The 144179-nt window shown below is 31.8% G+C and overlaps 6 protein-coding genes and 1 long non-coding RNA gene across 7 annotated transcripts; 5 read left to right on the top strand and 2 right to left on the bottom strand.

The window, feature by feature from the left end:
• Positions 1–269: 269 nt before the first annotated feature.
• On the bottom strand, positions 270–1007 carry LOC139525044 (uncharacterized). Its single transcript, XM_071320222.1, has one exon. The coding sequence runs from the start codon at positions 1005–1007 to the stop codon at positions 270–272; it is 738 nt and encodes a 245-aa protein (XP_071176323.1).
• Positions 1008–10367: 9360 nt separating this feature from the next.
• Positions 10368–11374, top strand: LOC139523452 (uncharacterized). Its single transcript, XR_011664618.1, has 2 exons — positions 10368–10508; positions 11117–11374. It is a non-coding gene; the product is annotated as an uncharacterized lncRNA (long non-coding RNA).
• Positions 11375–14837: 3463 nt separating this feature from the next.
• Positions 14838–16678, top strand: LOC139525043 (uncharacterized). Its single transcript, XM_071320221.1, has 2 exons — positions 14838–14845; positions 15955–16678. Exons 1-2 carry the CDS (start codon positions 14838–14840, stop codon positions 16676–16678), a joined length of 732 nt encoding a protein of 243 aa, XP_071176322.1.
• A 41761-nt stretch (positions 16679–58439) lies between these two features.
• On the top strand, positions 58440–71088 carry LOC139525042 (uncharacterized). Its single transcript, XM_071320219.1, has 7 exons — positions 58440–58545; positions 61740–61859; positions 63064–63195; positions 65410–65477; positions 68194–68281; positions 69146–69236; positions 71055–71088. Exons 1-7 carry the CDS (start codon positions 58440–58442, stop codon positions 71086–71088), a joined length of 639 nt encoding a protein of 212 aa, XP_071176320.1.
• An 8400-nt stretch (positions 71089–79488) lies between these two features.
• LOC139522371 (solute carrier family 22 member 21-like) lies at positions 79489–92091 on the bottom strand. The gene is made up of 9 exons (XM_071315897.1): positions 92020–92091; positions 88431–88750; positions 87540–87961; positions 86647–86871; positions 85938–86072; positions 82385–82467; positions 81915–82032; positions 80560–80632; positions 79489–79769 (listed from the first exon to the last, which is right to left on the bottom strand). Exons 2-9 carry the CDS (start codon positions 88731–88733, stop codon positions 79554–79556), a joined length of 1575 nt encoding a protein of 524 aa, XP_071171998.1. The 5' UTR covers positions 88734–88750; positions 92020–92091; the 3' UTR covers positions 79489–79553.
• Positions 92092–94539: 2448 nt separating this feature from the next.
• LOC139523451 (cytochrome P450 10-like) lies at positions 94540–111632 on the top strand. Its single transcript, XM_071317501.1, has 10 exons — positions 94540–94690; positions 97510–97730; positions 101837–102062; positions 103107–103285; positions 104385–104574; positions 105475–105658; positions 106817–106983; positions 108462–108543; positions 109252–109470; positions 110179–111632. The coding sequence occupies exons 2-10, from the start codon at positions 97523–97525 to the stop codon at positions 110308–110310; spliced, it is 1587 nt and encodes a 528-aa protein (XP_071173602.1). The 5' UTR covers positions 94540–94690; positions 97510–97522; the 3' UTR covers positions 110311–111632.
• A 10751-nt stretch (positions 111633–122383) lies between these two features.
• LOC139523450 (carboxypeptidase B-like) lies at positions 122384–134184 on the top strand. Its single transcript, XM_071317500.1, has 11 exons — positions 122384–122522; positions 123394–123469; positions 123977–124113; positions 124679–124763; positions 128065–128163; positions 129319–129417; positions 130536–130646; positions 131194–131287; positions 132153–132358; positions 132776–132860; positions 133935–134184. Exons 1-11 carry the CDS (start codon positions 122440–122442, stop codon positions 134126–134128), a joined length of 1269 nt encoding a protein of 422 aa, XP_071173601.1. The 5' UTR covers positions 122384–122439; the 3' UTR covers positions 134129–134184.
• The last annotated feature ends 9995 nt before the right edge of the window (positions 134185–144179 follow it).

The raw sequence follows: 144179 nt of genomic DNA, 5'->3' as shown, positions 1-144179 counted from the left end.
AATTTGCTCTTGTATGAATGTGATTGCGTACCCATAACAAATGCAGTGGCGTACAATCTGTCTGAATCTGTGACTCCTTCTCCAGCTTCGAGTATGTCAATCTCTTTAGTTATAAAAACTACAGGTACCAAAAGCGAACCATACATCTCTAATCCTCGCACATATGATTCAAGTTTGTCTCCGTAAGAGCGCAAGCTAAATGCATCATTTGTCGGTGTGGGTAAGTTCATGGGTGCTTTCATGTAAGCATGTATCAGTTTGCTAGGTTGTCAAAACCTATCTCTGAGAAGATTGACTGCGGTTTCGTAGTTACAATTGGTCAAAGCTGTTACTGTTTGCGCGGCGCTTCCCTCAAGCTGGGCTTTAAGATAGTTAAACTTTTGGATTGGCGTTAATGTGTCGTTGTAGTGTATAGATGACTCGAAACAATCCCAAAATGTCTGCCACTTGAGAATATCTCCATTAAAATAGGGTAAGTCTAACTTTGGAAGCCTATTGTAATTAGTTTTTGAAGATCTCGGTTCTGACGGGACTTGAAACATGACATTCTCTGACGGACGGATATGCACTGCAGGGGCGTGAATTGAATACTGCTGGTTCATAGAATCTATTGCACATCTGTTCATATCAACTCTAGCTTCGGGTGTGAAATGATATGCGTCTGGGTTAAGTCTGCTCGTTGAAGGACCAACAGTATCATGCGAAATCATAGTATTTGTTTCAAAGGACTTAATAAATTTCCGAATTTGTCTAATTTTACAATCAAGTTCGTACATATACTCATCTGAGTCGGTGATTTCTTGCTCCAGATTTTCCTCCGATGTCTGTTCCAAAATTCTGTTATTCAGGTCAATCAATGTTTTCTGTTTCTGCGTGACGGCATCATCAAGGGCTTTCACTTCGTCAACTTCTGTATCTGTTTTTGACTTTAATTCGTCGAATTTCACCAGTAGCTTCGTGACGGCTCCTTTGTGTCCAAAACGAACTGACTTCAGCTTTGAATCCATATATATCCAAAGGATACGGCCCCATTAAATGATGAAGAATCTTAATAAATCATGCGTTGTGTTTTTCTATACGTTTAATCGTCGTGATACCTAATGCATATAATATAACGTCACAGAGTAAAGCGGTATGGTAACAACGTTACCATAACGTAATGTTTGTACTTCGCGTATTTTCCGACACAGCCATCACTTTTTGAATGTCATTGAATTGGTTGTTATGTCAGAGCGAATGCCATGCCATATTTTTTAAATCACGATGTATTATTGTTTTTGTTTGTTGTTTACGTTATCTGAAGTGTCATAAGTAATGTTGAAATACCATCATCACAATCATGAAATCCGACCATTGCTTTCACGTTAAGATTAAATATTTTTTATTTCTACGATTGATATATATAGTTATTTCAGGTCTTTTGATCTAAAGTTGGATAGGTTTAAATGCGGACACTTGAACCTTGTTTCATTTCACAGTTTAAAAGTATCTGTAAAATAAAAGCCATGTACACGAGCTCGTCTGTTCCTTAACAAAGGTTTTTTTAAGGGGTTCTTACTTTTTAGATTGTATTTTTATCAGGGAAGGAGGGTATTATTTTGTTTCATACGAACACGATTACGTATAATAAATCAAATTATTTTTTCGAGGAATAAGTAGTTTTTATCACGTTATGATGCCACTGCTGGTGGAGATTTATTTCCCCGAGAGTATCACAAGCCCAGTAGTCAGCACTTTTTGTGCTGACATGAATTATCATCGATATGGTTTTATTTATAAATAGTCTGTTTACAAAATTTAGAATTTTTTGAAATACTAGGGCTTTTCTACCTAAGCCATAGATTACCTTAGCTGTATTTGGCAAAACTTTTAGGAATTTTGGTCCTCGTACCTTATTTAGCCTTTTTAACTTTTTTGGATTCGAGCGTCACTGATGAGTCTTTTGTAGAAGAAACGCGCGTCTGGCGTATATACCAAATTTAGTCCTGGTATCTATGATGAGTTTATTTACAACCACTGGGTCGATGCCACTGCTGGTGGAGATTTATTGCCCCTAGGGTATCACAAGCACAGTAGTCAGCACTTTTTGTGCTGACATTAATTAACATCGATGTGGTTTTATTTATAAATGAACTGTTAACAAAATTTAGAATTTTTCGAAATACTAAGTCTTTTCTGCCTCAGTCAAAGATTACCTTAGCTGTATTTGGCAAAACTTTTAGGAAGTTTGGTCCTCAATGCTCTTCAACTTCGTACCTTATTGAACCTTTTTAGCTTTTTTGGATTCGAGCGTCACTGATGAGTCTTTTGTAGACGAAACGCAGGTCTGGCGTATATACAAAATTTAGTCCTGGTATCTATGATGAGTTTATTAACAACCACTGGGTCGATGCCACTGCTGGTGGAGATTTATTTCCCCGAAGGTATCACAAGCCCAGTAGTCAGCACTTTTTGTGCTGACATGAATTATCATCGATCTGGTTTTATTTATAAATTAACTGTTTACAAAATTTAGAATTTTTTGAAATACTAGGGCTTTTCTACCTCAGTCAAAGATTACCTTAGCTGTATTTGGCAAAACTTTAGGAATGTTGGTCCTCAATGCTTTTCAACTTCGTACTTTATTTAGCCTTTTTAACTTTTTTGGATTGGAGCGTCACTGGTGAGTCTTTTGTAGACGAAACACGCGTCTGGCGTATATACAAAATTTAGTCCTGGTATCTATGATGAGTTTATTATAAGACTTGAATTAACTTTTTACAAGAAATAAAGATTCACGATTTCTCAAAACTTCCACAAAAAAGATTCTCATTTAACTAGAATCTATCATGTGTATCCCTACTTGATATTACTTTGTGAAGCATATATATGATGGTCCCAGTTTGATCTTTGCAAGGAAGTGTAAAACCCTTAGATAACGTTCATATGGCAGTAGTGTTGAGTTATTGGAGGTGTTTGACCTCTAGATAAAAGAGGTGCAAAAACAACCAGAGGGACATACAATTCATGTATCACTTATACTAAGTGTTTCAACGATGTGATCCTTAGATAACGTCCATATAACATTGATATTGATTGATTTATTCGCGTTGTATAACCCCTAAATAATATTCATATAGTACTGATACTGAATTTGCCAGGGATATGATACCAAGATAATGTTCTTAAACACTGGTACTTAGTTATTTGAGGGGTATGACCACTAGATAACGTTCATATGAAACTAATGTATAGTTTTCCACAGGATATGAACCCTATAAAACGTCCCTTGTCATTGTTAAATGTGTTACTTTCGTTAAATAAAGAATTTTATTATTATAAGATAATGTTCATATAACACTGGTACTGTAAAATAAAGGCAACAGTAGTATACCGATGTTCAAATCGATAGAAAAAAATCAGATCCGGGTCACAACCCAAAACCGAGGAAAACGCATTAAATATAAGAAGATAATGACGACACAACATTAAAATGTAACGCACAAAGAAACGAACATTAGACAAAATCCGATGAGAATAACAAATATAACATCAAAACTAAATATATGAATTTGGGATAGAAAAGTACCGTGATACGTCTTATAATAATGTGAATTCATACTCAAATATAAGAGGAAACAAACGACACAAAAGAAACACAACGTTAAAAAATAACACACAGAGAAATGAACTATAATATAACAATGACCATATTCTGGACTTGGTACAGGACATTTTGTAAAGAAAAAATGGTTTTGTGGCATGCCAAACCTCCCGCTTTAATGGCCATGTTAAATATAACATTAAAATGACAACACAACATTATAGGACTGCAATACAAATAAATAGGAGAACATATTTGACAAAGAAACACACGAATAATAGGTAACAAAAGGCACCAGGTTTAAAATTTGATACGACAGAAGTACGTTTCGTCCACACAAGACCCACCATCGAAGCCAAGATACAAAAGTTTGAAAGCCAAAACAAGTACAAAGTTGAACAGCGTCGATGATCAAAAGTTCAAAAAAGTTGTGCCAAAAACGGCCAGGGTTTTCTGTTTGGAACCAGAACATCTCTGTTATTTAAAATAATTTATAATTTTGCAAACAGTAAATTTTATAAAATGACTATATAAAAGATATACATGATAATACTGAAGTATTAACTAATTACAGAAAACAACTGGATACACTACATAAACCGACAAAATCCAACACAAAAAATAGACACACCCGAATAATGCAAGGCCTCAATGACGTCACATTTAAAATTGTTAAAAAGGACAAAAAAATGACGTCACATTTGAACTTGTGAAACAGCACACAAAAAATTACGTCACATTTTACTATCTTTCAAAAATAAGATAGAATTAGGATCGATTTTAGATTATATTTGTACTAAATACTGATACTACATTTAATAACAATCAAAATTGCAACACATATTAATATCAAACTGAGGTAGCAATTAACTATATTCCATGTCCGGTTAATATTGAATCAAACTGCAAACGTAATACATCGTACAAATTACGTTGAACCAAATCAAATATAATTGATGAAGGCGCTGATTAATTTTCTTTACCATAACACATGATATATAACCGAAGAGACGTCAAGATATTTGACAAAATCCGATGAGAATTACAAATATAACATCATAACTAAATGCATGAATTTGGGATAGAAAAGTGCCGTAACACGTCGTAAAGCAATGCAGATTCACACTCAACAAAACAGTCACAATTAGGAACAAGTCACGTTCGGTAATTAAAAGATTAGACGACGTAATGACAAACCACAATCTAAGATGTGGTAAAAATGTCCTTAGATAGTTTTGTCAAAGATACATCGTATGGAACAACCAATTTGTGATGATATCCGTAAAATTTACGGAGTGTCAATTTTAATGTGTCCTCCTCATAACTTTGTTGGAGCAGTTTCTGAGTAAGGATAACACTCCTGTATATGAATTCCATATAGTGTGAACAAGCACGAGAAAAACGTATCAATTGAGATATGTAAACACCATACGAAGGGGCACAGGGTATGTTACTGCTGAGAAATGGAAAATTGATAATTGAGAAGTTGAAATCGTCCCGTTTATCATAGATTTTCGTGTGAAATCGCCCATCTGAGTCAATATTGAGGAAAATATATTAGTAGTATCCTTAATTTCAAGCTCACTGGGATATATGAGATATAAGTATTGGCTGAAATATGGGTTATTCAATGATAGAACATTATCAATATATCGGAATGTAAAATTAAAGAATTTCGCAAGGTGCTTTTTCTTTTTGTCTTTTAGAAGGTTCTGAATGAAATCTGCTTTATACGAGTACAAAAACAAATCGGCCAGTAGGAGTGCACAATTAGTACCCATTGGAATACCGACTGTCTGTGGAAATATAAATCCTCCAAACTCAACAAATATATTGTCAATCAAAAAGTCCAGCATTTTGATAATATCGTTTTTAGTATATTAATATGAATTATTGTAACCCAAAACAAGAAATTATGATCTACGATTCCCATTTTATAGAAAAAGCTCTGTTTAATGAGATGGTGAAGGCGATTTTTCAACAGAGCATGACGAATAGTAGTGTTTAGCGTAGGAAAATCAGAAGTCTTTATGTTGCTGCAAAATTGCAAAGATTGTGATTGAAAATTAAGCAGTAGATCTTTCGAATTTTTGAGAGGGGTAATTTCTGGTTAACACCACTGGTAGAATAAATCTCATCACAATTGTTTTGAAGCCCATCTTTAACTGTAGAAAGAATAGTAGTAAGTATGTTTTCTTTGATGTTGATACCAAAAAAAAGAAGGACAGATGTATGATTGTGTAAAATTTCGTCTATTTGTATTGAGTTTTTCGAGGTATATTACCCCTAGAAAAAATTCATATACAACTGATGCTTAGTTTTACCTGAGATGTGATCCCAATATAATTTTCTTTAACACTAAAACTAAGTTATTCGAGTAGTATGACCACCAGTTAACGTTCCTATAACACTTGTGTTTTACAAGGGTTATGACCCCTATGTAACGTTTCGTGTCAATAGTTCTTGTATTTGTTTCACAACCATGATTAGAATTTCAAATTACTCAATTCTTACTGGTAATCAAAACTTTTCAAAAATCTATATCCACAAGATCTTGAAATAACAATTTGAAAAATGCTATAAGATTAAATTACTGATTGGTGTTTTATGGTTGCACACAATTAAATATTTGAAATGTGATGGTTAAACTTTTGACATCGCTGAACAAAATGAATAGCTTTTAATGTTAAACTGAAAGACAATACATATAAATAATTTTCTAAAATCAGTCAAAATTGAAGTTTTAGAATATCATCCGGTGTGAATTGAGTGTATCATTAAAAAACCTTAGGATATGCACATTGGGCTGTGAAACTATCATTCAAATCAAGATTAAAATACCAATTCTTTGAAAAGTGCCATTCCTCTGTAGGGATGAGGTTTTAGGCTCATGAAAAACATCTCTGTTAAGATTGAATGAATTTTTATATATAGTTCTAATCTTATGAATTCAATTTGATAACCTGTACACCTTTATTTTTATATTTGTATTCAGAAAGAAAAATAAAACATTAAAAAAAGTATGTGCATCTTCTTGATATTTTTTTTAGCTATAAATTCAAGTCAGATGTGTATCACAACATTGCAAATACCAACAACAATAGTAACGACTTCCTCGATCACCATCAGACCTTTCTACTCCGCATTTACTGTTAACGGACAAAAAACTGAATCTGAAGCGAAAAGCACCAACCAAAAATATACCAACGACGAACTTACAACGGATTCAATGCAAATAACTCCTGACCTTATAACTCCAACTTTACAGAAATCCACCAAAGATATACTTGCTTTTACATGATGAAGATATGAATCCCGTCAGCTGCACTTAAATTTTGTATAATATCGTTTACCTAAGCGATCGGCTAGAGAGGCTCCAGGAGGGGATGCTATTAGGGCTGTAGCATTGTTTATCCTAATTGGAATTTTAGGCGGAATCGTTCTGCTGGAACGAGTCACAATACAGAATCATCCAAAATTATTCATGCGGAACACCAGGCGCAGACCTTATAAAACCAAGAGGAACAAATACAACCTGACGACGCGTCGTCATCAGCAATGTCAGAAGAGGAATATCGCCGAACCGTTTGAAAATCAATTATTTTAAATGCAAATGCTGATCTATACCTTATACATTTAGTGATTATTTGGTTTGTTTTGCAAAGAAGAAATTTACTCAAAACATAATATTTAATTTAAATCCGAGTAAATATTTACGCTTAACCATATTTGTATGCATATATGATTCTTATTTTCTGCTATAAGACATTGCAATTTTACCTATTTAATATAATTAAAAAGTCTCATATTAGATCGGACAAGACCACGTCGTTAGTCAAGTTTTGTTTGCGTTGTAAAGTTATCTCTTCTTGTATATAGTTTTTATAATATATTGGGAAAAGGTGCTGGTTATTTGTATGTTTGTGCATCATTGGGGTATGGATATTTTCATACTAATCCCATAAACTTTATTACTAAATATAAGTACCTGTTATTAACACCAGTTGGTATGTAATTCTATTAGAATCAATTTTATTTACTAGGTCAACTGCAAAGTCTTCCTAGTCAAACTTTTTCAAGCTTTTGTTATATTTTATTATATAGGATTGAAACGATTCTGGACTTATATAAAATATACGAAGACTGATAGCAGCGGCGTGGCACCACTACGTAGTGATGGAGTACTACACTCGCATCCTGTGGACCAAGCTACAATCCTGAATAAGCAGTTTCAGTCTGCATTCTCTTCCAAGGAAACATATAGTCCAGAAAAAATCAAATCTCGTTGTAACATGTCAGGTCAATACCCGTCTGCCGAAGATCAATCATTACAGAAAATGGAGTGCTGAAACTTTTTACAAAAGTAAATCCAAATAAAGCTTCAGGACCAGACAATCTAAAACCAAGAATCCTAAAAGAACTTGCAACCGAGATAGCCCAATTCTAACTATTATCTTTACAAAATCACCTAATACTGGGTAAGTACCATCTGACTGGAAGAACGCAAACGTAAGTCCAGTCTTTAAGAAAGGAGAGAGATACAAGGCAGAGAATTATCGACGAATATCCCAGACATGTATCTGCTGTAAACTCATGGAACACATAATAACTAGTCATATTATGAAACATGCCGATCTCCACAACATTCTATATCAATTACAACAGGATTTCGTAGCAAAAGATCATGCGAAACCCAGCTGATTGAATTTGTGGATGACATCACCAACAACAAGGGCGCAGGAAGGGAAATGGATGTTCTCATTATGGACTTTTCGAAAGCCTTTGATAAGGTTAGTCACAGTCTCCTGATGCATAACCTGGAACACTATGGTATCCGAGGAAATGTAAATAAATGCATAGCTAGCTTCATGTCTAATAGAACCCAAACAGTAGTTGTGGATGAAGAAAGTTCATCTCATATTGATGTCGAGGCAGGAGTACCCCAAGGCTCAGTATTTGGGCCTTCACTATTCCTGTTCTACATTAACGACATGCGAGATGGAATTTAAATAAATCTACAGTCCGACTATTATTTGCAGATGACACAATAGCATACCTCACGATATCATCAGACAAAGATTCACATGATTTACAGCTAGATCTGGACAAACTTGGAATCTTGGAATCAAAATTGAAAATGTCATTCCACCCTGACAAATGCAATGTACTCACCATCAGCAGGAAAAACAACACAAAAGCAACTTCATACAGCCTACATGGTCATATTCTTGAGTCAGTCAGCAGTGAAAAATACCTAGGCTGCACATTTTTATCCGATCTCAGATGGAATGATCATGTAAATAACATATGTAACAAGGCAAAGCGAACAATTGAATTCCTAAAAAGAAATTTAAATATAGTGTAGCGGGCAGGGGCTTGAAATGCTTCGACCCAAGAGTTTTTACTCAAATTATATGAGTAGTTTGTAAATAACAAAGTCAGTACGACAAGATATGAGCTGGTCAGTATAATATAGGCATTTGCTAAAAGTCACGTAAATAAGTTTCTATCTTTTATTCATTTCTAGAATCATATATTTTCATTTATATTCAAGATAAACAACAATTTTAACTAGTAATATATTTAAACTATAGACTTAAATGATATGACAAGAATCTATTCAGTATGATACATGTACAAAGTTATCTCTACACTCAAGAGATATTCATTAACTTATCTCTAAACTCAAGAGATATTTATTAACTTATCTCTACACTCAAGAGATAATATGTTGGTGTGTCAGAAAAATACATAAAAAGGCTGAGTCCTGCTATCTTAATAATAAAATAAATTACCCTAAGAGAAAATCCTAACTTGAAGTGAATTTAGTCAGGAGACCTCTTTCTGACATATTGGTATATAGTTGTAACTGATACCTCACCAGTTACATAAAGAAAATGTTTATTATTATTAGTTATATTCAGAACCTTTCCTGAATAACTAACAATGAAATACAGTTTATACCATACATAAACTGTATTGTTTATTATAATTTCCAGACCTTTAGGAAATTATCCCTTACTTGTCAAATGTTTTCCTGTTTAATCCTATTTATTACAAAAAGACAAACGTTAACAGTAAACATGAACTTCAATGAACAATTTCAATAATCCTAACTTTAAAAGATAAACTAGAAATAAAGCTTCAAAAAGTCCGTTAAAATGAAATATTCCTTTTAAACTTTGAAAACGCTAACTTTACTGTTTTCCTTTACAATTTAACCTTTAAATAAATGAAGTTTCTAAGAAAAATAAACCATTTTGACTAAAATAAATAACGAGCAAATAAAAATACCAACTGTAAGAACCAAAAGTTTAAGCAGAACTGACGACCAAGCGTCGAAATTACGTCAATGTTGGATTGTTGGATTGTTGGATGGTTGGATGGTTGGATTGTTGGATCGCGCGCTTGCCGTCCAACCAAATATTTGAATTCTTAAATAAATTACAAAAATCACAATAATATACAATTTAAGTAACCTTTATATAATAAACAAAGTTTGCATGGTACTAAACAAGTTTCTATAGTAACTAAAATTACAACAATATATACAGCGCCACCGGAAGTCACAATACGTAAACAACATTGCGAAAAGTTATGTGTGTCACCGGCGGACCAAAATGACAAATATCTAGGATAGTGAGCATTAACATCTGCAAAACATTGAAGACGTTGACTACAAATACTAAAAGGAATTACAAGAAGTATGTGAAAACAGTTGCCAACACGTAAAAATAGTGTTTTTATTGAACAATCGTCCCAAGTGACACATGGATTCTACTGCGCATGTCAATACATTTCATTCATAAAATTCAAGCACAGGTGCGTGGAATTTACTACGATTTACTACAGTTTCTACAATTGGATCATCACAAAAATACAAGACATACAGTTGGATTATTCAGTGGATTATTACTATGAACTGGTAAATTATTACATGAACTTCAACTGGTTTATCAAATATATGCAAATGACATTAATTCAATATTTCTAGAAAAATCATTATATTGTAATTGTTCTTACTATACTTATTAAATGTTAATTAAAACTTATTTGCTTCAATTATCATATGTTCCAGACTACAAGCATTACAAGTAGTATAATACAAGTTATTTCACACAGTAACTGTTTCCTACATAATAACTTTCATACAAAATACAGAATATTAAACAGTATGCTTTATCAATACCAATTTAAAACATACATCAAAAATATCTTACATGTCTATAACACGTCACAATAAAATACATGTACCCTAGTCTTCGTACTCTACATTTTACCCCCTTTCCATTATTTGCGTCCCCGCAAATACTTTAAACTTTTGCGAAAGTTTCCATTTAATATTTTTCTATGTCTAAAATACATTTGTAAATATATACATGTTCTTCTTAAAAAGAAATTATTTCTAAAACTGAATAAAATTAGCTTTCTTATTTATACAATCTATGATTATAACACAAATTCATCATAATATAATACCAGATATGTAAAATTTATACATAATTATATGTCTTTTTATATTATATTTTACAGATACACCTGAAGTTTAACCATTATGACCATCAGCACGAGGGCAGTAGATACCAAGCAGACATATATATATATACCAAATGTGGAAAATTACTGAACTTTATGAACAAACTGGAACATGGCTAAGAACCAGAGGTTTTCTAAGGAAAATTTTAGTTACCATGCAAACAGTACCTAAATATTTAAATATAAGTTCAAAAATACACCCAAAATTTAACTTTTAACACTTAAAAGCTTTGACTGTATCTAATATAAATAATTTCTTAACTTTTCAACTTTCCAAAATAAATTTTCAGTCTAAATTAATTTTTGAATAACTTTTAATCTTATAATAACCTTAAATTACTTTTGATAATATCAATTCAAATAAACAATACCATAACATTGCCATAACATTTCTATTAAAAATTAAAATTACATGTACATCTTTATTCAATCTAAAGTTAATTGTCTCTTCATGTACATGTAGCTACCAGGGACTTCTTCTGTTTCATTTGTGCAACTGGAGCATTGTTGCTACATGTACAAAATGTATTGTAGGGGGTGGTTCTGGTGTCAGATCTTTTTCCTTAGTAGTCAAATGTCTACCTATTTCTTCTTTGGATACCCCCTTTCCAGACTCTAAATTTGAGTCATGAAATTGCAGTCTTCTCATTGCAATTTGGTTATTTACTTCAACTTGTTCAAGTGTGTCTTCACATTTTGATAGCATCTTTGGTTCATGTTCAACAACTTCTGCTGAACCAATTACTGTATCTTGATCATACATGTATGGGTTCATTATACTACATGTACTAGTATTACAAGTAACATCTTGGCTTATGTTAGCTTGGCTACTAATACTATTAACTAAACATGGTGCCATTACTAATGGAAATCTTTCTGAAAATTTCTCAGTGGGTTGTAAAATGCAATCTTGAACTGTTTCAGGAGAATCATCATCAAGTCGGTCAATGAAAACATCAACAAAATTTTCAGACCTTGGGGGAATTTCATAGTAAGCTTCCCCATAAATTTTTTGTATAAATTCATTTCTTTGGCCAATTTGTGTACAATGGACAGCATGACCACCAAGCAGTATAATTCCTTCTGTTAACTTTATGTCAGCAGGACCCCACTGAGATTTCATCAACACATCTAGTCCTAACAAAGCTTCGTCTTCAATATTTGCAACTATCATTTCTGTATTAAAACATAAATTTCTTAATTTTATTTCAAAAATAGCTTTCCCTAGCTCCTTTAGGGGTTTGCCATCAGCACAAGCTAAAGTATTAGACTTTTCCAAGATTGGTCTATTAACATGAGGAATTTTATTAAAGGCATACACGGATGATACTGTCCGGACTGCCCCTGTATCTACAGTAAAATTAACCTCAGACCCTTGGATATGTCCTTCGACATAGACTCCATCACTTCGGAGTACTTGTCTTGCAATAACATTACTTGCAACTGATTGTTCACTTCCTAAAATTGGGTTAGAACAAACTAAATTTGTATCTTCTAAAGTGACAGAAGATATATTACTATTACTACTAGTTTCCTCTTTACTATTACTATTACTACTAGTTTCCTCTTTACTATTACTATTACTACTAGTTTCCTCTTTACTTTTACTATTACTATTGCATGTATTGCTAATATTTTCCTCTTTACTATTACTAATATTTTTTTCTTTACTATTACTAATATTTTCCTTTTTACTATTGCTAATATTTTCCTTTTTTTACTATTGCTAATATTTTCCTCTTTACTATTTTCCTCTTTACTATTACTAAAAGTTATACTGCTCGTTGGTTCACCTAAACCAATATTATCCAATTTATGACCGTTTTCATTAAACTTAAGGGCTAACTTCTGGTCAGCTGAGTTAACCCGTTCTAGTTTAATGTGTATACGTCTGATCTAAATTCACCTTGTGACCTGCTACTATTGTTGGGGGGAGTGTAAGGCATATTCATTTGTCTTGGAGGATTAATAGCCATATTATTTCTATAATCTGATTGCCTATTGGGATTGCTATAGCATTTTCTTGCATAATGACCGGGTCGACCACAATAGTAACATTTTGGGATGTTTTCTGGGTTATTGTTTCTGTCACAATTGTTATTCCTATAATTCCCATTAGGAACATAGGGTGGGGCGTTGACATTGAAGGGCTGTCTGTCAAACTGTATCTCATCATTTCTTTTCTTGTCTAGGTACATTTGATCAAACATCTTCTGTAATTCAGCTTTGGTTACTGAAATTACATCTTTTTCTGAACTTGTGGAATCTTGCCTGTTGAAATTGATGTTCTCTTTCTTTAGTTGCCTTACTGTGGTATATCTTCCTGAATTAATGCCCTCATGTGTTTCAGAAGTTATCTCCTTATAGGTAATGACCTCTTGGACTGCTTCCTCTATAGTTTTGGGGTCTTTATTAAGTTCAAGATGAATTCTTGCTTCAGTATCCGACAGTCCCATTAAAAATCTTTGGAGCAAGTCTTCCTGTCTAATTTTTGCCTGTCTGTTGGAATACGCCTTATCATATAGGCGTTTTAATTCTGCAGCATAGTCTGCAGTGTCTTCATTAGGTTTTTGGGTACGTCTATTAAATTGTACCTTATATGCTCTTTTATTTTCAAAAACCCCAAATCTATTCTTAAGTTCTGTAGCTAATTTAGAGTAATTCTTTAATGTTTTACTATTAAGCTGATCAAACACAAAATCACCAGCTTCCCCTTGAAGTCTGGTTAACAATTCACCCAATTTAGTTCTGTTATCCCAATTTTGTAGATTTGCAATTGCCTCAAATCTATTTATCCAGACCTCCCATTTTTCTTTTCCTGTGAAAGAAGGGAGTTTGGCATTGGAAAACCCAATTTTTGATTTTGATCGTTTACTTTGGGTTATAACATCTGTATCAATACTATTTGTATCCATATCAGAGCATGCATCACTAAATATTTCATCATCAGATTCATCACACTCAGATGCTGATGTGAAATCTAAATTACTATAAGATGTAAAACTTGGTTTACTTTTTCTAACTTTAGAGAAAGAATTGCTATTACATGTATTAGCAATTGTTGTACTTTTAGCATGTTTTTGCTGCTGACTTGAAGCATTATTATGCCTATATTGTTTGGTAATACCAGTAAAAGCATTTTGAATGGCTGATACTACTTGACCAGTCATATCTTGTATCGCTACTTTTATACTGTCATATACCCCAGAATCACCTTGATTTTGAGGTTCAGACTTGTTTTCTATATCATTTTGCTTTTGATATCTGGAGGACCTTCTTGGAGAGCCAGTTTTTCTAGGACTTGGCCTCTTACTCAATTTCGATCGGGGTCTTAAGACTATTGTTTCTTCTTCTTCAGTCTCAATACAAGACAAGTCATTAGAAACTTCATTAACTTGGTCACTTTCAGAATGACATGGTTCATCATCAGTGGTATATAGAGTATTAATCTCACTGTCTTCTGTGTCATATTGGCTACTATGTCCCCTATTAATATATATGTCGGTCTTTCTTGAACGAACAGACCTTGGTTTACCCATTTCACTATTTATCTATTACACTTCAAAAGGTTCGTATCACAGGATCCAATAAAGTTTAATGAATCCCACCGAGGATGCCAAAATTATGTAGCGGGCAGGGGCTTGAAATGCTTCGACCCAAGAGTTTTTACTCAAATTATATGAGTAGTTTGTAAATAACAAAGTCAGTACGACAAGATATGAGCTGGTCAGTATAATATAGGCATTTGCTAAAAGTCACGTAAATAAGTTTCTATCTTTTATTCATTTCTAGAATCATATATTTTCATTTATATTCAAGATAAACAACAATTTTAACTAGTAATATATTTAAACTATAGACTTAAATGATATGACAAGAATCTATTCAGTATGATACATGTACAAAGTTATCTCTACACTCAAGAGATATTCATTAACTTATCTCTAAACTCAAGAGATATTTATTAACTTATCTCTACACTCAAGAGATAATATGTTGGTGTGTCAGAAAAATACATAAAAAGGCTGAGTCCTGCTATCTTAATAATAAAATAAATTACCCTAAGAGAAAATCCTAACTTGAAGTGAATTTAGTCAGAAGACCTCTTTCTGACATATTGGTATATAGTTGTAACTGATACCTCACCAGTTACATAAAAAAAATGTTTATTATTATTAGTTATATTCAGAACCTTTCCTGAATAACTAACAATGAAATACAGTTTATACCATACATAAACTGTATTGTTTATTATAATTTCCAGACCTTTAGGAAATTATCCCTTACTTGTCAAATGTTTTCCTGTTTAATCCTATTTATTACAAAAAGACAAACGTTAACAGTAAACATGAACTTCAATGAACAATTTCAATAATCCTAACTTTAAAAGATAAACTAGAAATAAAGCTTCAAAAAGTCCGTTAAAATGAAATATTCCTTTTAAACTTTGAAAACGCTAACTTTACTGTTTTCCTTTACAATTTAACCTTTAAATAAATGAAGTTTCTAAGAAAAATAAACCATTTTGACTAAAATAAATAACGAGCAAATAAAAATACCAACTGTAAGAACCAAAAGTTTAAGCAGAACTGACGACCAAGCGTCGAAATTACGTCAATGTTGGATTGTTGGATTGTTGGATGGTTGGATGGTTGGATTGTTGGATCGCGCGCTTGCCGTCCAACCAAATATTTGAATTCTTAAATAAATTACAAAAATCACAATAATATACAATTTAAGTAACCTTTATATAAGAAACAAAGTTTGCATGGTACTAAACAAGTTTCTATAGTAACTAAAATTACAACAATAAAGAATACCTACAAATTAATAAGGGATTTATTAGCACCAGCCAAACCAGGAACGAAATCACTGGCCGATTTAACAAAACTAGTGAAGGACCACCGAGATCCAGTACCATCAGAAATCATTCAGAGATTTAAATTTAACAGTAGGACAAGACACAGCGATGAGTCAGTGAGGACATTTATTGCAGCACTAAGAAGTCTGACAGAACACTGTAATTATGGTGACACGTTAAACGCGATGTTACGTGACAGGTTAGTCGTCGGGATAAAGAGTGACCGCATACAGAGGAGACTGTTAGCAGAGCCGAATTTAACATTTGAAAAGGCATTGGAAATTGCTACCGCTATGGAGACTGCAGAGAAGAATGCACAGGACATCCAAGCGAGTGGGACAAATGGAACATTTCAGAAACAAATCAACAAAGTTTCAAAATCATATACAAGAAACAACTCTGGAAATTCGAAACAAGGAGATTGTTACCGGTGTGGAGGAAATCACTTAGCCGCTGAATGCAGGTTTAAGGATGCAAAATGCCACAGTTGTAAAAAGAAAGGACATATCGCAAAGAAATGCCGTAACAAATCTGCCAATGGGAATTTTAGTGAAAAAACAGAGAGTTTAAATCACGTTTTAAACCACGTGCTCATTTCATGGAGCAGGATGAAAGTAGTGAAAGTGAAAATGAAGTTTACTCAGTTTTTCATTTTGGAAATAAATCTAATGAGGCATACAAAGTGCAAATCAATGTAAATGAATGTGAAATAGCCATGGAAATAGATACCGGAGCGTCAGTTTCTATCATGAGCGAGGATTCTTACAAGGAATACAAGTCGAAATTCAGAATCGAACCGACAAGTGCTAAACTCCGAACATACATGGGAGAGCAGATTCCTGTAATAGGACGTGCAATCGTCAATGTCAATTACAAAAAGGAAAGCGCAGAATTACCGTTACTGATAGTGAAGCGTAAAGGTCCGAATTTACTTGGCCGAGACTGGTTGAACAAACTCCAACTGGATTGGAAGGATATTTTCTCCGTCGTTGGAAGTGATAATCAATCGAGTGATTTGAATGTGATCTTGGAAGTAAATAAGGAGGTTTTCAAAGATGAACTTGGAACTGTAAAAGGCATGAAAGCCAAAATTTATGTTGATGAGAGTGCCGTACCGAAATATTTCAAGGCTCGCCCTTTGCCGTATGCGTTGAAGGATAAAGTGGAGATGGAACTTGAACGTCTTGAGAAGGAGGGTCAGATTCAGCAAGTGGAATTTTCCGACTGGGCCGCTCCGATAGTACCTGTAGTTAAGGAGAACGGATCTATTAGAATTTGTGGTGACTACAAGGTAACCGTTAATGCCGTTTCAAAGTTGGATAATTATCCTATTCCTAAAACAGAGGATTTATACGCAACGCTTGGAGGAGGACAAAATATACAAAATTGGATTTAAATCAAGCATATTAACAGATTGAACTTGATGAGGACAGTAAGAGGTATGTGACTATAAACACGCATAAGGGTTTATTCAGATACAATAGACTTCCGTATGGTGTAGCGTCCAGCCCAGGTATTTTCCAAAGAACACTTGAAAATGTTGTTCAAGGTATAGCCAATGTTTTGGTTCGAGTAGATGATATACTGATAACGGGTAAAACAAGGGAGGAACATCTTAATACTCTTTCTGAGGTATTGTCTAGATTTAAGAGAATCGGAATTCGGTTAAAGAAACAGAAGTGTGTGTTCATGGCCGAAGAAGTTGTTTATTTGGGATTTAAAATAAACAAACACGGAATATATCCAGTGGAAAGTAAAGTTGAGGCGATCGATAAAGCACCAAGTCCGACAAACGTGACAGAACTGAAAGCTTATCTTGGAATGCTGAACTATTACAATAGATTCTTAGCGAATTTATCTCACTTGTTAAAGCCGCTACATGTACTTCTACAGAAAGACACAAAATGGAGTTGGGAAAATGAACAGGAAAAAACGTTCATAGAGTCAAAACAGCTGTTGAAATCCGCATCAGTACTTGTACATTTCGATCCGAAAAAGAAATTAATTTTAGCATGTGATGCATCACCATATGGATTAGGCGCCGTACTTTCGCATAAAATGGACGACGGCAGCGACAAACCAATAGCTTATACATCTCGAACACTTACATCAGCAGAGAAGAATTATTCCGTTCTTGAGAAGGAGAGTCTGGCCATAATATTTGGTATCAAGAAATTTCATCAATATTTGTATGGACACCCCGTTACAATCATAACCGATCACAAGCCGCTCATAGGTTTATTTCGAGAAGATAAACCTATACCTACAATGGCCGCATCTCGAATTCAAAGGTGGGCACTGACGTTAGCTGCATATGAGTACACGATTGTATACAAAGAAGGGAGTTTGAATGGTAATGCGGATGGACTAAGTAGACTACCGCTGAAAACAAACATTGAAAAGACACCAACGCCAGGTGATACTATATTATTAATAGAACATTTAGCCACTACGCCAGTTGATGCTAAACAAATTCAAAAGTGGACACGCAAGGACACAATACTATCTATGGTGCTTAGATACATTTTGAATGGATGGCCGTCAAAATGTCCAAATGAAGAAATAAGACCGTATCATAGTAGGAAAAATGAACTCAGTAGTCAGGACGGATGCATATTGTGGGGAGGAAGAGTAATTATACCACAACCAGGACGTGAAGCCATGTTAAATGAATTACACCAAGGACATCCAGGGATTACTAGAATGAAAAGTCTAGCAAGAAGCTACATATGGTGGCCGGGAATGGACAATGACTTGGAATTAACTGTAGTTAATTGTTATAGTTGTCAGGAAAACCGCAAGTTACCAGCAGAAGCACCGTTACATCCGTGGGAATATCCGAGCCATCCGTGGTCAAGAATACACATAGACTTTGCAGGACCATTTATGAACAAATCATTTCTAATTATGGTTGATGCGTATTCAAAATGGATAGACATACACGTTATGAATTCTACAACATCCGAAGCTACGATTGCAAAACTTCAACAAACGTTTGCAACACATGGATTATGTGATCTTATTATTAGTGATAATGGAGCCGTATTTACTAGTAAGGAATTCGCCGATTATGTGAAATCAAATGGAATTGAACATCGCACTTCCGCGCCGTGGCATCCAGCTAGTAATGGTTGTGCTGAACGAGCAGTTCAGAGTTTCAAAGAAGGAATGAAGAAAATCAAAGAAGGAACTATCCAGGAAAAGTTGAACCGTTTTCTTTTCAACTACCGTATTACACCACAAACAACGACAGGACTGGCACCGTCAGAATTGCTAATGAAAAGGAAACTCAAGTCACGTCTAGATTTAGTTTTTCCAAATATCGAGAAGCGAGTTCAGGAGAGACAACAAAAACAGAAACATTATCACGATAAGAAATCTGTGAACAGACAAATTAATGTAGGACAGGGAGTATTTGCCCGAAATTTCGCAATTGGTTCAAAGATTAAATGGATTCCAGGAGAAGTTATAAAACAATCAGGACCACTTTCATTTTATATTAAATTGCAAGATGGACGTGTCATTCGTAGACATATTGACCACATCAGAGTACGAAACTTCGATTGCACAAACAACGAAAATGAAGAAAAATGTGACAATGACAGTGATTTGTTTGAGCCAGAAATAACTATACCGATAAGTACTCCTGAGACCGAACAACCGCAAATCGAGAAACCGTCACACATGACTGAACAAATGGAACCACGCTATCCGAAGAGAATAAGAAAAGAACCATCGCATTTAAAGGATTTTGTGTTGAAATAAATGGTTGATTTATAAAGAGGCATAATAATCCTCACAACCGTTTGAAGTGCATTAAGTACATGTGTGTACATATCAATTAGTGTAAGAAATAACAACAAGACCAGTGCGAACATTTTTATTTTTATTTTCATAGTAGGACATTATAGTTTCAGTGCAGACAAACTTTAACGAATGAATCTTTGTGATCTGACATTTTTATTTGTTTTCAAACTGATATGGACTTATCAATCAGTAGCCGTGAAAAGACATTAATTTTCTGTAATTGAGTTAATTTGTTTTTAATTTGTTTTTATCTAAGGCCGGAGAAGTGTTATAAAGTTCACCTCACTTTATTACCGTATCATCTGTTACAGTAATTATAATTGACAGATCAGCAACTCTCACATGTCTGCACATTCTTAGATAAACATGTAATTAAATAGATCAATTGAAGTTCTTATACACATGTTGCCATTCTGTAGTCTGACCATCAAACGATGTACTTGTTAATAAATTAGTTATAGAAACTGGATTGTATTATTACAGGGCAAATATATTACACAAGACATACAGTTGGATTATTCAGTGGATTATTACTATGAACTGGTAAATTATTACATGAACTTCAACTGGTTTATCAAATATATGCAAATGACATTAATTCAATATTTCTAGAAAAATCATTATATTGTAATTGTTCTTACTATACTTATTAAATGTTAATTAAAACTTATTTGCTTCAATTATCATATGTTCCAGACTACAAGCATTACAAGTAGTATAACACAAGTTATTTCACACAGTAACTGTTTCCTACATAATAACTTTCATATAAAATACAGAATATTAAACAGTATGCTTTATCAATACCAATTTAAAACATACATCAAAAATATCTTACATGTCTATAACACGTCACAATAAAATACATGTACCCTAGTCTTCGTACTCTACAATAGGATCAACTACAGTGAAGGAGAATGCATATAAAACATTGGTTCGTCCAATTGTAGAATATGCCAGTCCGGTATGGTATCCATACCGTAAGACAGAGACATGACAAACTTGAGATGGAACAAAGAAGAGGAGCTCGCTACGTATCTTACAGACATCATAACCAACCTAGCGTTAACCTCATGCTACAACATCTCAAATGGACATCACTTGAACAAAGAAGGCAAGAAGCAAAACTCACAATGCTATACAAAATAGAAAACAACAAAGTGGCCATATCAAAGGAAGGTCGTCTAATACCACCGAAAAGACTGACACGAAACATGCACGATAAATCCTTCCAGGTACCAGCAGCATCCTGTGACTATCGAAAACACTCATTCTTTCCAAGAACCATGCGGGATTGGAACGCTCTTCCTCCTGGGTCGTATAAGCTCCGTCAGTCGAGGCCTTCAAAGCCTCGATGACAAAGCTGAATTAAATTTCAAATTTTGGGGGGAAGGGTGGTCTAGGTTGCATCTCTGTAAATATTGACAATGCAATTTCCCATAGGAACTCCTTTTACGGCTAAAACTGTACCACTTTTACTATGAAGTTTTGAAAAAAATCTTATCCTAGAATTGAAAGTTCATATGCACCACAATTTTTTTCAAAGGTCAAAATATAGGGCTGTGCGGCATATTTTTAACGTTTATATGCCCTGAACTTCTCAGAGTTTAAACTTACACTAATTTTCTTAACTACCCCTACCTCGAATGAAAGGTTACCACAGATTTCAGTGTAAACAATATGCACGTGTTTATTTACTGGTAACATTCCCAAGTTCTGTCTCTGCGATATGGAACACAGAGAGCATAACTGGGAACCAGTATGTAAACAAAATGAATTTTCTATGAATATTCAATTACTCCCCAAAAGAGGCGTGTTTTGAGAAACAGCTGTATTTACAAAGTGCAACCTCTAATATGCGCACCAAACAATGGCAGTATTATCAGTTCGTTGATTGTGACCATTATTTGGCAGAAGTAGAAGCAGAATTATAAATTTCAAAATACTTTAAACGACAAACGACACAATTATTTTAATCTCGTAGTGGTATTTACTATTTGTGGATTCTTCAAAGTTCTAAAGAACTTCTGGAAAATTTTAAATCTCGGTCTATTTCTGAAATTAATTCTATCAATCTTTTGATGATTTTTAAACCTTGTGTACCAACATTTCCTATGTGAAATTATAAAATTGTTTTGAATAAACATTGAACATCAAAATTTCTTTCTATGTGACGTTTAAATATTCTGACGTTAGTTAAGCGAAGCAATGATCTATTTTTCAATTTGATAGATGCATTTTTACCTTTTTGTAAATGATTGTTTGATTTAAGATTGTAACACAGTGATTTCTGCTGTACCCATATTTTGACTATTTTATCTATTATGTCTGTTTTGTTCTTGCATCGTTGTAAATATAACGGAATTTGTTGAGACTGTCGTACAAGTGACAGGTTTAGCGCTATAAAACCAAGTTCAATGCACCATTTTCTACATTTGAAAATGCCTGTACCAAGTCAAGAATATGGCAGTTGTTGTCCATTCGTTTGATGTGTTTTGTCATTTGATTTTGTATCAAGTTCAGTATTTTTGTGATTTTCCTTTTTTTTTTTTATTAAAGTAAAGTTTTGAATTTTTTTCTGAAAGGGCATTTCTAAATTGACGGATTCGTTCTATTTTTAATCATTGGATATTAAAAGCTTAAGGTAAATAAGTTCCTTTTTAAAGAAGGCAAACATACCAATTAAGTGTAACTCAAAGAATTAGAGTACTTGGTTTGAAGTAACCGAAGTAAACCCACTCACATCGATCACATATTTTTTGTTGATTTTATAGTTTAATAAGTTGTGTATGTTATATATTCTATTAGGAAAAGGCCATCAGACTGCTTTAAAAACTTTTTAAAAACTTTTATTATATATCCAAAACCAACATATATATACATACAACTTTGAAAAATAATCAAACACACATATACAACCAGTCTCTTGTCCTATCTCTTAACGCTTTTCACTGTGACTTTATCAAAGGTTCTAGACGTTACAACAGTATGTTAATTTGAGAGGTAAACAAAATAACCCGGTCAATCATCAAACTATCATCGACACCCGCAGCGATCATGCGTTAGATTGGTCCACAATCGCTATCAGTAAATTTTCAATAAACTTTTGATCGAAAAAGTTTGATTAGCTGTCAGTAAAATCTAAGTTATTCGTTTTAAATTTGAAAGATCATTATTTAACTTTAAAAGTTCAAATTGTATTTTTTATAAGTATTGCTGAGATTTGTTCAATTTTCAAAATCTTACAAAACAAATAATGTGTAATACATGCATGTACATATCATAGGAAACAAATTAATTAACATATTTTCAAATCTATCGAACGATATAAGATTTATATTTTAGAAAAAAAAAGATAACTCTGTTTTTTGTTGTTTTTTCTTTATCTAGAAATCAATTGTAACTAAAAATGATGTCTTAGTCATACCAGGTGAATATTCATAAAGGCAAAACATAATGATTAACCATTAAACCTGAATTGGAAGATTGATATATGCAAAAAAAAAAATTCAGAATAAATTGGTGAGTCGAAAAGCAAGTAATAAAAATAAATTCATATATAATGTACAATTTAGATCAATTATTTTATTTTCTAGGCAGCAAATATCGCCCAACCCTTTCCCCTGGGTCCGAACTTAATTTGTTTTATAAGAGAACATAATTATCAACATTCTCTCTGTTAGACAATTTTATTGTGAATATGCAATAACATTTTTAGAACACATGTTGAATAGTTAAAAATATTTTGATTTACTACTTTCTTAAGTTTTTCTTAAAAGATAAAACTACTACGAAAATTCCAGGCTCTATATAAGCATTGTTATATTTAAAAAAAAATTGAAAACAACACGTTTAATAATTTCATGCGTCCGAAGCGCTTTTCTGGATTTACCTTTATATGGAACGCTCAAAGCCAAACATTGGAAATACAAGGATGTGTAAGTACCGAAACCGTTAGAACTAAATGACAAAAATACATAAAATTAAAAGCCAAATTCATCTAAATATAAAAAAGAAGATATGGTATGATTGCTAATGAGACAACTCTCCACAAGAGACCAGAATGTCACAAAAATTAACAACTATAGGTCACCGTACGGCCTTCAACAATAAACAAAGCTCATACCACATAGTCAGCTATAAAAAGTCCCGAAATGACAATGTAAAACAATTCAAACGAGAAAACTAACGGCGAATTTTTAATAAAAAAACAATTATGTAACACATAAACATGCAACAACTATTGAATTACAGGCTCCTGGCTTGGGACAGAAAAAAAACATACATAATGTGGCGGGGTTAAACATGTTAGCGGGATCAACTTTTCCTGCGGGAATATCCTTTATCTAATAGATTTGAATCTTGCCCAAATATGAGTCAACAAGTATGGATAGTTTTTGTGTAGCAAATCTTCATTTTACATGTTAAAAAACAAATAGTTTGGCTAAAAGTTCGTGTTTTTTTTTTAAAGAATTATGAACGCAATGCACTATCAAGTGGAAAAATACGATCATGTTTTGAACTACCTTTTTCAGTAAATGTTCCACATAAAAAATTACGAGTTTAAAATACACTGAAAGAATTATGCACGCAATGCACTATCACGTGGAAAAAATACGATCAAGCTTTGAACTACCTTTTTCAGTAAATGTTCCACATTAAAAATTACGAGTTTAAAATACACTGAAATTACTTCGGACTAAAACAAGATATCAAATACTTGATTTAGATGTGAATCAAAGTATCTCAAAATCCTACAGGATAACCCTCACTGGTTTAAATTGAAAAAAAATAGCTGGCAATGACATCACTATGGATACATCTTAAATGAAGATACATAGTTCTAAGATGGCAAATTTATATACAGCCTAATGACAAAATATATACGAGACAAAGTCTTATTCACAAAAACTATAAACGCATATTGTAAATTACATCTTGAAGCAATCCATCTTTCTTGAAAAATCCTGCACCTATTAATCTTATTAATGACTAGCTCTCGAAAAAGGAGGCTAGTGTTTTGTTTTTAATTTATTCAAATTATTAATGCATGACAGATGAATCACATTGTAAAACGAACACCTATAGGACGACTGTGACATAGCTATATTGTGAGAAATGTTATATCATACAATGTATATGAAAATTGTATACAGTTTTATAAAAATATGAATTATATCAAGAAAGATAGCATGTTATTAAGAATACAAAAAAAAAAATATGATAACAAAAAGTCACATAGGCAAACCGGTTTTATCTGTACAATTAAATTCTGAACACCGATAGCTAATACATTTGCATTTGTTATTAATTAAAGTAAACATCAGCAAATCAACTAGGCCATTGTTTCATTATCAGTCGAAAATAATTTAACAATAAACAATGCATCTATTTATTAACTTCGTACTACGTGTCATACTATTAAAATCATTCGCTTCAGATCATAGTATTTCAAGTAAATTTAGATCAATTCTGATATATTTAAAAAAAAAACACACGTACATACTTCAATTGCAGATTTATTTTTAAAAGTGAAAACTCTGAAAATTGATAGGTCTAAAAAAAAGTAAGATAATATAATACCTTATATACTTACATAAATATGTCTTATGCCCACGATGGGTTAAGGTGTTCTGTAATAGAGGGTTCTGTGCTTAAAATAGGTGGGAAAACAAACATATCGAGCTCCGAGAAAAATTCAAAATGGAAAGTCCCTAATCAAATGGCAAAATAAAAAGTTCAAACACATAAAACAAATAGATAGAAACTATCATATTCATAACTGGTACAGGCATTTTCTATATGGAAAATCTTGGATTAAACCTGTTTCTATATTTAGCTAAATTTATCACTTTAATGACACATAAATGGTCATTATAGTGACAACGAGAAGTTTCAAAATAAGGCTTTCTATGATCCTTCAAATATGTTTAATTTCTCATTCCCCACCCCCCTTCCCCCTCATAATTATTTTGATCATGTTGCTATAATAGTTTTTGCACGTCAAATAGAGTCTACAAAATGTATTTATTACCGACTCAATAATAATAAAATACAGTATTGCTGTGCTATAGTCAAATGTCTTATATCGTATATTGACGATATAATACAGTATAAAATAGTCAACGGATCTGCCTTTGTGGTTTTGTTGTTTTTGCCATGTTACCCATTTTCATTCTCAATTTTGACTTATTGCACCCAATCTTCAAAATATTAGAGATTTCTGTAAAGAGTCTCAATGGAATTGCGTCTTAATGTATTATTACCACAAAACTAAAGAAGCCGCGAGGGGCCCGGGGGGGGGGGGATGGGTGGGGTCTAGCAAAGTTAGGATCCGATATCGGCAAGATATGGTCAATATAGATACTTGCAAATAATAGTTATGAGGGTTTAATGCAAAATGGATGACGGGCATTTTATTTTAACATCTTCTCTAATTTTGACCAAATATGAATTTCTTCTCATTAGCATATGTCTTCATTTTGTCTGAGGTAAGCTTCTGTTGTTCTCTATAGGAATAGAGGGAAACCTGTGGTATCATTAAAGCAATTAAGATATAATTCAGTTCATTTTTTTGAACTTCAAAGTATCTTTCCTATTGAATTTGAAATACAGTATAACTCATATACAGTCATGTTCGAACTGTATGTTAACATATTTGATTACTTCAAATTTAGATAGGACTACAAAAAATAATTAAAAAAATAGTGGAATATCCGTGTCCCTGGTGGTATGTATTTTGTTTCGCTAATTGCTTGCTAATTCATAATTTTTTACTACACGCTTTTTATTCTTAATAGACTTTAGAAGGATTGCAATGTGTTTCTGGGTTAATTTCATGCACATATCTTATATCAATAAACACCGTACATATAAATACAAGTATATTACATATATTTTATAAAATGGTCAGTTTTCACTTTTTTGTCATTGTAGGCATCAACCAACCAGCGTTATTGACGAATATTTATGACTTCATCACAATGGTTATTCATATCATCCACAAAAGCTGCTCTTTCTTGTTCTGGGGTTTTATCAGAATCACCTTCATTTGTTGGGTGACAATGAATTGCCACAGTAATAGCTTCAGAATCAGCTTTCTGAAAGATATAGTCAAATTTAAAGTATCATGTCAACTTTTTGAAATGAAATAGAGTTTAAAAGTCTAAATAACGTGGATGATAGAAACTGTCAATCACCTTATAATCTTCAAAAATTAGAAAAAAATATAAAAGTTTTGTTTTTAAATTCAGCTTTCAAACACAGCTTGGGATGCTATGCTAAACTTAAATTTAGGTTTATAAATGTCTTATTGTATAATGGATAATCTAAGCCTTTTCATGATAATGTAAACGAAAGATACCAGAGGGACATTAAAACTCATAAATTGGAAATAAACTGTCAACGATACGGTAAAAACGAAAATAGAATTGTGAACTATACGAGCTATATCTTGGTATATCGTAACGATAGAATTAATTGCCAGTCGGTGTAAATAATATTTCCTATATACTAGAAGATTCACAAATAAAAAAGCATTTGTATAATTTTGATTTCCCTCTGTACAGTTAATGCACTTATTTGAACACAATCAGGTCAGAGTTTGAACCTTAATATATGTTTTATGAACCATAATCCTAATTATTTGTATCCGTATATTATACAAGAACATCGATCAAATTTAAAGCAGCTTTCGCTACAGATGTGCAATTTTTATTTTAAACTCAGGTTCTGAGTAGTAAAGTCATTTGATTTAATTTCATTGTCCAGTAAACGATGGATCCATCTGAAAAGAACTAATTCGATGACCAAGCTTGTGTCGCTCATGTTGGAGTGCATGTGATTCTCTCGGTCTTTTCTGTAAAGGAAGAAAATTGGATATAAAGGACGGGCTTTAGTAACAGATTGATTTTTGCCGATTTATGTGTTTTGAATGTTCAAAGATCCTTCAAGTTTTTAATTCTTATCTGTACTCACCCGAAAGAGAATACATGTTTCTTTTTCACGTTTACTGAATCCATTTGTATTTTTATTTCTTTTATAGGAATATAGCTCTTAACGTGTCAGAATGGTTGACGGATTCGATGTGTAGTTGACTAGTGATTATGTTATATCTTGATTACAAGTATTACCAATGTCATTTCAACTGATCAGACGGAGCTTACGTTTTAATTTGCATAAAGACAGTCTATTTGAAGATGTGTATGATTAGGATGATTGCCGTTATAATTATTACTGATTTCTAATCACCTATCAGTGCCATCAAAGGAATTTACAAAAGAATAACTGGACACTTCATTGATGAGTTTATCCTAACACACCTATCTATAGATGGAATGGTTTATTATGAGCGAAACGGTTAAACTCCGCCAAGTCAAGTGAAATAAAATGAGTAATAAAGTCGTCTAATCTATAATGTATCCATATTGCGATGCAATCTCCGTACAGCGCTCATTTCTTTCCGTATGCTAAGTACACTACAATACAATACTAAGTGCAGTGATACGAAGTAAGTACGGAACGGAGATTGATTGCGATTGTGATATGTTGACGGCGAGTGATTTCACCAGACAGGTTATGCCTGCATAGCACGAGACGGCCACATTGTTGACGCACACAGTCCCTATCATTTTGAAGATCACTCGATCCTTCAGTTTTTAACCAGATTTACGAAGTACAAATCGGATATTGATTTGGAGATGTACGTCGGGCGGCCGGGTAGGCGGTCGGATTGGTGGTCGAACGGGCGGCAGCATAATGGTGTTCGTGCATTTATTCGTGAACCGTTCAGTTCTTAAATAAACTAAAGTTTTAAAATGTTGTTACTGACAACAAAATGGAGGTCAAGTTCACTTATGACGAGTTTGGCTTTTATCGTTTAGGAGTAATGGTTATTGAAAAATTGAAAAAATGTTGTTTCCAGTCGTATCCGTGCATAAACTCATAAACCGTTCAACCCAAGCTTTTAAAATTTGAATATGTTGTTACTGACAACAAAATGGAGGTAAAATTCAATAATGAGGAGTTTTACTTTTAACGTTCAGGAGTTATGGTTCTTGAAAGATTGATAAACGCTGTTTCCAGTCGTGTCCGTGCATTTACTCATTAACAGTTCAACCAAAGCTTTTCAAATTTAAATATATATGGCTTTTTGAAGGTTCCTAATGAAAGTGAATCAGAAAAATGGTCCAATGCACAAAGAATAATACAAAGCGTCATTTTCATCTTCTGGAATTTGATGCGACTGTCATACAATTTAGAGTTTTATCTAGCTTTAAAACCAGGTTCAATCCACAATTTTCTAAAAAAAATGTCCAAATATGACAGTTTTTATCCATTCGTATGATGTGTTTGATTTTTTGTTTTCGCCATTTGATTAGAGACTTTCCGTTTTGACTTTTTCCATGGAGTTCAGTTTTTTTGTGATTTTACTTTTTTCTAGCGATAGTTCGATACCACTACTGGTTGAATGTAAATCCCATGGATATCATCAATTTCTTATTAGTAGTCAATGATTCAGTTGTGACATATTTTATAAAGAAGATCTCTAAAATTCTCCGTTGATAAATGTAGAAATTATCAAGAAACCACGATGCCAATTCCCTCAAGCACAGCTGACTTTATATGATATTAAATAACATTTTGTTATTTGAGAGTTCTTTTTGTTACGTATCTCTTTGCGTGTTTTAGTTCACATTTTTGGCTTTCACATCTTTGGGTTGATCAATTAAGAGAAGAAGAGGTTTCATTTACTAGCACTTGCTGTGAACTGGTAGTTCACAAGTGTATCAGTGGGAAATGTTATCGTATTGAAATGATTCCTGACGATATTTGTTATAAAATTTTCGTTGATAAATTGATAAATGAATAATAAACTAAGTTTAATAAAATCAACTTTAGTATGTTAAATTCTCGTTTTGTCTTATATCGGTTCTTATACAAACTTTGCTGTTGAATGTATGGATAAATCCAAGCGGTCAGGAAATATGAACCAACTCATAGAGTTTTGACATCGTGACGTTATACATTTATATGTGTATGGATAGTACAATCAATATAATTTTCGGAATTCATGAAGAACACACAGGAATGTTATTTGTGTACTTCAGGCGTAAACTCCCGCCCAAAAAATGGAAAATGCTATTAATTTCGTCGTTCAAATAAAATTGAGAATAGAAAGTTGGAGTGTGCCAACAGACAACAACTTGACCAAAGGGCAGAAAAGATCCACTAATAGGTCTTCAGCACAAACAGGAAATCCTGCAACCGGAGGCGTCCTTAGCTGGTCCCTAAAAAAATGTGTATTTGTTCAGTTAAAATGGATTCCACGCTAAACTCCAAAAAAAAAATTAACTACTACAAAACAAATACATACAAAACTAACAAAGGCCAGGGGCCCCTGGTTTGGATCAGGGGCCCCTGGTTTGGATCAGGGGCAAAAATGCAGAGCGGTTAAACATGTTTTGTGAGATCTCAACTCCCTTTTTTTCTTCTGCCAATGTAGAATAAACAAACACACAGCAATACGCACAGTAAAACCAATTTAAAGAAGTCTTAATCCCATATAAGAATAGGTAATAAAAGAATATAAGCTAAATAATAATGATACATAAATTAAAATTGGACTACGAACAGTTGCTGACATGCCAGCTCCAGACCTCAATTAAAATTGATTGAAAGATTAAGTTTCCAACCTTTGAAAATCAAGCACAATCTCTCTCATTAGGAGTTTGATATTGTACCAACATAAAATATATTCAATGAACATAACCCGTATCATCCAAACAATTGGTTTTAGAATAAATGTGTTTATATGACCATTTTGTGATAACGAAAACCCGGGTGAAATAATTTTCAGTGCAAGTAATACAGATATTTCTTTCGTTAAAATCAAACACTGTGGATTCATACTTATTCGCTGGATATAAGTTTTCGAGGATTTCGCTGGAACAGGTGAACCACAGATTCAAATGTCCACGAAAATTCAAGTTTCCCTCTATACACGAAAAAATTGGTACCTAATGAATCTGCTGTACATTAGTTTTTACATACATGAGCAAATCAAATATGTTGAGATATATAACATATGTAAATAAATTCGAATAATCATTAGAAATACAATACATTCTGTAATAGTTATCCGATGAGGACGCGGTGTGTCAGTGTAATATCACCCCGATGGCCGGAGGCCAGAGGATGATCTAACACTGACACAACAAGTATGAATGGGATAACTGTTTTACATCCCAGCTGTTTTAGATTAGACGAAAAACCATCTACAATTCATAAAATCTAGTTTAGAACGTCACACAACCATTATTATATACTTTATTTATTACTATATAATATATGCCCTTCATTACCCCCGAACACGATGATTAAATATGAAACCATGTCAACCCGCCCCACCGGCTAATCGGCCTACACTAAATCGCCACATTTATGAAAAGGGTTAAAATCCCAATGAATAAAGGTCTGCCAACTCGCCCCACTTATGAAAATATATTGCTTCCTTCAATTTGTTAAATTACTGAACATTGGTATATAGTCGTCCTGGTGTAGGGGTATGTGCCATGGGTTGATATGCTAAGGGTCTTAAGTTCGAATCCGGCATAGACAATGGATTTTTTCTTCATAAATTTTGAAAGTGTGTCTTTTCTCCATAAATAAATCTAAGTTTTTTTGTGGATTAGGCATTCCCGCCAAAATGGTTTAAAAAAAAAGGGAAAATAAAGAAACAAAGAAACTGAAGCTGGTATGATCTGGTAGGGATGATCTGACTCAGAACACCCCTGGTATAACAAAGGAGCTAGGATGTAAACCTGCGGCTTGGATAATACTGTGGAGTGTATGTCATACACACACTTTTAAACAATTTTGCTAAATCAATTATCTTGCGATTGCAGTGTTGAAGGTACTTTCTCAATTTGTATGCAATCGTCTAAATCTGTAACAGTTTTCTGTTCGATTTTAAAAACATACTAAAATTGTATAAGGTAACAACTCTGTTATAATTGTCTCAAATACTTTTATAATCTTCAATATTTCTTAAATAATATTTTTTTAAAAGTAATAAGTTTAAAAAGAGTTGTCTCTTTTTCCATTGGTACGATACGCATTTAATTTCTAATTGTATATCATTTGTGATGATAACCAGAAAAACAAAATAGTTCTTAATGTGATCCAAAGTCGTACTGGATTTTCGTGTTTTATGTAATAATTTAATCATGCAAGGGCAAAAAGTAATCTATCAAAAATATCGAATTTCGAGGCATATTAAAAACTCGAAGTCCGTAATCAAAAAGCAAAATCAAAAGCTCAACCACATCCAACGAATAGATAACAACTGCCATAACAGTAAGTTGTGATACTTTACAGACATTGAATATAAGACGTTTACAACACATAGCATACAACAAGCAACCAGAATCGCACCGTATTTGAACACATATAGGTCAAAATTAATAGATATGTGCCCACAATTTAAAACACATTCGCAATTATTTCAATTAGTTCATATATTAGTATCACATTCCATACAGAACCTCATAGTCTTGTTTTTTAAACGAATTTGTATTGATGTTGCTGAATGATAATTCATCTTTTTCAACACACACACACACACACACACACACACACACTCACGCAATTTTTTTTTATTTTTCATTTCTTATATACACAGTTATCGACACCATTAATGTTTAAATTGTTCTCACAACTTTTATCAATAATGATGTCTTATGTACTAGGTTGTCAAAGTTGTTCTGCAAGACAATGTTATGTGCTACAGTACTTGCAACCTTAGGCGTTACTGTTTGACGTGAACTTGACTGATCGGTGAATGATCGGTGACGGATGTTTGACTGATCGATGACTGATCGGTGATCGGTGACCCATAGGATCCGTCAGATAAGTCAAATAACCTATGTAAGAGTTACCCTGACAACTGTCACCGATCGATCAGTAAAGTAAATTTATGCACGGATCGGACGGATACGTATATATTTAAAATTCTTATATAAACCGAACTCCACAGTGTTTACAATCGATGAACGCGGACTTCTACGAAGACACCTTAATTTACACGTTATAATTTGTAATAAAATTAGTTGCAATAAAAAAGTAAAAATAGTTTAACAGAATAAGATGCTTAGAGCGTTAAATTGTTTGTGTTGATTAATATTTTCGTATTAAATATTATAAACCTCAGAGACATATAATACATAATTGTATTATATGACTCAGTTAACATGAACTTATTTCTACGAAAATGGTTATTGTTGACCGCCATTGGATTTTTGAACTTTTAATAGTTTCGAATAGGTTGTTTTTTCATTAAATTAAAAGAATGTCAAAGAAATGATATTAAAAATTTGTTCCCATTGTTTAGAATTACCAAAAATTAATCTTCTTTTTATCAAATATTGTACTATTTTATTTTTACCATCTTGAGACAAGTCTTCTAATCAGAATTGAGATATAATGAGAATTAAAATACTTACACTTTTATTTTTGTGGAAAAAGAATGTAGTTATTGATTTATTTTGATACTAATATTAACCGTCACATGATTTCAGTACTTTTTGTACATCAAGATTGGGTGTTCCTCATCAAATATGCTTACTTTTAGGAAAAAGATATAAAATTTTTGTACGTGTTTCCTAAAATGCAAATATAGTTTCATTTTACTGAAAATTATTTACCGCCTTTGGATTTTTGTACTTTTTATAGTTGAGAATAGTTTTTTTTCATAAAATTAAAATAATATCAGAAAAAACATACTAAAATTTGGTTCGCATTGTTTAAAATAATCAAAATTATTCTTCTTTTTATCAAAAATGATACTATTTTATTTGAAATCAGTTATTTTTACCATCTTGAGACAAGTCTTCTAATCAGAATTCAGATATAATGAGAATTAAAATACTTAAACTTTTATTTTTGTGGAATAAGAATGCAGTTATTGATTTATTTTGATGCATATTAATAACTGTCATATGATTTCAGTACTTTTTGTACATAATGATTGGCTGTTCTTCATAAAATAATTTTACATTAAAGAAAAATATATTAAATTTTTGTACGCGTTTCCTAAAATGCAAATATTGTTTCATTTTACTGAAAATTATTGACCGCCATTGGATTTTTGTACTTTTTATATTTAAGAATAGTTTTTTTGTCATAAATTAAAAGGATATCAGAAGAATCATACTAAAATTTTGTTCGCATTGTTTAAAAAAATCAAAATTATTCTTCTTTTTATCAAAAATCATACTATTTTATTTGAAATCAGTTATTTTTACCATCTTGAGACAAGTCTTCTAATCAAATTCAGATATATTGAGAATTAAAATACATAAACTTTTATTTTTGTGGAATAAGAATGTAGTTATTGATTTATTTTGATAAAAATTATTAACCGTCATATGATTTCAGTACTTTATGTTCATCATGATTGGCTGTTCTTCATAAAACATGCTTACTTTAAGGAAAAATATATAAAATTCTTGTACGCGTTGCCTAAAATGCAAATATTTTTTCATTTGACTGAAAATTATGGACCGCCATTGGAATTTTGTACTTTTTATAGCTTAGAATAGTTTTTTTTTTAATAAAATTAAAATAATATCAGAAAAATCATACTAAAATTTTGATCGCATTGTTTAAAATAATCAAAATTATTCTTCTTTTTATCAAAAATGATACTATTTTATTTGAAATCAGTTATTTTTACCATCTTGAGAAGTCTTCTAATCAGAATTGAAATATAATGAGAATTAAAATACATAAACTTTTATTTTTGTGGAATAAGAATGTAGTTATTGATTTATTTTGATAAAAATTATTAACTGTCATATGATTTCAGTACTTTTTGTACATCAAGATTGGGTGTTCTTCATAAAATATGCTTACTTTTAGGAAAAAGATATAAAATTTTTGTACGCGTTTCCTAAAATGCAAATATTGTTTCATTTTACTGAAAATTATTGACCGCCATTGGATTTTTGTACTTTTTATATTTAAGAATAGTTTTTTTGTCATAAATTAAAAGGATATCAGAAAAATCATACTAAAATTTTGTTCGCATTGTTTAAAATAATCAAAATTATTCTTCTTTTTATCAAAAATGATACTATTTTATTTGAAATCAGTTATTTTTACCATCTTGAGACAAGTCTTCTAATCAGAATTCAGATATAATGAGAATTAAAATACATAAACTTTTATTTTTGTGGAATAAGAATGTAGTTATTGATTTATTTTGATAAAAATTATTAACCGTCACAAGATTTCAGTACTTTTTGTACATCATGATTGGCTGTTCTTCATAAAACATGCTTACTTTAAGGAAAAATATATAAAATTCTTGTACGCGTTGCCTTAAATGCAAATATTTTTTCATTTGACTGAGAATTATTGACTGCCATTGGAATTTTGTACTTTTTATAGCTTAGAATAGTTTTTTTTAATAAAATCAAAATAATATCAGAAAAATCATACTAAAATTTTGTTCGCATTGTTTAAAATAATCAAAATTATTCTTCTTTTTATCAATAATGATACTATTTTATTTGAAATCAGTTATTTTTACCATCTTGAGACAAGTCTCCTTATTAGAATTGAGATATAATGAGAATTAAAATACTTACACTTTTATTTTTGTGGAAAAAGAATGTAGTTATTGATTTATTTTGATACTAATATTAACCGTCACATGATTTCAGTACTTTTTGTACATCAAGATTGGGTGTTCTTCATAAAATATGCTTACTTTTAGGAAAAAGATATAAAATTTTTGTACGTGTTTCCTAAAATGCAAATATAGTTTCATTTTACTGAAAATTATTTACCGCCTTTGGATTTTTGTACTTTTTATAGTTGAGAATAGTTTTTTTTCATAAAATTAAAATAATATCAGAAAAAACATACTAAAATTTGGTTCGCATTGTTTAAAATAATCAAAATTATTCTTCTTTTTATCAAAAATGATACTATTTTATTTGAAATCAGTTATTTTTACCATCTTGAGACAAGTCTCCTAATCAGAATTCAAATATAATGAGAATTAAAATACTTAAACTTTTATTTTTGTGGAATAAGAATGCAGTTATTGATTTATTTTGATGCATATTATTAACTGTCATATGATTTCAGTACTTTTTGTACATAATGATTGGCTGTTCTTCATAAAATAATTTTACTTTAAAGAAAAATATATTAAATTTTTGTACGCGTTGCCTAAAATGCAAATATTTCTTCATTTTACTGAAAATTATTGACCACCATTGGAATTTTGTACTTTTTATAGTTTAGAATAGTTTTTTCAATAAAATTGAAAGAATATCAGAAAAATCCTACTAAAATTTTGTTCGCATTGTTTAAAATAATCAAAATTATTCTTCTTTTTATCAAAAATTGGAATTTTGTACTTTTTATAGCTTAGAATAGTTTTTTTTAATAAGATTTGAAAAAATATCAGAAAAAACATACTAAAATTTTGTTCGCATTGTTTAAAATAATAAAAATTATTCTTCTTTTTATCGAAAATGATACTATTTTATTTGAAATCAGTTATTTTTACCATCTTGAGACAAGTCTCCTTATTAGAATTGAGATATAATGAGAATTAAAATACTTAAACTTTTATTTTTGTGGAATAAGAATGCAGTTATTGATTTATTTTGATACAAATTATTAACCGTCATATGATTTCATTACTTATCAGGATTGGCTGTTCCTCATAAAACATGCTTACTTTAAGGAAAAAGATATTAAATTTTTGTACGCGTTGCCTAAAATGCAAATATTTCTTCAATTTACTGAAAATTATTGACAGCCATTGGATTTTGTAATTTTTATAGTTTGAAATAGTTTTTTTGTTCATAAAATTAAAGGAATGTCAGAGAAATCATACTAAAATTTTATTCGCATTGTTTAGAATAACCAAAATTGTTCTTCTTTTTGTTAAAGATGATATTATTTTATTTGAAATCAGTTATTTTACCATCTTGAGACAAGTCTGCTAATTAGAATTGAGATGTAATGATGTACTTTTTATTGTTTAGGAGTAGTTATCTTTTTTATTAAAAAAAAGACTCTCAGAAAAATATAATGTAATGTTGTTTGCATTGTTGAAAATTATTTCTATTTCTTGTTAAAAGCAGTTATTTTTGTAATTTGTTATTTTAAATGCTTCGATTGTGACGAGAATATAGAAAGTCCGTGATTATGATAGGTTTTTTTTAAGAATTTTATGATGATAAGGATACAAAAATTTAAAATATTGAAAAAAAATAGACTACATTTTTCAATAACTGATTCTTTCATTTTGTTTTTCCCGAGAATGTTTGGAAAATAATAAAATAAAAACCGCGATGTAGACACCGTTTTAGAACTCGCCGGTTTTGAAAATATATAACCTAAATAAAACGAAAAAGACCATTCTTTAATGATGATAATTTCATTTAGATTTTTTTCTGTACATTTCTTTTCATTTCAATTCATAAAACTTTGCTAAATAATTAATAAACAAAATGTATAATTGAACGTTCGATTTTCAATAGTCGCCATTTTAATTAGATTAAACGAAACTAAGATTCCGTAATTTGTATTAGTTTATCATGTGACGTATTAAAGATCAATCCGTCATCAAGGTCGATCGGTACTATCCGTCCGATCAGTCCGATCAGTCAATTACTTTTACTATAAGTCTGACGGATTGCTGACGTGAGTTTGACGCGAACTTGACTGATCGGTGACTGATCGATGACCGCTGACTGATCGCTGAAATAGTAACGCCTAAGGTTGCAAGTACTGTAGTAGAAAGTAAAATTGCAAAAATATAGCTCCAAAGAAAATTTGAATCGGAAAGTCCCTTATCAAATAGTGATATTCAAAAGCTTATACACATCAAAAAATGGAAAACAACTGTCATATTCCTGACTTTGTATAGGCATCAAGTTATGTAGAAAATAGTGGATTAATCCTGGTTTTTGTAGCAAGCTAAACCTCACACTTGTCTGACAGTTGCATATTTTTACATTATATTGACATCGATGTTATATGGTTATAAACGTGGCTGGTGGTTCTTGATTCTGGGTAAGTGATTTTTTTTTATCTTGCAACAGAACGGCAATAAAACAACAATTATGTTGCCTTTTTTTTACAAAATAGAATTTGTTTTGTCATGCATATTTTTGAAGTTTCGATGAAATCTAGGCAAAATGTTTTACAAAAGTAATTATGCTTTTAGGTATATAAAATATATTGAATAAAATTAAAGCACAAGTTGTGTTCGTTCCTTTCTGCTCCACAAATTGGTAATGTCACGCCAGATTAAAATTGTATATACATCTATAGAGATCTGGTAAAATTAAAATGATATTTTTTGGCAAGTGAGTGAATTTAATTTAATTTTGTGACAAATTCATGTACATCGTTTGATGTGTTTGAATACCTTATGTAATAAAAAGCGTGTATCTGCAGTAAACACAAAACATTCACCCGCGTAGCTAATTCTAAACCTGCATGCGAAGTATAAAATTGTGGAAAGGTAATATTTTTCGTTTTTGAAAAGTGAACAATTTACTGAATAGGACGTGGAATATTCAAAGAACAATCAATTAAATTGGTGTGGCCTTTGTCATTGTTAGTTTCAAATTGAGTTGGTTTACCTGTGATATATGATAAACCGTAGTCAGAGCAACAAAACAAATAAGCAACATTATAAATGTCAACTTTTAACCAATCCTATAAATAGTTGTTCAAAATCGGTAAACCTTTTTGTGGAAATTTTCAGTATTATTGTCCATATGCGTATTTATAAACTGTTCTTACTCTATTTTTATGTATACAAACAGTTCTATAATTGAAAACTTGGAATTTAAACTTTATACTTAGCTTTAGTATATCTTAACAAGAGACATTGCGGAATATATAATTTAAGCAATAATAGACCTTGTTTCAAACGTTTAACATTTTATAGTTCAGATACGCTGTATTCATATCATTTTTGTAAAACAAAAACTCTTAACCTTTAGGCGAACCGAAACCTGTATCATGGAACTGAAACGTTTATTGTGAACTCTGAACAGTCATTATCTATTTTCCCTGACGGCAGTCTATTATTCTATATGTACATTATTTTTCAAGAATCCAATGACAACTGTGTTGAACAGAATCTTTATACGACTGTAGCTATGTTCACAACATAAATTTAGCAACTATAAAATTAAGGAATTGTATATATCAGTACAACACCTTCAAGTTGATGAAATAAACATACATATGCCCATTACGCTTGTCTGTTTGAACTAACAAGGACTTTCCATTTACCTTTTATCATCATAGCAACTGCTTACTTATGGTTTCAGTTTGATAATATTATCATAATTATGATATCGATCATTTTATTTGTTTGATTATAAATGATCCAAATATACATCATGTCAATATTGAACGGATTCTAATTTAAATTAAGTGTGATATAAAAGCCACGACTGTACAACTTCTTGTTTGACAGAAAAAGAACACAAACAACATCATCGCCATTTTATGAACATGAAATATATAATACATTAATATTGAAACAGTATTTCGGTCAAGAAAACCATTACGATGGAAACAAGTCATTCCGAGTACAGGGTTTGCAATCTGTACTGTTGATATCACCGTTATGACTTTCATTACTATTGTATCAACGATCATGGCAATAGATAGCTTGATTTGAATTGCATAACAACAACAAAATTATACATCCATAAAAGAAGCAATTCTGATGGTGATTTGGGAATGAGTACTACATATAATTGGCTTATTGATGATGAATGCGAAAAGTAATAACGCTAAAATGATCTAAACTTAATGAAACGGAATACCTTAAATAATATGTATATTCATTTATTCAAGAAGAACCTTTAGCACATATCAACTTGAAACGTTAGGTTTATAGCAGTTGCTCTAACATTATAAAATTGGAATAGAACGACTCATTGGTAGTCAGCTCTAAGACAACTTAAAACAACGGATGTTATTTAACGATCTTTACTACCCATCAAGGTCTTCCACACTGTGTGATAAATAATATATATATATGAATTTCAAAGGTTTAAATTTTGGTATTTAAAACTTTTCAAAGATAAATAAGTTCTGTATATTAATATTTGTCTTTTTAGATAAATTATAAACACAAAAGTCTATTCATTTTTGTTTGTTAATTTTAATGATTAGTTCTGAAATAAAATATTTATGAACCAATATAAAATGTAAGTTGAAAAGGAGAGATAACACTCTATTTAAGTTATATTTTACTAATGTTAACTTGTCCCATGTCTGAATATATATGAGAATAGCGGGGATATAATCATTTTCAACTATAATAGAATACGCAATAGAAAGGACACAATTTGAAAGTAACTTTATGACTCTCCGTTGAGTGATGGTTAAAACGAAAAGCAGACAGCCGTTTAACAGGAAATGAATTAAATAAGAAGTATTCGAAATACTAAAGATTTTCTTATCCGAGGCATACATGTATATTACTTTAGCCATATTTGGCACAACGTTTTGGAATATTTGTATCCACAATGCTCTTCAACTTTAAACTTGTTTGGCTTTCTAACTATTTGATCTGAGCGTCACTGATGAGTCTAATGCAGAAGAAACGCGCGTCTGGCGTGTCAAATTACAAGACTAGATACTCTGATAACAATTAAGCTAGAGCATTTTTAAGAAGAAGTAAATTCGGAAGCGATCATCGTATACTAATCCACTTGTAACAAATTATAACGTTTGAAATCATATGTACTTGTTGTGTAAGGTTTGACATTATAATCATTAACTAAAATCCAGAAAAACTCGAAAAGATATTTTTGAAGAAATATTAATAGTTAACCAATAAACAGTAATAATCTAAAATTTCAAGTTTATTCTTTTTTAGTACCAAAAATCAGAGAATCAACAAGAGGTAGTTATAAATCCATACTTTCGCAGGCAATTAACATTTAAAGACATTTTAGAATATCAACAAACATTAATAAGGACTTAAGTCCAGGTTCGGATTATACCTACACTAAAAATTGTAGTCATTTTGTAGCCTTCATAAAACTATTTATTTTGAGGAAGTTGGCTAAGATCAGAATCATTGATAGTGCCGTGATAGTCCGTATATGTATGTATAACCTGTTTTATCATTGCATCTTGGAATTTTAACTTTAAAATTGGCTTTTCTTTATCTTAATAAAAGGTATTCTCGAATAATCAATTGTAGCACTAAAAAAAACCAACGTTTCCGCTATCCAAAAAAAAGGAAAACAAACGAAATAAAATTATCCCTTTTGTACTGTTGTAGTTTGTGTAGAATTTCTCGTGTAAAACTAAAATGTCTGAAGATGCAGACATGGCTGGCAATATGATATGTATTGCAATTAAGTTCCTCTGGGTAAACTTTGGCGGCATTTTGAGAGAAAACTTGATTGTTTAACTGAAACATATCATCAAGATAACATGGCGTGTTGTTCAAAAGGGAGTAAATCCCTTGAAAGCACAAAAAGAGGAAAACATTTTTGTATATAAATCATGAAAGCAGGTTTTTTTTAAATTTTGAAGCAGATCATAATTATAAATATTTCCTGTTCAACTTACCTTTCTATTATAAAAATGTAAACATATGATCCCTTATTACATGTTATTTCAATCCAGATACCATACATTATGTCAAAAATATTATTAGATATAATTTAATGATAAATGCAAGTTTATCTTTTATGAAATAACAGAAAGATATACAGACTTAATTGAATGATTTTTTGGTTAATTGTTACTGACTGTTAGTAAATAAACTCATCCTAGATACCAGGATTGAAATTTTATATTTACGCCAGACGCGCGTTTCGTCTACGAAAGACCAAGTACTCTCAGATCTGTACTTATTGTCTTTTGTTGTTAGTATGTTCAAGTCCCAGGTCCACTCTGTGTTTTTGTTTAATGTATTTCTATTTGTATCCATCTGATGAGTTAAGTCTTTTTCAAATGATTTTGATAGTTCGTTCTTAAGTTGTACTGACACACTACTTTCCAAGGTAAGGGAATAGTTGAGATCCCGTTACTGTACCAATTTAGGAATATTAAATTCAGTGATTGTCGTGTGTTGTTGTGACACACATTTGTTTTTCGTTAATTTTTTTTTGTTTCATTAATAAGGCTGTTAGTTTTCCCGTTTGAATTGTTTTAAATTGGTTATTTCGGGTCCTTTTATAACTTAAATTGAGAATGGTAATGGGGAATGTGTCAAAGAGACAACAACCCGACCATAGAACAAACAGCAACAGAAGGTCACCAACAGGTCTTAAATGCAGCGAAAAATTCCCGCACCCGGGGGCGTCTTTAGCTGTACTCTAAACAATAAACTGACTATATGAAACAGGCTTTGCTCATAGTTGAATGCCGTACAATGACCTATAGTTATTAATTTCTGAGTCAGTTGGTATCTTGTGCAGAGTTGTCTTCTCGGCAATTATTACACATCTTCATAAGAACAACAAATTACGATAATCCAAAAAAGAACATATCATTTGTTTTATTAACTCATAAGTTATAATAGGATATATATATCACTTGTTATATAAAAATTTGTACTTAAGGAATTGTTGTAAATAATATTTAAAAATATCATGGTGGCGCTTTTACACTCAAAAATTCACTAAAAAATCGTGATTGGATAATTTGTAATACTTGCCTCAGCTGCAATGACCTCTGGTGGCAATTGGCTTCTATGATTAATAAAAAAAAAGCACTTCGTTAATACGAATAATTGAAAAGATGAAATCAAATGACCAAAACATTGATTACATTATACAAAGCATTCTCAAACATTTTTGTTTGCAAAATAGTGTTACGAAAGTTTTATTGTAACCAAATTGTTACACTTTCTTTTCAAGCGTCAACATTTAATGAACAAAATATTAAGAAGTGACAATGGTGAGAATTTCTCAGATTAGGAGTGCAAATAATATAAGCAGTACATATTGCTTATAGAAAAACAGTTCATAAATATTGAAAAACTTGTCTTAACTCTTAACTGTTGGTGTTTATGAACAGAACGTTTGTGTGACATTGATTTTTTTCCAGAAAGTGTTTTATAATTGCAAACATGTAACAAATAACACATTGTACTTTCACTTATTCATCAAGATTGTTCTTGTCAAGGGAAGTAATGGTAACTGCAAAATATACAAAAACAACAAAATTGTATTTTATTTGTATAGAAGTACCTTCGTTACTAGAATGGAATTTTCAAACATACGCATAGATTTCATACAAATTACCTGTTATGTATCTCCAGCTGAGAAAATATTTCAGGATTCTGAACGCTCTGTTTTAGCATTGGTGCGAATATTAATGCTGACTCTGTGTTCTTACATGATAAGACTGCACTTATGGAATTCTTTAAAAACACAATAAAATTTTCGATCAGTTTCTGTTTAACGGGCGGTTGGGTTGCCCTCTTTATTGCATACCAATACTGTCGGTACAACATTCGGAAGTCGTTTTCCTCTCTTATTTCCTTTCTGCTATTAATAATCAAATCTGCTCTCGCAATCTCGTCGGCTATCTCATCTGGTGCAATGTTTAAATTTGCCGGTATATGTTCGTCTGTCAACATTTTCCTAATCGCATTTTCCTCATCATTTTGTGGTAACTGAACCTTTTGTAAATCTTTTTTAAGTTCTAGACATTCGCTGTCGAGGGTTTTAACATAGTCATTATTTGACAAATGACAATCTACCAAATTTGCACTGCAAAGCAAAATTTTACAGTCGTCACAATACAAATACAGATTATTTGACGAGACGGGAAAGCATCGCAAATCATTCGGTATTAACAGTACTTTATGGTTTAACGAGTCATATATCGAAGAGTGCTGATCTGCACAACATTGCCCAAGGAAACTTTTACAATCCAAACAATACTTTACAGCTAGTTCTCTTTCTGTGCAGATCTCGAAATAGCTAAGCAGGGTATCAGGTGTGTTGTGGCTGCTGTTTTTGCATCTGAACATGGACCTGAAGTGAATTACATATAAATATTTATAAATATTGGAGAGCATAATCACTCAATTTGACGTATAAATAATTAACAAATAATATTCATTTAAAAATCATTTTTTTTTACACAACCATGATGAGACACACGTATTTGGCTTACCTGTCCGCTAAAAATAACAGAAAAAAACACTCAAAGAAAACAACGGTTAACAGATATTGAGCAACATCAACCACAAATGTTTTTCATAAACACCTTTTGCCAAATCCGTTTAATTGTAATTAGTTTTGAGCTATCATTTAGTAATGATAATAGATCATATGTTATTCTAAAATGGTTGACTGATGATGATTACAATTGGTTTGTTTTTTAATAGTATTAATTGGGAATTGGAAACCCTCTTGCCATATTTTGGAATGGTGTTCTCTGTATTTTCAAAACCCTTCCAGAATCCAAAACGCCATGGTTTTAATAAAATCTGACATAAGTCAATATTTGACATAGATACAAACTTATATTATCCTCTTATCCCCTCAGATCATCAATTGTATCTAGGTATATGTTGATATGCAATAAGGTGGTATGATGTCAAAGAGATAACTACCGACCAGACACCAAATTAAATAAATATTAGCAGCTCTAAGTTGCCACATGGCCTTCAACTTACACTATCAATGAACTGAGTTTTGCTTGTTGTGGCTGAATTACCTTTATTTGTCTCGGTTCACGAGAATTGAACATCAAACACTGTCGCATAAATTTGATATATTGTTTCAATTTTTATTAAACTCAAAAGTATTTACAAGGGTATATTTTCCCAAAAATTTGTCACTGGGTTATATACGTGTATCTATTCACACATACGTATATCGATGTTGATTCCATACAGCAAATATCTTGTGTTGGCAATAATAATAATGTGAGCACAGATATGTTGGTTGAGACGTATATACACATAGTGTGTAGCGGGTAAATTTTTGTGTTTCTTAACAGAAAATAAATCATAAATGTTTTATTTATCTATACTATTAAACGAGAAGACCTCATTTTGTGTGTCGCTTCTCTTCCTACTACAATAAATCAATCATCATGCCTCTGTGTCCTATTTGTAATATGCATAGTCGCATTTGTCATCCATTATTATGATTATTCAGATTTAGTTATTTTGGAAGAAAAACGACAAAAAAAGGAGTCCGGATATGATTCCGTCATCAGACTGAATTTTAGTCATAGATAAGACTTCCGGTTTGAAACATGCACAAATAAAACCAATCGTATGAAAGATAACAAAAAATGAAAAATTAATAGGCCAATCAGAGCGTTATCCATATCATGGTGTTTAGATCGCAAGAACAACAACTATTATACCTCCTTATAGAGGACAATTATCTACATGTAAACCACGATTTGTTAATAAATAGAGACTCTCTGTATAATGTCAGGGACTTTCTATGTCAGTATAGAAAGTCCCTGATTCTGTCTACTGTTTTCTTTGAAATGCTTACTATTTAAGGGGTCATACCACTTGCTATATATTAAGATAAGTAAAACATGCTCAACGTCATCTAAAACTACCTCGACAAATCTTAAACATGAAGCGGGACAGACAGACGAACGGACGGACGACCGAAAGAACGAACACACGGATGCAAAGACTAGAACAGTTCACAAGCTGTATATGCCCGCGATTTCGCGGGTGTGTTCTAGTTATTCTAAAACAAGAAAACAAGAACAATGTTTTAATGATCCATTTGTGAAAAGCATTATGATCAAGCGTATGTTAGCTTGGTCACAGAGGAATAAAGCATACTCTTAGCTTCTTTTTCATCAGAAAAAAAAATACAAATCGACAATTCAACTTTGTGAATGGTTCGCATATAATAAACACATTTGGTTTTTTTCAAAATTTCTGTCCCTATCCAATATACAATCGTTTTTCAATAGCTGTCAAAATTTCCTGCCCTTCATTCCGAACGGCTTTTTTTTACAGAACCTGCTTTTGTATTTTGTTATTTTGTTTTCGTCCTGGCATGCAAGAAATATTTGCAGCTAGACGTCCTCCAACCAACAATAATCCATCTTAAATTGTCCGTTTATAAATAAAAAACAAAAAAGGCAAAAATGAACCTTGGATTGATTCGGCTATTTTACGGTCCTTTTGGGTCATATAGCTCTTCAATTGGTTCGGTTCTGAAACATCCCTGACTTTCACTTTTTCGTCTTTGAGCGTTACATAGACACTTTAAACTAAACTCAATTTCATCAAACCTTTACAGTTACAAGTTGGGTTTATATTAAAAATCAAATAAAACTTAATAACAGTTCATCGGGAACGTCCATCTCCTATAAAAGGATTGAGCGCCAGAGACAAATAAATGATCACTATATCAGATATGACCAAACAAAACCACAAACTAATAGCCAAATTTAACATTAGACAACTTGTGCCTAATGGAGAATAACCCTTAATGTCTTAGCTTATGACTTATAAATTGAGCAACAGAGAATGTAACAAATGTAGAAAATAAATCATTTTAATATCAAAACACTGAATACTAAGCTGATGTTACCTTTGTAGTGGTATAAGCCCAGTAAGAGACATTGAAAAAAAAACCAAAAAAACAAAACAAAAACAACACAACACAACAAAATACATACAGCATTTGGTGATTTCGAAGTGATTTTCTTGATGGAACTTAATCATGTTCATTATAAATGCATAAGAAGCGAAATTCAAACTAGGAATATTGAATTCAATCTTGAAATAACTACAGTAGAATTTTTAGATAAAAAAGGACAAAAGCATTATCAATATTAAATATTTGTTTGAATATCTACTAGTAAATAAAACATATGTATTGCTTACTTACCGCACTCATTCATATTTGGATGTACCCCCTCTGGTGTCTTTAAATATTCGCCATTCTGTGTTTGGTCAAATATGAAAGATTTGTGTCAAATCATATTAATAGGAACAACAAACAATTGAATGTTATTTTTATTTTGTAACAATTTTACTTTTAAAATAGATAATTTTAAATTACATGCAAGACAACTATTGTGAATATAACTTATTCAATATAAGTAGAGCATAAAGTGTTTTGTGTTGTGTACAACCGGTTTGTGTACAGGATATAATCAAACAGCATATGAGTTATCGTGTAAGTTACTGTAATATATTCATATGTATCAAATATATATTCTTTTTTAGCGCAAATAATTCGAAATATCTTGTCTTTGCTACCAGTACAATTTATTTATTTTATATATGATTCATTGTAAAAACTTTAAATGCTCAAATAATTTAAAAACTTTATCGTCACACTGTCATGGAAATTTAAATAATTCTTTATTTAGTTTATGAATCCGTGGCAATTTGAACTATATAACTAATATCAACGAAGCTTAATGTTTAAAAATTCCTTATTTCCGTAGTGCCTTACTCTCCCCTTCGTTCGTTATAAGGTTTGCGTCCACTTGGACTGTTTGAATATTTTTCGGCATTTTATTTTGCATTTTGACAACAACAATAGTAATAATAATAATAATAATAATAATAAAATTAATAATAATAAAATTAATAATAATAATAATAATAATAATAATAATAATAATAATAATAATAATAATAATAATAATAATAATAATAATAATAATAATAATAATAATAATAATAATAATAATAATAATAATAATATGATATGATCAGGTTTTTGTATGAACGATCAAACCTTGCCTGATGCAAAACAAGCAAATAATTTCGAAGCATTTTGTAGGAATAGTCAATTACGGTAAGGATTTTTTTCTGCAACTGATTTATGACAAGCATTATATTGTGTTTACTGCAATAAAGGGTTGGTTGGGAATTTTTTTTTAACAAATAAGGTTGTACAACGGACAATAAGATACCAATTCTAATTTGTAAATACTAAATTCCAATATTTACATTTACCCCATGATGAAAATGAAAAAAAAAAGAATCAACATAAACTGAATGAAGTATCATGAAAATACACTGAAAGGAAAACTGACCAATGAGAAATACTTATGCAACTAAAAACCTGGATTTAACACGAGGATACCTGGATGTTAGGCAGGATTTGCATACATTTCTTAACAACCCGAGATCGACCTTAACTCTTGTTGTGGTTCGTTAGCTTCAGTCACTATAAGATAAACAAAACAAAGATTTTTGTCATAAATTCTATTCTCCTTTTCAATTGGGGAGGGTGTCCTTTGTTGAATATGCACATATATCAAGGTGAGCGATACACGCTCTATAGAGCCTCTATTTACTTATTCTGTTGTCTAAAGAAATCTTTTATATTATATAATGCTATGTTTCATATTTTAAGGTCACATTTCTTCAGCTTTGAATTAGATTTAATGTAAGATTTAACATAAATTTATAAATTCGTAAGTAATCTTCATGCCAAATATTATCTTATACTTTATGATTTAAAACAAAAAAAAATGGTACCATGAAACATTTTCACCAACCTCGAAATCTTAATTTTCTATGCATCTTACGATACTGATTTGGAACAGAAATTTATTAGAAAACAGTAAGTATCTTCTTACTTTCCTATTTTGTAAAAATCATTTGTTTTTTATGTGGTTCATTAGGGTTCTCGTTCTTGCTTTTTTTATATAGATGATACCATTGGTTTTCCCGTTTGGAAGGTTTTACACTTATCATTTTGGAGCCCTTCACAGCTAGCTATTCGGTGTAAGCCAACGCTCCATGTTGAAGACTCTACTTTGATCTATATAGTTTACTTTTACAAATTGTGTCTTGGATGGCACTTAAACCACATCTTCTTATAACTATAAAAACGATTTTGGAAACAGACACACCGTATGAAGGAATTATATGGAACTCATTAAGGAACTATGGTTCCTTGAGGCAAACTTGAACTGATTTGTTATTGGTTGTTCAGTTAATGTTGTATGCCTCCTCAATTATTTATATGAAATACGACATTCCACATGTTCCTATCGAAAGTAAATCCGGAAAAGTATTTCGGAAAAATACAATTTATAAACTGACAAATAAATGCTATAACACCTTATCCAAATTGACGTGTCTATTAGAATACAACAAACCAACATAGAAATCTTTAATAAAACAATTGCATTAAAGACAATGGAAACGGGAGTAAGAAGTAACAATAACATTGCCATAATTACTTTCTTAAAACAGTTCAACTAACAGGTTCTTTGACTGCCAAGCCCGTGAAAATCAACTGTTGTCATCAGGAATAATGACAAAATCGGGCATGCTATTTAACGAATTCAGCAGAAAAAATGGAGATAAAAATTCTAGTTTCTGAGAAAGTTTCTTGCTCTGAAATTGAAAAGAAATCTTTTTAAATGTCGATGTCTATGTATTTGTTCAATTTTAATCCGATAGCTCTCGATTAATGCTTCATTATTGTAAAATAGCTGGCATTATACGAGTATTTAATGTCATCGAAAAAAGGATATATGTTAGAATCTAAATAATTTTGTAATGTCGTGTGCTATCCCAATTTCTAAAGTCAGTATTAATTTACACATAGCAAATACTTTGTATAGAAAATATTCTGTGTTTTTGCTCCAGATTTTGTTGTTACGTCATAATGACAATAGATATAATATAAAACAAGCGTCTAAGTTATCTGTCTACCTGTAAAATGATAGATATGATTCTTTAGGTCGAAAAATTAATTAGACCGACCTAATTTTGACACACTTTGATTCTGTAAATAAATGAACAGCAAACAGAAATTATTTTTTAACTTTGTGATTACTGCTCTAAACATTTTTGTTGAAATAGTGTCTCCCTGTGTCATTTGTTTTCTAATTTATTATATTTATTTTTAGATTTTTGAGAAAAGATGGTGTGGAAAGTCATTTTCATTCTCTTTTTCCCACTAGGTGACGCAATTTCAAAGAAAACAACTTATGGTAATTGTATTATATATCATTTCAACACTTTTATATTTAAGAAAGAGAAATATAAGTAGATTTGAGGCAACATGTATTCAAATTTCATTAGTCAATTAATGAGAATTAATTAAGGCAACATGAGTTAACCGATGTTCAAATCGCGCGAATGGACAATTTTACTCTCTGCCATATAGATGATGTTCTCTCACTAAATAATTCAAAATTTGGTGACTATGTAGTGCATCTTTCCCGTCGCACTAGAAATAAAGGAGACACCAGCTACAGTCAAGTCTGCCTCATATCTTGACTTCCTTCTAGAAATTTACAATGAGGATCGTATGAAAACAAAACTTAACGACAAAAGAGGTGATGTCAGCTTCCCAATTGTGATCTCTCCATTTCAACATAATCCTTGATTCTATAGATTCACTGTAAGATATATGCACATGCATCATGATACACAAATAAAGAAATCTAAGACAATAATAATATTAAGTAAAAAATAACGTAAAAAGAAAAAAGGTTGTTATAAATATCGCTAGCGTTTTCTTTAACGTTTGAGTGCTTAAACTCACTTCTCGCACTTATTAACCTGCTTACTGTGATATCGCCTGATTTTATTCTATTATAAAGTTGCCATGTTTTGCTTAGGCAATTGTTTTGGTTACTTTTCATGCGACTGTGCAATAAAATAAAGCCACACGATATTATCGTTTGATATATATGTTTTGCAATATGTGCAAAATATCTAATTGCCTTTATATTAAGGATGTTATATAATGTCTATTTTACAGTGGTTTGTTTTCTTCTCGTCTAAAAAATATCCTCCATTTGAGTACATACCATCAAAGTATCTTTACTGTTTCCATTAGTGGTATTTATCATCCTAAAGTCATCTCTCGTGTCAGATTCAGCTGCTTGTAGGCATATGAGATGAATAGTGGTCCACATTATTATCTATCATGATACAGCTTCAGTGAGCTTGGTTTTAGATTTTTCGAAGATATTTTGATCGAATCACTGTATGTCGCCCTACAAAATGTCAGATATTTTCTCAAACTATTGAAATGATTATGACAAATCTTGACAGTATTAGAAAGGAAAAAGTCATATACAGTTTATTCAACAAAAAATGTCTTCGTTATGGGTAATACTACAAAGTCATTTTCCGTCTCTTCCGGTTGCACACGAAAATAGGTCCCAAAGATATTTACTTGAGTTTGACATTTGTAGGTTATTTATTCTATACTTTATTGCCGTCAAACATATCTGGGTCATAAACATATATCTTCGGTATTTCAAAGCACCATTTGTTTTATTTGGAGAGGTCTATAGAATATTTTTAAAACTTGAGGTTATATGGTTACTAAAGCTTGTACATCCATTGATTAAAGTGTTAGTTTTTCTCATATATGCAATGAAATATTATGTGAAATGTTTCCTATAGTACTGGACAGGATAAAACTTTTATCCTGCCAAGTATTTCTTTTTTTGAAACCAAGACAAATTCTACACATTTTTTGAAAAGTGAAAATGTAGCAAAGACTAATAGGGGAAAATCAAATCACACATATAACACATGAAGATATAACCTCAAATAGTATGTTCGTTTTTCCTGAAATGACTGAACTCATGGGATAAAAAAGAATTAGCACCTCTGTATGATATATGACACTTCAATACAATAATACTTTTATTCCAAACGCAAATACAGCTTATAGGACATATATACAATTTTTGACAAATTAATTATACTTGAATCATATCACATAGATAGACATATAATAAAAAAAAATTGTTAACTGCATTTAAATAAATCAATTCTCTCTTCTACAATACAATTGTAAGTATAACGCATAGTATGAAATTAATAAAATTGTTAAAAGGTTAGCAGCGTAGTTTTTCAGATAATTTTAAGTATTGACCAAGATTGTTTAGTTCTTTAATATTTTGTACAGATAACCATTGTATCAATTTATAAGTAGAGGGGTATCTCAGATAATCCTATTTGATATATTTTCTCTAATGTCATATATATTGACCCAACTTTTCAAAGACAGATACAATACCAATGATCGGATTAGATTTCAACTGAAGGCAAAAATCTCCAGAAAATCTTATATTCGAATCAATACAGCTGAAAAATAAAATTATGTATTTTTACAAACTTGCAAATAACTAATCGCTTTATATAAAGACAAATATTACATATTATTTTATCAATAAAGGTGACCATTACACATGGGATGAATATGAACAAATAATACCCAACAGTTCAGGTGTTGAAACAGCTACTTATATTAAGATCGACTGTCGCACTAGCTATAGTAAGTATTAAATGAGATACTGTTGTTTTTGCTTTGAATGTGGTTAAAATGTTTTGGCCCTTATATCAAAATGTTTCTAGGTCTTTACACATTATAGTATATATATATTTATATAATCTATTACGAATACAAAGCGTGAACCTGATATGCGTATTTCAAAGGGTCACTGTTGGAGAAGGATTAAATGATAATCAGATGACATGAACAAGACTGTAATAAAAATAAGAAGAAATACAGTATGATCTTACATTTTGGAAAATCATAAAACAAATAAAGACACAAAAATAACTTATTCAGGTAGTACAAAGCACGTATTATTCATTTTTTGCCGTCTCTGTACGAATTGAAATACGCAAAATCTTATAATATGGATTGTTTTCATGTGTTTTTTATGTTATAATCATAATTTAAAAAATTAAACGCCCACCAGCAAAGAGGAAAGGGATTTGAATACGTGGCAATAACTTGTTTTCCAATCTACTATAAATAGATACGTTAAAACTGAGAAAAAATATGATGGTCTATGCATTTGGCTATTGCCGTTTGAAGCAAAAACATTATTTAGTTAACATTCTGATTTTTCTTTTAAGAGAGTGTACAATTAAGATGTCAGTATTGCTTCATATGTGTTCTTATTTGTCAAACCTTATTGATTTTGCATTCCTAAAAGATTTCTACATATTTTGTCAGCGATTTCTTATTCAGAATTCTGAACTTGAGGTCAAGGAACAGTAAATTGGCTATGTCGCAGATTCATCTAAAATTTAGCATGCAACCATGACCCGTTGAAATACAAATGGAATCTTAAAAAAAATTGCATTAATCTCTTTTCTTATCTGAAATATTACAGATCGATTCATTTCAATGTGAGTGAATATTTGTATAGATAGCACATAAAATTGTCGAAAAATCTTCTAAAATTAAGACTCCATAGAATTTAAAAAAAAACTATATGTTGTTGATACATAGATTTCTGTTTTCATGAGATAAAAACATCTTATGGTCTCGACTTCATTTTTTAATTTGAAATCATTTTGTTACCATGGTGACTGTCAAAAATGTAAAAAATTAACGTTTTGCGGTTTGTATCGCGATGACTTTACGACTATTTCGGCCTTTTGTGTGATTTGTTTACAAAGAAAACGACTGTGAATGACCGTAAGTTCAGTATTCGGAGTAAAAATTTCCATTTAGGAGTAAAAACACTTTCTTATATATAAGCTTCTTTTCTTTGTTTTTACCTTCCTCTTCATGAAAACGTTAGGTGAACGTGTATAGTTACAATGTCCAACATGCATTTCAAATATTGAAGCCAATAAAAGGACTATAATAATAGACGAACTTAAATGTTAATATAAATTTCAACCTTTAGATATCTACGAAATTTATCAAAATAAAAAAGATAAAACCTGTAATATACTGTAAAATTGAATGTTGTTACAGATAAGGGAAAAATATGTGTTATCTTTAAAGATTTCGTTTTATCCAATCCCTGGGCTTTTCACACACAAAAAAATCTTTTCCACCACTCTATTCTCTTAAATCTTTCAACATTTGTATTAAAAAATTTGTATAGTAAACCAATAATGATCACAAAACAAAAAAAGGAAGAAACACAGCAAGATATTTAAAAAAAAAGACTTTAATAATAATCAAACAAACGCATTTTAGATACAACTATTAAATTTTGTATTTAAGCCAGACATGCATTTCGTTTTCAAAAGATTCGTCAGTTACGCTCGAATCCCAAATTGTTTAAAATGTCAAATAAAGTACAAAGTTGAAGAGCATTCATGACCAAATTTTCTAAAAGTGTTGCCAAATAAAGCTAAGATAATTAATTCCTAAGGTTTCAAAAATTCAAAAGTTTTGTTGACAGATATTTTTTTAATACAACCATATCAACGATAGTTCATGTCAGCATAGACGTGCTGACTACTGAGCTGATGATACCCTCTGGGAATTAAAATCCAACCAGCAGTGGCAACGACACAGTGATAGAAAAGCCGTAGTAATCGATCTTACCGGTTGAGAACAATAGACCATAAAAAAAGAATTTGCTACTTGTTGGAGATGGACGAAATGGAGCAAAATTGCTATTCCTTCTTGAGCACAGGTGTTGATTGCTTAAACAGTCTATGGTTTTCAATGTAATGATGTGTCATTGTTATTTGATTTGATTGTACTTTCCTTAATGTTCATTCTTATTTTCATTGTATTTCGAGGTTATAGTCTCAAGTGCTATAACAGTCTGTTTACATTAAGGTTTGTGTTACACATAGTCAACATATAACAAGCATAAGTAGTGCACCTTTTTTGTTCTTATTGTTTTTATGTTTGAACTCCTAGATGTTCTTTATATATTATACTACATCCTATAATAAAAACTTGATTACGATGAGGATTTTCACTTACAGATAAATTCGAAGTTTAACAATTTCGAGATACAATAAGTAAACAAAAGAATTATGTAATGAAATGAGATTGTCGTAGCATTAGCCATACGTATGTTGCATTGATACAATGATAACTGTAAGATAAAGGTTGATGTTATAAATCTATTTATAAAAAGACTATCTATTTTATGCATTTACAAAAAAATGTTCAGTGCATTCCTAGTTTCCTTATTGTTTTGCGTTGAAAAACGATGAAAACTTCACTATAAAGTTTTAAGTTATGCATCTTTGAATAAAGGATACCTTCTTTGATTTGAAGACATCTACAACCGTTTTAAGTGCTTTTCGAAAAAAGACTTTATATATCAACCATATATATTTAATGAGATCTGAGAAACACATTATGATGTATAGCATTCATATTAAAAGAAATCTTTGATATTTATTTATTTTGTAATGAAAGTTTCTTTTTCACGTCTTTTTTTACTTTTTAAAAAAGGAGCCGTTTTTAGATTAAAACATAAAAAATGCAGCATTTCCGCACTTTATAATCTACTATCGTTTACAATGAAAAAAGATATATGTCACCTCTAATGGTGCCATCATCATATAAATACTGTTAGAAACAACTCTATTTCCAATTTTTTCAGCATTCAGAAATTTGGATCTGCCTATGACTGTTTGTAAGTAATTTACGAAATATGACACATCAAAAACACTAAAACAATAATGAATTTTTGATAATTATCAACAAATTACATTACCTATTAGCAAGCAGACAAACATTTCAAAACGATGAAGACCTCATTTTTTTTTATAAACGTCGTTGATGAAACACATAGATTAAACTTTGAATGTAATGCTCCACAGCGAATAACTGTAAGAAACATTGTATTTCCATTTCTTCCAAATATACAATTTCCATTTGCGAAAAACATTAGAAAATGAGATCTTGGTAGGCAATAATTATGTTGTAAGATATTACGTTTGTCATATATCATACAGCTAAAACATTATCAATGATTTATATCTACAAGTTTGCAATTAAATTACCACTATATAAAAACATAATTTAGATTTTATTTTATCAATTCAAATTACCATTTTGAAGTTTTAGAAATAAATACAACACGATCAAATTTTTACGTCAGACGGATATCTATCTCGTCAGATGTTGAAACAGAAAACAGATTTCGCTATGGTAAGTATCCACAATAACTTTTTGACAATGATTTATGACAATTCAATATATATACTGTCCAACCAACTTTAGAAACGCAACACATGATTATTCTTTTTAATTCCCATTTTTCAAATTTGCATTTTTTTGTAAACAAACTTATGAACAGAACGTTCTTTCATATCTCAATGTTTAAAAGCAAATGCTAATTTGAAAGTTAAAAGTCAGATGTTGATTTTTTCGAAAGAGAAAGTAAAGAAAAGAATTATGTAATGAAATGAGATTGTCGCAGCATTAGCCATACGTATGTTGCATTGATACAATGATAACTGTAAGATAAAGGTTTATGTTATAAATCTATTTATAAAAAGACTATCTATTTTATGCATTTACAAAAAAATGTTCAGTGCATTCCTAGTTTCCTTATTGTTTTGCGTTGAAAAACGATGAAAACTTCACTATAAAGTTTTAAGTTATGCATCTTTGAATAAAGGATACCTTCTTTGAAGACATCTACAATCGTTTTAAGGGCTTTTCGAAAAAAGACTTTATATATCAACCATATATATTTAATGAGATCTGAGAAACACATTATGATGTATAGCATTCATATTAAAAGAAATCTTTGATATTTATTTATTTTGTAATGAAAGTTTCTTTTTCACAAAACGTCTTTTTTTACTTTTTAAAAAAGGAGCCGTTTTTAGATTAAAACATAAAAAATGCAGCATTTCCGCACTTTATAATCTACTATCGTTTACAATGATAAAAGATATATGTCACCTCTAATGGTGCCATCATCATATAAATACTGTTAGAAACAACTCTATTTCCAATTTTTTCAGAATTCAGAAATTGGGATCTGATCAAGCCTACTTGTAAGTAATTTACGAAATATAACGCATCAAAAACACTAAAACAATAATGATTTTTTTATAATTATCAACAAATTACTTTACCTATTAGCAAGCAGACAAACATTTCAAAACGATGAAGACCTCATTTTTTTTATAAACGTCGTTGATGAAACACATAGATTAAACTTTGAATGTAATGCTCCACAACGAATAACTGTAAGAAACATTTTATTTCCATTTCTTTCAAATATACAATTTCCATTTGCGAAAAACATTAGAAAATGAGATCTTGGTAGGCAATAACTATGTTGTAAGATATTACGTTTGTCATATATCTTACAGCTAAATCAAAAGAACTAGAACCTTTGAATGATTTATGACACATTGGTTCATTGTATTGACCTAATAATTCAAAGAAAGACAAAATACTAATGATAGGATTGGCAAATATCTCTGAATAGTCTCATTATCAATGATTTATATCTACAAGTTTGCAATTAATTTACCACTATATAAAAACATAATTTAGATTTTATTTTATCAATTCAAATTACCATTTTGAAGTTTTACAAATGGTTATGACACGATCCAATTTTGAAAACGTTAGACGGATATTTATCTGGTCAGATGTTGAAACAGAAAACAGATTTCGCTATGGTAAGTATCCACAATAACTTTTTGACAATGATTTATGACAATTCAATATATATACTGTCCAACCAACTTTAGAAACGCAACACATGATTATTCCTTTTAATTCCCATTTTTCAAATTTGCATTTTTTTATAAACAAACTTATGAACAGAACGTTCTTTCGTGTTTAAAAGAAAATTCTAGTTTGAAAGTTAAAATAATAATGCATGTTCAAGGTTCACATTGTGGTATACACTGAAACCCTGGTTTTCCCCTTACCAATGAACGTGTCACCGTTAAAAACAACGAGTGCCTGTAACAAATGCCAAAATGATTGTCAGAAAGTTCAATTAATTCTGTTTGGCACGTTTTTGTGTTCTGTTTTGCACCTTCTGATGTTACCGTTGTTCGACCCATTACAATGGGTTTTGGCAATTATGCGGTTGAAACTTCAAAGCTTTAAAAATTTTCTGTAGTCGATTCTTTGGCAGTTTAGTTATTGGGAAACATGTATGGCACAAATCTATGCAAAATGGCATTCAGCAATTTGATAAGCAGTTGACGTTTCGGATGAAGACCTGTCTCGCAAATGACGTTGCGTAATCAAACTCTATTTACGGTGCATTCTCACTAAATGTTGATCTGGCCATTGGTGGTCTTCAACAAATATCGTCTACTGGTATCATTATCAGAAGGACACTCAGACGAGTTTCTAACGTCAAATTGTCTGGTTGCAGCACTTTCACAGTTTCCTGTTTGCAGTATTCTAATGGGTTTATACAGTTTTTTTATTCCTCAGTCTTGGCAATATGGAGATGCAACGTTTTAAAACTGATTTAAGTGTGGCCAAGGATTGAAAGAAAAAAAATGAAAAAATCTTTTATTTGTTCGAAATTTCGATTTCTGAAATTCGTGCGATCTCAATAATTCGGTATATTCAATAACCACAGGTAAGTCAGATGTTGATTTTTTCGAAAGAGAAAGCAGTATGATAAGTATAAAAAGTAGTTGTATGAGGATCAAACATGATTTGGTAAAACAAATCTACAAAATGAGTGTTGCGTTTTTAAAGTCATTCCGTATATGTTGTTGAACATACAAATTAAAAAAAGGCACAATGCCAATGTTTGGATTGGATATGATTTTTAATCTCTAGACAACCTCTTGTTCAAATAAAAAAATTAAATAATTTATCAATCAAATTTGAATAAGATTTCCGCTATTATGGCTATATTTTAACAGTAAATATTACATTTTATTTTATCAATTAAAATGTTTATTTTGAAATGCTAAAAGGAACACAGACAATATCAAAATTTAAAAACGCTGGACAGAAATTTATCTTATCAGATGTTGAGTCTTGGATTGGAATGGATAACAGATATCGCTATGGTAAGTTTCTACAATAACTTTTCGTCGAGTGACAATTTAAAAAATTATCTTTGTTGACTACTCCTTAATGTTCCAACGCTTTTATAAATCATTTATTTACCTTATGATTTGCCAAAATTCAAAAAGTGGCAATGTGCGTTTCCGTTTTAATTGATTTTAAAGGTCAAAATTGATCTGTTCTAAAAAGTAGCCTTGATTAATTTAATCATGAGATGAAACTGTAAAAAACTGACATTTACAATCTGAATGGCAGATTCTGTTAAGCTAGATTTAATTCTGTGTAGTGAACGTCCTAGATTCCGAGGATGCCCCTCATTTGAGAATATACTAGAGGTTAATAAGTTCGAGATAAAATAAATAAACAAAAGTAATCACTTATGAAATGAGATTGTCTAATTAGGAATCATCTATTTTTTAATAACAAAATATGACATAAAACATTTATATAAAAACTAGATGTATAGAGACAACACGAATGGCCCAACTCACAATAAAAAGTTTTAACCCATTTTTTGGAGAGAACATTTAAGAGTGAAGGTCGGTATAACTGTCCCTTTTACGACATTTTTATTTTCCAAATCCCATCATTTCATCCCATTATTACTAAAATAAGTGAAGGTGAAACAGGCGTTAACTCAATATGTATTTCATTGTAGTAAACTCATATACTAAATTCAGCTTAATATGTGCAAGCGTTAAGACAAAAAACGTCAAAACTCCACAAAAAAATTGCTCAATGAGTGAATGCGTTTTAAAAACGAAAGTTGAAAAATACAATGGCGGAATGACAGAATAACGGAATGTTGAAACGACAGAAAGACAAAACGATGGAATGACGAAATGACGGAATGACCGATAAGGATAAAACTATATGGCCCCAACAATTTTGTTGCGATGCCATACAACTAAATCTTTATTAATTCTATTTTTTTTTCAATCGTCTTTCACCTTATTTCAATATGATTTTATGTTTTGCCATTAAACATTTACAACGTTTGTAGCAATATAAGTTAGAAAACAATAAACAATAAAACAAATACAAAACAGTATACTAAAAATAATTAAAAAAAAACATAAAAGCATTTACAATATTGCTATCTTCAATATCAATTTTTACAATAAGATCTCTGCCCTGAGTACTTATGACCTTTTTAAAAAGAAGCCAATATTTCTTTCACATATAAAGGAATCATGGGGTTTAATATATAAAATAATGTATTGATCATCAGGGAAATTAATGAAATCTTCATCATTATTATATAAATTTTGTGAGATTTACCTTTTAAGTGTTTTTTTTTTTTTTTTGCCTTTTTTTAAAACTGAAAAACATATCAAAACGATGCGATATTTCCTAACTTCATGATTATATTGTTGATTACAAGGAAAGATAAAACGTCAAATGAAATACTGTTAAAAAGATTTGAGTCAATACTTTATGGAAAACTTTATTCTTTTAAAAGAGGGACGAAAGATACCAAAGGGACAGTCAAACTCATAAATCTAAAACAAACTGACAACGCCATGGCTAAAAATAAAAAAGACAAACAGAAAAACAATAGTACACACGACACAACATAGAAAACTAAAGAATAAACAACACGAACCCCAAAGACTACAATCCATTGTAAAGTAAGAAAGGTTATCAACAATCCATTGTAAAGTAAGAAAGGTTATCAATTATCAGGCCAGTACATGATTATTATATATATAAAACAAAAGAAGATATATTGGCATTTTCATCGTTATTGACATAAGTTTTATGATCTCAATTCGTGTAAAAGTATCCATCTTGAGGTACCAAAAGACAAACTTTTCATGAGTTTACGGATTAAATCAAGAAATTAAGACAATATGGGTACTTCATATAAATGTAGACAACGAATATAACAATTTTAATCATAAATTCGTTTTTGTTTATCTCAAACAATTTATCCTAAGTTAAAACAAAAAAAGTACTCAATTATCAGACCAGCTCAAGAATATTAACAAAAATATTTATTCAAATCGGTATGTTCACAAAAATTAACGTTGATATTAAACAAGATTTGATTCCTTACTTTTAGACATTATTAATGTGTTTACAAGTTCAATGAATCGAACTTTTGATCAGTTTGTGATTTATTCGATTCCAGTCGATACACATTAATAACCTTTGAAAAAACATGTTTATGATCCAATATTGAATATCCAAAAATAGAAAGCTGGTTCTTGCCCATAGCACAGAAGTCTTCAGTCAAATTGAACACAACTTTCGGAATTTTGGCATTCAATGTTCTTAATCATTACATTTGATTTTGCGTTTCATTTATTTTTATACGAGTGCCACTGATGTGTCTATTGTGCACGACACGTACGTCTGGCGTACAAAATCAAACGCCTGTTGTCTCTGATGAGTATTTATCAAGATAATATTTGCTTTTGAAGAGAAGAAAATATCATCTAAACTAAAAGACCAAGAAAAGAGCATTTATTTAATTTGTTAACTAGTTTGGTTCAGAAAGGGTCATTGTTGTCCTCACAATTTAATTCGATATGAGTTCAGTATTAAAAGCCAACATTTTTGTACAAATAATATCACATATGATGTCTTCGTGACCTTACTTTTTAGAAAGGACAATTCAAGATACCTTTGACCTGGATGTTGCGGAAATTGAACAGTACGACTTTTCAACAACTTGGCAAAGTATAATAAACTGAGTATACGCTTTCAAATATATGTCATTATTTTTTTTTACCTTTCATATAACTACGAAGTATTTACATATCAAATTAAAACCCCAAAATGTGAAAATAAGATCAACATAATAGATCTAAGAAGATGTGGTATGAGTGTCAATGGGATAACTCCTCATCCAAGTCACAATTTGAAAAACATTATAGATTTTAAAAGTTATTGCATTTGCAATGTAATCCTTACTTTTTGGTTTGTCGAGTCAACATGACATTTTCCGTGAAAAAAACTTAACACCTGTGATTGCAGAATAAGACCCTCTGAAGATGACACATCAATATATTTTGTTGACTTAACTAGAACGACACAGTGCCAATTATCAGATTCGATATAAAATGTCAAGGCATAAATCTCTAGACAGCCTCATATTCAAATCAGACAATAAATTATGCATAACTACAAGTTTGCAATAAAATTACCGCTATATTTAAAACACATGTTATATTTTATTTTATCAATTTAGTTGACCATCTTCAAACTGAAAAAGAAGAACAGACAATAACTTATTTACAAAACGCTGGATCGAAATTTATCTGGTTAAATATTGAGTCATGGATTGAGATGGACAACACATATCGCTATGGTAAGTAATATTGAAGACACGCTTGTTTTTTTATGTAATTTATTTCTATTCATGGACCAAATACAACAAATACCTACATGTCAGTCTTCACGCAAAGCAGCGTTTGACTTCCAGTCACAAGCACGAATAAAACGGATGAATCTGATTGCGACATGTCACTTTGAAAAACATTTCGAAGTTAGTTAGGTGGAAAAGTATCAAGATCATATTAATCAGAAGATATACTGAAAGACATTCCCCTCTAGGAAAGGAAAGACCTTGATAATTATCAGACAAATACAGTGTGATCTTTCATTTTAATAAAAATAAAACATTAACCATTTTAAGGCCTCTTATAGATTATTAGGTTATCAAAGGTACCAGGATCCCAATTTAATACGCCAGACGAGCGTTTCGTCTACATAAGACTCATAAGTGACGCTCGGATCAAAACAGTTAAAAAGCCAAACAAGTACAAAGTTAAAGAGCATGTTGGACCGAAAATCCCAAAAGTTGTGCCAAATACGGCTAAGGTAATATACTCCTGGATAAGAAAACTCTTAGTTTTTCTAAAAATTCAAGTTTTGAAACAGGAAATTTATAAAATGACCATATAATTGATATTCATGTCAACACCGAAGTGCTGACTACTGGGCTGGTGATACCCTCGGGAACAAAACGTCCACCTGCAGTGGCATCGACCAAGTGGTGTAGATAGTTTTCAAAGGTATCAGGATTCTAATTTTAATATGCCAGACGCGCGTTTTGACTGCATAAGACTCATCGGTGACGCTCGGTTGAGGACCGAACATTCAAAAAGTTGTGGCAAAGATTAAACAAAACCAATTTCTTAACCAACTGAACAACGGTTGTTACAATTCTGGAGCACAAGTGTCGTTAGTTTTGCAGTCTTTTGATTAAAATGTTATTTTGTGCAATTGTTGTCTGATTTTATTAGACCATTGATTTTCTGTATATCAATTTATAGGAATGGCTAGGTTAAAATTTAAAACAGTCTGATGGTATAAATATTTGGTTACAAATAATATACCTTTATTTTAACAGGTTATATCTTTGAAATAAACATTGATAATAGCAAAAATTTCTGAACAGCCTCATCATGCTCATATTCAAATCAGAAAAAAAATTATGATGTAATCCTTAGTTTACAATACAACAAACGCTATATGAAAAACAAATATTACATTTTATTTTTTCAATTAAGTTGTTAACCATCCGGAAAAGGCAAGAGGCACACATGCAACAATTAAAATGCAAAACGCTGGATGGAAATTTATTTTATCAAATGGTAAGTCATCATGGTCAGTGATTAGATGGGACAACGAATCTCGTTATTGTAAGTATTAATAAACAAAAACTGTTGTATTTTGTTTATGTATTTGGTTTGGTCAACTTTAATAGCTTTTAGAAGAAGAACAATGTTAGAAAAGACCCTTCGTAAACGAGACCACCTTTCATATGACTTTTTACATATCAAACTAAAAATATGCAGTATTGCAAAACATGTTGTTTGATGTAGGCCAAAGCTCCGCATTGAAGGTCGTACTTTGATCTATAATGTTTTTCAAATTGTGACTTGGATGAGGAGTTATCCCATTGACACTCATACCACATCTTCTTAGATCTATTATGTTGATCTTATTTTCACATTTTGGGGTTTTAATTTGATATGTAAATACTTCGTAGTTATATGAAAGGTAAAAAAAAATAATGACATATATTTGAAAGCGTATACTCAGTTTATTATACTTTGCCAAGTTGTTGAAAAGTCGTACTGTTCAATTTCCGCAACATCCAGGTCAAAGGTATCTTGAATTGTCCTTTCTAAAAAGTAAGGTCACGAAGACATCATATGTGATATTATTTGTACAAAAATGTTGGCTTTTAATACTGAACTCATATCGAATTAAATTGTGAGGACAACAATGACCCTTTCTGAACCAAACTAGTTAACAAATTAAATAAATGCTCTTTTCTTGGTCTTTTAGTTTAGATGATATTTTCTTCTCTTCAAAAGCAAATATTATCTTGATAAATACTCATCAGAGACAACAGGCGTTTGATTTTGTACGCCAGACGTACGTGTCGTGCACAATAGACACATCAGTGGCACTCGTATAAAAATAAATGAAACGCAAAATCAAATGTAATGATTAAGAACATTGAATGCCAAAATTCCGAAAGTTGTGTTCAATTTGACTGAAGACTTCTGTGCATTGGGCAAGAACCAGCTTTCTATTTTTGGATATTCAATATTGGATCATAAACATGTTTTTTCAAAGGTTATTAATGTGTATCGACTGGAATCGAATAAATCACAAACTGATCAAAAGTTCGATTCATTGAACTTGTAAACACATTAATAATGTCTAAAAGTAAGGAATCAAATCTTGTTTAATATCAACGTTAATTTTTGTGAACATACCGATTTGAATAAATATTTTTGTTAATATTCTTGAGCTGGTCTGATAATTGAGTACTTTTTTTGTTTTAACTTAGGATAAATTGTTTGAGATAAACAAAAACGAATTTATGATTAAAATTGTTATTTTCGTTGTCTACATTTATATGAAGTACCCATATTGTCTTAATTTCTTGATTTAATCCGTAAACTCATGAAAAGTTTGTCTTTTGGTACCTCAAGATGGATACTTTTACACGAATTGAGATCATAAAACTTATGTCAATAACGATGAAAATGCCAATATATCTTCTTTTGTTTTATATATATAATAATCATGTACTGGCCTGATAATTGATAACCTTTCTTACTTTACAATGGATTGTTTGAAATTAAATAGAAGGACTTTAAGTTTAAGATATCAAAACATATTATCCACTTCAACGTGCCAATATTTACCATTTTGATGAAATGTTATATAATATCATTACAATTATGTTCTTTAAGTACCACAGGATGAATAGATTTGCACAATTTGAGGGTCCTATGAGTCAGTCCCATTGGGTGAATAAACTCATAATATATACATACCAGGATTGAATTTTGTATTTACGCAAAACGCGCGTTTTGTCTACAAAAGATTCATCAGTGACGCTCGAATCAAAAAGAGTTAAGAAAGTCAAATAATGTACGAAGATTGAAAGTATTGAGAACCAAAAGTCCTAAAAGTTTGTTAATTTTGATCCTTGGGTAGAAAAGCCTTAGTATTACAAATTACCCTCGGGGAATTAAAACTCAACCAGCACTGGCATCGACCCAGTGGTTGTAAATAAACTCATCTTAGATACCAGGATAAATGAAACTAACACATCTCTTGAATACGCAAAGCAATTATATCATTTAGATAGCAGTATATTGATTTATGATTTCAATAAGACGATTAAAACTGATCATTACCATAAACTCATATTCATAACAATACAACAAATTAAGTCTGCTATATAAAGGGCACATATATATATATATATATATATAAATATATAAAACGATATGAAGGTGTTGTGGGTGTTTTATTAAAAGAAAAACAAGCTAAATCATATAAATTAAATTACTGATTTTTTGTAAGTATTGTTATGATCTAAATTTCAGATGGCCTTAATGAGGAAGATTATCAAATGTTGATGTTTGAGACTAGTTATAAACACCAGTCGAATCAGGTATGTTTTTTATTTAAATGTTCCAATATAAAGTTATTCCTTTGAGATAAATGTGACAAACTATTGTATTATGAATGAAAGTTGTTTCCGATAAGCACTGTACGTTTTAAAGGATAGTTTTTCGGTATTCATAATAAAATTTTAAAGGCTGTTAGTAACTGCTGTTAGTTAACTGAAAATAGAAAGAGTAGCAATGTTGTGGCAATGTTGTTCTACATCTAGAAATTGACAATGAGGGTCGGTTGAAAACAAAACTTTACGACAAAAGAGATGATTTCAGCTTTCCAATTGTGAACTTTCCATTTCTAAGTAGCAACACTCCAGCAGCACATGTTTACGGGTTATGTCTCTCCCAATTGATACGATATACCCGGGTTTGTATTTCCTATCAGGATTTTCTTGATAGAGGGTTGCTGCTCACAAGGTAGCTATTAAACCAAGAGTTCCAAAGTGAAGTTGAAATCATCCCTTCATAAATTTTAAGGACGCCATCACGATTTGGTTTACCGTTATGGAATAACCGTTTCACAAATGATATCAGATGTGTTCGTTACGTCGTAACTACAATCCCCTTCCTTTCATGAATTTGACCTACCGAATTAGACTATTTACCGGATTTGTTATAACATAAGCAACACGACGGGTGCCACATGTAGAGCAGGATCTGCTTACCTTTCCGGAGCACCTGGTATCACCCCTAGTTTTTGGTGGGGTTCTTGTTGCTTAATCTTTAGTTTTTTTGTGTCATGTGTTCTATTGTTTGTCTGTTTGTCTGTTTGTCTTCCTTTATTTTTAGCCAGGCGTTATCCGTTTTTTCTCGATTTATGAGTTTGACTGTCCCTCTGATATCTTTCGTCCCTCTTTTGTAGTCTTTAATCTGAGAAATTTGTGTTGAATGTATTAAAGAGAAAGTAAATTGGTAAATTGTAGCAGAAAGATGTTAAATATAAAGCATTTTGTGTCAAATTCAAGACCAATGACTGGATTGTAGGACAGTGTTAAGGGATAAGAGTTTTAGCATGTATTACTATTTCAAATGTTTGCTACCTGTCTAGTAACATGTATATGCTAGTAATTGTATCATTCTGACAGCAACCGATAATCTTTTAGCAAGGATATTCATCTACTATTAATCCTCTTTTATTTTTACCAGATTTATAAATACCTTTCCTGAACTTAACGGCTAATTTTTCATTACTATAAATGGGTAATGGAATATTTTAAGATGTCTTATATCATAATGTTTATGGGAGTATTTAACAAACAATTATATAATTTATTTTATACGAACACAATGGAAATATGTACAGATAGGTGTAGCAATGATAAGTACACAATTAACATGGCATGCTCCTTCCGAGGAGTCAAGCAAATGTATGATATCTGTGATGGACTATACTTTGGTCGTCTACGTATTTTAGTCTTATGGACAGTTCAAGGATGGTTGTCCCATAAACGATCATACCACATTTTACGATAAATATATTAGACAGTCTCGTTCATTTTTATAAATTTGTTTTCGTTCATTAGATCAGATGAAAGGTCTGTCTTTTACATATTATATAAAACATTTTCAAGGTTTTTGACCAGGTTTGCCTTCTTATTAATATGTATGTTGGACTTAAATCGATGTCAATTATGACGTCATAGTGAAATAAGACAGATTAAACCTATAAAACAAAATGCAGCTATTACTTTTGTTTTACCTATTAGGCGGTTTTCGATTGACTCGGGAATAATACTTAATGGATGGAAAAATCTATAAATCAAATTGTCATTTCTTTATGTACAATTATATTCAATAAAACGTTAAGAACACACTCGTTTATTGAAACCTAATCCTTTCTTACAGAACAAAGATAAATGCAAACTCTTCTTTGTATGGCTTACAGATTTGAATCAAATGCCTACCGCCGAAGCAAAACGGTCATATTCAGCGACAAATATGATGATCAATGCATATCAATCAGTCGGTTAAAAGAATATTCTAAAATGGTGCTAATGAATCTTTTTGATTTTGTCTTCGACCTGTAGCACTTTAAATGAGTCCGATGAACTGCACGTCTCATTAAATAAATTTAAACCTGTAAATGTTTATGAGTATATTATTCTTGCTGTTGAGATTCAATATCGCAATCAGTTTATCTTTAACTTTGCCAAAAGTATGTTCAAAATTTAAAAAAACAGAAAGGACAAACAACAGTAACAAAACATCACATAAAACACGAAAGTTAGCAACACCAACCCTACCAAATACAGAGGTAGAACTACGTTGTTTTGTAAGGATAAGCTGTTCCTTCTCGTCATGTAGCATCAATCGTGTTGGGAAAGCAAGTATGATTCAGTTAATATATCGATTCTGGTAATGTCGCAATGTAGACGACGTGGTGAGATAATTGTGACCACAAGTGACTTATACAAACTATCTGCAACTATGTGTTGCACATATGTTCCATAACGGCCATCGTAACCGTTATGCCATTTGTAAATCTTTTCAAACTTCCTGAAATCGACATAAATAATTAAATGGCCAGTTTAAAAACAGAAATTAGTTTTAAAAGGAATGCAACGAGTTTGATCTATATATTTTTTACTTATATGTTTAAATTGTTGGTACATATAATAAAATCATTTCATCCTGCGTTTCATATTTTATAATCATTAAGTATTCTGTTTTAAAAACAAATGACCATTAACTGTCTACTTATCTTTTTAGATATTAACAGAATCAAATCTGAAATGCCAGCCGTCATGTTATTATTCAGAAGAAACAGACATCTACAACCACGTGATCATATTCCAAGGTAAAATCAGCATATAACTAAATATTAATAAGTCTCGGAGTTTAATAGGATTTCAGTTCTCACTAAAATAGAATACATGAATATTTAGGGTCCATTTAAAGCCCACCGACAGGTGGGTGATTTACTCGCTGTGTTAAAGATCAATTGGTGGCATTCGGCTGTTTAATGCATTTGGTCACGTTGTTATCTGTTTGGCATATTCCCTATTTCCATCTCAATTTTATTTTATGGCTTCTCAATATTACATATGTATAGACATATAATCCACGTCTCCCCGGGCAGAGCTTTCAAGATTATTCTGGTTTAGGGTTCATACGTTTTGTGGTATTATTGAACACGGTAGAAGCCATGTTATATAAATGAACATCTTATGATAAAACCTAACACAATTTTGTTTCTTATGGTTTGACAAAGTTTGCCTTGGCGGGACTGATAACATGCACGACAGCTTTCTGATAAGGAAAGATAACTCTGGATTCTATAACATTATTTTCTTCTCTTCAAAGTATATAACTAAAGAATATTAAAAAAATGTTCAATTCTCTTCGACAACATGTATACAATTTCTTTTATATACTGCAAAATATCGATAAACAATATACTGTACAGTATGGTAATCATAATTTGCAAGTAAACAAGTGTCTTACGTTGCATTTGAAAATAATTAAGACGAAAAATTTACAGTGTAATGAAACAAAGACTACTATATACTTACTGTCATACTATGTATCGGATTTAGCAGGAAAAAAACCAACATGGGATAATCTACAGCTTACAATAAATTGTGTTGGTATTGCATTTACAAATCTTGGAGAAACACTCGTGTCATAATAGCCTAACTAGTTGAATTTCTTTATATTGTAGAACTGAAAATCCAGAGATCAATGGAGTCACCATGTGGTATCGAATCAACAGCCTTACTTGCAACATTTATTTTGGCTGCATTTGCAATCAGGTAATAAAAAAATAGTAGAAGAAACAAATCTCAAACTTTCCGGATTTGTTCAGACATCAAAGACGAAAGATTATTGATAATTTAGAATAGGAGTCAGGGTTTATCGGATAGAAACGATAATGTAAATTTGAAACCATTCGAATTCGCTTTTCCTGCAAAAAACGAAGAGACAAATATACTGCTTCTCCTTTCACATTTTGTCATTGCAGATTTAAAAAAAACGCTCTTGTGCAATTTCATTAAAAAAAATTACAGGATTTGGTACATGTACAATTTTGTTGTAATCTACAAAATAGAGAATGAAAAAGGGCAAATTGTCATTAGCACAACAATCCGACAACAGTGCAGAAAACAGTACAAATACGCCAATAGGTCTTCAAAGCAGTAAGAAAAACACGCAACTAGAGACGAGCTTCAGTTTCACCCTCCCAAATAATGTTTACTAGTTCATTTTATTGCATTATACATGTAAATACTAAATTGAACTTGAAATGAATTGTAAAACATTGGGGAACATACTATGGTACCCACGAGAAAGTTCCATGTAGATTGATGATTAAACTAACTTTGTCTACTCGTCATTTAAAAAAAAAATTGTTAAAATAGTCTAAACAATTGTTAGAATAAAGCTTTTCTCGAAAGTTGTAACCTCTTTAACTGAACTTTCTTTATTCATGAATTATTTGAGCCACACAAATGACGGTGTTTGTATTATGTCAAACTACCAAAAAAAAATCCTATTGTATTCTAATTGGCACGGAATGATTTCATTAACTTTACATTTTGACTACTTCTTATTGAAATGTTTACAGTGTTGTTGTTTTAAATAAAAAAAATCGCTGTCTGTATGATTTGAATGCTAAATGTTTCTTACAGTGAAAGATGGCATTAAAAATATGGCAATAAATACTATCGAACAGGCTCTAAAGGCACTAGTATTCCTCATTCTTAATTGAAAGACCTCTGCAGATCTTCAAACATTGTTTTCTTATAAGATAGAATAAAGCAGACATAAATGTCGACCTTTTGAATGACAGTTTCGATGATTATGTTTAACAAACAATCAGTGTTCTATTTTTTATTTATTTAATAAAAGATAAATTGATAGTAACCCTGTCATACAAAACAACCTACATTTCAGTAAGTTCTTGCACGTAAGATTTCCATGTGAATTAGACATAACGGATACTCCTAAACCGAGAAAGGTCTGCATTATATCTACACATTTTCTTCGACATTGATAAAGATGAGAAACCTCAAACTTGGGTCTATATTAAACGCTACAAATTCAGCTTTTCCATTGTGAATTTCCTGTGTCCTAACAGTTACATAACGTTTGTTCCGTCTTCATAAGAACTAATTTTCGAATATTTTAGTCTGATGTGTCAACAGTTGTCTGAACGTATTGCTTAAAGTCTTGTTACGAAATTCTTTAAAACTGCCAAAATGTTCCCTGTTGAGATCTTCGAACTTAAAAAAAAAGACCATTATGAATTTTTATTATAAAAAAGGTCTTAACCAAATACATTAGCGTTAGCAAGCAAACACTTTTTTTAACAACTTTAAATCTTTAAGGGTATGTATAGGTATATTTTGACTAGAAACTATAAACTATAAACTATCTTCATTCCTTTACGTTGACATTTGTAAGGGAATTACTGCAGTTCGATCATTTATGAATAATTAAATAATGTTTAAAATATCATCGAAATAAACTTTTATGCATTTTCAGAGTTTAGCTCTTATTGCACTTTTGCTTTTATGTTACGTTCTATGTTAACACACAAAATAGTTTCAATTTCTTTATTTTTCTAACAGGATTGTCAGTGAAGAGGAACTCATAAAGGGTTAGTTTAAAATATTGTCACCAAGATTTACGATTTTGAGAAACTGTAATGGATGTGCAAATGTTACATTTGTTGATATTTTAAGCTTATTATTGTGTGCATTTAATGACTTCACAATATAGGACAAGGTGAAATTTGTAATATTTTGGCTGGATTTAAAACAAAACATAAAAAATTAAGCGCAAATTTTAATCCTACGTGAACCTTCTCATTTGGGTACACTACTTTATACATGTAGGCAAAGTTTATCATACAAATATTATTTTTCCTGCCAAAATTTTATTGTTTGGAACCTTTTTACCGGGTAAAATACCAATCCAGCGAATGAATTGGAATAAATATATAAATGGACTGTCACGTTTAAGTTATTCAACATATTTTTTTTAAATCCATGTTTTCAAGACATACAACGCAATTTTTCATAAATTGGCAGCAAAAATTAATGTTTTTTTTCGTTTTATACGATTTACAAATAAGAAGGCGTGGTATGATTGCTGATGTTTGTCTGTCTGTCCTTTTCATTTTAGCCATGGCGTTGTCAGTTTATTTTCGATTTATGAGTTTGACTGTCCCTCTGGTATCTTTCGTCTCTCATCTATCAACCGAAATTCAAAGACAGTGGATGTTAGCAATTATAGTCAACCGTATGACCTTGACCAATTAGAAAAAAACCTCATACCATATATTCGGTTATATAAGACCTTCACATGTAAAATATGAAACAATATATTTAAGTAAATAAATGACCTAATTTATAACAACACAATTTTCGAAAATCAATTATGACAGACATGAATCAACGAAAACCTCTGAACTACAGGCTCCAGACTAGGACAGGCACATAAAGTACCTGGTGGAGTGAAACATATTTTTGAGCGCCCAACCCTTCCCCTAACAAGGGACAGTAGTGTATTATGACAGCATTTACATTGAATGACATGAAGTTTAAGTGTAATGCTCCGTTTTACTAATGATTGTTTCTGTCCCTAATAAAGACTGTAACATTTGTAAATACACAAACAACAGCTATTTTTTGGATAGACGAAAAACTCTTTCATTGGTTGTTATAGAGGAAATATCTTTTCTTTAAATAACTATCTCCAATCTCTAATGTATCTCAAAATCAAACAAAAATCATCGAAAGATCAGAAGACAAAACTTAAAAGTAATTAATACAATAATACGGTCAATAAAATGAACCTATTAAGGACAAAAAGCACGATGTCGATGAAGTATATGGAAAAGATACTACCTATCAATCAAACTTATTACCTATTATGTCTGTTCTTCACGCATCATTGTCAATATAATGAAATTTGATCCGTCTGTCATACAAATGCGAGGTTTATCGCTATAAAATCAGGTTCAATCCACTATTTTCATAGAAGACAATGCCTGTACCAAGTAAGGAATATGACAGTTGCCCATTCGTTTTATGTGTTTTAGCTTTTGATTTTGTTATCTGATTAAGAACTTTTCGTTTTGAATTTTGCTCGGAGGTCAGTACTTTTTGTAATTTTACTATTTCCCTAGAAACATAATATAAAAACATGTGTTAAGACTTTGTAACTGTCACTTATCACTCACATTTCAGATTGTAAATAGAGTTGGTTAAAAATTTGGAAAACTCTTTTAATAAAGGCATTATTGATGTCATGTTTCCACTGAGAATTCTACCTTTTGGCAAATACATGTTATATAGTATCGTATGAATATAAAAACATAATGAAAATATATAATGAAAGATGTCAAATTACGATAGATTTGTATTACCTATGGATATCAATATCAATTATAAAACACTTTTGTTAGACTCATAAGTAAATTTGTCGGACATTTGGTCATGATATTAAACCTGATATTAATTTCTAATAAGTAAGACGTGTTCAGAAATTATCTTTTGTGATATCATCAAGAAACATAGTTGAAAATCAAATACCTAAACATCTTTCTCAGAAGAATCTTTAATTAATATCTCAAAAACTACAGAAGCAAAACAGCCGATATGAATAACTACAAAATGACACATTTAGCATGTTTAGTATAAACATTTTACATTCCAAACAATTCATGATGTTATAGGATAACACTGTGTAAATCAATTTGTTATTAGCTTGCCTATCTTTTTTTTTTATTAGAAAAATTTCCAGGTTTAGAAAATTATGAACTATAATTACGTTATTAAAATTGAAATAATAAATTTTCTTTTATCATACCCGAAAAGCAATTATGGCTTCGAAAGTTCCGAAAATAAAAGGATTACTGACAACCTAAAAAATATACAATTAATTTGATTATTTCAGATACGCTGACTCATTCACAAGTTTTGAAAATCACCACAAAGGAAGTAAGACAGAATTTACCTAGACAAGTCGAAGAAGAAGCTTTTCGTCAATGCGGTTTTTGTATCAATCACAACCAAGCGATTGCCTATTGTAATACGTGTAAACTGAATATCTGTATGCCTTGCAAGAACACACACAAGAAAGTTTGGACTTATATAAACCACACTGTGTGTCTTTTTGACGAAATGTAAAACATTAATGAAGGTCAATTGCATGATAATTTTTTGAGAAGGTATAATATAGTCTCCAATTGTTTCGTATATTGAGTTAAAAACAAATATCATGCAATTGTCTTTAAGAAAACATGAAACCAACAATTCTCTATGTTGTATAGATGAGCTCATGTTTCTATTTTGAAATCTTTGTTGAAAAAACAGTTTGCATATTTCAGAGTGTTGATGTTGATATGTCATTAGTTTTTGATTTATATAGCTTAGCTAATCCACAATTGTATAAAAACAAATGTGAGTGTAAATAGTCAGTTGTGTTTTACAAAATTCACAGATTTTGTTTGTTGATATTTTAAATTACATGTATATAGAATAATCACTTATTGTATGCTTTTTGACTTGACGGTTTTGCTTTCTCAAAACATAACGTGATTTCTTATTGAACATATTATAAAGATGCATATTGAGACTGATATTTTTTCAAAAATCCATTTATAGATTTGGTTTCATATTGAATGGATAGCCGCGTTTATCGCAAAGAAACAATTAAAAATTATATGTATATATATTAAAAGTAAGGACTGAAATTCAATATACTTCTTGATGGGTTTAATTCTCAAATTTTGGAGTCCAAAAGATAAGGAGTTGAAAATTCACCTTTTCAATATTCTAGAACGATGTAAAACATTTTTATTTCTTCAAGCATAAAACTTCAATAAGTTGTATCATATGCTAATAACCCGAGAATTAAAGTGTACAAGACACTAATACTTTGAAAATATTGCAATAAAATCCTCCAGTTAATAATTGATAAAGGAGTACACACGAGTTTTGTAAAGTGCATACAGGTCGGAAGACAGTCAGAAATTTCAATAAAAGAGAAATTGGTTTGATTATCTTACATTTAATAACACTCGACACACATGTTTTTCCTTTGTACCATTTAAGACATCTTAGAAAAATACAGTTAAGAGGTATGCTTTCCACATACTACATACAAATACACAAATCATGCCTTTTGGCTCTCAATTGATATTGTTAAAACTTAATTTTAACATGTTTATGCTTATAATTAAGTTGAAGTTTGTTGTGCTAAATTTCGTGTTTCTGTATAACACATGTAGTGTGTATTGTTTTTTTTTTTTTATTCATCTGATTGCTTTTGCCACATCTGTTTTTTGTCATCAAATTTTATATCATTTGCTATGTTTTATTATATTGTACACTAATTATTAGATGTTAATAAAGTATGAAAAAAGTAAACACGTTTATACAACATCAACTGCCAACCATTGTCGTTAGCATATTATATAGGATATTCGATTAAAACGAAGTTCAACACAGATACTAAGAGCAGAAGTGAAAAAATACATGAAATCAATGTATTCATTAAACTACAGATAAAACGTATAAGGGACAAATGCCAACTTCTTTAAAAGAAATCTATGAAATCGGTGTCGATACATTATGAACATAAACACACAGTTATGTAAAACAATTTTGATCTCAAACGGTCATTTGGAACTGAACAGCTTTTAAAACACCGATCAAAACACTATTTAGACGTTGTTTGTCTTTTGGTCAATTTCCAGACATATTCATTGCGATAAATTCATTACTGTTTAGAATTCGATTGTAGTCGTTTTACCTTTCCGTTTTAAATTTACCTCGAAGTTCAGTAATTTTGTGATTTTACTTTTTTTAATCTGGTCAGTATGTTTTCAGACTTTTGAATAATTTGCATTTACCTATTCACAATATCCCCATACTGAATTTATAGAAAAGTACCGTATTCACTGCAAGCGAATAGTCTTAACAGTAATGATTTGACCGCAGTAGATATTGACTTAATGACTGAACATGACAATTAAATTTATAATTCAGACTTTTCCGGGAGTGTCAACATTATATCATGACCGTTTTTTAACAAAATTCATATACTAGCGTATGGACGGATAAAACTTTAATAAAAAAAAACACACACAAACTAACGCAAAAGTATAGTGTGAAATGTTGTTGGCAAATGTTGATCTAGATTAAGTTTATTATCAACAAATCAAAATCCTGTTTGTATCAAATCATGTCAAAATACAATTTAAAGATAAAAATATATTACAAACTTTTTAGGTATATATCAAAAGTGACGTGGTATAATTACCAATGATACAACCATACATCAAAGTTTAAATGAGGTTAATGTTTTTTTTTACTTATAGGCAACCGTACAGTTTTCAATTAAAGAAATATACCTATTTGACAAAACTTTTAGGAATTTTTGGTCCTCAATCCTCTTCAACTTTGTACTTTATTTTGCCTTTTTCCTATTTTTTAATCGAGCGTCAATGATGAGTCTGTTATAGACAAAATGTGTGTCTGGCGCAAATACAAAATTTCAATCCTGGTATCTATGATGAGTTCGTTTATTCCCATTCCTTAAAGTCGGTTCTAAAAGGCCCTCGCATGGAAAATAAGAAACGGTTTGATTGAGAAAGCTAACCGGCATATATTAAACAAAACAAAAGTAAGATATGAAAAATATGTGTCTTTACGTCTCTTTCACGGATCGATGTTACTTTAAATAAATGCTAGACTGCATATGCACAAATTTATAAACAGAATATTACAAAGTAATTGTTTTGTTGTCGAATTGTTTAAAGGGAAAGACGTACAATGCCTTACTAGATTGACCTATATGTGTATTTATATATGTGTTAAAGTTTCGAATCAAAAAGTTTGAAACTTATATTTATAGTAAGGGTGAATTCCGTATGTCCTAAATGTTGGAAAAACCCGTTTGAAAATTTCCGTTTTTTCTAATGGATAGGAAACTTAAAAAATTATTTTTACCTGCTATAATTTTAGCATATTGAAACCCCTACATTATTTTTAGATTGGTTTTAATGAGGACTACAAGTAAGATACACATCATACTTTAGGCCAAAAGTATTGAATATGAAATATGAAAGTAAATATCCCCCTACGCAAGTATTCAATTTTTGATGAAAACTAACTTCGGCATTAATATTTAATGTTTATGTAGCCTTTTTATTGTAAATAATACATTTTCATGTAGCCAACACTTATTTGTTTTAAAAGATCTCTAATGCATATTAGGGACAAAATACCTATTTGGTCCAAAAACTCATATCGTACGGCTCGTTAATAACCAAACTTGTATATACATGTGGTCATATGGTCGGACCATAACGTGACGGTCGGACCAAACGCGTACGCTCGGATCATACGCGTATGGTCGAAAAATATGAGAATATTCATATGGTCATGACCATACGTGTATGGTCAAGATATTCATATGGTCCTGAACATACACACAAATATGATTTTTTGTCAAGTCATCATTCGAGAGGTGAACTAAAACCCTTCTTTACATCTTTCGACGACAATGCGTTTAACATGCAAAACAGACCTGCTTACTTCTATACCAGATCTTAAGACTGTAGAAGTTACAGTAAAAACTATAAATATCACGATAACTTTCAAAAAATCTCCTGTGCGTTAAATAGACAGTGTTTGATGCGGTTACTAATCACATCACATTTTTACTGCTTTGGTAATCTGGGGTGATTATTAACCATTTTTAGTAGAACAGACAAAAACAAAGCTAATGCCTATTCCCAGAACATGATAATTTAGTAACAGTGACTCAACAACAAATACATAATTGAACGAAGTTATTATTAAACTTGTACCCAAATAGCTCTCAACTTAGCTTCATGCACAAATTGTGATGATCATAATGCGTAAAAAATCTGGAGATATATCGCCTTCTAGAAGATCATAAAGTGAATACGGTAATAAAACTTGTACATTGGGACATAATTACCTTTGATCTTATATATGACAAATTGACATAAATTGTCAAATTGTCAATAAGGTCACAATGACTCTATCCAAACGATGACTTAATTTTTATCAAGCGCCTGCATTCGCCCAAACGATGATTGTTACTGTACCATTAGCATTAAGAACTATTGGTTCGCTAAATTTTTTGTAAGCATCAAACTTTCAGTATAATTTGTTTAGTTAAATCTCGATTCCATTTGAACGTCTCAGCATCAGCATAGTTAAGCACTGATATAGACGTATCACAAAAATAGGAGAGCTGCAAATTCTTGTAGTTAAATTATTGGGAAAATATGTTCGAAAACTTCGGCTACAACATTTCACTTGATGGACCACTCTTAATTTTATATTTTTGTCGTCAGTACATACAGGTTTGGTCTAATACAAAAAAATTAAAAAAATTATTGTTGATTTTGACTTTCAATATTACCAATGACAACGCCTAAATAACAGGTTCCGTAATAAAATATAGAAGGCAGCGGTGTAAATCATGTCTGAGATATTTTATTAATTTATCATAATTGATATTCTAAACATCAGCTGTCACGTTGTATAAATCAAATGCTTTGTTAAGTGTCAATGGCAAACTGGCTATACTGTGTGGTCCTTTGATGTATAATTGTTTTCTTTTGTGTTTTGGGATTTTCTAAATATTTTGGACTCAAATATCAATGAAGACACAATGATTGTTGACATACAATTGAGAATGGAAATGGGGAATGTGTCAAAGAGACAACACCCCGACCATAGAAAAGACAACAGAAGGTCACCAACAGGTCTTCAATGCAGTCAGAAATTCCCGCACCCGGAGGCGTCCTTCAGATTGCCCCTAAACAAATATATATATACTAGTTCAGTGATAATGAACGCCATACTAAACTCCAAATTATACACAAAAAAATAAGATAAAAAATAATACAAGACTAACAAATGCCAGAGGCTCCTGACTTGGTACAGACACAAAAATGCGGCGGGGCTAACATGTTTATGAGATCTAAACCCTCCCCCTGTACCTCTAGCTAATGTAGAAAAGTAAACGCATAACAATACGCAGATAAAAATGCAGTTCAAGAGAAGTCCGAGTCTGATGTCAGAATTTGGATGTAACGAATGAAAATAAACAAAATGACATTAATACATAAATAACAACAGACTACTAGCAGTAAAATTACATGCCAGCTCCAGAATTCAATTAAACTGATTGAAAGATTATGTCTTCGTCATATGAATACCAGGCACAATCCTTCCCGTTAGGGGTTAAGTATCATATTATCATAACATATATGAGAAGAACATAACCCGTGTCATGCCAACAACTGGTTTTTAAATAAATGTGTTTAGTTCCGATGCAAAGACCCTATAAGTGAATCAATGTTAACGCCAAAATATGCAATCTTTAATGACGTGACAACAGTATCGTAACTAAATGCCTTCTTAATAAGTCTATCTGAAGATTTTGTTAGCTTCTGAGATGAATACCGACATTTTTGTGCTTTATAAAAAATATTTCCATAAAAAAATTGGATGTTAAATACCTGAACGTATAAGAAGTCTGCATGTTGAGCTATATTTACGAATGATGTCCTGATTCCGATGATAAAATTTAGTAAATGTTTTGACTAGTTTGTGATATCGAAAACCCCGGTGTAATAGTTGTTCAGTAATAAATAAATTTCTCTCGTTAAAATCTAAAACATTGTTACATATACGAGCGAATCGTACAAGTATGATGTAAGAAGATGTAACTAAAGAAAATAAACAAATTGACAACAATACATAAATAACAACAGACTACTAGCAGTTAAATGACATGCCAGCTCCAGACTTCAATAAAACAGATTAAAAGATGATATCTTCATTATATGAATATCAGGCACAATCCTTCCTGTTAGGGGTTTAGTATCATACCATCATAACATATATGAGAAAAACATAACCCGTGTCATGCCAACAAATGTGCATTTGGTTCAGTAAAATTTGAACTGTTAGTGTTATTTCAAAGATTAAAATACTACAATGCTGTACAAAATGTACATATTTTTAATGTGTTTCATGTTTATTTCATCTACATGACTACACAGTCTCAAATCTTTATAAATGTGATGAATATTCACATTCAAATCCTTTATTATCTTTTGTTTCGTTGGTTTTTACTCTGTCACGTGACTGTTTATATATTTTCTCTTTCTTTTCAATGGTGTCAGTAAGAGACTTTTTACCAGTTTCTGGAACTCCGATCAGACAAAGCATTGAAATGAGCATAACCCCACCACAGAGGAAATACATAACTCCTGAAGTACGTTGGCTCTAAAAATTAAAAATAAAAACATTTCGCGATGGCTATTTTTCATACTTTCCTTTCCATTATAAGATTAACAATTGAATACGAGCAAATTTAATAGAATCTTGCTAACAATCGTAAAAAGGAAAATTCCTCAAATGCGCCATTATGTAATGGTGCTTGTATGTTTGGTTTTTTTTTTTTTGTCTATCTAAGGATTTAACAGCAGGTCTAAAATAGAGTCTAAAAGTGTTTTTATTGTGATATTTTACAACTAATTTCAATAACAATATATGCAGTATGACCGCCTGCTCTTTGATTGTATTCATATGCTCACCAAAAGAAATGCTGTATGGGTTAGATTTTTTATGTGTTGATTTTTCCATGATACGTCTTTCTATCTGCACTCGTCTGAAGGATTTGTGTATTTCAGAAAACATTCAAAATATAAATACACTCAGTCGAACTTCAGTCGGTGTGTCCATCTGGCTTGTGTTATAAAATAAGATAACTCGAGCTAGTTTGTCAGTCCTGTAAAATTCCCATTTGTTTAGGGACAAACTAATGTAACTCAACGTCGAATGACTCGAACCTCGGATTTGTCGAATATTTATATCTAGTTCATACGGCTTATTGAGATTAGACTGCTTTTGCCCGTGTTTGCGATTACAAACGATGCAAACAATCAAACTTTTCAAAATCTATGAATACATATCTTCATCTATTAATATGTTGTTTTTATAGAAAATTGTTTCCTTCTGTCTGTTTTGATTCGATCTGTAATCAATCATGTTAAAATGAGAAAAACCTACATACCACATACACTATTTGAGGAGCTATCATGGCACCAATGCGTGAAACTGAATTTTGGATTCCATATCCTATATTTCTGTAAAAAAAGATAATATTGGTGTTACATATGAATAAGCGATAGATTTTTAATGTTTTTATAACTTGCTTCCAAACTTCCTTTAAATTGTTATCATATAGCATATTAAAATGTAAAATGAAGATATCGCATGTGCCCTTAAAATAACATTTCAATTAGTGGCATCTGATTCATTGATTGATGTAAAATACACGTAAAAAAATAGATGAAAAGAAGGATAAAATATTCATCAGACCCTTTATACATAATGACGTATCATTAAAGTTAACATGTTGATAATAAATTTATACATCTTAGAGTAAATGCTACGTAGCATTATTGCTCGTTTAATTGGTATATGTTGAATCTAGTGACCGTTCACGAGGCTATTTTATTGTTCGTTCATGATGCTAAAAAAATGCGATTTTGACGAATTGTGGTCAAATAAGTATTTTCTCACACAATGAACCAAACCTGCATCAAGCAAAATTATGTATTGATTTATTTAAGATACCAATGTTAAATGTTGGCGTACGATGCTCCAGTTTTAAAAAAATCACATTTGAATAGCAATAACACATATTCAACTACAACTACATGTATCAAAATTATTTTCCAATATTTACCATAATTGATTATAGATTATTACATGACAGTTTCCAAATTGGCCCTGGTATCAGCCCTAGACTCCCATATCAAGCCAGAGGGCTTTAGTCCGAGGGCTTGATATGGGTCGTGGGCTGATACCACGGACCACATGGATAGTGCCATGTTATAATCTATTATCAATTATGGGAAACATTGAAAAAGAATTTTGACATTTTTTCTATACTACAGCAGATTTGTAACTTTCTAAATTTCTTTCATTGTCTTCTCATTTTTCATGAATTTACATGCATCGTCATTTAAAATCTGTGAGAAACCTCTCCTGATCGTCTAGCTGCTGTGGATGACAACTTGTTTACAAATAGTTTTTGATTGACAGGTTACCGGAAGTTAAACTCGGGGGCTCGATGTGGATTTCGAGGGCTGATATCAATATTGGCCCCGAGGGCTGATAACAAACCTTGACTTCCGGCTATTATTGGCCATGCATGTCAGCACAAAATATGTGATAAAACATGTCAAAGTATGGTTTTAGCTGGTCTCTTTTATATTCCAATGATACTTCATATGTGCTGTCAAAGACAATAACATTGTCAAGTTTTGGTGTTCCAGGTTTTAATATCGGACAAAATTATATATGAAAGACAAGGAATATTGTAAAACAAAATTTAAATTGAATAGAAATACAATACAATACCTGACAACTGTTGGAAAAGATTCTGAAGTAAGAAGCATCAACGAAGCCCACCCTGCTGCAACACCAAGTTTTGACGTCAAAGCAAAACCGTTGATAAAATTGCCTTTATTGGGTATCTCTGTTTAGAAAAAAATGTGAATGAATTCAAAAATTAAGATAAATAGATGATCTAGCTTTATTGATAAAAAATGGTTTATTAGTTTTTTATCCCAAACACATACACATGTATCTGTATACTGTAAGTCATACCCTTTTTAATGTGGATCGTGTTACATCACACGCCTTCGTTTCTATTGTATCCATAGTGGTCTTCTTTTAACGAATTGTTTTCCACTGAACGCAAATCAAATATATTAATTATAGATTATGTCAATTACACATCTAATATAAGAAAATAGCTCATATACACAGATTGTTGTGTTGTTTAGGGTTTGTTTTGTTCTTTTTGTGTTCTAATTTACATAATTTACCTAGTAGCTGTATTACTCCAACGACGAAACCTGCTAATGAAGCTTTAACGAAAAACATCATTGTCGTCTTTTTTCTACCAATGCTTAAAATATTAATCGATCAATGAGAAAATAGTTACAAAAAATGAACCAGATACACAAAAAATAAAGTTTGAGTCTTAGTTCAATTATAATACTCATTTAGAAAAAACTATTGAAAACATTCAAAACAATGAAAGATCCTTTTTTAATTTATTGTTGCTGTACTTCTATGCAAACATTTCTCTAGGTGTAATGAGCTGCACTACCACTACGAAAAAATAGAATTATGTAAAAAGTTGTGTGCCCCTAAAAATGTAAAACATTAAAGCGTATAGATTTATAACCTTAGAAAAATGGCGATAACTTCTTTACTTATAAAGTTTTAGGTTTATAAAGTGTAATAGATAATATCAGAAATAATGCACTAGCATACAGTAAATCAACCAATCAATTATGTATGGCACTGAAGGTTTTTAGATATTTAATTTTTAAATAGTTCACTACAATTTATGCGCCTGCAACTGAAAGTTGAGGGCATATTGTTTTACCCCTATTCCTCCGTCCATCCGTCTGTTCGTCCTTCCTTCTGTATGCTCGTCCTTCCGTCCGTCCGTCCATTATGTCATATAGTTATTCCAGATAACCCCTTTCTACAGTATTATTGTTTAGGACATTTTCACTTTGCAGGCTGTTTGTACATATATTAAAGGTGTGCAGGTGGTCAGGGTTTTGATTTTTATTAATATTTGCTTTTTTGCGATAGTTGATCTTCGTCATTGTTTGAGTATTTACACGCATAAGAGGTGCATAGCGTTTCGGATAGCTCTGCAAACAGTTTGAATGCTAGAAGCTTTTCACTTTGCAGAATGTTTGTACATAAATTGAAGGTGTGCAGGTGGTCATTGGCCTGATTTTTTAAAGTATACATTTGAAACAGAGTTGCATAGCTTTTCTGGATACATCAGTGTACCATAGATCGACTTGTATGTACTCACATGATTAACTTTGTGTATCCTAAAAAAATACTGTCGTCTGTGGGGGTATCATTTGTGTCTTCCAGACACAATAATGTCTCAAGAAAGTCCTACTTTAACCGTGTTTAATACAGTTACTTCAGAGTAGGGTGTTGGAGTATAACTATTTCTTTTAGCTTGTTTCCAAAATTATTATTTTTTGTTGGTCTTTGGTGGATAGTTCTCATTGGCAATCATGCCGCATTTGTTTAAATTCTATTGTTATTAGCTCACCTGGCCTAAAAGGCCATGTGAGCTTTTCTCATCACTTGGCGTCCGTCGTCGTCGTCGTCGTCGTCGACGTTAACAATTTTTCAAACATCTTCTCCTCTGAAACTACTGAATGGATTTGAATGAAACTTAAAATCATTGTTCCTTAGATTATCCTGCACAAAGTGTGTGCTTCGATTTATGATCCGTCAAAAAACATGGCCGCCGTTACTTAAAATAGAACATAGGGGTCAAATGCAGTTTTTGGCTTATATCTTAAAAACGGAAGCATTTAGAGCAAATCTGACATGGGGTAAAAATGTTCATTAGGTCAAGATCCAGCAGCCCTGAAATTTTCAGATGAATCAAACAAACCATTGTTGGGTTGCTGCCACTTAATTGGTAATTTTAAGGAAATTTTGCAGTTTTTGATCATTATCTTGAATATTATTATAGATGAAGATAAACTGTAAACAGCAAAAATGATCAGCAAATTAAGATCTACAAATAGGTTAATATGACCAAAATTGTCAATTGACCCCTTAAGGGGTAAATGTCCTTTAATGACAATTTTTCACAATTTGTTCATCATATTTGCTAACTTTAAAAAATCTTCTTCTCTGAAACTACTGAATGGATTTGAATGAAACTTAAAATCATTGTTCCTAAGATTATCCTGCACAAAGTGTGTGCTTCGATTTTTGATCCGTCAAAAAACATGGCCGCCGTTACTTAAAATAGAACATAGGGGTCAAATGCAGTTTTTGGCTTATATCTTAAAAACGGAAGCATTTAGAGCAAATCTGACATGGAGTAAAAATGTTCATTAGGTCAAGATCTATCAGCCCAGAAATTTTCAGATGAATCAAACAAACCATTGTTGGGTTGCTGCCACTTAATTGGTAATTTTAAGGAAATTTTGCAGTTTTTGGTCAATATCTTGAATATTATTATAGATGAAGATAAACTGTAAACAGCAAAAATGATCAGCAAAGTAAGATCTACAAATAGGTTAATATGACCAAAATTGTCAATTGACCCCTTAAGGGGTAAATGTCCTTTAATGACAATTTTTCACAATTTGTTCATCATATTTGCTAACTTTAAAAAATCTTCTCCTCTGAAACTACTGAATGGATTTGGATGAAACTTAGCATGATAGTTCCTTAGATTATCCTGCACAAAGTGTGTGCTTCGATTTTTGATCCGTCAAAAAACATGGCCGCCCTTACTTTAAATAGAACATAGGGGTCAAATGCAGTTTTTGGCTTTAATCTCAAAAACGAAAGCATTTAGAGCAAATCTGACATGGGGTAAAAATGTTCAATAGGTCAAGATTCAGCAGCCCTGAAATTTTCAGACGAATCAAACAAACCATTGTTGGGTTGCTGCCACTTAATTGGTAATTTTAAGGAAATTTTGCAGTTTTTGGTCATTATCTTGAATATCATTATAGATAAAGATAAACTGTAAACAGCAAAAATGATCAGCAAAGTAAGATCTACAAATAGGTTAATATGACCAAAATTGTCAATTGACCCCTTAAGGGGTAAATGCCCTTTAATGACAATTTTTCACAATTTGTTCATCATATTTGCTAACTTTAAAAAATCTTTTCCTCTGAAACTACTGAATGGATTTGGATGAAACTTAGCATGATAGTTCCTTAGATTATCCTGCACAACGTGTGTGATTCGATTTTTGATCCGTCAAAAAACATGGCCGCCCTTACTTTAAATAGAACATAGGGGTCAAATGCAGTTTTTGGCTTATATCTCAAAAACGAAAGCATTTAGAGCAAATAAGACAAGAAGTAAAAGTATTTATTAGGTCAAGGTCTACCTGTCCTGAAATTTCCAGCCGAATTGGGTTACTGGTTTTTCAGGTATAATGCCCCTGAATTGATGATTTTAAAGAAATTTTGCAGTGTTTGGTTATTATCTTGAATATTATTATAGATACAGATAAACTGTTAATAGCAATTGTATTGTGAATCATCAGATTGACCTAGACTGTATCTTAATCAAGTGTAGGGCGAACTCATGCCCATTTCTTTCCAGAGGTTCCTAAGACGCTTTCAAAGGTATTTCCAGGATAGTACATGGCCTTTGTTACTCTGTTTAATTTACAACAAACATCAATTTATTAATTTAGTTAATAAGGCATTGTTTACCAGGTGAGCGATTCAGGCTCTTGAGAGCCTCTTGTTTTAAAAGCCTAAACTTTTCAGACTGACATTATCTCTACTATTATACGCAGACACACACAGAACTTCATTTTAAGGACAAATTCAGTAGATATATACTTACTAATGATTAAAGAACCAAGTAACTGATTGTGCCGGAATCTCTACCGCACTTAATAGAAAGAGGTTCAAACATAAACTTCCAGATAGCTGCTGCACACCAAAACTGATTGCGTAATATGCATATCCACATGATGTCCTAGAAAGGCATAAAGAAGTATTATACATGTATACTATCTACATTATAGAAGTGTTAAAATGATGTTTTCTTATACATGTAAAAGGTAGGAGGAAGACAATAGAGACATGCAAACTAATAAGTCGAAAAGAAACTGATAACGCCATAGCAAAAATTAAAAAAAAAAAAAAAAAAAGACAAATAACACCAAGTACATGTATACAAAACACAACACATAAAACAGAAGACAAAGCAACACGTTAATGTTTAAACCTCAGTGGAATCCTGGCAATACCAATTGTTCTTTAATGACAAATATTCTTATAATGATCCTCTCAAAACTGTTGTTTAGATAAAAGTATTTTCGAACTTAGACATTCGCATTGCTTTGTGAAATACTGTGTCTGTGTATTGTATCGTATAAACGAAATTTTATCAAAAAGTATAATGGACATAGAACAAAACATTATACATAGGCCTTGCTGACTTATTGTCTAAAATCAACGTGCATTGATGTTTATCCCTTTCATAAATTAAATAATCTAAAAAGGGGACTGCACTATTCTCTTTTACTAATCATAAATGCTTTGATTACCATCCGACCCCTAGGAGTACTGTCTTCTTCAACAGCTGTCTATTTTTCAGCACATCGCAAAACGTATACTTTTTACCATCATTAGACATTGATTTTGATAGAAAATCAATTTTTGACAAGTCTGGTACTGGCTTTTTATTAATCCTGGCCATCCGCTGGATGATTTTCTTCGCCCTTTCAACTTTATAGTTGGCAACAAGCCATCTAAAACTTTCAGGAATAATCCTAAAATAATGATATAAAATTATTCATCAAAGGTTGCATTCGTTATGTAGGGGAAAAAACAAGATTCTTAAATCTGCTATTTACACGCTTGACATGTGCTGTAAACGCTTTCTGTTCTTAGACATTAAAAGTGATTTTCCCCCTTCAAAATTAGACACGTTCGATGTCTGAAGTTGTTTTTTTTCTCTTTTTTTCAGGTTATTAGTAAATGAAACGAATGAAAAGTGTTGACCGGGATTGTTCACCTGTTCAAGACACGCGAACTGGTTAACTGATAAGTTTAGGAAGCCGGTTTGTTTTCAAGAAACAAAACTGTTTTGATGACATCAGTTCGAAAACACCGAAACCAGTTTAAAGAACAAACTCGCCATCGAGGAACCTTTTTGGTTTGTGTGTGTGTCGAATGGTTTATTTCTCGTTTGCGCATATCAACGATTTCTTGTGTTCATGTTGTATATTCTTGTCTTTTATCGTTTCTTTTTAAAAAAAATAGTTACTGATTCAAGTGAATTACATTTGTTTTTGCATTATTTGTAACATTTTTCTTACGATGTGTGACTCATACAGTTTGCCTTCTGATATTATTTATAAACACGAAGACTGTTTGTTTTTAACTATAACAATTGTTCCATAGAATTATTCACATATTAAGTTTAAGTCTAGCGTACCACCATGTAAACAGCCAAGGTGCCGTTGCCACAGCTGTTGCTATGTGAAGATACACCCAATCATGAATCAAGCAGACCATTCCACCAAAGGCAGCGGCATATATCGGCCATGACGGAATCGCCATTAGCATTGGGCGATATTTACCAGAAATAAACTCGATCGTGAACGTAAAGAAAACGGTCAAATAAAATCCACAGCCAATTCCAATTAAAAACCTTAAAACTGCAAACATCTGCCAGCTTGTCGAGAAAGCTGCTACAAGGTTAAAGACGAACAGCATTAGCATAGATAAAAAATAGGTTGGTTTACGTCCAAACATATCAGCTATTTGTCCTGCTACCAATCCGCCAAAAAGTAATCCTCCCATCTGGATTGTTGTTATTGTTTGTGTTATCCAGTCTCGGTCACACACAAGATCCCACTAAAATATATACACACAAAACAAAAATTCATAAAATTGTAACTTCTCTTTTGGTTTTCGATTATCTACACGCAATGAGCGTTTTTGATAGTTGAAACATATTTTATTGTACAAAGCAAATGGATTAGACACAAGTTTTTACTGTTTTACTGTTTTTCTGGTACGTTTTACTATTTTTGTTTCGTTTTGAAAAGCATCATTTAGATTGCCATGAGGGTATTATTTGTTTGCTTGATGGTACATTTAACGTAACGTTTCTTTATAGTGATATATTTATCTAACATTTTATAAATTTATTTCGATGTTACGAACTTAATTTGATAGCTTTTATGTAGGTCAATAGACATGATGGGCTAAGCTTTACTTGTAAGGGTTGAATCGTTTAAATTTTACTTACGTTACTCATATTAGATATTACAGTCAGATTTTTTTAAATGACAAATGTTCGCCTGCTTGATGTCTTACTTGCCTCACTAACAACCGTATGGAGCGATGGATCAAATGTTTTCCTGACACATATCAAATCGCTGTAATTATTGGGAGCACTGCACGTGCTGTCAGTACCATGCATGTCATCAGCGAATGACGACTTATTTCCCAATTTACAAGACCAGTCTGGAATAGCACCACCAAATGACATCATCAACATGCTCCAAGTAACGCTAACTTTCCCGCCTAAAACACTAGCGATGATCATCCATTGAAAACGTCCAAGTCCTCCACATTTCGTTAATGTTTCTTCGAGGAAATCTGTGACAGATGTTGATGACATAGTCGATGATATTTCATCTAAAAGGAAACAATGCAGTTTTCCACTTTTATTCCTTGTAAAAGTAAATGTTCCAGAACAGTTTAAGTTTCAGCTTAAGTGAAAATAAAAACATAGCAACGTAGGGTCTTGATGGGGACGTTTACTCTTACGTCACGTGTTCCATGCTCTATGAAAGTTAAATAATTGTTCAATTCGATTAAGTCTTTTAAGGGTCTGTATACGTCCTGATGTAAGTCACAATATTTGTCCCTGACATAACAAACCCTTGTTTTGGAGAGGCAGTCGATAGTTCCCGCCTTTTATAATAAATATTATAAGTTTTGTGCGTTGTAGAATATCTTTTTATCGTAATATTGAACTCAACGTTGTTGTTTTAGATTTTAAATAGTAATTCTAACATTAAGATTGACTTGTAGATTATGAAACGAATGTAACTGTATATGAAAACCAGATTTATTTACATAAGAGATTGGGAACTCACTTAAGTTAGGCGAAAGATACCAGAGGGACATTCAAACTCATTAATCAAAAATAAAACTCCGTGGTTAAAAAAAAAAAGAAAAAGATCAACTGTTACGGACAAACGTTAACAATATTATAGTTAACAAACACAACATAGAAAACTAGACTAGCAACACGAACCCCAACACAAACTGGCGTGACCTCAGGCGCTCCAGTAGGTAAGCAGATCATGTTCCACATCGGGCACTTTTTGTTTGTTTTAAGCTACCTAAGCTTCTGTACAAAAATAAACCCGTTTGATTAAATGACTGGTATTTGAAAGACGGAGTCAACATGAATGCCAGTTGGACACATATCTCTTCGTGATACTTTACACAGAGTTACATATATGGTATTTTTGTAATAGGAGGACTAATGAAAGCGGATTACTTAGTCCATTTACCGCTTCATTACTTGTTCCAAGTTCCATAAGAAAAGTTTAGCACTAAGGGGACGACCATTTGATATTCTGGGGGAGGCCAGGAGGATTTGTTTTTGATCGGTTATTTATTTTTGTAAACTAAGAGGACAGGTTATTCATTTTCTGCACCATTGAAGCAAGATTTTTCATTTTCATTTAAGCCAGGGACTGATTATTCATTTTCACAACTATATTTATGATATTCGAAAACATTCATTTTTAAATGATTTGTTTATATATTTTCTTGTTAATTCGACCTGTTGATACTGTTTATAATGCTTTTTTGTTATTTTCTATTAATATGCATCTTGTCTGTACACCAGCTTTCATTATTGGTAATATCTTCAATTTTTCACTTATTCTTACAACATTTGTATAAACTTCAAGATTATAAAAAAACCGGTTTTTTTCTAAAGTGAACATTGATTGGTTAAATATTTCTCAGTCATGTCCTGTGTTTGAATTTGTTTGTTAGCTTTTTGGTCATGAATGTTTGTCTCTAATATTTAATTAACTGTGCATTTGTATTCAGATATCGCAGATAAAATTTATTCGTTCATTGTTTAATCATACGTTTTTTGATTGAGTTAAGTCTGCCAATTGATATTTTATCGTATGTTTTTCTTTGTTGTGATGTTATGCTATTGTTTCAGAAAAAGGGAGAAGGTTTGGATCCATTAAAACGTTTAATCCCGCTGCAAATGTTTGCATCTGTCCTAAGTCGGGAATCTGATGTACAGTAGTGGTCGTTTGTTTATGTAATATATACGTGTTTCTCGTTTCTCGTTTTGTTTATATAGATTAGACCGTTGGTTTTCCCGTTTGAATGGTTTTACACTAGTAATTTTGGGGCCCTTTATAGCTTGTTGTTCGGTGTGAGCCAAGGCTCCGTGTTGAAGGCTGTACTTTAACCTATAATGGTTTACTTTTTAAATTGTTATTTGTATGGAGAGTTGTCTCATTGGCACTCACACCACATCTTCCTATATCTATGTATAGTCAAGTCATTATGTACCATTTTAATCAGAATTAATCATCATCCTTTGCAAAAATGAATCTTTTATATTCCCAACTGCATATGCATGTATTTCATACATACATAGTAATAATGTATGGTTGTAACGCCTCTTTAAAAGTATTGGCCAACATATTTGCCGAGCGGAGCGAGGCAAATTTTTTTTTTTAAAGGGTTTTGGAGCCACTGAAGGCCAAAGAAGCTATAGAACAAATATGCAAAATCGTGCTTTCTGAGTGTTCCGAAAACCCTTTCATAATCTGAAAATGCAAGTTTTGTATTAATAATTTTTTGACAATATTTTGGTCTCAAAGCAAAATGTATAAATTCAGTGTAAGACTTAAGTTTCTAGGGACAACATCAAAAGACCAATGTGTATGATAAAGTAAAAATGGAATTCACATAGTTAAGTCTATGGCTGCTGGTTTTTTTTAAACTCATGATCAAGTTCATAACAAAATTACTAGATTACAAAAGAAATGCAACACTAACAGAATACAGAAGGGCAATCAATGAAAAAAAGACAAATAAATAAGAAATATTGATCCCGAAAAATAAGGGCTACGTCTGAGGGAAAACAGAATTTGCTTCTTGCAAGGCACTCGCTGTGAACACAATTTGATATGGGGACAAGCGTTTAGTTTTGAAATTTCCTACATGAAGCATTTAAAATATGACTGTTTAAATAAAAGTGAGGTAAGGTTTCCTAAGACAAGATACCTCAAGTTAAATAAAACCAATTTTCAGACATATCAAGTATATTTAAATAATATTTATACTTTTATTATTAAAAAAATTTGGGAAGTGTTTCGCGATTTTTTGTGGGGAAAAGATGAATTTACGAAGAATCTGGTGCCATCTCATACTTTCGATTAGACCTGCTGGGTTATTTATTTTCAATACATTGCCAGTCCGGTAATTTATTTTCAAACTACCACAGAACGAACCATTTATTTTTTGATTATCATGGCTGAGTTATCTATTTTCAAAATCCTCCTCCTCCCCCGGAATATCAAATGGTCGTCCCCTAAACACAATTTCCTAAAAAAAATCTCCTAGATGACATGTCAAACATTCCTATTTTATTGGATCCACTAATGGAACAGGATTTCATTTCCTTTGGATGGGTTTTGAGATTACTCCTGGAATGGTCGGGTTCTAGTTGCATTTATCAGTTGCTTTTTTTATATGTTTCGGCGTTTTGGGCGATTTTCTTTCTGGCAATGATATTATTATTTTTAATGTCGGCTTAGTATTTCTGCATCTTTTCTACGCAGGAAATTCTTATTTTTAATACGGTATTTTAAATGTTATTTACAAGTTAAAAGTATAAACTGAAATTGTCTTACCTGCACCTTGGTGTACAGTTCATGCAGCTTTATGTTTTTAACAACCTTATAGGTATTTATTTTTTGTCATTCATTACCATAGTGTTTTCCCGGAGGATTGTGGAATGTTTGTGAAAATATTAAAAATTCTCTATAAAAAATTGTGAAAATATATCTGATGATGGTATAAGGACTAAGTCTTGATATGTTTCATCTTTTTTTGGCTTGCCATCAAATTTTATATATGAGTTTGTGTCAAAGAGGTAGGGCCAATATGCCGAGGATTTTTTACACAGAAGGGCCAATTTCAAAAAGTGCCAACAGAGTAAAATTTCCTATAAAAACCAAAAATAAAAATGCTTTTTGATCAATTATATCTCGATTTACATATAGTATGATAAGTGTGATCAATAGTTAATTTAACCCGGTGTTTTTATGTGGTTTTACGGTGTTCTCCGGTTAAAATATATACATGTACATGTATTTTCTTGTCTAATCTTATAGACGATAAAACCTTAAAAGACCAGGACAAATACTGTGTAACAGATATACATATTCAGAATGAGAAAATCACGATTTGAATTAGTTCGATATTATTTGGCTCCTTGAGAAGTTACATGGTATGGCACCTTGCATAAAGGATGTTAATAATAAAATAAAATCAATATTAAAAAATCAATAGTCATGGCCTTGTTTTTGTAGGAATACCTGTTCAAGGTATGAAAATAAATGATGTGACGTATTTTTATGTACTATAAATAGCATCTATCGGGCTATTTTTAAAAAACATGATTTACCTATCTTATCGAATGAAACAAATTGCCGACAAATTGTCCCTACCTCTTTGAAATCCTTTTAAAAACGCATTATTTACCATCATTTTTACTACTTAATGTCATATATACATGCATAACAACCTTGAGCTATTGAAAAAGTCCATTTATCATTTGCTATTTAGTCTATTATATTTAGAAAATATATCAAACCAAATAAATATGTAAGTACCAATAAATCAATCAGTAGAGGGATAGACTAATAGATAAATATAAAAGTAAATATCAATCAATCAATCAATCAATCAATCACCAATCAATCAATAAGTAAATTATAGATCAACGAATCAACCAATCAGTCAATGATAAGTACCAATAAATCAATCAGTAGAAGAACACACTAATAGATAAATAAATAAGTAAATAAAGGGATTCGAACAATTAATAAATCAATCAATCAATCAATCAATTAACTAATCGATGAAAAGTGTAATATTATCATTGAAATATATTGTAAAACAGTGTTGCGATGATCAAAGAGGCAAGGGTAGTCATAATAAAAAAAACTTAAGCGAAATTACAAAACTTTGATGTATATAAGTTAATAACATAAGAGTGTCTTGATTAGAAGATAGATTAAGACTTATAAACATCGTCAGTAAGAAGATCTGAAATTTATAAGAAGAACGTATACATTGAGGACCTATGTTTTTTAACAGAAGGGCATATACATTGTGAATTACCCTTGATTTCTTATTAGAACTTTGATGTTCTTGAACTTGTTATATTTCAACAAGTAAAAACCTATTTATCTTACCTCCGATACATTTCTAGGAATATGATTGGTTAAAAGTGTCCGCGTGGAGACGTTGTATATTCCATATTAGGTTAATAGTTACAATAGTCTAAATTCAACAAATAAAGACAGTCGGTAAGATACATTCGTTACATAGTGTGCTAGTGACCTAATACGATATATACGGGGTCAGTAAATTCCATATGGGGTTCGAGCGTCGCTGTAACTAATAATGTTCATAATAAAATCAAATTAAACTTTTTTTCTAATTTACGACTTATCTTACTTTCCTTCTGTTCGAAAATTTTGAAAACAAATGGAAAATATGGTCATTGAAATATGACTGTATGTAACTGCAAACACATGCGTATATTGCTAAAAATCGTACATCAATGTACACTCCATAAAATAGCCAATAGCGGAACAGCACAGTCAACTGATGGAAAGTAGAATTAGTAATAGTTAAAAGACAAAGGGGTTGCAATATTTTAATCGTTGTGGACAAAATGATTTAAGCAAATTGCCTTGCAGCTACTATTACACAATTGAATGTGAAAATAATTATCGTACATGTAACAACTAAAATAAATACATCTATTCATTCTAAATCTAAGTCATAATAGAGACAATAACAGAAAAATCTAGATTAACACCAAGTAATTGTCACGAAGACGCCCGTAGACCACGGAGCATAGGTCAAATCTCCGTTTACAATATACATTTTTAACAAAAGTACTCAAATGAAAAAAGATATTTCATCTTTTTTAACTCAAAAGGGTGAAATGCAACAACAAAACCATCACACAGTACAGCAGACAACGTTACCCACCAACGATTGACTCGTCCGAAATAAATGTAAAGACACAAACTGTTTGGGAGATTAAGCTTTTCGCTGAAACGTTAAAACAGATTAGTACTGTATCGAGATGAATGATGTTTGTAATGCGATATGCTAGTTCGGATGAATTATCTACCGTTGGGAAAATACAGTAAATGTATGTATACACACTTGCGAACAATGAATATATAAAACGTGACAAACTGTGTGTAAACATATTAAGTATTCCTATGGCATGTACATTATATGTGACATTTAAACATGGAGGCATTTGTTGAATGAATTGTGAGTATCATGTTTAATCTAATAATTATGTTTTGCTATTGAGAGTAATATCGGTTTTGCTATTAGCTTTGTGCTCTGAACATGCTGAACTGAAGCTTTTATTAAATGCGATTAGGTTAAGTCAAACATATCATTCTTTTATAAAATAGAGCCGCCGACATACATCTAGAATTGAACATGCCTTGGTATCGGTTTCCAGCTAAACTATTATACAAAAAAACTCTATTTTATGAAAAAATTCAACAGGTAAATTTTGATGAAGAAAACCATTCTCTGCATGATTGCCAATGAGACAACCGTACAGGAAAACGGAGACCAAAGATCGAGGATATTAACAAATTAAAGTTAAGCAGTAAGTCTTTTGATATCGATCAAAATACAAACTATATATCAAACTATATTAGAGAACCCGGTATAACGAGACATGGGAACCAAATCAAAAGATTTACGCGACGACCCAATTTAAGTAAAAAACCAGAGAGTAATCAGCAACGACCACTGAATAACTGGCTCTACAATTGGGATAGCAACAAAGAAAATAATGCTGGGTATTACTTTGAAATGAGTGCTCTTCCCTCCCCCACGACACTGGAGAAAAGTGGTACAGTACATATAGCATTTAACAAACTAAAAAAACTGTTGGAAGAGGCTACCGTTACAACAAAAATAACTATTTGGAGCGAGTATTAAAAACGTTATGAAAATATTATTGAGGTCAATAACATCTGTTGCGATAATAGAAACATATCCTTATTTTTCGATTTTGTACAAGTTAAAACCATTTTTAAGCAATATTTTGTACAGGTTATAACATGTATGAGGTACTTTTGTACATGTTATAACTTGTATTTTTGCATTATACAAGTTATAACATGTACAATATTTTTGTACATGTTATAACCTGTACAAAATCGCAACTTGTACACGACATATATATGCAAATACAATATATCATAATTAGTCCCTGAAATATTTTTAATTTTTACATTCAATATATATATATATATATATATTTATTATAATAATCATGATAATTATGAAAATACTTCAAATCATTTTGTTTTACATTAGGTAAATATGCCCCTTATGCTCCTAATTTGGCGAATAAAATGCTTATCTTTAAAGTTATCTTAATATAATACAAACTAGAACACACCAGCGACCTCGCGTGACCTTGACTGAATTAAAGTATCTATGCCTTATTTTTAGCTTGGATATAATGTATTGGTATTGTCATCTGGTAAAGTCTTGGTGATTTTAAGTTGCTTAGTTATGTCTGCTTTTAAAATCTTTCCCCGTTTTCTTGCTACAACAAACTTACTACAAACTAAATTTAATTTTACTGAAACAAAACACCTTGGCTTGTTATTATGACCTATGTATTGTAATAACAATAATAACGTGTCTTTAAAATATATACAATGTAGCTGAACACGCTTCTTTTATGGACATTCAACGACAAAAGCCCTTGAAATCATATCTAACGCATTCAGAACATCAATAATTTATTCCTTAGATAAATTATATTACGCGCTTTAAACATATTTATAATAATTTAATGAAAGGTCTGGATTGGATATTCCTTTAATTTTGTATTCTTTATTTTTTTATGCCATTTTCTCTATGTTTTATAAATTTAGTATTTTATTCTATATTCTTTATATTTTAGCACCGTATTATTCTCTATTCTGTATTTTATTTGTTTGGCCTATTTTTTCCTCTATTCTTTATACTTGTTGCTCTTTGTTCTGTACATATTACCGATTATTTTCTTTTCTGTAAACCAAGTCAAGAACCTCTCATATATTCGAATTTAGTTTCTGTTAGACTAATTCAATTCTTGTTTAATCGAAGGAGGTCTAGTTACTGCGGAGATTTACACAAACGTCTTTTTTTTTATCGATACCAGTGTGTTACTGTAAATTATTGGAGAGTTCATTGAAAGAAGTATAACAATTCGTAAAAAAAATAGCATTAAAATTGAGAAAGGAAATGGGGAAAGTGTCAAAGTGACAACAACCCGGCCATAGAACAGACAACAGCCGAAGGCCACCAATGGGTCTTCAATGTAGCGAGAAACTACCGCACCCGTAGGCGTCCTTCAGCTGGCCCCTTAAAATATGTATACTAGTACAGTGATAATGAACACCATACTAAACTCCAATTGTACAAAAGAAACTAAAATTAAAAATCATACAAGACTTACAAAGGCCAGAGGCTCCTGCCTTGGGACAGGCGCAAAATTGCGGCGGGTTAACATGTTTATGAGATCTCAACCCTCCCCCTATACCTCTAGCCAATGTAGAAAAGTAAACGCATAACAATACGCACATTAAAATTCAGTCCAAGAGAAGTCCGAGTCCAATGTTAGAAGATGTAACAAAAGAAAATAAATAAAATGTCAATAATACATAAATAACAACAGACTACTAGCAGTTAACTGACATGCCAGCTCCAGACTTCAATTAAACTGTTCATTTTAAATTTTATGTGATGTACTTTCAATGTCGTTTTTATTTTTTTATTTTGTAAAGTCGAATTCAACAAATTCTATTGAGGCGACAAATAATTTAAATTCTGTTTTTTCTTCATTTTTCATCGGTTTAAAATCTGTCCTAACTGAATTTTTGGTTAACTTCTTTCTTATGGTTGTTATGCTGTTTATAACCTAAAACGATAATCATGTTACTTAATAATAAAATAATGAATTACCATGCGTTCTTATGAAAATTTGGCTGACATTTTTAATATTTTTAATTTCTTTTTTATGAACAAGTTTGCGTATGGGATTTTGAAATATTTTTTTTTAAACAATTCAGGCTACAAGCAAATATGCATCTCATAAAACATACCAGTCTACTGGTTCAAAGACATTGTAGCTGTGATAAACTCAGGTTTGTGACTAGATATTCTACAGCAACAGCAACCTCACATTCAACAATACAAGATGAAGATATCAAACCATTTCATCAAATTCCTGGACCGAAAGGGCTGTATACTGTCCCTTATCTAGGATCAGCCTTACAGTTTAAACCGTTTAGTAAGTACAACATAATAGGGAAAAAACAAAGGATATTGGATAGCTATTCATGGCAGATAATCAGTATATGCACAGCAAAAAAACACACACAAAAAGCCAAGGAACACCGCTTTTATTGCGACTCTTCGTCTTAAATTCACAATTAGGCCTTAAACACGGAGCAAAAAAAACATCGTCATTAAAACTTTATGTGTTAATTACATATTTTTGTTTTGGTTCTTTGTTTGTACATAAGGCAAACCGTTAGTTTTTATACGACCGCAAAAATTGAAAATGTGTTGGTCGTATATTAGTATCACGTTGGCGTCGTCGTCTGCGTCGTCGTCGTCGTCTGAATACTTTTAGTTTTCGCACTCTAACTTTAGTAAAAGTGAATAGAAATCTATGAAATTTTAACACAAGGTTTATGACCACAAAAGGAAGGTTGGGATTGGTTTTGGGAGTTTTGGTCCCAATATTATAGGAATTAGGGGCCAAAAAGGGCCCAAACAAGCATTTTCTTGGTTTTCGCACTGTAACTTTTATTAGTTTAAGTAAATAGAAATCTATGAAATTTTGACACAAGGTTTATGACCACAAAAGGCAGGTTAGGATTGAGTTTGGGAGTTTTGGTTCTAACAGTTTTAGGATTTAGGGGCCAAAATAGGGCCCAAATAAGCATTATTGTTGGTTTTCGCACAATAACTTTAGTATTTATAAGTAAGTAGAAATCAATGAAATTTAAACACAAGGTTTTGGACCACAAAAGAAAGGTTGTGATTGATTTTGGGAGTTGAGGTCCGAACAGTTTAGGAATTAGAGGCCAAAAAGGGACCCAGATAAGCATTTTTCTTTGTTTTCGCACCATAACTTTAGTATAAGTGAATAGAAATCTATGAAATTTGAACACAATGTTTATGACCATAAAAGGAAGGTTGGGATTGATTTTGGGAGTTTTGGTCCCAACAGTTTAGGAATAAGGGGCCCAAAGGGTCCAAAATAAACTTTGTTTGATTTCATCAAAAATTGAATAATTGGGGTTCTTTGATATGCCGAATCTAACTGTGTATGTAGATTCTTAATTTTTGGCCCTGTTTTCAAATTGGTCTACATTAAGGACCAAAGGGTCCAAAATTAAATTTAGTTTGATTTTAACAAAAATTGAATCCTTGGGGTTCTTTGATATGCTGAATTTAAAAATGTACTTAGATTTTTGATTATTGGCCCAGTTTTCAAGTTGGTCCAAAATTAAACTTTTTTTGATTTCATCAACAATTGAATAATTGGGGTTCTTTGATATGCCGAATCTAACTGTGTATGTAGATTCTTAATTTTTGGTCCTGTTTTCAAATTGGTCTACATTAAGGTCCAAAGGGTCCAAAACTAAACTTACAAAAATTGAATCCTTGGGGTTCTTTGATATGCTGAATCTAAAAATATACTTAGATTTTTGATTAATGGCCCAGTTTTCAAGTTGGTCCAAATCGGGGTTCAAAATTAAACTTTGTTTGATTTCATCAAAAATTGAATAATTGGGGTTCTTTGATATGCCAAATCTAACTATGTATGTAGATTCCTAATTTTTGGTCCCGTTTTCAAATTGGTCTACATTAAAGTCCAAAGGGTCCAAAATTGAACTAAGTTTGATTTTAACAAAAATTGAATTCTTGGGCTTCTTTGATATGCTGAATCTTAACATGACTTGTACTTAGATTTTTGATTATTTAGTTTCAAGTTGGTCCAAATCAGGATACAAAATTATTATATTAAGTATTGTGCAATAGCAAGAAATTTTCAAGTGGACAGTATTGTACAATAGCAAGAAATCTTCAATTACACAGTATTGTGCAATAGCAAGAAATTTTCAATTGCACAGTTTTGCGCAATAGCCAGAAATCTTCAATTACACAGTATTGTGCAATGACAAGTATTTTCAATTGCACAGTATTGCACAATAGCAAGAAATATCTAATTGCACAATATTGCGCAATAGCAAGAAATTTTCAATTGTAGTTATCTTTCTTTGTCCAGAATAGTAGTTGAATCAACTTAAATCATTGTTTTATACAATGTATTATTCACTTTTACTACCAACTGATAAATTAAAACATTCTTTACCATTCAGTGATAACGAGCACTTTTTTACATTTTAATATTTTATGATGTATTTAAATGAGTAGTTATTGTTGTAAACTCCATTAGAAATTTGAATTGAGATCAGTTTTTGAATAAGGGAAAGGGGATGTGAAAAAAAAATTGGGGGGGGGGGGGGGGGGTCAATTCAGATTTCATAAATAAAAAGAAAATTTCTTCAATTTTTTTTAGAGGATTAATATTCAATAGCATAGTGAATTGCTCAAAGGCAAAACAAAAATTTTAAGTTCATTAGACCACATTCATTCTGTGTCAGAAACCTATGCTGTGTCAACTATTTAATCACAGTCCAAATTTAGAGCTGAATCCAGCGTGAATGTTGTGTCCACACTTGCCCCAACCGTTCAGGGTTCAACCTCTGCGGTCGTATAAAGCTGCGCCCTGCGGAGCATCTGGTTGATATTTAGGCCCAGTTATCAAATTGGTCAGCATTGAGGTCTAAAGGGTTCAAAATTGAACTTTATTAGATTTCTTAAAAAATTGAATTCTTGGGGTTCTTTGATATGGTGAATCTAACCATGTTTTTTGATTTTGGATATTGGACCATAAAAGGTAAATGTTCAATTTAAAAGTTTTTAAGTTCAAGTTTTTAGACCACAATCATTCTGTGTCAGAAACCTATATTGTGTCAACTATTTAATCACAATCCAAATTCAGAGCTGTATCAAACTCAATTGTGGGAAAATTTGGTCGATTATTTAGGGAATCATTAACGTATGACGTGTGCGGGCCATTCTTCGGCAGTCAGTTTGTAGTGGGTTTGCCTACTATCTTGAAAAGTACAATAAAAGACAAATAGTTTTTCCAAGACAAGATTCTCACGGCAAAAACCCTGTAATTGTTTAAAACGATATATTACCTCCTCATTGATTAACTGTTCTTTACTCTACGTCCAGTGGAAAATATTTCATGCTTGTTCAGAACGAGAACATATAAAAAAAAAGGTACGTCTTGCTAAAAATGGGCGGAAAATTATTTATGCCACTAGAAAATAAGGATATATTGGATAGAGCCAGAAATGATGTTTTCCAACAGGCCACCTACGGACCCCTCAAAGAGTTGTGGTAATGGTTCTTAACGTGTAGAGAGTGTTACATTATCAACAAGAGGTATAGTTCTAACACCCCTATTGTGACATGATATGACTATTTATCGCACCGCGGGTAAATTATCACGTTGTGATTGGTTTAACTCCGTCACGTGGTGACCCCCTACATGTATAAGATAAGATAAGATAAGATAAGATAAGATAAGATAAGACAAGATCAATTTAGGTCCCCAGGGGGGCATACACACATATCATATATAATTGATACAACATACAGTATTTTACATAACATTGTAAATTAAACTATTGAAATAGTGATACAGGTATTATTTGTCAAATAAAAAGGTATTTGACAGTTGCTACTCCAGAGATGTGGCAAACCCCATTTATTTATTTACTTGATTTTATATTTTACACATTGTAATGTGTAATTTAAAACAGATAGCTTTAAGTAAAGTGAATATATGAATATAAAGACCGTAGGGGGTTAGTAAATTTCATAGAAGGTTCATGACGCGTTAATGGTGACAACATCTATTAATGTTGTTGGGTTTCATTGTTTATTTTTCAACATAACGCAGCAGAAAAAGCCCAGCGTGCGATAAATTTGAATACAATCCATAGGGGATTCGGCCTCCGACCTCACCCCCTATGAATTTTACTAACCTTCTATGGATCCGTAGGGCGTCAGTAGCGAACCATATAACTTATAGTATTATAACTCTCGCACATTTTTAAAGAAAACGCCAACTTTGGTAAGGGTTTTACATGGTCGGTAGATTACCTAAATGCTCCTTGTCTATACCAAAGTTGTCCGCTAAGTTATATTTATGTGTGGTACATTTAAATACTTTTTTCTAAGAGTCAGAGTCTTTTTACTGGCCCCAGTGGTATTTTAAAGATGTTCCTGTTTTCTCTTTTGCAGGCCCGTACACCATAGATGACATCATTACTGTAATTGAAAATAATAAGAACAAATATGGCGACATTATGCGACTGCGCCTGGGGAAAGATTTTGTGGTGTTTATATCACATCCTGACTTGGCTAAAGTAGTGTTCCAGTATCCATACCAAGAGCATGTCAGAGTTGGTCTCGGTATATTGGAGATTTACCATAAGAGAACTGGAGTTAAAAAAGGACTGAGTTTATTGTAAATATTAACATTTTTTTTTACCGTGTTAGCCATTCGTAATTTATAATTTTTTAAATGTTAAGCGAGCTGCAAAATAATAAAAAACAAAACAAAACAAACAAAAGCATGCATATATAGTATCCGATAATAATGTTAAATGCCTCGTATTTCAGTATGACAATTTATTGGTTCATGCTAGATGGCTTTTGTTAGGTATTTAATGAGGTAGACCTAGGTTAAGGGAAATAACTCTTAAAATGATCAGTACGTTTGTGTCGACCATTTTCAAAAATATATTCTAAGCTTCTAGGTTAAATTGATTATTTTCAATCTGTTTCAGGTAAATGCTTAAAATACATTGATGAACTTGACTTTTTCAAACGCTTAACTGATTTAAAGAGTTATCTCCCTGGACCAAGGTCTACCTCCTTAATGGTTAAAGTAACAACATGGAATCAAGCCTTTTTTCTCATTGATTTGTTATAAAATACAATTTTCGTTGTTATCTGTCATTTATAGCATGAAGTTTAAAACATCATTGTAATGTGTAATTTAAAACAGAGAGCTTCAAGTAAAGTGAATATATGAATATAAAAAAGATGCAAAAACCAAGTAAACGGTTAAAAAACAGTTCAAGGACTATATTTTTGTCCGAATCATCATTAATTGCTGTTTTGCTTGACACGCCAGACGCGCGTTTCGTCTCTATATGACGCATCAGTGACGCTCAGATCGAAATAGTTAAAAAGCCAAAACAAGTACGAAGTTGGAGAGCATTGAGGACCCAAATTCCAAAAAGTTGAGCCAAATAAGACTAAAGTAATCGCACTTATATGTACATTTCACTTACATATAGCTATGAGGATATAAAACAAATTGAGCTTACTATTGAACGGATATGTAACAATATTTTCTATTTCCAAAACCCTTTCAGTTAAGTTTTTTGGGTAAAATTCATGATAATTATTAGACAAATACAGCTGCATACAATTTATACCGATGGCATCGATATACGCTTTGCAGTGCTTACTAGTACCAATGATAATATTATTATAATTTAAGGCAAGGAGAAGAATGGTTAGCGTTACGACGACCAGCACAAGAAAAGATGCTTAAACCTTCAGTGGTTGCTGATTATGTTCCTATGATTGGTAACGTTACAAATGACTTTGTAAAACGTCTAAAACAACAAAAGACTGTGACAGACTTATTGGAGGAACTCATGAAATACACCACTGAAAGTATGAGTCATAACAAAAAAAATATCAGTTAATAATTAATTATCAGACCGATACATGCAAATACCTAAAGATGTTTTAATCTTTGGTATTTAACTTCGAGCCCATAAATACTTTCCACATTGAAAATTAATTCATTTATGGTCATGTTATTAATAACATCTTTTATGACTAATTGTCTTCTATAATTAAGATCAATTTGGTACGTCAGACTCGCTTTACATCTACAAAGGAGTCAATAAATACCAAATTGAAAAGCAAATGTAAACTTGTGACGAGCTGTACGGTGTCTAGTAAACTGGACATCAACGAACAAAATAATGACTGTTTTTTATCACGTGAAAATTTTCTTCTCTATAAAAAAACATAATTACTTTAAATTTAGATTTATATTTCATTATAATACGTTGTTCTGATTGGCTAACTGCACATCTCGCGTTATTCCTTAACCAACTTCATTACACAATAAAATGTATCATTCATGATGACACGAGGTCCTACAATAAAGTGCACAGGTAAATTAAAGAAAACTTGATAAAAATCGTGTTTCCATGATCCTAGCTAAGATATTGAATGCTTCTTTTGGTAACTATATAGGGTTGTAAAAGCGTTGACCGTGCGCACATTTTTAGAATGAAGCGCTTCCGCGCCTCATAAATTGTACTTCGGTCAACGCTTTTACAACCCAATGAAGTTACAAAAAGATAAAATTTTTGATCTGCAAGGTTTTAATTTCATTATAAACATATCACAATACACCATGTACGTATACTTTGTTACAACCCTATAGCTAGACAAAGCCGACGCGGAAATAGATTATTAATCTACCAACTGAAACTAAATTTTATATCATGGTTCAGGGAATGGTTCAGGGCAATGAACAAATTTTAGACATTGCTCCCATGTGCATGATGTCACGGAAGTATGGTTTTGTAATTGATCGAAAAAATAACGCAAATCCGCATCAACTTTGGTCTATAACCTTGTTATAAAGTACAACTATTTATTCAACGAATAATTCTATCCTAATATTAAGAACGTTTATAGTATACAAATAAATACAAATTGAAAAAAAGTGACAAACAGTTATTGCTATTTTCAGGCGTAGGGATGTTGTGCTTTAATAAAAGATTGGGATGTTTTGAAAGCTCTTCGAATACTAGGTTGATCAAAGCTCTAGAAGACATGTTTACAACAATGCAGCAAGCATTTCTACTTCCATTTCCAACTTATAATTTCTTCAGCACTAAACTGTACAAAACATTTGAAAGGAGTCAACAGGTTTTAGATGAGTAAGTTTCATATTATTTGAGGAGGTATAATTAGGTCTTCAAATGACTCATATTTTTGTGCTAAATTTCGGGAATTACTTCACGAAAAGAAATTAAAGTAACGAAGGTTTCATAATGTGGAGTTTTTAATTTCCTAAATTTGTCTTTGAAACAGTGTTTTTCCATAGATAGGGTCAACTTTTGATAAAATATCCAAATTCGGGGACCGTTGACGATCAGTGTCTTATGCTGTGGTTTTTGCGCATGCTCAGTCGTCGTAATGCTCACGAAATTTAAAAACTCTGTTTCAACCTTTGTCCAATTTTACCGCAATTTCGCGGGCATCTTCTAGTACAGTCAAAAAGAAGCAAGCAGAATAACTTCCCTTAAATTGTATTTGTCATGCCCCTCCTACGTTAGTAGAGGGGCATTATGTTTTCTGGTCTGTGCCTCCGTTCGTCCGTCCGTCTGTGCCTCCGTTCGTCCGTCCGTCTGTGCGTCCATCAAGGTTAAAGTTTTTGGTCAAGGTAGTTTTTGATGAAGCCGAAGTCTAATCAACTTTAAACTTAGTACACTTGTTGCTTATGATATGACCTTTTTAATTTTAAACCCAAATTAGACTTTTGAGCCCAATTTCACGGTTCACTAAACATAGAAAATGAAAGTGGGAGTTTCAGGTTAAAGTTTTTGATCACGGCAGGTAGTTTTTGATGAAATTGAAGTCCGATCAACTTGAAACTTAGTACATATGTTCCCTATAGTATAATCTTTCTAATTTTAATGCCAAATTAGATTATTACCCAATTTTTACAGTCCATGGAACATGGAAAAGGATAGTGCAAGTGGGGCATCCGTGTACTTTGGACACATTCTTGTTAATCATAATTATGACTTATTTCCGTAACATTCGATTATTTACAGGGTAGCACATAAAGAAATTAATGATCAAGTTATGGTTCTAAAGAAACTGAAAGAAGATGGTAAACTAGATGAATATCTTTCAAAGGACCCGAATTTCATGCATTCATTACTGTCTGATCCAAGAATGGCAAAAGAGGACGTGGTTGGCCTAGTTACGTCATTGTTTGGAGGAGGAATTGATTCGGTAATAATTATTACTACTATGTATTCATTTATTTTCGTAGGTAACAATTTTCATGGATTAAGGAAAACTTGCATTTTCGTGGATATTTGATTTCTTGGTTTGCCAATCTCGAAAACAACGCCTATTTTAAATTTGTAATTCGTTGAAAATTTAAATTCGTGGTTCACCTGTACCCACCAAACTAACGAAAATTGGTATCCAACGAATAATATTGAATCCACAGAAATCATTTTGGGGCCTTTACGAGCTCACTGTTTGGTGTGAGCCAAAGCTAAGTGTTGAAGGCCGTACTTTGACCTATAATTGATAACTTTTTACACGTTGCGACTTGGATGGAGAGTTGTCTCATTGGAACTCATACGACATCTTCTTATATCTATATACATAAGTTAAAATTATTTTTACAAATTTTCTATATGGAAAATATAATTGAAAGATCTCTGCTATTAGGAAAACATACCATAAATGATATTGTCAGATGTATTAGCGAGTAAAACGGGGTATTTTTTTTTTCTGGGAAATCACAAATATATTAAAGTGAGACTGCTTTTATCGTTTTTATCTGGACATACAGCTACTGAAAGTTTCCATCAAGCTACATAAATCTTTGTTTGCATCAAAAAGCATAGGCTAGTATGGTGTTTACCCTCCTTATTTGTTATGTTCTGAACGCTTTCTATAGTAGAGTGTCATTATATTTTTCGGCCTGTTCGTCCATTCATCCCTCTGTCCATCCGTTTATCCGTCTGTCCCGCCCCAGGTTAAAGTTTTTGGTCAAGGTAACGTTTGATGATGTTGATGTCCAATCAACTTGAAACTTAGTACACATGTTCCCTATGATTATGATCTTTTAATTTTAATGCCAAACGGGATTTTTTTTCCTGATCCAACCTTTTCTGTTCCCTGATTTTTGTAATCTTCTAAATTAAATAATGCAGCTCGAAAGAATTAAAACCATATTATTAATTATAAATATCCCATGTTTAGTTACATCAGTTTATTATACTATGTGTTTATTTGGGTGTGCCTTTTAAGAACAGAGGAAACTAAATATCCATATTTTCCATTTTCTATGTCCTGATATTCGCTTTGCAATTTCATTCTCGCCTTTTTTAACATTTTAAATACATGCTTTAAATTATTTTTATTTACAAACAGACTGCGAATGGTATGGCATTCGTTCTAACTGATTTAGCATTGAACCAAGACAAACAAGAAATACTCAACCAAGAAATCCAAGAAGTTTTAAGTGACCAGCAGACTGTGACGAAAGAACATTTATCAAAAATGTCTTACTTAAAAGCATGTGTTAAAGAATCGCAAAGGTAACATAAATAGACTGTTCAAAATACAACTCTACCTAGACTTTAAGACTGTTCAAAATACAATTCACATATAGCAACTTATAGCTCCATTTATGGAACTATCCTAAGAATTAACTACATATAGGAAGATGTGGTATGAGTGCCAATAAGACAACTCTTCATCCAAGTAACCATTTATAAAAGTAAACCAATATAGGTCAAGGTACGGCCTTCAACACGGAGCCTTGGCTTTTATCGGTCAACAAGCTATAAAGGACCCCAAAAATTACTAGTATAAAACCATTCAAACGGGAAAACCAACGGTCTAATCTATATAAAAACGAGAAACTAGAAACACTTATGAACTACAAAAACAGACGACAAGCACTGAACATCAAATTCACGACTTTGGACAAGTGCAAACAATTGCAGCGGGATTAAACGTTTTAATAGTGGTACCAAACCTTCTCCCTTTTAGGTACATTACAAATTATAATGAATTCCTCATTTACCGTACTATTAACTCCATCACTTTTGTTTAATTGTTTATAGAATAACATTGACGATACCAATGAACTGCATCGTACATTGCGAAAATTAAAACACTTACTGGAAAAGCTAAACTCGAATACAAACGTGAACTCAAACAAACTATTCAAATTAATTTTCGAAATAAAATCCCATGACACAAAGAAGACTTTTTTTCTCTAATGTATAATGATATTATTGCCGCAGCCGTCTTTTCGTTGGACTGTCTTGCTATTATGGTCTTATAATAAAAACTAGTTTTAAAAATCGGCATGTTTATATAAATACTCAAAACCAATGAAAATACATAATCTGGCAATGGAAGAGTTGCAGGTTTTATATCGCTGCATTCTACATGTGTCTTTCTAAAGTCAGGAGCCTATAATTTAGTGGTTGTCGTTTGTTGCAGTTTATCATATTTGTTTTCCATTTATTTGTCTTCTACATGAATCAGGCAATAAGTTTACTCGTTTGAATATTTTTAATAGGTCATGTCGATGCCTCTTACAACAGTCGGAAGGGGACGATAAAAGGCTGACCCGTGTAAAAAGAGAGCCATATATCTTGCACGTTAAAACACCCTTGTAGATTTCGAAAAAGATCAGGCTAATGCCACTCACTACAAGGCAGCACTCGTACTCGCAAAGTGGAAAGGAATTAATATAAGTTTCAAAACTTGTTTCCCAATCCACACTAAATAAATATGTTTAAACTGACATGTATAGCTTGCGAAGGGTCTTACTTAATGCTGATTGTCGTAGGGTCACCTATAGTTTTAACTTCTTCGTCTTTTGGTTTCAAGGAAAATTATGATTTCCAAATGACGTAGAAATGCAACTAGTGTAGGTTACTTATAAGTTATAGCAAATTTTTGACAGACCATGTATGTAATGGTGAGGTTTCAAATAGTTATTTCTTATTCATGACTGCATTAAAACAGATCTTATATTTTTATCAACTTTAATTTGCAGGAAAATATTTCCAGTTTTATTTGGAGCTGCTAGAATTACAGAAAATGATATGATTGTTGGTGGATACCGAATTCCTAAAAACGTAGGTTGTTAACTTTTCACTATGGATTCTCCCAGAATTCACTCATTCATAAATGTCTCATACTGACCATTTTTTACTTTTGGATGGTCAATGTATGAATAAAATTAGATGTACGAAAAAATTTGTAAATGTTGTTATTTGGAGACACCAAAGATATATTGTATACAAATTAGATGCCAACATACGAGATCTCCAACGACAGATTAGAGTATTATTATACACAGTTAAAATTTAACATGTGCATTTTGTAATGAAATCGCGAAAAAGACCGATATACGGTATACTAATTTTTGGCAAGCTTTAAATTCTTTCTCTCGGAAAATGCCTGTACCAGGTCCGGAATATGGCAGTTGTTTTCACTTGTTCCGTTGATTGGTAGCGTTTGATTTTGTCAGGTTTTATGAACTTCCATTTTTGTCAGTAGTTTTGTTATAATTTCCAGAACGAGTGTAAGGACCTACATGTATAGTCGCTTAAATGAATTTTACGTCGTTTGTGTCTTGATTATCAATCTGCCACAAAAACAAATTCTTTGAATAAAATCAATATACAATGCATTAAGCACAGAAGCGATGCAAGTCAACCACTGACAAATATCGGTTTTGTTCCGTGTTGAAGGCTTTCCAGGCTGAGAATTTGAGACGAAGAACTGTTTGCATATCCATGTATAGTAAAACAAATATGAGCATTGTTTTCTTTTAATTTTAGATGCTAGTCATTTTGAATAATAATTGTATGTGCAATGACGAACGATTTTATCCAAATCCAAAAGAATTTATTCCTGAAAGATGGATGCGTAAATATAAAGATGAAGCGATTGCAAAAGGACAAGATTACCCATTCGGATTTAAACCATTTGGGTTTGGTCCAAGAGGCTGTGTTGGTCAAAGGTTTGCTGAAAATGAAATTTATATCGGAGTCGCTAAGGTATTTATTAATATCAGTACAGAACACGCACTTTGTAAAAGTGTAAATTTCGACATACAAATGTATATAGTAGAACAATTTACCACAATGTCAAATATAACATCAATTTAAGTGATCGGACCACGACGGGTGTCCTCTTGAGAGCCCGCGACGACAGGTTTTATCTTGAGTTTGTCATTGCCTAGAGCCCTAGACTTTTATATTGGTTCATTTATAGATCTTTATTTAAGGTTTAGTCGTAATAATCTTCAGATTCTTAAATAGGTTTTGCCGTTCTTAGCTGTCAAACATGTGATATTTAGGAGCCAGACTAATGAGTTTTTATCAGGAAACTTTTTCTGGTAAGCTAGCTCTTAAAAATCCAAATAGACATGTCGATCACGCAAAAAAAAGGGCATATTTATTTCATCATCTTATTACATTGATTTTTCGTCAATCAGTCAACCCAGAGAGGATGTGATACAACTCGTTTTAATGAGTTTGTTATCTGGTTGCGTAATATAGATATCTATTAAAAATTAAATAATCATGATTCATATTGTAATTTTCTATCATTATATCTAAACAATGAAATATCTTCATACACTCGGCTTTAAATACGTTTGCTCAATTTTTGTGGTCTCTCTGCGGTCGTATCAAACTGTGCTCAGCAATCAGGGGACTTTTCATCAGGCATACAAATTTCATATCTCTACATTTTTGTTTCAGATAATACAGAATTTTAAAATTTCTATGCCTCCAGGAGTTAGAGAAGTGAAACATGTCAACAGAATATTTACATCACCATTGGAAAAAGTTACTGTACATTTTACAGAAAGGAAACGGATTCCCTCAACATGACCTTGAACTCGTAAATACACTATTACATATTAATACGGATGCTTCAATGAACCTTTACCTCTGAACTAATGTATTTGCAAACACAATTGATTTTATGCAAGAATGCTTTTTTTGTTGTTGCAGTTGGACTAAATATGCAATATTTAAATATTTTTCATTGTCGACACTTGCAATTTTGCATACGAATTTAATACAATCATTATTTTTGTGTCCCTATACTTTTAATTATGTTATTACGTTATATGTACACCATTTAATGACTTGTCTAATATTTTCACATTGTTCACCTCAACAAGATGCCAAACTATTAGTTTCACGCCATCTTGAAATTTTTATGTCAAAACAACTGTTTGTTCTGATTGGTTGAAAATTAATGTGGTTTTGGTTCTTTTGGATTTAATGAGTTTACTTAACAAAATGTCAACACCCGAAGGAGAGGGGAAGAAATGATATATGGCTGGCCAAATGTTACAGATATTCGAATTAACGGTATCTTTGAAAATATTGCAATTTAATCACATATTATTAAATAAGCACCGAGTCTGATAGTACAAATTTCACGATAAATTACGGGTTTTAAAGTTTATTCATGTAATATTTGGTTTGCTATATAAACTATTTTAATTTCGATATGGCAGATTGGATTTAGTTTTACACTGAGCAGTTCTAACTCTGTACAATTGTATGCCATGCTGAACTTATTAAATTATACATCGCGCTTACCAGAGGCTGAGCCGTCCTTTGTTGCAAGATCTAGAGCTAGTCTAAAATTCAGACTTATCATATTGTTCATTGTGTGTGTGTGGTTCCAGGCCAACCCATTACCCACAGATACTGTGAAAGTCTGTTATTATGGTGAAGGAAGCCGAAGTACTCGGAGATAATCACCGGGCCACTCGACAGAAACCAGTGAGATATCAGAAGATTGATCTCCAGGTCAAAGCAAGTGACAATTTTGACCAACCGATGCCCCCAAATTACCCATTCCATTTTAAACTCCGCTCTGAGTAACAGAAAAATGTGTGTGGGAGGGTGAAAATCAGAATCGAACCAAGGACCTTCAGCACTGTAGCCATCGGTTTTAACCACTTTACCACGAACTAACACATAGGATAACATCCTAAAAAACAACAGAAACATTTTTTCGCCACTTTCCGTAACGAGGCGAAAGATTAAAAAGGGACATTCAAACTATCAAGTCGTAAAAATAAATTGACAACGCCATAATTTGATATTCTTATAAATATGTAAACTTGCATTGGTATTGTTTAACATTGTTTTACATGATAAATATTTGTGTATATTAAAGTATATCAGCTCTCCTGAATTTATATGGAAGAAAAAAGAGCTACATGGAACATTCACCTTGTTTGTGTGAAATTATATTCATGTATAAAATCACTTGGAGTATGGCAGGTGCGGGTTAAGGGTGGACATATGCATATATATTTTATATAATTTTCACTCCAAACATTGGCTTGCCAGCCCTCCCCTCAAAATCCTCGACCCGCTACTGTGTCTTCAATGCATGTATTAGGTGTTGTCTATCCTTAAATGTTTGCATTTCATTCATGTTCCTTTGCATTTGCATTTTTTTGTAAAGTTTCTAATATTCTAAAGTTGTCGTCCCACATCATCACTGGTATTAAAGAGATAATAGTAACTGCAATTACGATTATCCCAATATGGCGACGGTAGATATAGGTAAAATCTTTACACTCATTTTTCTTAAATGTAGCATGCTTTTGTCAATAGTTACTCAGCTGCAAGGTTTATCTACACCAGTACATCATATTTGAATCGTAAAGGTGCACTGGATTAGTCTAAGCGCTTTGAAAATTGCCGTCGAAAAATTCGGGATGATAATCGTAACTCGGAAAAAAAGATAATCGTAATTATGGTATTTAAAAATGGAAAGATAATCGTAACTGGAAAGTGTTTTATTGATATTGACACTTAAAACATACTAGAACACACCCGCTAAATCGCGGGCATTCAGAGCGGAGTTAAAAGTATGTAAAGTGTTGTTAGAAATTTTATACCTCCTCCTTCATTTCCAAAATTCCCAATTTTAGGTTTTCTATCAATTTCAATATGAACATACATTTAGTATGTTATGAACATTTAAGTAAGGATCCTGTAGTTCAGTGGTTGTCGTTTGTTTGTGTGTTACATATTTGTTTTTCGTTCCTTTTTTGTACATAAATAAGGCCGCTAGTTTTCTCGTTTGAATTTTTTTACATCGTCATTTCGGGGCCTTTTAAAGCTGAGTACGCGGTATGGGCTTTGCTCGTTTTTGAAAGCCGTACGGTGACCTATAGTCGTAAATTTCTGTGTCATTTTGGTCTCTTGTGGAGAGTTGTCTCAACATGGCAATCATACCACATCTTTTTTTTTTGTAATCAATGAATTTTGTAAAATATTTAATGAATGGAGAATTTCAGAAAAGGTATCAAAAGTTCACATGAATAATTTTAGCGCTTATCTGTATATTACTATATAAATAAAGTGCATTTACTTTCAATTCTTAGTTTAGTAATCGATCCATGGTGGTCAATTGACATAGTATACAGACCCTCTCCATTTAATAAACTCTGAACAGAATTAGAATACACTTTATTCGTACTATTTGTTTGTTCAAAGTATACAGAAAAACGCAAACCGGAAGTATAATCTGACTTAAAATTTCGTCCAATGACGGGACAATATCCGGATGCCTTTTTTCTCGTTTTTCTCCCAAAATAACTCAATCTGAATAATCATATGAATGGATGACAAATGCGACTATGCACTGTACATATAGGACACAGAGTCGTGTTGATTAATTTATTGTGGAAAGAAGAGAAGCGACACCAAAAATGAGGTCTTCTCGTTTAATAGTATAGAAGATATCTAATAGCATATAATGAAGTTATGTCGATGAATTATTTACGAAACGTTCCAACATCTTATGACATTTCTTTTTATGCATATATTATTAACAGTTCTTAGGAAAACAGCTACATAGTGTATTAATCTATGTTTTTTGATTGAGTTAAGTCTGCCAATTGATATTTTAACGTGTGTTTTTCTATGTTGTGATGTTAATATGCTATTGTTTTTTTACACTAGTAATTTTGGGGCCCTTTATCGCTTGTTGTTCGGTGTGAGCCAAGGCTCCGTGTTGAAGGCCGTACATTGACCTATAATGGTTTACCTTTTTATAAATTGTTATTTGGATAGAGAGTTGCATGTCTCGTTGGCACTCACACCACATCTTCCTATATCTACATACTAGTATATCATAAAATTTAGTTTTTTTAATAAATAATGCCGTTAGTTTTCTCGTCTAAAGTGTTTTACATTGTCATTTCGGAGCCTTTTATAGCTGTCTATGCCGTATGGTCTTTGCTCATTGTTGAAGGCCGTACGGTGACCTATTTTTGTTAATATCTGAGTCATGTTGGTCTCTTGTGGAAAGTTCACATACACATATAGAAAATATTTTAAAGTGTGCAAGCACGAGATTAAATGTTCTTAAAAAATTGAAATATGTATTGAATAGAAATTATCTTGCTCGTATATATTTAACTTTTATAAGACCCGTTATGGAATATGTATGTGAGTTATGGGATGGTTGTACTCAACAAGAAGCCGACAATTTAGAACATGTTCAGTTAGAAGCAGGGAGGTTAGTAACTGGGTTGCCCGTGTTTGCTAGTCGGGAAGCTATATATTTTGAAACTGGCTGGCAATTGCTTGTGAACAGAAGAAAATCCAGAATGCTCAATATGTTCTATTCTATACATAATGAGACTGCCCCTGATTATCTCTGTGATTTAATGCCCCCGCTTGTTGGTCAAGTATCTAACTACGATTTGCGAAACAGTAATAATTATGTAGTACCCGGTTATAGACTAGACATAACTAGAAAATCCTTTTTCCCATCCACTACTTTTGAATGGATTAGCCTTCCCCCCGACATACGTACGTCCAAAACATAAATATTTTTAAACGAAAGATGAAGTCCAAATTGATACAGCCACCTTCCTATTTTAGTTGTGGGGATAGAAAATTAATATCATTCATACACGTTTGAGAAATATGTGCAGTTCTTTAAATTCAGATTTACATCGTGTTAACCCAGTCCCGCATGCAGCTGTGGCCACCCTGTTGAGGATAGTATACACTATTTTTTACAGTGCGCTCTTCACAACGAAGCCAGAGAAATACTGTTTTCAAAATTAGAAAGTTATGCTATATCCATTGAGCTTCTTTTAGCTGGTGACGGTGACCTTTCTTTTCAGCAAAACAAAGACATTTTGAGTCCGTACAATCTTATATCAGAATAACACAAAGATTTAAAGCAGTCAATTAACATTCTAAATTTCTACTTTACAACCTTTCACTTCAGTCTAGTTGTTTCATTATTATTCCTTATTATATTGGTTTTTTTTTTCTTTTTTCTTTTTATTTCTAATTTTTGTTTGAAGTATGTATTACATGCATTACTACTATGTTGTGTTTTTTTTCGCCATTATCTATTAAATGTACTTTGTGTTTATATTTATATTGGGAGAGGACGTCTCTAATGTTGTTATAACTTGTGTCCAATCCCTTTTGCTACTTTTGCAAGTAAAATATGTTTAAACTAAAAGGTTATGCATATTGTTGTCAGTTATAAATAGATATACAAGTTGAAATGATAGGACTTTTTTTTACTGGGAACTCACTTTAGTCCCATGACTGTATATATATATAGGTAAATTTGTCCTAGATATTAACCTGTAAGTTTCTTCATTTATTTTTATATGCGTTTATGTCATCGTTAAACTTGACATTTGCATTTTTAACACACAAAATACCATTGAAATGCAGAAAGTAACATTTATTATGTTTCAGTTACTATTATCCGATAAAGAAAATTACGATTATCAAAGAAGAAAAATACCATAGAGTTACGATTATCATACCTAATTTTTCAACGGCAATTTTCAAAGCGCTAAGACGATTCCAGTGCACCGTTACGATTCAAATATGATGTAATGGTATAGATAAACCTTGCAGCTGAGTAACTATTGACAAAAGCATGCTACATTTAAGAAAAATGAGTGTAAAGATTTTACCTATATCTACCGTCGCCATATTGGGATAATCGTAATTGCAGTTACTATTATCTCTTTAATACCAGTGATCATGTTAACTTCCGATATCGTAAATTTCTATGATCATAATTCAATTAATGTATTACTGATCGACATACTAAATACAAGATATTAATAGATTTAATAAGCGTGAATTTGTTTATTAGTTAACAAATAAAGCTTTTATTCCAATTACAATTGAACTTTCCATATTAATTTGAGAGTTAAGTTATGTTGATCTGTACATGAACTTTACTACATTTGTAACTTATAAACTTAAGCAACTTCTTAATGATATTAATCAGACCGTACGCGTACGGTCCAAATACTCATACGGTCCGGAACACGTATAACAATGAGCGAAAAACAAATATGTAACACATCAACAGACGACAACCACTGCATTACAGGCTCCTGACTTGGGACAGGCACATGTACATACAGGATTTGGCAGGGTTAAACATGTTAGCGGGATCCTCCAGGTTAGCAACCCTCCTCTAACCTGGAACAATGGTGTAACATTACAACATAAGAACAAACTCTAAAAATCAGTTAAAAATGGCTCAACTCATCAGATGGATACATATAGAAATACACAGAGTGGACGTGGCCGGGTACTTGTATAGCCCAACCACACAAACCACTGAGGACAGATCTGAGAGTACTCACAGTTACTGACAGTAAGTTCAAAGCCACTAACAATAATTAAAAAAACAATACACCTAAGAATAAATTAGCAATCAGTACATAGCCTGCATCAAATGGATTCAGTATAAAGACGTCACAAACAGTCAGAGAAAAACATGACAATGAAGTCCATAGACGATTTCAGTCATGCTGTCGTATTAGTAGATTCTGCATGTCCTGCTGATCATTTTTGGAACTGACAACATCTCTATCTACTGAAGTTTCATACAAAAAATGACAAACATAAGTGATATTCTTCTTTCAACATGTTCAAGGACAAACACTCGTACAAAAGGAGTCGACTGACGATGCGGGCTTTGTTGACTGATCACCTTGTGTAGTTTATTTTGTCATTTACGTATAATCTTTATTCATTTTTTATTAAAGTTTCAAGATAACATCAAAACATTATAAAATAGTAATAGGGTAATAACTCTTATAATAGATAATCAGACAGCATAGTATATATGGACAGTATAGGTAGATTTTGACATTCTGTTATTGTCTGTCCCGCCAGTTCGTCTATCTCTGTTTTCTTTTCAGGTAGCATGAGTTATGCTGTATTAATTAAATGCAATTTATCTTTCAAATTGTCCGATATTTATTCGATCCGCCCCCGGTCTTTTGTTAGGGGAATGTTGTTTGTCTATTGGTCTTTTTTTTTGCAATGTCGTTGTCCATTTATTTTCGACTTCAAGGGTTCAAATGTTCCTTTGGTATTTTTTTCCTCTCTTGAAAATATGATAAATTATCTATGGTCATGAAATCGAAACTGTGTCGCTCGGCTTCAATCTCATACAAAAAAGAACAAATCCACCAACTTTCTAATGTCTAGAAAGGTACTGGGTGGGATATTGGGCGGAACTTCGATTACTTAGTATCGTTTGATGGGCGAAGCAGTCGACTTACCTTTAAACCCCTATTGCCAAAACAAAAACATTCATGGTCACTGGGTTGTCTTTCGTTTTCCAGCGTAGGGTCCGATTGATTTTATTTTGCTCTGTCACAAGAAACGTACCAATGACGTTTTTGAAATGAACAGATCGTTTACGGACTGCAGTACCTTTTTTGTTTTCATTGTAAAATTCGGCTCGATGACTCGGAAACAAGTTGAATGAAAAACTTTTATGCCTACTACCCAAAATCAAATGTTTGGGATTCAAAATGTGAGATATTTTGAATAACTTTTTATGGGAAGACTTTGATGCAAACGACAGAAAGTTCATTTTTATTTTTCTATCCATTGATTGTCAGCCTTATTACCAGAGAATATAGAGATATAGTTATTAAAATATTTTAAGGTTAATAAAAGATCGACGAAAACTTTGCCATTTCTTCTACCGTTTAAATCCTGGGTGTAAAAGTTGAATACCCTTGCCCTTTTTTATACGCTTGTCAAAATTTTTACGGGACGTATTATGGTATACAAATGTCCGGTGTCCGTCCGTCCGTCCGTCCGTCTGTCTGTCCGGCGTAAACATGTCGCACCGTAACTTGAGAACGACTTATCTAAATTTCATGAAACTTAATATAGTTGTGTTTTATGATGGTCAAATGATCTGTATACTTTTTGGTGAAAATAAGATTTAAACTTTTTGAGTTACGGCACTTTGTAACTAAAACAGGGGTGTGTTTTTTTTCACATGTCGCACCGTATCTCAAAAACGATTCTTGATTATTGCTTAAAACTTTACACACTTATTTGTTATATTAATCTAAAGATCTGTATACTTTTTGGTTATGATTCAAAATTTCATTTTTGAGTTATTGAGTATTTTGTAAAAAAGGGGGAGGGTTTCATACATGTCGTGCCGTATCTCAAAAACGATTTATGATTATTGCTTGAAACTGTACACACTTCTTTGTTATATTAATCTTGATTCAAAATTTTATTTTAGTGATATTTGTAAAAAAAGAACAGGGGGGGGGGGGGGGGTTCACATGTCCCGCCATGTCTCAAAAGCAATAAATGGTAATTGCTTAAAACTTTCTCAGAAACTATTTATGATTATTGCATAAAACTTCCACACAAGACGTCGGGCGTATCATGCGTTCATAGCGCAGCTGTTTATTAATACATTGAACACCAATTCGGTTTCACTTCGACGCCAATGCTTATAATTCTCCCAATTGATATGATATTCCCGTGCTTGCATTTCCTATCATGATTTTCTTGATAGAGGGTTGCTGCTCACAAGGAAGCTATTAAACCAAGGGATCCAAATGGTGAAGTTGAAATCATCCCTTCGTAAATTTTACGGACGCCATCACGAGTTGGTTGACCGTTAAGGAATAACCGTTTCACAAATGATATCGAATATGTTCCTTACGTCGTAACTACAACCCCCTTCCCTTTCATGAATGTGACCTACCGAATTAGACCATTTACCGGATTTTTAATCACATAAGCAACACGACGGGTGCCACATGTGGAGCAGGATCTGCTTACCCTTCCGGAGCACCTGAGATCACCCCTAGTTTTTGGTGGGGTTCGTGTTGTTTCTTCTTTAGTTTTCTATGTTGTGTCATGTTTACTATTGTTTTTCTGTTTGTCTTGTTCATTTTTAGCCATGGCGTTGTCAGTTTGTTTTAGATTTATGAGTTTGACTATCCCTTTGGTATCTTTCGTCCCTCTTTTATAATACATATACCTAGCCTTATAAATAGAATGAAATTCAAAACAGTGTGGCTGTGGCCATTGATTGACACATTAAATTCATCCATTGACTGGGACAATTTACGTGAACGTTTGTCTGCAACGACCACTGTCCACGACGTACCTACGATAGACATTTAAACTGTGGGGTCACCAAAGGTTTCTTAACGCCTTTAATTATAAAATAATTCGAAAAATTAATCAGGAATAACCTTTATGTTTTGATTTATATAATTGATATAAATCAAAACATCGTGTTATTTCTGATTAATTTTTCGAATTACTTTACTAAGGTGTTGAGAACCTTTGGTGACCCCATAGTTTAAGTGTCTTTAAAAAGTACATAGTGAGCAGTGGTCGTTACATACAAACGTTCACCTAAATTGTCCCAGTCAATGGATGAATTTTATGTGTCAATCAATGGCCACAGCCACACTGTTTTGAATTTCATTCTAGTTATAACTGACCTTTGTTACTTTCGTTGTCTGAAAAATAACATTATTCGATCAGTGACCTATAGCAAAATTACCCCGAAACTAAAGTTAATTGAATGAAATAACAGAAAGAAAATAAAGTTGTTTATTCACAATTATTATGAAAATATTCAGTACTTACTCCTTGACGTACTTTGAATAATTATATCAAGTTTTGAAATCGCTGATACATGTAATGAAACTGATTTCAGACACATCCGCGGGCTCAGATAATTCAAGGTAGCCACAAAAGTCATAATGTCTTTATTCTACGTTTAATTTTTGGACGTGGAAAACTCGGACGCAGAACAAGGTAAGAAATTAGAATTATTCCTTTTTCAAATCTTTAATTTCTATGTACTAGAAAATAACAAACCAATTTGGCTCTATACACACATGCTTGATATACATTGAAGATGACCTCTTGTACTGTATATTCTGGGCCCATATATTAGTACATAAAGCTAATAATTTTAAGATTTGTTCCGAACGGGCAGATTTTTCTACATGTCAAATGAAAAATTAGAGTACTTCGATTGGATTTCTAAATTTTTAAAGGTGGTTTTATGCTGACAGGCTCTGTACTTCCTCTGCCAAAAATAACATACCTTTTAATTATTATATTTTATCTTGAATATAAATAAGAACTTGTTCAAGAACTGTTAGATGAAAAAAGATCTGCCGATACTTTGAGTGATTTTAACATATTTTAAAAATGAAAATAAACATTTAGTTAAAATTTTGTCAGGAAATACGGAACAGAAAGGCACAATATTTCCGAGCTTATTGGTTGCCTAGTCCAAAATTAGCTGATTGCATACTTATCCCCGTCATGCGAAGCTCCGAATTCTTACCAAGCTTTGGATATACCTTCTGTACATTTAGGTTTATATGGATTTTATATGTTTTTGATAATATGTTGATTGTCAAATTTTTTGGCCACGAGCATCGCCGAGGAGACATTTACTGTGGAAATACGCAGCTGGTGCAGACAAAAATGGTAACGTTAATGTTATAATTATCAAGTATATATTGAACCTGAGAAAACGCACGTCAATTTCTTTAAACAGGTGCGTTGAAAATCAAATATACAAGACTTAGTGCAGTGTTGTGGACCTTTTTGCTTCGCATCACGGTGCGGAGCTATTAGTTTCAGTCGAAATATACGCCATCTTGAATAAATTACTTAATATCACGTATAGATTCTGATAGGTTGCATTATGACAAGGCTGAGATATAGCAACAGCTATTGGCTTAATTGAGATAAAGAATTACAGACTTTTCTCGTTCACGATAAGACATCAAATGCCGGAAAATTAACCATGTGTATTTCAGTTCCGATCAACTGTCATTAATTCATGTTTGTTTTATTATGCATACATTTCACAGATAAATTCAATCACTTATTAATATACGTGATTATTTGCTTTGTTATTCTGTAATTTGCAGGATTTGCTTTGCTAAACAATGTTCCTATCAGTACAATGTTTACAAAAATGTATTATCTGTATTTTATAACTTCTGACAATCTAGCTATGGGTACACCTCCAGAAAGGCACACATCAATAGTCGTGTCTATTTTTAATGGTTTTAATTTTCAACAATACATTTAATTTGTTTAAACGCATGGGTGTATATAACACTCTTAAAGTACATCCATTTTATATTAATTAATATCTAAAAACAACTAATCCAAGAACCGCATGCACACATATTACCTTAAATTATGGTAGAGCGAAGCAGTCCATAGCTTTTTAGAAAGCTAAAACTTGTTATATTTAGACTCAGGTATATTTGATGGCGACATTTTGATTTAGAAACGCGTTTATTTATACAAAAAATGTTTCATTTCTATTTCTATTTTGACTTATGATCAGTTATGCTTCATATCACTATCTTCGATATCTTGCGAGGCATAACTGAGGGCCCTCATGGGGTTTTTGATTATGTGATTACTTGGCCGTTTTTTTAATGATTATTAAGCCAAATATTTCATGATTATTTGATTACCTAGGACTGTATTTTTAGTTTATGATTATTTGATTATTAAAGATAAGCAAATATTTAATGATTATGTGATTATATTGGCAAAAAAATGGTGATTATGTGATTACTAGGACCCCCCCCCCCCCCCCCCCCCCCCCCATGAGGGGCCTCATAACTGTTACAGTTTTAATGTAGTTTACAGCCGAATACTTTATTTCTCATAAAACTACAATTACATAGTTATAGAGAACATACATAAATATAACTATTACAAGATGACTTCTTAGTTATCATACATTTGATCATGATTTAGACTAAGTATGTTTTACTACATATATATTTAACGAATATTATTGAATTTTAATTAAAAGTTAAAGAGCTCTGTAAATTAATATATCATTTCAGGCAGTACATTGATTTCCAGTTTGAACGTAACTCTTCTTTGGCAAAAACAAAATAAATTTTCATATACCTTCTCCACAAATATAACAAAATTTTTCGAACGTAAGGGAAATTACTGTCTGAAAACTGTTATAAACTCTAATTGTTTGGATTTTTTCATTTATCACATAATTTCACTAGCCTTCAAGCGATGATTTTATTATTTTTAGCAAGATATTATCATATTCTTTCCGTTCTAGTGCGAAATTTTAATAACTTTATTTAAACTTAAAAGTTAACATATAAACAACTGTATTTACGTGTACTGTGAATTGTTAAATAAGTAATGCTTTTACATGTACATGTAAAGTATTAGTCCGAGATTACTCTGACGTCCAACGGCTGTTTTGCCAGACACGCGGGGGCCGTGGGACGGGACAGCTTGTCTGGCAAAACAGCCGTTGGACGTCAGAGTAATCTCGGACAAGTAAAGTGTATGAGTGATCCTACTACCTCGACAAATATGCAAGTATTATCCTTTGTGAAAATATGAGTATTTGAAACTTCAGCAAGGAAGAAATATTGAAATCAAAGAACCTTTTCCAAAATCCTTGAACATTAATTGACGCAGAGATAAGTTTGCACTATTTGAATGAGCCTATGCCTAACTTTTCATTTACAAGAAATTTACCGGATTTTCCGAATTCGACGATTATAGAACGAGAATGTTCAAATCCATTTTTACTCACTACATGTAATTATTACAAAGATTATTTACCTTACATGAGATATAATACTTTAAAAGTTTTTGTGATATTTCAGAATGAGGTTAATTCTACTGACTACGTTGTTGTTAGTATTGGCCTTTGTAGATGGAGTGCCAGTGAAGAAGAGAAGATTCGATGGGTTAGTTTATTCAAATTTACAATAATGAGTTTTTTGTTTGTCTTTGTTTGAACGTCTACATTTTCGAAGAACATGTCGTTATCTCGATTAATTCATATCGATATCTCGATTTAATTGGATCGTTATCTCGATTAATTCATATCGATATCTTGATTTAATTGGATCGTTATATCGATTTATTCATATCGATATCTTGATTTCAATTGAATCGTCATTGGACCAATCAACCAAAGCATATGCAGTGTGTGATCGCTTAAATATTAATTAATTAAACAAAATTAATGTATATTTATAAGGATTTAGTGCAAGGGATCATCACATTTAACGTTAAAAAAACCAGAGTATATGTTATTATATTATTTAAAAGAAGTGTATTCTAAGAGTTTGAACTTGTTGAGAAACAAAGAAATAACTACATGTATAAACCCGCAAAATATATGTGTCCCTGTACTAATTTCAGCATTTTTGTCATATTTAAATTAATAAAGGTTGGTTTTTTTTTCAGATTTTGGTTGTGGTGACCAATTGTTTCTATAAAATTTATTCAAAACTTTTATAAACTTAAAACTATTTAAAGTTGGCGAATTGTATGCGACTATCTTTCTGTTGGAGACTGTATGTTGCTCTCGAATAGTAAGAATTCAACTGAAACGTCGAGAAAAAGTCTGAGCTAGAAAACAGCGAGTTTATATTCATCTAAAATAGTTTGATTTGACATGTAAAAAGCATATTAGATAAGCAATTAGTTTTGTTATGAACAGATTGGAACGATATGTATTGTTGTCAGCTTGAAAACTCTTGTAATTATGCGAATTAATATTCAAACTTTCTATTGGTCATATTTTTGACAATCCATTTGTTTTTGTTTTAGCAATCAAGTTTTTCGTATGTTTCCGAAAAGTCACGAAGAAGTAAAGAAAATATTGCATCTCGCAAAAAAATATGACGTAAGTAATATTTTCTACTTTAAACAAAAGGTTCACAAGACTTATAGTTATAATGTATAGTACATAATATTGTAATTTACAATATGTACAAAGACGACAGATTGGCATGCATGAAGACGTCAGTTCGACATGGACAAGAACAAAACCGTCAGATGACAACAATACATTTCACATATAGAAAATACCATTTACATCTAAAAGGTGTACACCAAAAGTAAGTATGTGAATATACGAAAAAATAATTGCTAAACGTATACTATATGTTTTGTGTTATTAACTGAACATAAGAATACAGTATGTGGATTGATTGGAAATAAGACAATTATTCACCTGGGACCAAAGGAGGTACCTGAGAGCAACTATAGGTAAATGTACAGTCTTCAATAATGAGCAAAAGCCATACCGTATTGTACGCAAAAACATGAAAAAATATGAATAATTTCAAAGAAAACATTCGGTCTTACGCAAATGCAAAATCATTTACTTCTGTATTTTCAACATTTTTAGGCAGATATTTGGAAGCTTCCGAGATCTGCTAATAGCAACATGGACGTACACGTGGATGCAAAACATTTAGATCAATACTCATCCGATTTGGAGTCAATAGGAACTGATTACACAAGATGGATCGATGATGTTCAAAAGTGAGTGCTCTTACAGGGTCTGGATGGGGTCTTCATATCATATTCTTTAAATGTGTTGGCCATTTTTCTCTATTTGTTCCGAATCGTTATTCCATGTCTTTTCTTTATAGTCCCCTCCCCCACCCCCACCCCATGCATTATCTCTTCTTTTAAAGCCACCAAAACCCTCAGCATGCATAATAAATTTATTGGTAAGATAATATGATAGCATATGGGCCTATAAGAATGTTGTATATGAGAAGTTGGGTTACGAAATATACCTGCTTAAATTTTTAAGATTGCTTGACATGAACAGTTTTCTATACACATTTTTAGGTAGCAGAAAATTGTTTTGACTGGATTTTGTATATTTATACATTTTCATGTGTTCCAACATTGTTGCTTTATGTCACGTGACACTTGTATAATACAATTCCAACCTACGGCAAAATCTCAAAAGGACTGAAATTTTTATATTAACTAGCTTATAGAGGGGGCGGGGGGGGGGGGGGGGGGGGGGGGGGGGGTGGCGTTATTGATTTTTTTTTTCTCACGAAATTAAAATATGCGTATTTTGTAATTCTAGGCTAATTGACAGAGAGAATAAACCCGTTTCTCAACGGAGACAATTAGAAGGTTTCAACTTGGCTCAGTATCATTCAGTTTCTGAGGTAAGTAATGTAGTAGTTAATCCCGGTTTTTAGTGGAGTTCGTGTTGTTTCGTAATTATTATTTATAACTGTTGATGTAAATGTCCTTTGGTTTTGTGAGTCTTTGTTTACTCCTTGGTTTTGATTGTTATTGTCTTAATAACATATACGTACATTGTATGTAATGTTTATTGGTTGTTAAGGTAACAAACAAGAAGAATCTTGTTGTACATATGTATATTTCATGCACGAGGAAACGTTGTGTGGATTAAGACGTTTCGCGGGAAAGTCAGTGGTTGGGTCCAAGGGTATTGGGGTGTTTGAGAGGCACTCTTGTGTTCGGTATCGGGAACATTTAGAGAACACCCCTATCCAGTAAATAGTGAATTCGCCCTAGAGTATATAAGTGGGTGAGGATTATAGTTCGGGTTCTGTTGATGTTCTTACAGAAGAAGACTGGCTTACAATAGAGAGTACGCTACATAGCTGTAAGATTGATATGAAAACTTGTACTGGGGACAAGTTGGTCTAACTTTGAAAGTCGGTAGAGCAGATTGTCCCTGCACGGAGGACATACTGCAACAGTCCGCATTGTTTGTTAGTTACAGACTTACCCGCTCGGAGGACAAGTTGTACATTTTGTACCAGCCCGCACTGTCGTATAGGACAGATTGTTCTAATAGGAGAACAGGCTGTGTTCAATATATTTGTATATATATAATTGTTTTATTGTTCATTGTTACTTTGTATCGGCAAGGAACTAGTGTATATATTTTGGTTCATTGTGCATAGCTTAGATAGTTATAGTTTTTGGTATTGACATATTGTTTGTGAACAACTTGGATCCAAGTATTTACTGGGACGTTCGTTTAAGATATAAACGCCTGGTTACACGTTACACGTATATGACCTTTTCATTAATTGGTTTTCAACAGCTTACACATTATTGGTACCAATATTAATTTCTTTGAAAATGAGCCTGGTTCACTGCAGGGGAGCAAAGTGAGTATTAGAAGACCAGTGACGAATTATTCATATTTGGGGTCCCACTGACTGCCTTAGAAAGTGCCCGTCCGGTTACGCCATAGCCAGAAATTAGTAGTGGTTTTGCTAATTAATATTCATAATATGTAAATGAGAATTATACCACGTGATAGTACTTTGAACTGGACTGGCTTGATAGGCTTGATATCATTAAAATCTTTAAAACACGGATATTATAAGTTGCCCGTCACAGAGTCCTTATTTACAATCACTTTGATATTTCCGTAAAGTTGTCAGGCGGTCAAAATCAAAACAATGAACGCGAATTTATTGAATTTTTCGTGCTTTCGTGAGTTTATTCTTTTTGAAATAGTGACATTTTAATTTTACGTGTGAACCTAGAGTTCAACGACTACACATACAAGGTTTGGACTTGCTTATTCTTTGGAAATTCAAGTTTCATATTTCACCCCAACTGCTGCAAGAAGACCTAGCAAACCTAGAAGATTGGGCAAATAAATGGGGTATGCGATTTAACGCTAAAAAATGCTATATCTTGAGCATCAAAAACAAAAGCCAGAGATTCTACACTCTCAACGGCCAGATACTCCAACAAGTTCAAAACAACCCATATCTAGGAGTGCAGATTTCAGAAGACCTGAAGTGGAGCACACACATAACAAATGTTGCAAAAAAGGCAAGTTCAACCCTTGGCTTCCTCAGAAGGAATTTAAGATACTGCCCGCAGGAATGTAAGAAAACCGCTTACATTGCCTTAGTTAGATCAACAATGGAATACGCGGCAACAGTATGGGACCCCTACAGTACAATAGATGCAAACAAACTGGAGCGTATACAACGACAAGCAGCACGCTTTATAACAGGCGACTATAAAACCAGAGAAGATGGCTGCGTAACAGACATGCTCGCCAAACTTGAACTTCAAGAACTAAAAGCCAGACGCACTAGCCAAAAACTTATATTTTTGTACAAGGTGGTTGAGGGGTTGGTACCTGCTATCGATCCAGACGACTTTTTAAAATCAGCCAGACCAAGACGAACCATCACAGCGAAAAAGTTCGAAAATTACCAGGCAACAAACATAGTGGAAAAACAAGTGAGGAACAATACTAGGTGCTTTGACATTCCCACCAGTAAAACTCAGCAATACTCAAACTCATTCTTTGTGTCCACAGTTATTAACTGGAACCATCTTGAGGACACTATTGTGCGCGAAACGAGCGTTGAGAGCTTTAAAGCTGCTCTCACGAGACGTCAGTAAATCGACGGCGCCTTTACCCCGTTGTATTAAAGCCAGAATTGGTAGCTACGACGTAACCATACAGATACATATACAGATACAGATACAGATACACCCCGGCAACCTGTTTTTGTAATGACCTTGTAAGCCAATTTTCAACACGAAGTTTGCAAATTTGACGTTTCAGCCATTTTAGCCTGTATTTTACACTGCAATGTTAAAGCCTCTCGCTTCGATTTTTAAAATAGCTCAGGAACCTGTATTTTTGCAACAACAGTCATTATGTTTCGTTTAAATGGTGTATATTCATTTTCTGCCCCGGCAACCTGTCTATCACTTAAATTAAAATTAAAACAGACATTTTTTAAAAATTCCCTATCCTTTCAATGTAATTTCCGTGACCCGTATCCAATTTCTTTAGTATAATATTCAAATAAGCAAAGTGGCGTTGATTTCTGGATATGCTATATACGTAATAACGATATATATTATCATGGTATAATATATACATGTAAGCAACCAAATTTTCCCAAGAAATGGGGGGTCCGGGCCCCTGCATGCCCGCCACCACCCTAACCCCGTCTCTGAAGAAGATATGCAATTGCTGTCTTATTTATAACAAAAGTATTATCGGGACAGTCCGGCCGTGAAAATTATTGTCACGTAGTAAATGTACATGTATTTATGAGAAGGGTTACCCGTTACAAATATATTTTGTAGTTTGAAAGCAAAACATGGCATTCAGAAATATTTTCATGAATGTTTGTTTATTAATAGATTTCATATTCTGTGACATAACAATTGCAGGCGTTGTTAAGAAATTTCTCAAGCAAAGTTAGAATGTTATTAAAGTTTATTCAAAGAGGAAGGGGCAAGCATAATGCCAGTAACGGTTCCATCATTGAAAGTCTTGCATTTTACCCCCTCCCTATGTAACAAATATCTATCTATAAAATAGAAAAAAGAACATTTAAAAATGTTTTACTTTTTTTAATTGAAAATTACATCACAATACGTAGTTGTTTAAGATTCTATATTAACATTTTCTTTCATCACATGTGTATTATGTGTTTACAGATTTCACAATATTTACAAGAGGTAGCTACAGCTTCGACTCGTGCAGAACTACACACAGCTGGTAAATCGTATGAAAATAAAACGATAGAGTACCTCAAGGTAATATATACATGTATGCATGTAAAATTTCAATTAATTAAATTGATTGAAAACAAAACGTTATTTAAAATAGAGAATAGAAATTTAGCATAGTTCTGTGTTTCTCTGATATCTATGATGTGGCTCTGTACTTACACATTACGTCATTGTGTTATTGTTCTATAACAATATTTGTATTCTTATCTTTCTTTTTTGCTAATGTGGTATGTCTGTATGCTTTTCTTTGATGCATATGACGTCGCGATGACTCTGTACTTATACATTCCGTCATTTTGTTATTGTATTTGTTTTTATAGTGATTAAGATTATAAAACAATGGTGACTGCTGTATGCCTATTTTTTACATTTATGCATATGATATCTGTTTGTTTTGTTTACACATCAAAATACATTGTCATTATAATTGAATTTGAGTTGTATGTCAGAGGTTAAGCTAGCTATAAAACCAGGTTTTATCCACCATTTTCAACACAAGAAAATGCCTGTACCAAGTAAGGAATATGACAGTTTGTATTCATTCGTTTGATGTTTTTGAGAATATGATTTTGGCATTTGATTAGGAATTTTCCGTTTTGAATTTTCCTCGGAGTTCTGTATATTTTCCTATTTTTAACAATTTTTACACGAAACACATGCTTTTTCGAAAATTGCTACAGTCTAATTACAAATATGCAGGATTATGTAGTATGTATGAATAAAAGGAAATGCAGATTCAATGTCAATTTAATGAGATAATAACTCCATCGACAAAAAGAAATCCCCTAAAAGACTATTAGACACCCAGTTCAAAAATATGCACATCGTGTTGTTTTCTGCTCTTTGGTCGGGTTTTTTCTTTGACACACTCCCCGGTTGTATTCTCTTTTCTTCTATATATATCAAGCTTATTCGAAAAAATCTCTACACGATCTTCTTGGACCGACCTGTGGTTCTGAAAGAAAATAACACCATATAAGTATATAATACTTAGTAAATATACTAATTGTGTTACTTCTGACTGTAGTTGTAAACAATAGATTCACGTCTATGTTTGACACAAACAAATTTCTGTTAAAAAATATAAAAGGAAAAAAAAAGTATTTACTGATATTTAATGTCCTTACTGTTTAATTGTGTTGGAAAAGGGAATTCATACTTTTCTAAATTTCTTGACAGATTAGTACAGGCGGATCAAAGAAAGCTATATTTATTAATGGTGGATTGCATGCACGAGAATGGATATCTCCTGCAGTTGTTCTATACTTAATTAATCAGGTATGTAATATAACATCATATATTTCTTTTATTGAAATTCATTCGTTTATAGATCTGAAAAGCATTTTATAATGTCTCATGAAAAAAGTCTCTTCCTTTAAACGAATTCCAGTAAGGCCAAAGTTGCGCATGGTTATTTACTTTTTTTATCAAATGTGTTACGTATGCTTCTTTAACTTGAAAATAGCATGCAAATGGTATACTTACTTGGTGATAATGTTGATAATGTAGCGTAGCAAATAAAAATTAAAATGTATTAATCTTAAAATGAATTTGTCATGTTGATTTTGATAACATGATGTAGAAATCTGTTATAGGGAGCAAACGCATGAAAAAAAAAACATGTATAGTAATAATCAACATGGTATAAACAACAACTGGAAATAAACTCATCATAGATACCAGGATTAAGTTGGTATGGAGGTCTTTCGCCATCTTGGATTGTAAAAAAACAGAAAACCTAAGGTCAAGATTTTCTATTAAGTTAGCAAAATTTGAAGCAGCAATCCAGATATTTAATGTGAATTTTCATTTCAAAGAATTAATTTATAAGAATATAAGTGATAAATATTGATATTTTTACAAGTGAAGATTATTTTTGGTTGTTTTTAAATGTTTTTAAATTGGCATTTTAAAGGGAGGTAACTCTTAAACTGCATTTTCTGAAGGAATTTACATGGAGTTTTCCTATTTTGTATTATAGCCGGGGGAAAACCACGGCGACCCTATCTTTTCTTTTTATATTCTCAAAGCATTGTTTGAAAGCTATTGTTTCGCAAATTATTTTACAGTTCTATCATGTAGTTTACTTTCTAATCACAAAATGGTGTTTTTTCCTGTATAATTCATACAAAATGTGTCATTTTGTCACAACCTGTAGCTTGAGAAAACGCCTGGTGACCTATCATTTTTATTATATTTTTTTAGCATATATCAGTATATACTACATTTTGGCAAAGTATGAACAAATTCTATCATTTTTTTTAGACTCCCATACCACCTTAAATTTCGTGGAAAGAAGTTCAATAATAAGGTCAATATTTTAATTTTGATACACGAGAATTGTTTTCTCTCCTAGCAGCTACTGATCTATTTTGTTTATCACCATCCCTTTTCAGTTAGCTTTGAACCCAAACAACAATCCTGCTATAGACAGCATTTTAGAGAAGTTTGACTGGTACCTTCTACCTGTAGTTAACCCAGACGGCTACGAATATTCAAGGACAACCGTAAGTTTTATTGAAATGGAACCCTGGACTACATAATTCACATGTTTAAAATGACTGTATGAAAAAACATGAAAGACGGGCAAAGATTCAAAAGGATTATTCAAGTCGAAAACAACTAACGATGCTCTGGAAAAATGAAAAAAAAATACCAAAGGTAAAGAACTGTTCACAACACACAATATGACAATTAAATAAATAATGAGGAGAACGACCCTCTCCAAAAAAACAGGGTGATTTCAGGTAAAACAAATAATGTTCTACATTTGTACCCGTCTTGTTACTATTGTAAGTTCATACTTGGTGAATATAAGTTTAATTTGGAAGGTCAAATGTGAAGTCTATTTTATTAAACAACAACACTGATACTTCATTTGTAGAAAATTACAAGGCATACACATTTTAACCCCGTGGTGTTCGTTTGCTTTTTTTTATTTCGAAAGTTTGTACATTGTTTCTTCTAGACATATAGAAATTTGGCATTATTCCAAACAATTTAGATGCTACCCTATGGCGGAAAAATAATCATAACGATGTTGTTATATTTTAGGAAAGGTTTTGGAGAAAGAACAGACAACCATCATCCTCTGGTTCCTGCATTGGCGTAGATTTAAACAGAAACTTTGGATTTAAATGGAATCCAGGTTTGAAATCAATTGACCAAGCAATACCCATCCGATTTATTTTAAAGAAATTATCTTTAAAAAACAAAAAAATTCGGTTGATTTGACTTCCAAAGATTATTTAAGGTTACGTCAGATCTAAGAGCACATAGTACCTCTCCATTGCCCATCACTAAAAACCTGTACATATTTTGATAAAGTAATAGAAGAGGGCACATAAGTTTGAAAGCTGAGTCAAGTGTGCTTGCTGTTACTGTAAGCTAGCTGAGGCACCTGCACAACTTTAGATCTAACTTTGCCTTGCAGCCAAATTCAAATCCGAATAACACTCTTCATTGATTTAAAGAATACAATTGATCCCAGGAGGAAATAAAATTTTGGGCCAAAACAATGAACCACTCGGAAAACCCCCCAATTAACTCCCTTTACAAGATAAACCTACAAAAACGTGACACATAGACTACATACCTTAATACAACCACATTATTTGGATTTAGTTAAAGTTTACTGGACTTATGTGTACACAAAACTCCTTCTTTGACTATTTAGACCGCCTCATGTAAAAAGTAACACAAACATAGAAACCATATTCACTACAGCTTCAGCTACCAACAGGTTAAAACTCAATTGACATGTGCTTGTGTTCAAATACTATTCAGCAGCTATTGTATCTAGTAATAAAATGAAATGAGTGCTGTGAGTAACTTATAGTGAATAATTCTTGATCCTTTTGAACCTGTACAAAGTACAAAGTTTCCTACTCATCTTCCAAAAACTGTTTTTGAAAGATTTATTTAAAAAAACCAATAGTAATGCTTACTGTAAAAAATCAATTCTACACATTAAGAAGTAATCACCAACTATTATATCCATAATCTTTTTGTAGCGATTGGTGGAAGTACTGATACATGTTCGGAGGTTTATGCAGGTACCAAAGCATTAACTTCTCCAGAAACAGCAGCTATAGGAAAACTTATGCGTGATATTCATTGCCACACAATAGCATACCTCGACATTCATGCTTATGGACAAATGTGGTTATGGCCATGGGGATATACTGCTGATGATTTGCCATCTGATCTCGAAGACTTGGTCAGTATGAAAACAACGTTATAGATAGTATCGTGACACCAGTTTGCCTGATGTCGGTTGCTTTGTTCTTTAGGTTAACACTATAACAAATTTTATATTTGTAAGAACGTTTACACACTCAACATTGAATATAACATGCAGAAAAATCCATTTTAACCCTTTACTATATAACCAGGAATACAAAGATGAACTGATGAATTATCGGAGATTTTTCTCTCAACATGTCTTGCAAGTCTTTATAAAAACAAGAAAAGGCTTTCTTTGTCAACTTTGTAATATGTAATACAGTTAATTTAATTTTCAAACTTAAATGAATTAAATTCTTAACAGAAGAGGTAAACCAACAAGCTGTCTGACATTACTTTGATATATATTATCCTTGCATTAATTTGTATAATTTAATGTATTTGAAAACAGAAACACTATGCTAAAGTAGGAGCAAATGCAATCAGCAACAAATATAATACTCAATTTATGATTGGTGGAGATGCTACAGACTTATGTAAGTATATAATTTTATGTACCTATGTTTATGTGAAATTGTATCTGCTAGCCGCAAATCTAGGGTCAATCCACCATTTTGTCTTTAAATGGAAGTTGTTATCTTATAGTTTGTTTCTGTGTGTGTTGCATTGTCGTTTTGTTTTTTGTTGAACTTCAGTATTTTTGTTGTTTCGTTGTTTTCCTCTTATTGCTGATGTGTTTACCTCAGTTTTGGTTTTTAACCCGGATATGTTTTCTCTCGATCGATTAATGACTTTCGAACAGCGGTATACTACTGTTGCCTTTGTTTGTACTTGTAGTGGACTTGTCACTTTCTAACGATTATGATTATGGTTTAAGTCACTGCATAAGAAACTGTCACGAATAAGATTGTGAGAAGACAATAATTTAATAGTAACACGTTTCTGGAGATTTAGATAGAATGGAATAACATCTTTTAAAACTCAAACATATACGTGTCTTTAACACATTATTTAACATTATTTACTCCCTCGTTTCACTCCTCCGAAACAAAAGTACAAAATATGTACATAACTGTCATACTAATTAAAGTCATATATTTCTGATTGTAGGATAAGTATAAAAAAGAAGATGTGGTATGATTGCCAATGAGACAACTATCCACAAAAGACCAAAATGACACGGACATTAAGAACTATAGGTCACCGTACGGCCTTCAACAATGAACAAAGCCCATACTGCATAGTCAGCTATAATAGACCCGGATAAGACAATGTAAAACAATTCAAACGAGAAAACTTACGGCCTTATTTATGTAAAAAAAAAAATGAACGATAAAGCATGTTCTAAACGTTAAATTTTCCATGACAAGACTTTCAGTTTCTATCATGTACTTTATTTTAAACATAACTTAATTTAAACAAAAAGAAACAAACAAATGCAACAACCATAAAAAAATCTGTCAAATAATTGTTTTCATAAAAGTTTTTTTAATATCGTGTTTCTCTAAATATTAGCTTACTACTAGTATAAGAAAAATAAAATTCTGTGTAACGCAGCATTTCACTTGTTTCATATCTATCATATTAATATTATAATAATTTATTTTTAGACCCAGCTGCTGGTGGTACAGACGATTATGCAAAAGGCGTCGCTGGTATACAATATTCCTACACTGTTGAATTGAGAGACGAAGGAAATTACGGATTTGAGCTGCCGGCCAATCAAATAGTGCCTACTGGAGAGGAGATGTTAGAAGGCATTCTGGCTTTTGCTGAAGAAATATTTGTTCGTGAAGGGCTATAAATTATCACAATGTAAAGAATAAGGTTTTAAGTTTTCAAATATATTTTTACGATTTATCTTTGTTTTTATTGAACTTACCTAAATGAAAAATAGAAATCAGAAGCTTCCAACTAGGGAATAATAACTCGACGTATGTTGTCGTGTAACATTCGAAAAGAGTACATGGAAAGAGAAAACAGTACTAAATAAACTGCATCAAAACAATGGAAATTTGTTATGTTCCGGTTTCATTTATCTATGAATGCCTTCTCGTTCCTCATGACGAATAAAACCAAGTAAAGTCGTGAACGGCCGCAAACATATGTTCCGTAAAAAAATTATAAAGGTGTCCAAAAAATATTAGGTGCAATTTTTTAACGAAGAATCTTTGCTTGCGTGTAATTAGTAATATTTGTTGACAAAGTCTGTAGCGGTACCGTAATATTCGTTGTTTGTGTGAAAATTTTAAACCATTAGCATCAATTAAAGCACTGCATAAAGTATAGTATGAATTTACACAAAAGTTTTTAATTCTGTCTGTTTGTTGAAAATCTATAGGTTTGAACTGTGGGCCGAATTTCTTCCTTGATTGGTAGAAATCCATCAAATATTTTACAATGCTTTGATATGGTAATGTCATTGTAAAAGGTATTTACTATGATAAAAAAAAGTATGATATAACCCTAACTTTCACATATAGACATATTATGTCTGTTTGTTTATTTACACAATGTTGTCAATATAAATGAATTTTTATTCGACTATCATACAAGTGAGAGGTTTTTCTAGCTAGAAAATAAGGGGTATTTCATCATTTTTTACGTAGATAATGTATATATCAAGTAAGAAATGTGCCAGATGTAATGAATTTCTTTGAATTTGCAATTAGATTCTAGGGACGTTTAGTTTTGAATTTTCCCGAGTTCGATATTTTTATTATTTTACCTTTTCTTACATTGTAAAAATCCAGACCATTAACTTTTCTGAATGCCTGGAACATTTATCTTCTGGTAATCATGATATTGTGGATGATATTGGCTTTATTATCAACAGAAGTATTAAGAAAATATCTACTTCCTATCTCAACCAATTAATTTGACCTCAGGTTTTTACTGTCTTTGTTTTAGATAAACATTGAAACTAAATGGAAACAATTATTCTGTCCAGTTTTATTTTACATGATTCATTAGGAACCGCAAAGAACACCGAAATGGTATAAAAAGAACAATAATTCCATCACTGTACTGCACAGTTGTAGTTTTAGTCTTTTTCGTTGGTGTAAGGGGATGACGAAACCTTTTTTTCTGATTTAAAATATACATGTCGGGGGATCAATTGCCAGGACCTTTACCATTTTTTACAAATTAAAACAACAGTAGTTTACCGATGTTCAAATCTCTATAGTGATCAAGTAGATGAAAAATCGCTTGAACTCTAAATGATGTGAGAATTGGATGAGTTGTTAAGAAAAACGAATCATGTTTTGCATGCATCACCTGTAATGCAAGATTATCTTCTTTATCTCGAAGACGAACCTCAACACTTGTGCTAAATTTCTATCAAATTGAATATGGAACTTTTATTGACATTTATCAAATTTTAAAATGCAGATTGTTTGTAATTTGTATGATATCAAGTGATTAGACATGATAATGCGTACAGAAAATAGTCCTTCAAAAAAATATTACGTGTTACTTTATTCTGCTTATCATTTATCGTCGTTAATATGCGTTGTGTTACCTTATAATCATTTTCAAGCAATACTATCAGATTTTAAAATAACGAATATCAACGCCGACGCCTGCAAATTTAAAAAAAGTCCCCTAAATCATGAATCAATTTCTCGATTTGCACTTTGTTCATAGGGTGACGTTTTAGTTGTTTGTCAAATTCTTGAGTTTCGTGATATTCTCTTGATTATTATCAAACAGTTATTCTATGGTTCTTTTATTGCAGCATGCACAAACACTATGTTAGATGCATTACTTTATTTGTTGATTTTTGTAATTTTGATTATAGCTGAAAATCATGTTAGGAAGAATAATAGCAACACCAGAGGTCGATTATGGAATTCAAAGACAGACGAGGATGTATCTTTTGAAAAAAGAAATACAGAAAAGCAACAAAATAAAACTAACAACTAGCATTATCCACCGAATTGGTGCTAAAGCAAACAACAACCAAAATGAAATGTCTGTGATCTAAGTTCTCGTAGAGTTAAAATCAATTTATAAATGATTTTTTTTCCCTCAACGAACCATCTTTATGTGTGACAAAATTGTTGTATCGGAAGGTGACTTTTTTTGGTATTTTTTTTTTATTTTTCAAGATGAAACATGAAACATGTGAAATTACACAAAAAGCAAAGTAACACTTTCGATCAAATTTAATGGTATACTGTGAAAGTACTTTTATTCGTGGGGTACCAATTTTCGTGGTTTTCGTGGATGACTTTATCCACGAATTTAAGTGTCCAACGAAATAAAATAACCATTGTCTAAATCAAGACCTGGAAAGATTCCAATCGGTAGGTTTGACTACTGATATGACATGTATGATATAGTCTAAGAGAAGATATTGAATAGCACCAACTCTAAGAACTATTTGGCAATTCATAGCATATTTGTTTATGTTACTGTTTTCTTTAGGTGACATGTTAATGGCCTAATTAACACCTTTGATGGTCTTTAATCTGTTGATCACTTTATCATGGGTTAATTAGTGTTATCATTACGATTTACACGGGTCAATGTTTACTTTGCAATTTCCTTCAATCTAGACTATTTGTAACCCTCGTTTCTAAAGGCTTCAATTTTTCATTTTTTTAATTTTTTTTTAGAAAACTAAAATCCACGAATTTAAAAACCCACGAACATGTAAATATTGCTCAAACCACGAAAATTGATACCCACGAATTAAAGTACTTTCACAGTAATAAGAGATAAATATTACAATTGATTTTCTTAATTAAATGCTGATTCTAACAATTGCCATAACATAATTTTTGTGCAGGAGTGAAGAAACATTCAGAGAATTTTTCTATATTAATCAAATATTTTAAATTTTCTATCCCACCATATTTTGTTGGGAGTATGTTCTTACATCTACATTTGTATATATAGTATTTGAAAAACAACAATATATTATTAACGGTTTAACTGTTTACAAAATCTTCAGACAAACCAAAAATTGACTTCATTTGCGCTGAAAGGCAAGAAAATGTCATAATTTAAAATCTAATCTACAATGAATAGCCAGAAATTTTGTGTAACATAACATTACCATAAAATGTGAAAAATATTTTCTCTGATTTCTGAACAAAATGTTCACAGTTCAGTTTCTTTTAGTTTATATTTAAATAAATATGAAATACATGGTAAAACCCTATTAACAATCTTAAACTGAAAATTTTGTGAAAACGAATTTCTGGTTGTATTAAAAGGCACAGAGTAATTAGAATTCCAATCTTCAATCTGCTTATTTAAATCTATTTCCCATTCTTACAGCAAGATAAAGTGTACACTGTATTATTAACAACAATTTAAACAAAAGAAATATTCATTTGACCAAATAGGTCAAATTTTCGAAATTTTCCATCCAGGTGAAACATTTGACCGTTGCAGACGACTCATTTTTTTCCATTGCAGTTACACCCCTCAATTTAAGAATCGACTAAGCTCTCCATCGTTTTTTTTTATACTTAATCAATATATATCAATCAGGGAATTTATATTAAAAACATGCTTTAAAAAATAGGGTTTCTCTCTACTTCCGTGAAACGTATCATTAGATTTATTATATGATATTTGTAATTTTTCTAAATGACTCCTTCACCATCGATTGGACTCGTCTGCATATAATGTGACAATCTGGCCGATCAAAGTGTTAGAGCTCACACTGTGTAAAGCTATACGAAATGCATGCACCAATGTGACAGGGTAACTGCTGAACAAGGTCTATTTATATACATATTCCATTCTTTTGATACATATTTTTTTCATTCATGTTTAATAGTCTACATTACTGTTACTGTTAGCTGTAATAGTGGAAATCATACGGCTTGGCTGCGGATGAAAATGTCTTTCATACGGAACATCTCCTTTAGATGTTGTTCCTATTAGATTTAAATAACTGCTGAACAAGGTGTGTTTACATACATATTCCTTTCTTTCTATATATATATTTTAATTTATGTTCAATAGTCTACATAACTGTTGCTGTTGGCTGTAGTAGTGGCAATTATTGCAATACTTTTCAATACCTCTAGGTTTTCTTGAATGAAAAGCCAATTAAATTTTGCCGATGGGTGTTAATTCGACCGGTCGAATCCAGCAATTTCTGAAAAGGTGCTCCCAACCAAGGAGAAATGGGGTCCGACCCTCCAACATTTTTCTACCTAATCTGCCACTGAGGTGGACATTATTCTTGAATCGATGCTTGGAAATTATTAGGAGAAAGGTATGAGGGAATTGGGAGTCGGGCGGAAACCAGGTGACGAGGGTAGTAAATTAGAAAATTGCTTTGCTTCACAAAAAAAGTAAAGAGGGATGGAAATGGGAACTACCCCATATTCACCCCTCAATTACAAGGACGGAAACATATGAAGATGGTAGGAGACAAGGGTTAATCTATGCATTTCTGACACAATTGTAAGGGAGAGAGAAGTGGGAATCATCCCATGTTCACTCCCTGAATTACAGGGGTCAGTGTATTAAATTACTAAACGAATTGAAGAAGTAAGTCATTGAAAGAATTGAAAAATTAAGTCACTAAATTAATTTTAGAATTCTTTTTTTATAGGTTTCTCACAATTTCATTACCCCATTTTAACAGTTTTATTGATTGTAGTATTTTTAACTCTCAACCAAACATCACTTAAACTATTATTGAGTTAATTGATTGAAGATTTCAGCTGTATACATTTTCATACGCCTGTGTTTGAAGACGTAACAAATTATGGTATATACCGTTGTCTTGGTCGTTTGTCTGACATCATCAGGTGGTACAATAATTACAACCTGCTGTCACAATTTCACAAGTCTTTTTTGGTGAATTGTTTATAGATAGATATCTATTGATGTAAGCACCCTCTCGATTTTTAGAAATTTCAGATTTAATTTTTTTTGATAAAAAGAGGTTGGGTAAACTGTTGAAGTTTTCAGACTATAGCTCAAAAATACTTCCAGCAATTTCTATGAAACTTTGGTGAATAATTTAAATCTGTTGAAGGAATGTCCCTTCCAATTTTTTTATTATTATAAAAAAAACTTTATGTTTTGAATAATAAATTCTTTAAATTGTTATTACCAGTAATCCTACGGTTCTATCCAAATAACGGCCATAATCATCTCTTTTATAGTTCGTTTCTGTGTGTTGCATTTTAATGTTGTGTTTCTGTTGTGTCGTAGTTCTCTTATATTTGATGCGTTTCCCTCAGTTTTAGTTTTAAACCCAGATTTGTTTTTTTCTCTATCGATTTATGAATTTTGAACAGCGGTATACTACAGTTGCCTTTAGTAAGCTCTTAAATTCAAGCCCTTTAAACGAGGACCGTTATCTGTTAAATTCAAGCTCTTCCATTGGTGGACCGGGTCGTGGCCGTACACTGACTGTTCCTGTTAAAACTGCCATAAACATCATGAATATCGCACGCAGAATATTCAATATTTTCATTCTGCAAGGAATTTAAATTAGTTCACCAAAAGTATATGATAATATATGATATAATGTTTGTGCGCAATAATTTCCAAATAACCTTCATCATATACGCTCAAAGTATGAAACAAAGTTTTTAAAGTAAGATGTGGTAGATTTAGTTTAGCAAATACAATGGAAAGATTTAGTTTTTACATTGTTTAAACTCATTAGACATATATGATATAGATAAAATGATCCGGGGGCAGTGAGACTGAAATCGTTTAACTTTATATAGGAAGTGAGGGTGATGTCCATCAATTTAATTAGTCTAAACACCCTACCCCCCCCCCCCCCCAAAAAAAAAAAAACCAAACAAACAAACAGAAAAAAAAACAAAAACAAAAACACATAAGAAATCATTAACTTTATATTGTTTTCACAAAATAATCAGATTTTCTTTCTATTAAATTTCGCTGGTATAGCTGATCTGTTTTATTGTTATTTCAAATGTAAACTTTGAATAGTTATGCACAATTATTAAGGACAATTTGTTGTTGTTTTGAAATTCCCGAAAAGTACCTAAACAAAATATAAAGTGTTATTTCCACAGAAATCTCCAAACTAAGAAAAACAACAGTTATTTCAAAACTTTTCTTGTATTTTCCTTGTCCTTTAATAAAATTATTTATAGAATAAATTTACCAGATTTTGATTCTTTTTCTAATTTTATCTACCAACTTATTTATTATCAATATTATTAATTTTAAAGCTTCCTTCTATAATACTTTTCCATCTATTTGGAATTGAACTTATAATCCCATCAAATTATTGATATTATACTACAAGTCTACATATGAGGATAATGTATTAACATCTGGCTGTTCTATAGCATTAAAAATATTTTATTGGATTGATTATAGATAGTCTTCAATTATCCAGATTTTTGTTCAATACTTTAGTGCTATGCCTTCAACAAACATAGGTAAACTTAAAAATGAGGATTCATCTGGACAATATCTTAAGAGGATAAAGACAGTTTTGAACATTTTTATCTTTATCGAGTCCATTACATTCAAATACTAACAAGTTTATATGTTATGAATTAATAGGTTATTAAAATTGTATATTTTTTGATTTGAATTCATTATTCAGAACGAGGTGAGTACATTTCTTAAAACAGAATATATATACGTGACTGTGTTAGTAACAGAATGAAAACTATTTAAGCGAACCATTCTATGGCCTTCTTTCACAGAGGAAAATGTTATTTCTATGTTGGTTATAACCATTTTGAGCAGTCCAAACATCATTTGTAAATATCTGTAAATATGACCCGAACTCTGGTTCTCCAGGACTCCAGTTGGTGTATGGTAGTTGAGTTCCGTCATCAAAAGTCCATACATTACCCGGGTTATTACAGTGGCCTTGTATAGCTACACGTGTAGTTGTTCTTCCTTCTGTAAAACAATAATAAAATGTCAACATGATCAAGGTGCAATACATCGATGGTGGACATAATTTTATATAACTATAAAAGACTAACAAATTACTTAAAACCTTTTCTAAATTCTTTCGTAAGATTTGGTTAGGAAGTTTGGTTGCACTCGTCGAAAACTTATTTCAAAAATGAGAAACCAGGGCAAATATTACCTTTTCTCATGAATAAAACGATATATACTATATTAGCTTTTAAACTTTAGCGAAGTAATGTTTTACGTTAATCGAAGACAATCAAATATCAACTTTAATAACACTTCAAGCCAGAACGGAAACTTGGGCATGTGATGTGTGTCAAAAATCTTCTCCACTGCCACAATTCATACACAAAACGTATAGTATACGCGACCTTCAGAAAAACGGTATACTAATACGAACTTACAAAGAAATCGACACAAAAGAACATGAGCAGTAGAAAAGAGTTAGCAAAGTGTGGAGATAAATTCCGTAACTGACATTTTTTTATTTAATAAGGCCGTTAGTTTTCTCGTTTGAATTGTTTTACATTGTATATCGGGGCCTTTTATAGCTGACTATGCAGTATGGGCTTTGCTCATTGTTGAAGGCCGTGCGGTGACCTATAGTTGTTAATGTCTGTGTCATTTTGGTCTCTTTTGGACAGTTATCTCATTGGCACCCATACCACATCTTCTTTTTTATAATTAGTTGCATTACATCAATGTGTATGTGTGAACATTGCAGTATGGATGAGATGTATCAACAATTTCAAAACGAGCAATTTAAGTTTATGTAACTGCAACTAGCGAAAATGAACGAATGATGAGAGGACGTCCTATAACAACAACTCGATGATAGTTGACAATGATAATGTTTTAAAGAGAAAAAAGATTCTGAATCAGTATTTGAGTTACCAATTTGATAAAATTTCAAGTACATATTACTGTACAGGTAATATGAATATTAATTAATTTACTATTTCTGTATACTTAATGAATGTCATATATTTGAAATAACCAACCTAGAATATGCTCTATGTACGTTTGGCGTTCCTGTGAATCAATCCTCAGTAATTCGCCACTATATGACGAACAAGTTTGTTTGATGTGTCCAAGATAGTCGATGTAGTGTTCTGGGTTAAAGTTGTAACATAAATCAAGATGGCGATAGTGCACAAAACTATCTATGTCGGATGGACACCTGCTTCCCACTAAATATAAATTAAGAGCGGTCGAAATATTGTTCAATGTAATATTGTTAATCTTATTTGCTTTAAACACATCTACAAATGAAATGTTCATAACACACTGTAAAGAGAAGATTATTGTGTATCTAGTGTACAACGTTATAGTCCGGTGTCTGTTTTAAGTTTTGTTTTGATCTCGCTAGAACATCATGGAATATCTATTACATGTTTTTTTGTTTATAGATTCTAGCGACTGTGTGCTATAAAATGACAAGAAAACCCCTAAAAAACAACCACTATTTTCAAGCAGTACACTCGGTTATATTTATAAATTAACTGTTTACAAAATTTAGAATTTTTGAAATACTAAGGCTTTTCTACCTCAGGCATAGATTACCTTAGCTGGATTTGGCAAAACTTTTAGGAATTGTGGTCCTCAATGCTCTTCAACTTCGTACTTTATTTGGCCTTTTTAACTTCTTTGGATTCGAGCGTCACTGATGAATCTTTTGTAGACGAAACGCGCGTCTGGCGTATATACAAAATTTAGCCCTCGTATCTATGATGAGTTTATTTACTCATAAGTACAAGTTTCAAGTCACAATATGCAGTTTTTTTCACAGAGTTCACAACGGAAGAGTTCATACAGGCTAAAAACTGTTTTTGGAGAAGCTGTCATTTGACATTATCAGTATACTGAAAATTTGAAAAAAATCAATTGATTGTATATTTGATATATCTATGCAAAGTGACACAAGCAAGGTACGTTCTATGAATAAACATCTCGACATGTACGGAAATACTTTTCTCAGATAAGTATGAAACAAGATATGTAGTTTTCGTGATGATCAGTTTTATTAAATTCCATTAATTTTGAATAAAAATAACGCATATTGCTTGTAGCCATATGAAATACAGACCTGGCGAAAAATTCTTCTTAAGTAACACCCATATCTTTCTATAAAGTTATAATTACAACTGCATAGAGATCGATTACAACTTCATTGCAGAAAACATTTCTTTTCCATTATGAACTTTGTCATGTGTTATAAAAACTCGAACATGTAAGATATGAAACATTGAAATACTTCTGGAAGCATTGTTTTAAGTGTTTAAATATATATAAAACAATACCCAGCAAAGCCCAAAAAAGGACAAAAAAGATACAAATAATTCATGCAACTTCTGGTGTGATGTTAGATGAGGAGATTTTCTAATGTTTATTTTATTGGTAATCATTTCTCATATCCCATTTTTTTTACAGGTGCTGTCAAAACTTGCCGTTTTTCAACGTTCTAGATCAAAACACCAAGGTAGAAAATACTAATATGAGATTCAAAACTCGTAAGTTAATGAAATACTTGTAAAGCCGTGGCAAAAAAATAAATCTGTTTACAATCTGTTTGATATATTAAATGTTTCAATAACAATATAACCTTTTAAAGAATACAACATAAAATTGAGAAGTTGATCAGAAGATACCAACAGGGTATTCCAAACTCTAAGGTCGAAAATAACTGACGACTCTATGACAAGAAAAATAATCTATCAAATAAACAATATACAACAGAAAAATATTTGAATTTAATTTATTCGATGAATTGAGCCTCTTTTACAGAATATAGGAGGATTCTAGATGAAGTTTAGAAGTCTTTTTTTTATTGAAACATCTGGGAAAAAACGATGTTTTTTTTTTTTTCTTATTGACTACAGCTCTAATTTCCTTTTAAAATCGTTATACGATGATGAACCCATATTCTTACTATTTTATTTATTGTGTCTGTTTAGTTAACG

This window comes from Mytilus edulis, chromosome 5 (assembly GCF_963676685.1).
Source record: "Mytilus edulis chromosome 5, xbMytEdul2.2, whole genome shotgun sequence".
In the NCBI taxonomy this organism is placed as follows: Eukaryota; Metazoa; Mollusca; class Bivalvia; order Mytilida; family Mytilidae; genus Mytilus; species Mytilus edulis.
This window is presented reverse-complemented; position numbering and strand designations above follow the sequence as displayed.

What these genes read in the sequence shown, in the direction of transcription:
- LOC139525044 (XM_071320222.1), bottom strand. Translation starts at nt 1,007, where the DNA reads ATGGATTCAAAGCTGAAGTCAGTTCGTTTTGGACACAAAGGAGCCGTC.
- LOC139523450 (XM_071317500.1), top strand. Translation starts at nt 122,440, where the DNA reads ATGAGGTTAATTCTACTGACTACGTTGTTGTTAGTATTGGCCTTTGTA. An exon ending in ATCTCGCAAAAAAATATGAC is followed by an intron (nt 123,470 to 123,976) that starts GTAAGTAATATT and finishes CAACATTTTTAG; the next exon opens with GCAGATATTTGGAAGCTTCC. An exon ending in TTCTATACTTAATTAATCAG is followed by an intron (nt 129,418 to 130,535) that starts GTATGTAATATA and finishes ATCCCTTTTCAG; the next exon opens with TTAGCTTTGAACCCAAACAA.
- LOC139523451 (XM_071317501.1), top strand. Translation starts at nt 97,523, where the DNA reads ATGCATCTCATAAAACATACCAGTCTACTGGTTCAAAGACATTGTAGC. An exon ending in TTGGAGGAGGAATTGATTCG is followed by an intron (nt 105,659 to 106,816) that starts GTAATAATTATT and finishes ATTTACAAACAG; the next exon opens with ACTGCGAATGGTATGGCATT. An exon ending in TTTATATCGGAGTCGCTAAG is followed by an intron (nt 109,471 to 110,178) that starts GTATTTATTAAT and finishes TTTTTGTTTCAG; the next exon opens with ATAATACAGAATTTTAAAAT.
- LOC139522371 (XM_071315897.1), bottom strand. Translation starts at nt 88,733, where the DNA reads ATGTCATCAACATCTGTCACAGATTTCCTCGAAGAAACATTAACGAAA. An exon ending in GTACTCCTAGGGGTCGGATG is followed by an intron (nt 86,073 to 86,646) that starts GTAATCAAAGCA and finishes ATGCCTTTCTAG; the next exon opens with GACATCATGTGGATATGCAT. An exon ending in TGGAGTAATACAGCTACTAG is followed by an intron (nt 82,033 to 82,384) that starts GTAAATTATGTA and finishes TTTTCTAAACAG; the next exon opens with AGATACCCAATAAAGGCAAT.
- LOC139525042 (XM_071320219.1), top strand. Translation starts at nt 58,440, where the DNA reads ATGCTAAAAGGAACACAGACAATATCAAAATTTAAAAACGCTGGACAG. An exon ending in ATAAACACCAGTCGAATCAG is followed by an intron (nt 65,478 to 68,193) that starts GTATGTTTTTTA and finishes TTATCTTTTTAG; the next exon opens with ATATTAACAGAATCAAATCT. An exon ending in CCACGTGATCATATTCCAAG is followed by an intron (nt 68,282 to 69,145) that starts GTAAAATCAGCA and finishes TTTATATTGTAG; the next exon opens with AACTGAAAATCCAGAGATCA.